Raw genomic sequence first — 130394 nt, 5'->3', positions numbered from 1 at the left:
TAGATTGATATGTTTACATATTTGTGTGACTGCGTGTGTGTGCAATAATATTACTCCTTAGAAAACTCACATGTCTTGTTTAAATTTTTCAGGAAGTAAGTTTCTCTTTAATTCGGTTAAGCTATGTTCCTTCGTCGCAGAGCTATAAAGAAAATTTTCCTAGACCAATAAATATTTTGCTATGTGTCTAGATGTATAAAAATCTATGTATATCTATTAGTTAGTGACTCCGCAGTTGTAAAATTTGTATATAATTAATCGTGTATTAACATAGACAATATATTTATGTGAGCTCATATTAAATGTGGTGTATTGTTAATTGGGCCCAAACTATGGAATGTTGTAGCTAATAAATTGGGCCGAGATTTAATAAAATCTTGAGATTTATTTCCTACAAACATGGGCTGAATGTTTAATATTATATTGAGATAATAAATTTTTTTGTGTTTCAGGCTTACTACGGGCCTCGGGGGCCTTAAGCTTACCTGGGCCCTAGTGCCGGTCCGGCCCATGGAATTGGGTCGTGACAAAGTTGGTATCAGAGCTTAGGTTAGGGTTTTGGGACACAACTGCGGAGTATAGGAAATTTCTTTATGTTGGGATCGGCCGTAACCAACATAAGGAAGGAAACTTTATGATTTCCCTCTCTAGGGATGGTGGACGCACTAGACCCTATGAGGTGGGAAAACCCACACCTATTGTGAAGATCCATAAACTATAGAAGAACTAATTGAGGATTAGAGTGCAAGTAATGGATAGTAGGATGAACCCATCACAATACCTGTAGGCGGGAGCGAAAGCAATTATCAACCCTTAAGCTAGGGAATAGAGTAATACCTGATGGTAGTGGATTGGCCTGATCACCCAGTACACTACTTTTCATGTGAACTCTATTCCTATCAGTGAACAGGATAGTGTAGAGAATAAGTAGGTTTTCTAATTGTATGGTGGATTGATGAATTTTGGGTGATTAGGAATCGGTATTTTAGTATTCAGTTCGGCTACTGAATTTCTTTAGAATTTCTTTTTATTGTTTTATTTACTTGATATTGATATTTAAATTTTAAACCCCATTTTTATTTTGAATTCAAATTGTGTTATGATAAATAAATTGAAAATTGATTATTATATAGAAAAAAAAAAAAAAAATTATTTTTGAAAAATTGTCTATTTATATCACAGGGCCGGTGGGATAAGATAAGGGGTGGTAAATAAGGGGTAAGAATAATAATGATATAGGTAAGTAGGTAGTTCGCAGTCAAGATAGAAACACGAATGTTGGAATGGTCAGGTAGGCAATTTTGGGTACAGAAGTTGAGTTGCTACTAAATAGGAGTATAGGATTGTTTAATGTGTAAGTAAGAAAGATAACAATAGAAATGAACTTGGATAGTTTAAGGGTAAGACATAATAGTTGACAAATTGTAATATATATATATTAGGAGTTAGTGGTAGATAAAAAAAAAAAAAAAAAAAAAAAAAAAAAAAAAAAAAAAAAACCTTACTCGACTTGAATAGGAGAATATTGATTGATTAAGGACAAATGAGATAGGTAAGTTAAATATACAGTTGACTCAAGTTAGTGATAGGTAGACGTATGGCTAATTAAGACATTAATTAAATGTTAAGACTGTAGATTAGAAAAATTCTAGTCCATGATATGGACAGAAAAGTGAAGTTATTAGTATATATGCATTCGACGATAAGAAATAATGAGATTGGTTTGGTGTGATATTTGGGTGTTAAGATGGCATTAGGTTAGGACTTACGAGATTTTCATAGAAGACATTAGTATTGATGTGTATTAGATGAAAGAGTAAGTAATAAGTCTTAGATTTGAAATGTTGGTGATTAGATAAATCACGATTAACGAGGATTAACAGACAGTTATTTCGAAGTGCCCTATGATATAATAGACAACGGAAGTCGTAGACGAATTTTTTTTCTTAAAGTTTTGAATTAAAGTAATAAGTTTTTGAATTTTTGATTAAAGAAAAGTTTGAATAATAATATATGTAAATTAAACGAGTTAAATCTTGATATTAGAAGTAAATTAAATTTCAGTCGTTTTGTGTTTGTAAACTATATGTTGGGTTTTCATGAAGGAATACTTAGTGAAAATTTAAATTTTCAAAAAAAATTATATAATTTTGAGAAATATATATGACATATATTATGCATCTTCTTGATAAATCCCGTTTTATTGTAAAAGTTTATTCAAAGAAAGATTTTCTAAAGAGATTTCAGTAGCTGTCTGAAGATAGTAATTGGAGAATTAGACAATAAGCTTAAGTTTCTCGTAAACTTCAGCCAAGTGGCACTAATAGGATTGTTGGCAATAGAAATTCGAGGTTATAGTAATAGACTTAAGTTTCCTGTGAGTTTTAATCAAGTGACAATAAATGTAATAGATGGTTGAACGAATACATTTTGAGTTATAATGAAACCTTTCATTCATTTATTCTTGGATGTCAATCAAATGATAATTTGTTTGTTAAATATCCTTACATGCTTTCTTTTCTAGTTTGCATTCCTATTTCTTGCTCATCTCTAAAATTTCGAGGACGAATTTTTATAAGGAGGGAAGATGAAACGACCCGAAAATTTAATTTCGTAGAATTTTCATTTAAAACTAAATTTTTTATTTTCACCAATGAGATTATACCGGCTAGTATTTTATTATTGCTAAACTGGACCCATTAACCAATTTGATTTTTCGAAAACCAAGCGAAAAACTCGAAACCAAGCAAATTGAGCCGAATCATTGAATTAGACCAAACCGGTTCGAATCGAACCGGAATGGTCTAGAAGCCCCAAGATTTTTTTTCTTTCTTTCTTTTCTTTTTTTTCTTTTTTTCTTCTTTTCTTTTTCCCTTCTTCTTCCTGGAGCCAGCGCCATGCGCGCGACACCACCTCCCCCTCCCTTTTTTTTTCCGACCACCCGAGACCATCGCCAACCTCGTTGTCGCCTCCTCACTGCAGCAGCCCTCGCCTCCCTTCCTCTCTCTCTCCTTTCGTTTCTGGCGTACACTCACAGCAGACTTGCGAGTTTGTGATCGGGAAATCGCGTCGCCTCTTTAGCTCAACTCTCCGGCGATCGATCGACTCCAGCTTCATCCCCGTCGACGGTGTAGCTCCGCTCTCCCCTTCTCCATCGTCGTTCATATACTGGTGCAGCAAATCGCAAGGAGTTGCGATATCGTTCTTCGGCAGGGACAGTGGCATTTCCTTTCTGTCTTGCACTTTTCCGACATTTTCGCAACTGGGTAAGCAATTTCCAACCTTTCTCTTAGTAAGGTAAGTTGATTAGTGAATTTGCCAGCCTGTGTGCTATGAGATTAAACTGGAATTTAGGAATTTTATTTTTAATTATTCCTTCAAATTATTGTTTGATAGTGTACATATGAGGTAGTAGGTCTAATATTTGCAACAGATTGGTTAGTTGGTGTGCAATTTAAGATTTTAGCGTAGAAAAACTACGAATCTGTGTAGTGGCAGCAAATATATTAAATTGTTGTAGAAGACAAATATGGATGAGGAAGTGTATTTTTTTTTATTTCCAGGTCGATAGATATTCATAAATGCTTATTCATATTCAATAGATGATGGTTCATGGATCATTAAATGGAATTTCGAGATCTTAATTAATAACAAGGAAATGGAAGAGTTTATAAATTATAATTGCATATAATTATTAAAGATATATATATATATATATAGTTACACTAGAAGGATATAAACGTTAAGCCAATATAAATTTGCAATTGTTTATCTACTTAGTTATTTGCTTAACCTTATAAAGTAAAGTTAAAATTTTGTATTGGTGATTAATTATTGATGTTGTTAGTTGGATGATACGAGATACTTAGAACATAATGTGTAAATTTGAATAGAGTAAAACTTCTTGTTCTAATAAGTGGTAACTGAGGTTAAGCTTGAAGTCTTACATGCCTAGGTACCAATGAAAAGATATGGAATAAGAATTAATCGTGAAAGTTAATTATGCACATATGCTTGTATATACATACATATGTATCCAATGACTGATAAATGATGTTATTTAGAATATGAATTAAGCTTGTGCAAGTTGTTATGGATGTTAAATGGCGATATTGTTATTTAAAGGAGGACGGGTATTCGATTGATTGATTGCCCGACGGATGGGCTGTGTGTATTAATATATATTATTGTGATATTTAAACAGGTAGATAGTCCTATTTTTAGGGGAGATGCTGCCGAAATTTCGATAGAACTTAGACTAGTTTTAAGTAATGACACAATTAATAAGTCTATTTAGATTAATTCTATAACTTAATAAATATTAAATAGAATGCTCTAACTATTTAATTATTTTCATTATTATTCATCGAATTATTCAATTATTTATTTATTTCCATTATATAATTTATTTAATTGTTTGTTTATTCTTAATATTATTTATTTATTTATTATCTTTATTATTCATTTAATATTTAAGTATTTAATTATTTTCATTGTTATTGTTTATTATTATCATTTATTTTATTGTTGTTATTTATTGTTAATGGTATTTATTTTATTATTTAATTGCATTTGAGAATGGATGTCTAATGTGCATTGCATTACGGTGTTCAACTGATCAATATGTCTGCATTTGATTGCAATGTTTGATTAATTGTGTTGTGAAAATGCTATGCTTTGTTTGTGTGGAATTGGGATGAAGTGGACCACCATGGGTTTGTGAGGACGGTCTGTGATATGGATCCGGTTATGATATGATACTTGACCGTCGGCCGGGAAAATGGGAGATCGGCGCCCCCTTGTGCACCTGATGATATAGATTATATGGGAATTCACAGGATGGCTTCTTGTTGTTGCGCACCTGATAATCTAGATTGATTGTAGCCCGCAGGGTGGCCTCCTGTTGTGAGCACTTGATGATCTAGATTGGATGGAGACCACCGGGTTGCCTCCTGTTGGTATGGAAAAGAAAAGAGAGAATGGAAAAACAATGAGAGGACTGGTAAGTGAGGATTAGACCAGTTGGCCGTATGGGGGATCGGCTCCCTGGTGCACATGTATGAGAGGGCGAGCCATGTGTGAGGACGGCTCGTTGGGGTTTCAGGTGGTGCCACTGACTAATTTCCACGTGATGTGATTATATGAAGATGTTTATGATTGTGAGTGCTAATGATATGTCATTTGTGTGACTGGCTGCGTGAGCATATAACTAGTCGGATGACTAGATTGATATGTTTACATATTTGTGTGACTGCGTGTGTTGTGCAATAATTATTACTCCTTAGAAACTCACATGTCTGTTTAAATTTTTCAGGAAGTAAGTTTCTCTTTAATTCGGTTAAGCTATGTTCCTTCGTCGCAGAGCTATAAAGAAAATTTTCCTAGACCAATAAATATTTTGCTATGTGTCTAGATGTATAAAAATCTATGTATATCTATTAGTTAGTGACTCCGCAGTTGTAAAATTTGTATATAATTAATCGTGTATTAACATAGACAATATATTTATGTGAGCTCATATTAAATGTGGTGTATTGTTAATTGGGCCCAAACTATGGAATGTTGTAGCTAATAAATTGGGCCGAGATTTAATAAAATCTTGAGATTTATTTCCTACAAACATGGGCTGAATGTTTAATATTATATTGAGATAATAAATTTTTTGGTGTTTCAGGCTTACTACGGGCCTCGGGGGCCTTAAGCTTACCTGGGCCCTAGTGCCGGTCCGGCCCATGGAATTGGGTCGTGACAAATTCAAATTAATTTAACTACTCCCAATGACTAAAATTAAACTAACTAAAATTACTACATTCAATTAACCACAATTCATTAAATTAAATTAATTAACTAAAATTATTAAATTGATTTATACCCCAAAATATAATTTTCTTGCAGGATTGGGATTTTACGCGTACCGGATTGAAACTACACGTGCTGGAAGCGATTGGACCACCTGAGATCAACGCAGGAGGGGCTGACTTGCAGTGGTGGCGCGACCTGGTGGCGGAGCAGCTGGCGGCGCAACTACAGGCGCGACAGATATGCTCCTGGTGGTCGGAGACTTGCTGGATCGACGCTCACCTGGACAGATCGGAGGAGCAACCTTCTGTCCCTGCTTGGCTTGAACGAAGAGAGGCGCCAGCGATGGCGAAGCTACTGCAGCGTGGAGCAGCGGCGAGGTGGCGCGACGTGGCTGAGCTCATGATGGTGGCTCGCATTTCTGCTGGAGCTGTTGGGGCGCGACGCAGATGCAGTCACAGAGAAGAAGAAAGGGAAAGAAAGAAAAGAAAAGAAAGAAAGAAAGAAGAAGAAGAAGAAGAAGAAGAAGAAGAAGAAGAGAGGAGGAGGAGACGGCGGTGGCAGTGTCGGTGGTGCTGTGTGGGTGGTCAGGAGGCGCAAGACTGACTTAGTGAGGGAGATTAGCGTTGAAGATAAAAGGGGAGGAGATGTTTCTAGATGGTTTGGGCTGGTTCGGTTCGATTCGGGTTCGAATCAGCCCAAATCTTCGATTTCCAACTGGTTTTCGGCTTTTTCAATTGGTTTTCGGTTCGATTCCTCACAGTATTCGCACTAAAATATTAATATAAATTTCCAGGCCGTCGATTTATTAAATTTAAATGAAAAAATCTTTGAAAATAAAAATTCGGGTTATTTCAATTATAATCAATTATAGTTTATAATTATAGAATGAAAAAAATATATATACTTAATTATACTTAACAAACTTGTGTGAGTGAGTAAATTTGGATTAAGTTAACTTAGAGTCAATAGTAGGTTTCATATTAATGTATGTTTTTTTTAATCTAAGTTTTAATTGCAATTTAGGATGTTATTGTAATAGAAGATCAAAGTTTAGGATGAAATTAACATATAGATCAAAATAGAGTGAAATTGCAACACAGTATAAATTTCAGGGTGAAACAATATATTAAACCGTTTTAAATTAAAATAAAATCCGTCAAATTTAAAAGATAAGTTATGGCTAAAGGTTTTTGATTTTAGACTGTAATTGAAATGCTGTAATTATAATTGATTTTTGGTTCCTCATTTTTAGAATTAAGACTGATGGCTTCAGTTTGAAATGAGCAATTCTAATTTAACATCATAAAAACAAATTTCAGAAATTAAAAACTATCAATGGAATCCCAATTTATTTTATACTTTGTTACAAATTTTTTTAAATAAATGTTGAGATTTTTATTAAATTCATTTAGTTTTTTCAATATTGTTATTATTATTATTATCACTCTAAATTTACTTTTTTAAAAAAATATATATATGATTTCATTTCAAACTGGAACTTGATTATACCGACGGTTTTAAAAATCATAATAAAAACCGCCTAAATATAATTAGATTCTGGTTCCATATTTTTAGAAATCAAAATCGGTAGTTTTAAAATCGAAACCTATAGTTTGAGAATCATAATTATATCTATGCCAGCTCATTAATCAAAAAATTAATTGCATTATTTGCATGGCTAACAAAAAAGAAAAAATTTTACAATCATAAACCATATTTATGGATTCCAACTTGAAGGATAATAATTTTCATAAGTAGAAATGAAATCATGTTGACTAAGTAAGTGGAGATACGCATGCTTTGTTTGGTCGTATTAAACCACAGCTCAACTTTTATATCTTCAAATGACTCCAAATCTATTAGTTCCACTAAAATTGACGAAAGAATAATAAACTCCATGTATAGAAATCCCAAAATTTAAAAAAAAAAAAAAAAAAAAAACTCCCTTTTATTCTTTTCTGCTCTTTTGCACCAAATAATTGAAATATGAAGGATAGAGTTGAGGGCCAAATGGCAGCTTTATAAAAAGGGTGTAAGAAAATAAACCAAAGAATATAAGAAGAGATTTGTGGGGTTAGATGGAGAGGAAAACTGGGGAAGATGATTGTGAGAGATGGGACATGACATGAATCATGGTTGGCAATGGAGTCTAAATCATCATCACCATCACATGCACTGATGCCATTATTCTTACCTAAATCCCAGTATTATTCTCACGTACTCTACCTGCCACCCTTTATTAATTTAATTTTTGTATTATTTTATTTACATTAAGGAATTTTCTCGGATTAACTCATGAGTATATGAGACAAATTTATTTTTTGAACAATTTTTACTCTTTTTATTTTTTTTTAAGTATTAGAGGGGAGTGATTCAAACTTGCATCAATTGTCAAGTCATACATGCAATTTTTACTTTTTCACGTCAATCTAATACACTTGAAATCATATTTATATAATTTCAGAATAGTCTTAAGTGAAATCGAATCTTGATTATAAGGAAAAATGACAACAGTTTTTATTAACTGGATTAACTCTCTATCGACAATTCAATGATCTTGAATTTGAGCTCCCATTCAAGTTAAATTAATAAAAAATTATAATTTAATAACAACCAAACAACTTTGACTGAATCCCACTTAAATTTTTTTATTCAATTATAAAATTAAATCTTAATTGTAGGTAAATTAATAAAAAATATTAAAAGAACCGATTAAGCTTAATTATTCTAAATGTGATGTCTTCATATTTTTTAAGGGTATAAGAAATGAAAATTAGGGTTTGAGATTCCATTTTCCATTATGCCTACCCAAACTTGTTTGAAGTTAATATCATAAAACATAAATAAATTATTTAATATGCAGTATGTAATAGACTTTCAGTAACATAAATAAAAAATCTCCTTTTCATAATTTAAGGCGGGTCTTGTGTTTTTGCGAGTGAATTGCATATGGCTCTCAATCATTTCCATTATAATAATTCAATCAAAAAATTTATAAAATCAAAGTTCAAACTGGCCATTTACTTGCTTAATATTCAGTCCGATCCAATTTTAATTTTAGGAAAACTTTCATCAATATTTTAACTTTACATAATGCCATTTAAGTCAAGACTTTGTTTGAATAATAAAAGTTAATTTTCTAATTTAAGATAATAAAAAAATTGTTTTGATTAATGCAGAAGGAAAAACTTATCTATATATGATATTTATATTTATCTATATCTATATATTATATATCCACCTATACATTTATATTTATATCTAAATATATAGATGTAAAATATAAAATATATATATATATATATATGGTTAAAAAAATATTTTTATGACAATAACGTTTGGAAGGATGGAGTGATTAAATTCTTCTCATTAACCAAAGGTCACTTTCAGATACCGGTAATTATAGACAAGAAAAAAATTATACAATAAATCCAAGTGTTAAATCCATAAATTTTTGTATTGTCCATTTATCTCTTCTAAAATTTGTCTTTAATAATTTGCCCTACAAACTCTATTTCATGCATGTAATCATGTAACCAAAATTAAATAAATATTAATTTTAAAACTAAATAAATATCTCAAAATAATGCATTAATTAAACTTTTAAATTATTAAAAATTAAAAAAATAATAATTTACAAGGAACTTTCAATAGTTAATAGTACATAATTATTAGAATTAGATATATAAAGTTATAATTATTATACATAAAAATTGCTTTTTAAATTTACAAAAACATTTTAAAGTCGAATTAAAATATAAAATACAAAAAAAATTCAAAATTTCCAAAAAAAAGAAAAATAATGCCAAAATTTTAATCTTCCATTTATATCAGCTTATATAATAATAATAATAATAAATAAATAAATAATGTATCTCACTAACACATCCGCCTCACATGAGCAGAAAGGATCTGAGGGTTGAGGTGGCAACAAAACATTGGACTGTGACATACACGGAATATAAGTTTCGTGAGATTGTTATCTATAAAGTTGTGTGGTGTTGATGATGAAAACCATGCACTCCAACGCCAATATCGCATTTCTGTAGTGAAAAGCAGAAACCAATTTAACTTTCTCGTCAATTTATAGTTCTCGCGAGATAATCACGAGCAACGAACAAGAAACAAGTAGGAACATGAATGTTAGCATAATAGCGTTAGCCACAGCAGGTGGATAGGCTAAAATTATATGTTTACCAAATCTATAGCTCTTTCCATTGTCAATGGAGGAATCCCAAGTTCTTATTTCTTACCCTAAATTGCTACATATCTTACCCTCAACTACTGCAAAGAATTTTAACTATGAGCCTATCATGCTTAAACCCAAAATATCCTATTTTAATCTTTTTTTTTTATTTTTTCTATCATTACACCAATTACTTAGGATCCAATGTAATTAAATTGAATATATAAATTCACCCTTTAATTTTATTACTTTAACCTTATAGCGCACTTAACTTTTACTTTGACCCATCAAACACTTCAACTTATAAAATTATACTTATTAAACACTTCAATTTTTAAATTTATTTTATTGAACACTTTAATTTGTAAAATTAGATCAATTAAATACTCATTAAAAATTAAAGTTTATGAAAATTATTATTTCAAAAGTCATGCTAACTATATATCAAGTTGATATTTTGTAGATAAAATTCAAAACCCTAAAATTATTGATATTAGTGTCTATGATATGTAAAAGTTAATTTTAATTTGATAATATTATAATTGTTTTTAACTCTTATAGAAGATTTTCTAAGTCAATTTTAGTATGAGTTTGTTGCAATTGTTTGATTGAATGAAGATTTTTTTCTTTAATCTTTATGTATAAGTAGACTCAAAATAAAATAGTTTAGTTTAAAATAATTTCCAATTAATTGAATAAAAAATCAGTCACAATCTATAGTTAAAAAAGCATAAATCGTGACAATAAAACATCATAAATTAATTTAAAAAATGGAGAAGAAATGAATAATTGATATACTATAATTCTTCCAAATAGAAAAAAGCATTGTTTCTAAACTAATAATTGAAAAATCGGCTTTAATACATGACTTTTCGAATGCTAAAATTTTAGTGGCGTCAAGGATACCAACTTTTTAAGTAGGGTCTATTAGAAAAAATTGGATATGGCTCTCTTTGAATTTCCCCAATTCAATGATCCCACCGCACAGAAAATGGCTCCCATCTGAGCCTCATGTGTAAGGTTAAATGTGATTTCTATTTTTTACCTTTCACATATGTAAGATGAGATTCTTTAAAAAAAAATATGTAAAGCATGAAATGCACAATATTAATTCATGCCAAAATTGTTTTTTTGATTTGAAATAAAATATATGAACACGATAAATTTCTTTGAGAATATAAAATCATGTATTTGAATGCAAAATACCAAGAAAGTGTATGCTTTTTTTTTTTTTTTTAGATAAAGGGAATTGAGGAGGATAGATTGAGATTGGATTCGATCACAAGTAGCTCAGCTCATGCAATTGCATGAAGACTTTCCCGTCAGGCTAAACCTGAATCCCCATGGGAGAATGTATTCTCGAAATTGTAGAAAACTGAAATTTAAATTTAATACATATATATTCTCACTACAAGAAACACGCCAAATAGTGACCACAATTACAGTTACTAAATAATTAAAATCGGTCGCTGTATAAAATAGAGACTGAAATATTGTGTTACTAATATGCTGGTCGCTAATTCATTTAGCAACTATTTTGTAATTCAGTCCCTAAAAATAGCAACTGATATTCGCTCACTAAAATATTTGCAGCAGTCAATAATTCAATTTTATTATCGCAGCTAAAATTGGTTCCTAAACGGTCACAAAATTATTGGTCACTAAATCGGTCTATAAATACTTGCTATATTTTTGGTGAATTAAATTAAATTCCATTTATCAGTCTCAATTCGGTCACTAATATTTTCAGATGAATTGTGATAAATTGAATATTTGGTCGCTAAAAGATCTGTGTATAGAAAAAAAAAAAATTGTTTTCAAATAATTCCAAAAAATTTACAACCAGCAAAAACATATCCCAAATATACACTAGTATTTCCAACCTTCCAAGATAAACAAAAACAAAATGGAAGGAAGCAAAACCCAAATATACACTAGTATTTTCAACCTTCCAAGATAAACAAAAACTGGAAGGAAGCAATATTTACATATTTGACTAGTCCTAGTATGTAATACTTATAAATTCTAAAAAAAGGAAGTTTATAAAAGATCTATTGTTCGAACATATCTAAGTCGCATCTGTTGCACCATCAGAGTGATCCGGTGAGTGGTCACAAAGTGGTGTAATGCTTGCGTTCTCTACAGAAGTAGTGCCTGTATGTGATGGACCACATCAATATTGTCTGGTACCTATCTGTTGCATCACCTGCTCTCGCCACTCTCTAAGCTCTCTCATTTCCTCTGCTTGTTTCTGCATCTGCTCTTGCATTAGTCAAACTTGCTCAGTCAAAGCTGGATCCTGTGTGGCTGAAGAAGTGGCACTTTAATAGAATATATATAACTCCACAGGCAAAGGTATACGCCGAAGTTCCTTAGCCTATTAAGCATTTTTTAATAGAATATATTTACATTAATTCAATAAAAAAAACCATTTACTTGTACGGAACAGAATTATAATTAATTAGTAAAACTAACCATTCGTCGTCCACTCTCTGAAGCGGATATGGATTCCCCAGTATGGCGGGATGGACCAGCACCCTCCCCTCCAGTCTCACTGCGCCTATTATTCGAGTAAATGGTGCATTTAGCTTGGTACCCTAGGTCACTCCATGCTTCTTGCCATTTTTGCCAGACTGAATCTCTAATGCACTTCTGTCTTTATCCTTTATTCCACATTTTACTGAGATAGTCCTTGTACTGCACTGCAGCCTTTTCCTCCCATAATTCATGTAGAACAACAAATAAAGATTGATCAAACTCAAAGAATTTCTGAACAAGTAGGTATTGCAAATTTAGTAAAAATGAGCACCAATAATGTTTAAATGAAATAAATAAATATAGATTGAACTAATAATATGCATTCAATCAAAAAAGATAATATAACTTCAAAATAATTTTTCCATGTAAATGTTCGTTGCTCAGTTATTTACCTGAAACTCATTCCAATAAAATTTCTTAATAGTCTCTTGAACATTCTTCTAAGTGTATCCCTCTTCATCATCCAATTTCTTGAAGATCTTCGCTATTTGTGATGAGCAATCTCTAGAGGGCTCCAACCTACGATAATCATATGTTAATTGTAAATAAACGAAATAAATATAATGCATACCTAATTCATAATTCACATAAGATATCAAAATTAGAAAAACATACTCTCCATTTTCTACCCAACATAGTCATCGTCCTGAGGGTCCTAATCTTGGGCCAATGGATGGAGCACTAGATGGTGTAGAAGCAGAAGTAAAGAGAGAAGGAAGAGGTGGAGGTGGAGGTGATGATGTGGCCATCCCCGAAGCAGGAGATAGTGTAGTAGTAGTACCCAATGGCTGGGTAGTAGCTGGTTGACAAGGAACCCAAAAGGAAATGAATTCCTAGAACCCCTAATCGAATGGATCGGATCAAAGATTAATATGAATCCCCCTCTATGGCACCCCACGTTTATACAGAAACGGAAACACCAATAATCGAGTAAAGAACAAGATAAACGCCACAATGAGTTGATAAGTTTATCTTAATTCTTGATGCAATTAGAGGATAGCAATTTCTCACAATCACTCTAATTAAGAAGAACATGCAAGAGCATGAACAATCTGCCTTAGATTCAAATTATGCCAAAAATCCCGTTTTACATCTTAAGGAGGCTATTTATATGCCTCAAACAAACCTAATACTAAAGAAGAGTATCTAACTAGGCTGCCCTAAGGCCAAAACATATGGGCCTAACTAGTACACACAAAATAGAATCATTTCTAACCCAAAATAGACAACTTAATATTGGGCAGATTGCATGCATCATAAAATCAGCCCAAAACAACTTAAATAAACACTATGAGCCCATATCCCTTACATATTAATTAGACCAAAACAAGCAACAAGGAATAAGAACACGTCCAAGCCCACATCCCTTACATATTAGCATGGCTAGGGTGTGCTACACCAATAGCACATGTCTCCAACATTGTAAGAAGCCTAAATGTGCCTTCAAGTTCCACACAACACTTGTTAAATGCCACATCATGAAGCTCTTGTGTAATTTGGTCAACATATAAGGATATGGTTGCCCCCATATCGCTTGGCATGGCTCCTTGTAATTGTCCCACTAGGAAGCACTAATGGATCCGTATCAGTGGTGGAGGCATATCCCCATGAATACTAGATTGGTGGACTCTGCGAATGTTGAGACTGCGACTGTGACCTGTGGATGGATTACCTCTACCTTGGTTTGGATCCATGGCTAAACTAATTTTGTTTATTAGTTAATTTCTAAGTACAACAAATCCATACTTTGCAAATTTAAATATAAATAATACCAAAGTAAATGTATATAATTCATAATTATCAATATAAATTCATGACAAGTACATATTATCTTAATACTAATGAAAATGTAATATAAATTGCATAATGAAGTGCTATTCGTTATCACTAGAGCCATTAGAGTATTGTTCGTCGTCTTCCTCATCAGAACTTATCATAACCACTAGATCTTCTTCCTCCTCATCATCTATTAGATCGATATCAATATATGTCATGGAACCATCATCCAATCTTGAAGGCCATTCTTCTTCTGCAATCTGAATCTCATGTGCTTCTATTTCATCCTCTTGATATGGATCTTCTTCTATACGTGTAGCAATTGCAGAAGTTTGTGGTAGTTCAATTATGGCTCTAAGTTTGATGTTGCATATTGATACCCAGTCTCCTCTATCTCGTCTTATTGTTGGATAAGAAACATAGTTAACCTGAGCAGCTTACATTGCTAGAACAAAAGGTTCATACTTGTTATATCTTCTCGGTTGATTTATATCAACTAATTTATATTTTGGGTGAACCTTCATACCAACATTTGGGGTTGGATCAAACCATTCACAGTGGAACAACACAGTTCGCTTGATTAGTAAGGTTGGATACTCCAATCCTAATCCTTCAAGCAACCTTCCACAGAAGTCACTTGCAATATCACTATAATTTGATCACTTTATATATATCCCACTATTCATGGTCTTTCTTGTTAACCCATACCCCTCTGTATGAAATTTACATCCATTCACGAAGTAACCAGAGTAAACATTCACAATCGACAATGGCCCCTCAGTATTACAAATGATCATTTACAATTTTAAAATTATACAAAGGATTGATTCCCATGTTATCCTAATGTATGCAATATAAACAAAGATCATCTAACCACCTTATTTCGTGTCATCAACATAATTTGGGTATGTACCTATCACATTCAAAAATGTCATCATCAGGATTCATGATGAGACATTGTCACTCTATATGTCTGGTGGAATTTCAGCAGCATTTCCCCATAGTTCTCCAAGTGCATGACTTGGATATTATCCAATATGCACCCAGAGAACAGAATCAGGAAATAGAATAGATATTCCATCAAATTTAGAAGACAAGTTCTATCCATCATGAACTTTCTAATGAATCACATTTCTAAACTGTCCTCTTTGGATAATTCAATGTAATACTTCTGCTGCAGAGTTCTAAAATTAAAATCTAAAGCCAACAACTTCATTTTAATAAAAGAGTAATTACAGGTAACTTAGGTTAGGTGGATTAAAAAATGTAGTATAAGCAAATAGATAGCATAAGAATGTAAACATTTGCACAATCAAACAAGAATTACAAAATTTTATAAAAAAAAAAATGAAAACACCAATGATACCAATAGTAAGCATTTTCACACTATTTACATATTTTGCAGGACTATAATTGCAAAATTAGGTGGGCGAAAAATCACCACCAAACCCTCACTAAGCATTTAAAAGCATAAAGCATATAACAGAGGAAGCATTCAAAAACTGCAAAATTTAAAACTAAGAACAAAATGAGAATTCTTACCTTTAGCAAATCACAGAGCCATCAAATGAAGCTCACACAATCTACACTTGTTTGTAAGCTATGGCTAGGGGAAAAGAAAAGCCATAATGAGATTAAGAAAAAAAACTTTAAAATGTTGATAAAAAGAAAAGCCGTAATAATTTTATCATGAAAAAAATCAATAAAAATACCTAATTGTTTGTTGTTAGAAGAAAATGGCACTACCGACGAGGCTGATGGGGGACGACCATGTTTCTAGTTTGATAAATTGACAATAGCAAAGCAGTGTTTAGGGGATAGAGAAAGAGAGAGTGAGAGAGAGAAAAAAAATAGAGAAGAAAGAAACGTGTTTGAGATCGAGAGCTGACCATAAACTAGACAAGAAAGCGTTTTACATATTTCCCTTAGCGACAGATTCTTCAGTCGCTATATTTTTTCAGTATTTTTTAATACAGTTTTTTTACAGTTCGGTCGCTAACCAGTCACAAAAATGGTTGCTAATTTCCGAGCCAACAACTCCTCGCGATTTTAGCAACCGATATGAAATCGGTCTCTATTCCAAAACTGTCACTATTTTAAATCTAAATGTTTGCAATCTCTATTAAATAATTACCTTATTTTTTATTTTATTTTTTTTCGGTTGCAGCCTATCTCTAAATGGTATCTATTTTAATAATTTTTATCAACTGAAGATATTCGGTCGCAATTCGGCGTCTTTCTTGTAGTGTTTGAAAAGTAAGTAGAAATATAAATTTATTTTTCTTTATTAATTTGTGGATGAAATATATATCCATAAAAATATTGTAAGGTTTATAAGCAAGGGTTAGTTTATTTATAATGGAAAAAATTGCAATCTTTTTTCCCTCTCAACAAGTTTGTTGTTTAGTTGCTTTCACGTACGTTAGCAGACAATAAATTGACTTGCTTTATATAATGAGGTGGAGCCAACGATTAGCTTTAATGACACTTTACCTCGTTAATCTTTTATTCAGCATGCATGACATATAGATGGACCTAACTAGCTTGAAATGTATATATACATGATTAAATTTTTAAACTTAAAAGATGGAGTAACAAATAAATCAAGTCACGGCAAATTACGAGTGGAGATACGATTTGACAATAGCTGCAACCATACAGATTTGAATCTCCTTTCTCAATACTCAAAAATATAGAAAAATTTTAGAGTTTTTTATGATATGTCAAAAAATATTTGTAGGATCATAAACTATCAAATTCGAATATAGATTTTCTAACTTATGAAACAAATATTCCGACCTTAACCTAATATATGACTACCAATGAAGTTCAAAAAGAATTAAATAAATTTATATCTTTAATTTAACCGGGATGAGAATGTTTCTCAAAATTCTCATATAAGAATTCAAAGTGTATGCTCTAACGGTTGAGATTTCAGACTTTCATTTTGAGGTTCTAGGTTTAAATTTTAGGTGCATGTGCATAAGTGAGATTAACCCTAATTGCGTCGCATATTTTTTGACCCCAACCTACTAAAATAATTTTTATTTGAAAAAATCATATCTACGTAAATACTTTGAAAACCCTATTCAAATACTCTTAAAATAATAAAATATTGGCCAATGTTATATTCAATTACGATTGCAAGTTGCAATATTATTTTTTAATGAATGGATAGAGAATTTTTAGTAACTTTGGCATGCTTATAATTAAAACAATTGGCAAGTCTAGCTATATACATGTCATGACACCATCAATATATCAATATGGCATCCAAAAAAAAAAAAAAAAAAAAGAAAAAAGCTAGTTTGCAAACCATATGATTATCATTACATGATTCATCAAGACAAAATTTAAAACTAGGATGCATTAATAAATTCCCACATTACACATTGATGCATTAATTGGTATGCTTCCCAATATATAAATTATTTTTTTGATTAATAATATAAGACACATATAGATAATATCCTTAATTAAATAGAAAAATACACATATATTGTAGCTAATCAAAAATAATAAATTCATAAAATATGCATATTTTATTTTAAAGTACATATTGAAAAGGATTGTATTATATAATTATATAAAGATATCAATTAAAAACTAGTTAGAAAATGATTAATATTATTATTTAATTTACTGTGATAAACTTCATTATCAAAATAAATTATTAAATTTTAATTTTAATTTAAAATAAGGATAGCCAAATACACTAGTTATTCCTCACTTTTTTTAAATACATTACATCCTTAAATTTGTCTCCATCCAACAATATCGTCCCTTCCTCCAATTATGATGAGTTTTACCATTAAGTTGCTAAAAATAACGAAAATGTCCTAAATTTATATGAATTATTAAATATGCCTATTTCAAGAAATTATTACTTAAAAAATTTTGTTAATAAAAATCTACACAAAAATTCAATCATAAAGTATAAAATTAATAATTAGATTTAGGCCAAAAAAAATTAAGTGTTTTTTATTAATTTTGTTTTTTATTTCAATATAATTTGTGATTATTATAGTTTATAAAAGTTAAAGTAAGCATGAGTGTTTTAGAATTTTCTTTTATAAAATTTTAATGTCTCCTTCAAAATTTTAAATTATCATCTATTCATTCAATATTTCCTTTATATTCCCATTTTTAGAGGACAATTAACGATATTTTTTTTATTTTTGATTTATATTTTTCTATTCTTTTTTGGTTTCTTTTGAGAATATGAAGATTAGGATGAATTTTGTTATTTACAAATTTTCTCTCACATCTAACCATCTTTTTTGGTTTTGACTCACAACTAAACAAATTTAAGAATGAACTCAAAGATTAAAAGTGTACGACGAAATGAAAAGATCAAAACTTAGAGGACGAAATGAAAAGATCAAAATTTAGAGATGTAAATATATATTTTGGAGAAAATAAGGACCGATTAGTGCATTTGACCATAATATAAGAACTAAATAACAATTATCCTTTAAAATGAATCATATCATAAAATAGAAGTAAGTTTTATCTCACTTTTATTAAATTTGTTACCACATACTCTCTCCATTCTCTTTATTTAGAGCAAAATTTCCTTTTTCAATGTATTTTTTATATAGAAAATTTTTTACTCTATATAGTAACTTTGGAATGCAAGCCAAATTAAAAAGACTAAAATGCCCTTTGAGTGTATGTGTTTACTTTAAGATTAAAGCTCAACAATCAAGAAAAGTGTCAAACACAAATATTCTCAGTATTTAATGTACGAGTATTTCAAGAGACAAATTATCAACTCACTTTTTCATCTCGTTTTATAGTAACAGTGGTCGTTTTTATAAATTTAGCCACAAAATTAAAATTCTGATATTAAAAGTCAAAATAATGGCTACATAAATACAAAGTTAGCCCTTATTTGTGTGTTTGATAAATATATGTCCACTTTTATCATTGTAAATTTGGCTACAATCGTTGACGTCAGGAATAAATATTTGTTATATTTAGTTAAGTTTTGTAAACGGACACGTTTTGTTTTTAAAAGTAGGGGTGTGTTTTGATTATTGAAAAAAGGGGGAAATTAGAGTTTGTTTTTAGTACTTGTGCATTTTTTTCAATGGTTTTTATTTTTTTGTGTTAGTTAACGGTCGTGAACTTCTATAAGTCACTTCCATTTTGTGGCCTTGCATTAGTAGTCATGCACTTTTCTAATTTTTGTTTCTATGTGTTAATTGACAGTTGTGAACTTCTGTAAGCTATTTTGTGGACTTTTTATTATTAGTCGTACGCTTCTATAAGTCATTTTGTGACTTTTTATTATTATTAATCATGTACTTTTCAAAATGCAGTAATTTTTTTTTCCCTAATCTTTGTTATGATAATACTCTTTTATAAGCTACTTTGTGGCCTTTTGTTAATACTTAATAGTAGTTGTGAACTATTGTAAGTCGTTTTATGGCATTGTTATTATTAGTTTTACACTTTTTCAGTAGTTGTTGTTTTCTGTGCTAGGTAACGGTTGTCAACTTCTGTAAGCCACTTTGTGGCCTTGTTATTATTAGTTGTGCACTTCTATAAGCCCTTTTGTAATATTATTATTATTAATTATGTACTTTTTCAAATTCTTATAATAGCTGTACTCTTTTGCAACCCACTTTGTGGCCTTATTATTATTAGTTGTGTACTTTTTAAAATGTGAAGCTGTTGCCACACATTTTGCTAGATTGTGTATTTTTTAAAAAAAATTGTGGCTTCAAACTCACACTAAAACTCGAATTTTAGTACTCACTTTCAAATTAAAACTTGTTAAGAGGCTAAATACAGTAATTGTTATTTTTAAGGAAGGCATAAGTATATGAATATAAATCAATAAGACAAGATAACAAGATTAAATATTGAGAAGATAATTAATCTCATTAATTTATATCAGATTAAGGAAACTTTGGCAAAAATTGAAAAAAAAAATCAAAAATGCATATTTAAAGAACTCTTAAAACTAAATATAGCTAACCATTTAAAGACATAAGTTCAGAGTATATCAATTTTTTTCATTTTTAGGCACATATTATGTAAAACGTCTCCATTCTACCAAAGCGTGATAGAGTTAATAAAGAAAATTTAAAATGATGCCCAAATAATGCAAATAGGCAATAAATGCACTTCTTGATACTATCTTTTATGTCAACTATTGTTCTTATAATTAACGAAAAATGAAGGACATTTTAAAGAGAAAATTTCATTTAACTAACTTTTTTTAATCTAAGAGCTTTTCTTGTTTTCTCTAAATAAATAGAATAAAGAGAAAAGAGAGAGTATTATTTATAGATAGATGTTTTCAAATTGAGATTGTATTCGATTAAAATCCTTCTAAAAATGACAACTTAGAGATTGTATTTAATTAAAATCTTTCTAAAAATGAAGACTTTAAATTAAAAAATCTTAAATCCTGATTTTATAAATAAAATACATTTAAAATATAGTTGACTTTCATAATACTTAATTAGACATTTTGAAAGATGCATATGTGCAAAAAAAAAGAAAAAAAAAAGGATTTACCTATACTTCATCGATATATGGCGAACCGAGTAATAAATTAATTAAAAATAATTTTTTACTAAATGAAGAAATATTCATTGAAAAATACAATAAAATAAAAATAATTATTTAAAGAATCATTCATTAATTCCACTCCGAAAAAAAAAAAATCCTTCATTAATCTGCCTATACCCTTGCCTTACAGAATCTTATAAGACAAATAAAAAAAAGCAGGTAGAAATATTACAAAGTCAAAGTGCATTTTTACCGTTGCCTTGGAAGATAGACAAAGCATCTAAGCGATAATATTATAAACACTCAAAATATCATGATATGAGATGATATGAAAAGGAAAGAACTATAAACTCCAAATCAGCAAAATGGTCCCCATGAAGCAAACCACGTGCACAGAATGCATCAAAGTTTGTAGAAACTGCACAAAACATAAAATAAATAAATAAAAGAAATAAAGGGAGATATTATACTCCTAAATTCTCTTCTACTCAAGGAGGGTTGGTTGTTAGTTAAATGTGTTGGAGGCTTTCAATGCTTCCTTGGCGAAGGATCCGATGCACTTGAGCTCCCTCATTTCTTTTTTCTCTTCCATTCTTTCTTTTCTTGCAAAATTCTCTACTGCAGAAATTAACCCATCTTCTTCTTGAAAACAATTCATGAGCTCATCATCAGATTTTGACAATTTCTTCTTCTCATCATTGCTAAGTATGTCAAATTCAGATCACATGCTTCTCGTCAAAGAAAATCAAGAAGAGATCGAATTCAACGTTCTGTTGCAGAAACCCAAATTTCAATTCCATGACGGCATTTCTTTTCAAGAAAATATTGGAAAATGCAAGCAAGTGCTTGGACGAGAACAAAAACAAGAACAAGAAGAAGAAGAATCCAAGAACACAAATTCTTGCACGCCTGAATTATTAGAAGAAGAATTAAAGGCTAGCAATAATGTTGATGACGACGATGACGAAGATGATAATGATGGATTCAAGACTCCAACTTCTTTGGATCACAAAATTCCTTTAACCAAACAATGCCCACCTGCACCAACAAAACCTTCAAAGTCTTCATTATCTTCTAAAAGAAAATCATCGAATGTTCGGGCAAGTCGACAGCTTGATCTGTCTCAAGAAGTGGAATGTCTATTTCCTAAGCCTATTCTCGACGATTTCCATCGGAAGATCAAGAAAGCCAGAAGAGATCATGATGACTGAATTAAAATTACGCGGAATTCATTTGGTAAGATTGATTACATATATGTATATGTAGAAATAATAATGCAATTTGGAATTAGTTAATTGTTAATTATATCCGTTTTTAGTTTTAGTTTTTTTTTCCCTTTATTTGGTTTAATTTCTTTCTTTCTTCTTCTTCTTCTCCTTCTTGTTATGTGAAATTGTTGGTTGAGTGGGGATTGGTCTAAGACCCTAATGATAGTTGTTGTTGTTGTAAAGTTAAAGTAGAAAAAGATTAAAGATTTAGAGGGAAAAAAAAAAGGATATGTGGAATTCTATCTTTGCTACTGCATCTAAGGTTCTTTTGTGCTCAAGGTGTTTTGCTGTTCAAAAGAAAAAAGAGAATTTATTCTCAAAGATTTGAACACAAAAGGATGCTTCTACAAAATACATATTCCAAATATTAATTATATATTAAAGTTTATATATATTCCAGCATATATTCATCCACATTTTTTTTTCTTTTCCAGATTTTTAGTTAGAGATCCCTTTGAATTATCCATCAACAAAAGTTTACGATGCAGTAAAAAAAAAAGGGGGAAAAGAAAAGAAAAAAAAAAAGCCAATTAGCATAGTATGGTGTTGATTATTATTGTGCAATTAGCTAGTATAAACAAGCTTGGGTAATTTTTATTAAAAAATGCATTTAAATTTCTTTTTGAGAAAAAGTGGGTTTGAATATAAAATGGGGTTTTCAAACTTGAAAAAAATAGGGTGAGCCTCAATCCCTAGCTTAGACTTCTATTTTTAGAATTTACATTATAATTTTATGATGAATAAAACTTAGGTTTCCAAGAAAGCAAACATACCCAATGAAGAGTGCTCTTATACATAGTAAAGGAATAGAAAATTGTAACTGAAAATTAATGGGAAAAGTTAGTTCCATATTAATTGTTTCCCATGTGAAAGGTCACAATTAATTCAGTTAGGCAATCCATGACAATTTTAATACTACATTCACTCTCTCTAAGAGTGTGTGTGTGTGTGATGAGAGAGAAAGACAATCATAAAGGATAAAAAAAGGTACTCCAATCTATAAAGATCATCTCTGGCATAATATCATATAACTAATCACTTTATGTATCAACTATGCTTATTAGGAAAAACTTGTTTAGATTAGATCTATGGCTCCGTTTATGGACCAAATTAATAAAATTTTTATTAAAATGAATGTATTTCTGATCACATAGTCGGAAAAAAAAAGGATAAAATCGAAATATTTTTTTAGAAAATCTTTTGTCTCATTTTTTTTGGTCCATGGATCTACTTATATATCAAACCAATAAAATTAGGAATTCTTATTAAAACAGAGATATTTCTCACTATGCACTTAAAAAAGGAAAAGATAAAGCAAGGCTATAGATTTTTTTTTTATTAGTTTGATCTATAAGTAGAATCGTAGACTCGATCTAGACAATTTTTTTTCTACTTGTGAGGGTAACTATTCGATGGATGTTGCAAGTTAGTTATAATTTTTTATTTTACTTAAAAATTAATAATCTTTTTCTTGCAATGAAACGGTTATTCTTATTTTGTAATTTGTATCATAAGATAAAAAATATTCTCTCCGTTCTATTACATTTAGCGGTATTTGACTTTTTGTCTCCATTTAGATAAAATTTTTGAAAAATCAAAATAGCATTATTATTTTATTTCAATTTTTATTCTTGTAAAAAGAAAAAAAAAATTGTCAAATTTAACGAAATAGAAGGAATAATAAAAAGCAAAAATAACCTATCTGGGTTTACATCTTGTGATATTGAAGAATTGAACTGATACTAGTTTTTTTTTCTACTAATTATTATTTCACAATTTTATGAAATGTAATTGAAAAATTATTTGCACTATAATCCTTCTAATTACAAAGCAAATAATTTGACTTTAATTTTTATCGGAGTCTCTCCTCTACTATTACTAACCATAAAATAGCAAGTACATTCAGCGTCAAAGATAAATTCTTTCTTTTTTTAATTGTCAAAAGGAAATAATACTCTTCAAAGATTTTTCTATTATCTCAATTTTTTACGATGAGCTTAGGGACTTCCTGTAAATTACTTGTAAATAATGTCACTGTTGCAGTTAATATAGGGCAGGCCCATAAGTTTAGAACACATATACGGGCCCGTTCCAGAGTCCTAAGTTCAACATTTTCTATCTTTCGGCTTTCCGGTGGTATTTGGCCCTTTTTTTTTATCAGCAATTCATATTTTATTTTATTAAATTATAAAATCAGAAAAAACTTATGAAACCCAACATATTAAACCCGAGTCAACAGACCTCTTCTATACACTCAAAAACTACAATTTAAATTTGATAAGTGAAAAAATATGGCTACTAAAAGCTTCATATAACGGTACTAAATAGACGTAGATATCTCCTCTTTAGATAAGAAAAGATAAGCTATAAATAAAACATGCAAATATCAAAACAATACAACTTTTACTTGTTATAGCCAGACCAAAAATGGTACCTCAGCCTCAACAACTTGTTTTTGCTATGCAATCTATAAAATGATTGTTATTTTTACTAACATACCTAAACTCAATATGACTCAACTGAAAGATGATCGAATCAAACTTATTAGAACTTTCCACCACTTCCATGGACGTTTCTGCTTTTGAAGAATCCAACACAATATTTCTTGAATCTGACTCAATCACCAAGCTTTTTAATTTTTAATCTGATTCCTACAAATTTGAATTGCATTGAGAGAAATTACTTATTTAGTCCCTGAGATTTGATGAAATTATTTAAGTAGTCCCTGCCTTGTTGTCGAATATCTAGAGCCTCCCTGACGTTTGCTTCTGTTTATATATATAAGTAGTCCCTCTATCCAATTTTGATGGTATTTTCCGTTAAATATTGAAAAAAGTCGGAGAGATGCGAAAGAAAATATAAATTGACAAAATTACTCATCTCTTCTTTTTTCCTCAAGTAGTCAACAGTATAGAAAATATCACCTTGATGAATCGGAAATCCTTCACGCATCCAACTTTGGAAAGCTGATCCAACCAAATCGGAGGTGCTTCAGTGCCAATTCATTCACCCACGCTTCTCCTCCTTCTCTGAAAGGTTGTGAATGCTGCCGAGGAAATTTAAAGAACTACGGAAGACAAACCGAGTTACTGGCAGCACAATGGATAGATGGTGATCAAAGGAACTAGTGGTGGTCGAAGGTTGCTTCTTCCAGGCGAGTGTGCAGGGGCTACCTTCCTAATTCCTAAATCGGTGCTAGCAATGAGCTATGGTTCCTGAGGAAACGAGAGAGAGTCAGAGGATCCCCGGTAACGACGTGTCTTTTTATGTTATCTATTTGGGCCTTTCTTTCCAAAAATGACGTCGCCAAATAATTTTTCTTCTCTTGTCTTGCAAACAACGTCGATTTACTAACTCGGAAAGGATCAGGTTTTAGTGTCGTCTATTATGTGACTATAAACGCTCATCGGGGACTCCATGATGATCTCAATGATGCCTCCTCTCTTTGCCGGTGGCTCAATACCATTCTTCCTGACGAGTGTATTATCTCGCTGCCCAATCGCATGTGATTGTTTCTTTCTAAATTCCTAATTATACTGTTAATGTTGTGGCTACTGGTGCTCTTCGACTCTTTGAAGCCGTCAAATCTCATACCACTACCACTTATTCGTTCTTCTTCTTTATTTTCTACCCCCTCACGTTCCACTAGTTTTTTTTTCTAATTTTTATTGAATTTTCTAATTTTCTAGGGTTATGATTGTGCAACCAAGAGAACAGATAAAAAAAAACTTTTAGAGCTTTTTTATCTGGGCAATACTGGGTCTATGGCTTTCATATTATTAGGGGTATTTTTGTCCTTCCCTTATGACTTAACGGAAAATATCCTCAAAATTAGACGGAGTGACTACTTATATAGACGGAAGCAAACGTTAGAGAAGCTTTAAATATTCGACTACAAAACATGGACTACTTAAATAAGTTTGTTAAACCTTAGGGACTAAATAATTAATTTTCCTTGCATTAAAATGGCTAACAATTCGACTTTATTAGAATTTAAAATGCGAACAGACTTAAAAAAGATGCAAAGTATCATTCCTTGAGAGTTTCCCAACACACCCCCTACACCAGCTGGCTTGGTTACCTCTTGCTGCACCATTTGTATTGAATTTGACTGTATGTTAGTTGTGATTGTAGAACTTGTGCAGATATACATCTTCTTTTTAATTGGGATGGAATACAATAAAGGCTAGTCCTCAATTTCCACTCTGACTTTTTCAAATAAATTTAATTTTACTCTAAAATGATGTTTGTCCCTAATGCATTTCTCATTGCACCTTTTGTTTTAATTATATCCTAATTTTAAAAATGGACTTAATTTAAAAAAAAAAAAAAAAGAAGAATACGAAACTATATGTTAACTTAACCTAGCATTGTTTAAAATAGCAAAACTAGCTACTTCTCTCTCTCTCATCTCTCTGTTCTTCCACCTCTCTTTTTAATTGATGGAACCCCAAAATTACTATTCTCTCTATCTCAAAATATAAGTTGTTTAAGATTTTTGCACGATGATTGAGAAAGCAATTAATTCTCTTAAATTGCAATTAAACTAAGGGTAATATAACCAAATTATCCTGTTAGAGTCCCAAATGTGGATCTAGTTATGGGTCTTTGAATTAGGGTATAAAATTTGGGATGGGTGTCTTAAAAGGAGTTTTCTTCCCTCTACCAACGGTGACAGACTTAGAGAGAATCTGCAACCTCTTAGGGCTCATTAAGAGAGAACTCTACAATCTCTGAGTTTTAGGAACTCAAAACCTTTTCATAAAAGTCTGCTTACATTTTCCTGATATCACAGTGTTTTAAACAACTAAATGCAAAGCTAGAACTACCCACTACCATTACAATAAATAACCTGCTTAACCACCCCCCACTAATACCCACTACCAATAAATATATTATATATTTTTCTAAATTAAAATTTCAATTATTTACCATTCCATATTTAATTATGTAAATTCTATTTGAAAATTTACTTTTTAAAAAATACATCCAATCAAATATGACAAACATAAAGAACAAAATATACTTTTTTTCTTTCTTTTTTATCTCTCTTTTAAATAAAATATTATATTATATATATATTCTATTTAAAAATTTATTTTTTAAAAATATATCCAATCATATCATACAAATATAAAGAAAAAAGAATATTAATAAAAAAAGTATATTTTCTTTTTTTTATCTATATCTTCAAAGAATTAAATATTTAATAAATGAAATATAAAAAATTTGCAAATATCTCATTATCATATATATTCATTAAAAATAAATATAATAAATATAAAAATTAAAATTTTGAAATACTTAATTATATCTATGTATTTATTAAAAAAATCATTTTTTTGATTTATTAGGAGGCCTGATGGCTGAAATAATAATGTGGGTTACACAATAATCAAATTGGTAATTCGCCTAACTAAAAAAAAACAAAACATTTCAGTGTATATAAATATATAAATATATTAATAAAATATTATTTTTTTAAAATTAAAATTTGCAATTGTTTACCATCCAAGTTTAACTATGTAAATTCTATTTGAAAATTTTTACTTTTTAAAAAATTTACCCAATCAAACCTTATAAACATAAAAAAATAAAAACATTAATAAAAATAATATACTTTTTAATTTTTTTTACTCTCTCCTAAATAAAATATTACATATATTTTATTTGAAAATTTATTTTTTAAAAAAAATATTCAATCATATCATACAAACATAAAGAAAAAAAATATTTTCTTTCTTTTTTTATATATATTTTCCAAAAAAATTAAAAATTTAATAAATAAAATATAAAAAATTTTCAAATATCTCATTATCATATATATTCATTAAAAATAAATTTAATAAAAATAAAATTCAAAATTTTGAAATGCTTAATTATTTATATATATTTATTTAAAAAATAAATTTTTTTTATTCATTAGGAGGCCTGATTAGGCGAAATAACACTGTGGGCTACATAATAATCAAATTGGCGAAAAATTTTGTGGTCAAGAGTATTCGAACTCGAGACCTCTCACTTCTCACATAAGCGAGAAGATAATCGGACCATACATGATTGGCTAAAAAAATAATTTTATAAATTATATCAAATCAACTAATAAACTGCAATTTTTTAATTGACCGTCGTTAAGGGTACTTTAGAACATTGTAAATTTCATTAAGGATAATGTAAAAAATCTCATTATTCCCCCCCTATTCCAACTTTTATATATGGTACTAGTTTTTTTTATGACGCGCTTTGCACATTGACTGTGATCGTTATATATTTGTACTCTTTTAATCTTTTTATCTATATAATATTAAAGCATAAGTTTTTGTTTAGATTAAAATAAATCAATTGCTTAATTTGTATTGGACTTTATCGCAATGCTACTTCTTATATATTTAATTCTATTTTATTTATAATATAGTGATCTCAAATAAAATTAGACTCAATCCCTGTGCTTAGTCCTTCAGTCTCTAATTTATAATGTAGATTATTAAAACCTTAATAAGTTCCCAAAAAAGAAAATCAAGTCATCATCAATCTCCAACCTACTACCCTCAACCACAAATTAATATCTATGTACAACTATAATGAAAATAATAATAAATTATTTTTTACTTTGATAAAGAAAAGAAATTAACAGATAATATAAATTCACAATGATAATTATTTTGGCTATTATGAAGTATTACTTACCCAGTGCATTAGAGAAAGAAATATATGCATATTGTCACGACCCATTTCCATGGACCGGACCGGCACTAGGACCTAGGTGGGCTTAAGGCCCCCGAAGCCCGTAGTAAGCCTAACTTATTTAAATCTCACTTTCTATTCATAATTATGGATTCAGGCCCATTAACATTTTATACATATGCATCCAAAATGCAGTTCATATATTTAATATGGACTTTTACTATTTGTTTACAACCCAACTGGAATACAATTGCGGAACTCTACCTTTACATTCACATCGTTATTTCTATCATTAACAATCTTCTACAATAAGTGTCTCAACTCCATAGGGCTTTCCTTTCTTTCTATTACCTGAAAAAAAATAGTAGGCAGGGATGAGCGCCAAACTCAATGAGTAGGGTTAGATAACCCTCTCACCCCACACAATCACACAGATGCTAAAATATTTTTATCCGGTTACCGTTTAATTATATGATCATGCACTTTGTCACACAAATGGCAATACAACAGCAATCACAAGTATTATCACCTTCATATAATCACATCACGTGGAAATTAGTCAATGGCACCACCTGAATCCCCAGCGAGCCGTCCTCACACATGGCTCGCCCTCTCATACATGTGCACCAGGGAGCCGATCCCCCATACGGCCAACTGGTCTAATCCTCACTGACCAGTCCTCTCATTGTTTTTCCATTCTCTCTTTTCTTTTCCATACCAACAGGAGGCAACCCGGTGGTCTCCATCCAATCTAGATCATCAAGTGCTCACAACAGGAGGCCACCCTGCGGGCTACAATCAAATCTAGATTATCAGGTGCGCAACAACAAGAAGCCATCCTGTGGTTTTCCATATAATCCATATCATCAGGTGCACACGGGGGCGCCGATCTCCCATTTTCCCGGCCGACGGTCAAATTCCATATCATATCATATTCAGGATCCATATCACAGACCGTCCTCACAAACCCATGGTGGTCCACGTCATCCCAATTCCACACAAACAAGGCACAGTATATTCATAGCACAAGTAATCAAACAATTTTTAATATCAACGAATAGTGCATCATAATATGGCAATTCAACAAAATAATGCATGATAACATTTAGCCGTGAATGCATGAATGCAGGCGGATGACGCTAGTTATCTAACACTACTCACAGTTCTTTATTGTCCTTTAAAAGGACTGCCTTTTTAGCCACATGCTTCCAGCTTTTGTCCTCGCATTTTGTATTTTATAAGCCTTTAAAATAAACAAGAAAATTCTAAATAAGAATTTTAATTCAAAAACTTATATTTCACATTCGTTTATTTACTTTGGCTACCGGTCATTTAATTCACTTGTTATATATGCATATATATATCTAGGTTCTCTCATTTATATAAATAACTATTCTAATTTATAACCTTCAGATAAAATCTCTAATTATTCGGTGAGAAATATTATATAATGATAATTCTAATATTGTATAATATTTCTTAATACCTCAAATTTTCGTCGTCACTACTTCTTAAGAATAACTAATTTAATTCTTCATTAAGTGTTTTATTAAAAATTCGACAGCATTTCCTCTATAAACTGGACTATCCAAATTTTTTTCAAATTTTCACAAATCCACACACACAGCCCATCCATCGGGCAAATTCATATCCACTAATCCCGTCCGCCATATCCATCATTTATTCGGTCACTTAATTCACATAATCCATTATAATTAATTGTTCTATAACTATTTATTTGTTAATAAAATTCCTAAAATTTATTATTAGCTAGGAATATATTTTTTTTTTTGTACCAACCTTATAGTTATAATTAATATTCATAAAATCTATTTAATAATATTTAATTTAATTTACTTAAATACTTAATTAAGTTCATTAATTAATTAATTCAGAATTTATTCAAAAATTGCGGATTAAGCTTTAGAGTGTACCGATTTAAAATCAAATTTCATTTCCGTGTTCCGCACGAAGAGGAGAGCATTCTGTCCCTTGAAGTCTCGCCGGAGTCTCGCCGGCCGGTCGCCGGACCGCCGCCGCCGCCACCGTGCACGGTGGCCGGAAAATTTAACCTTCACCAAAATTGACAAACAATACATCATTTTATTCGTTTCGATGAGAGGATCACTAATATGTGTTCAAATCAAGGTGGGTGTGAACCAGTTGGCCGGAAATTGGGCGGAAAGGTTCGGTGATACCCATTTTGGGTTTTCCGATTCCGGCTATTACAGTCGACGAGGAGGCCATCAAATGAAAGAGGAAGAAGAGAGGAGTCATTTGGTACTCACCTTGTGTCCAAGGCTTGCCTGAAACGGCGTGAATCGTCGGAAAAAGGTGTCCAAAACTTCAAGCTCTTCCCCTTCAAAATAGACACAATTTCAGTTCAAATCTAAGCTATAATCTTCTTCCTCACGTTGAGTAGATATTTTTAGAGTATTCATTTGCTGAATTTGGTGGCCGGAGGAAGGAGATCGAAGGAGAGGAAGGAGGAGGAGGAGGAGGAGGCCACGCTACTGGAGAAGGAGAAGGAAGAAAAGAAAAGAAAAGAAAAAGAAAGAAAAAGAAAAGAAAAGAAAAGTGGGCCGATCCGGTTCGATTCGAACCGGTTCGGTCTGATTCAGTGATTTGGTCTCATTTCGTTTGGTTTTTCGAGTTTTCCGATCGATTTTCGGATCCTTCGTGTGGTTCTCGACAAATTAAATTGATTTTTAGGTCCGGTTTAATTTATTTTGATTATTTTAGTTAGGTTCTATAACATTCCTTCAATTTACTTAATGTTAATATTAATAATCATATATATATATATATATATATATATATATATATATTTTTGATAAATTTCGATAATGTGTTTTGGGCTTGAGCCCAACTTCGTAAACTTGGGCTTGAATTGAGGCTATTTTATACTTGCAGTCCACATGATTAAAATTTCTGATTTTTGATTTAATAAAAATTCAAAAGTTTCGAAAATAAGAATTCGGGGTATTACAATCTCCCCCCCTTAAGACAATTCGTCCTCGAATTGAATCTAGTGGGAAAGAATAAGAATGGATGCATGGGGAATTTTAAAGTCACAAGAAATTGCTTCCACTACCAAGGAGACAGCTCAAAAGCGAAAATACAGATCGAGGAAAGGCAGTGAGTGGGGTATTCGGGTTGTACTTCTACAGCCAATTATCATATTTAGAATAAAATTTCGTTCAAGCTACATAGTACCACCTAGCTGAAGCTTATAAGGAGTTTTATTACATTAATCTTCAATACTATCATCGTTCGGCTATTGGAATCTTTAGAAAATCGTTCTTTAAATAAAAATCTTATAATTAATCGAGTTTTTCAATAAAATGCTTAATATATATATCTATGTTCCCCAAGATTATTTAATTTCATTTGAAAATTAAATTTTATTACGCATTCCTTTATGAAATCCAAATATATAATGTAAAATAAATTTGAAATTTAATTTATTTATTATAAAACTTGATTTATTTAATCTACATATGTTATGACTAAATATTTGCTTAATCAAAGTTGAAAAACTATTACTATAATCCAAAATTTTAAGAATTTTTTTTTTTTTTTTTTTTTTTTTGTAATTCCCATTGTTTATAATATCGCAGGGTGATTCCAGCTCACTCTATCAGTTCTTTTTTTTTTTTTTTTTTTTTTTTTTTTTTTTTTTTTTTCACGACTTATCCGATTACTATTGTTTCAATCTAATCTTTATTATTTTCTTAAGTCCCGATCTAACGCTTTCTTACAATTTCGACATCACACCAATTAAGAAAACATCAATAACTCAATTTCTTTCACCCAACTCTGCGTCAACTAAATAATTTATTCATTTCCATATGAAAGTTCAATTTATGCCTTAATTATGAAATGATAGCAAGGCCCTAATTAGCCCTTATAATACTTAAGCTAATCGTTAAATTTCTCCATCCAAGTTTTAAAATATAGTATCAATTTATTTATCTCATCCTTACTTATTTATGTCTAGCAAGGTATTTATGATTTCCTTAAATTTATCCATGTAACCTTATCATTTCTAGTTTCTCAGGTTAGCACACTGCCACCTGGTATTATTATCTAGACCTCGACTGAGTTCTGGTCCTTCCTCCTTTCGCTGACATGTCAAAATTTTTATCCATTACCTTACGATTCACTTCACTAGCTTCTTTTATTCTCTTTTCTGTAAGGATTTAAATTTATTAATTGTTATACTTATTGAAAAGCCTGAAGAAATTAATTGCCACATATTTCCATTGAACTCCAAAATATCCTCTAGAGTTAAATACTTTTCTTATGATCTCATAAATTACCAGAAAATTTAAATTTTCACATCAAATCTCTTTAGTTCTGATTTGTCACAATTTACTACAGTTAAAAAGGTATAGTACTAAAACTTTCAATTCTAAATGTATCTATTTCTAAGTTTTCTTGATTTGTATTTCTTATTCTTGAGAAAATTTCCATTTTAATGAGTTCATTTATAATAATAGTCTACAACACTAATTATCTCATATCAGGCATTTCATCAAATGTGTCTACTAAAGATTTTTGAGTAACTTAAGAGTCCTCATTTATTCATATTTCCACTATACATTGTTTCACCGTTATAAATTATTAGATTAATTGTTTATTCAAAATTCGACTAATGAGTTGACAACTACAGCCTAGGTTGACCATCCTATGGGTAACTGACTATTTAGAAACTTTCAAAATAATTTTCCTTTCCAACTTTTAAAAACATCGGCATGTCACTCACACAAAACCTTGAAATTCTTTTAATAGAAATTTGCATTTACTTTTATTTTAAACCAATCTCAATCGTGGTATAAAAAATATTTTTATAAAGTTTGAAAATCAACACTCATTGTATTTTCTAAAACCTTTTGGTATTTAACAAAAATGAATTATCTATCTCCACGAGGACAATCCTTAAATCATCTAGTTCCAGTCTACTGTTACATATTTCATCCCTAAATGATCCTCTTAAACCAAGAATATTCTAATCTCCATCATTACTATTCCTTTCGCTATTACTAGTCTCTCAAGTAGATTGGTCCACACCTTAAATTTTCCCAAAAGTTATTTTCAGTAGTGATTTATATTTATATTTATATTTATATTTATATTTATATTATTATTTTATCTTTATTTATTTCGTTACTTATTTTATCATCATTTTTTTTTTATATATATATGTATATTTCTTACATCTGAATTTTACTTCTTTCCCAATTTGTTTCTAATTATTTATTCTAGTATTTCACAGTAGATAAATTAATTGATCATCATTGGCTTTTCTATTATTTAACATCCCCCTAGTTCTATCCAAGTTCTTTAGCTGTTTGATTCATTTTAATCTTTCTTTTATCATTCATGTCTCCTTAGTGTACCCAACCTCATTTAAGTCCTATCCCTGAAAGAGTTTAATGCTGGGTACATGAATCTATGGCGTGAAACCGTTATTCTACACAAAATTTAATTCCGTCGTAAGGTCATTATTTCTTGAATTTCTTATTCTAATTTTTTTTTTTTTTTTATCTCTACTTCATCATTATGAGTTATCTTTGACCTTTATTCTCTTCCAAATTTATTAACTTTTATTTTATTTTATTTTATTTTAGCACCTCGATCTAAATTTGTACTTAATTCTTTAAAGCAGGTTTTATACACGTTTCTTATCATTACCTTAGATTAATAAATGGTATTAGTCCTTTCTACATAACTCTCTACCTAGATACATCCAATTTCCTTAATTTATTAAGCTTCCTACAGCATCCACGTTCCTTTCCCCATTCATTCCCCATTATTCATCATCTTCTACATTCATTTTATTATAATAGATTTATGAACTTAGTCTAGCCCTTTAAGCATCCTACATGTGCTAGGATCTTAATTATATAATATCTAATACACTTACTACACTTTCACCTTATAAAATTTTAGATTATACCAACTATCCCTTAGTTACACATTAGTTCCATAAGTCTATTATCGATTCAATCTAATTGCTCATTTTATTATAAAAGATTCATAATTATTTCATGGCTTGTAATTACTTCTATTAACTATTAGTCAATCTTTTCCATATTAATCAAATTTTCGATTCAAACTTTTGCCCAATTATTTACCAACCAATTTTACTTTTAATTCTATATTAAAACACCCAAAATCTTACCCTTCATATTAGTTGTGCAAAGGAAGTTTTACCCATTTCCTTATTATATTCTGCCTCACCTCAATATGACCTATCCAGTTAAAAATTATTTTCTTCATATTTAATCACATAATTAGTTTACCTTTGTCTTTTATTTTAATTTCATTGCTCTATTTAAATTCTATATGTCGAGATTCACCTCAATCAATACTTTTTAAGACACAAATTATTGTTTCCACGTCTAACTCTATTTAATTTTTCCAATAAGTCTCTATCCTCCTTAATGTTATGCTTAAGTAAGTTACAAATTTTCTCTTTACATCCTTAAGTTTCGCTTGGTTAATTGAGGATTTCTTGTCTAGTATGACTATTTGTCCTAAATCCTTCTTTTGCTAACCCTTAATTTAATGTACATTACAATTTTCACTTTTTATTCCCTAACAGTAACATTTCTAGAATTTAATCTATATCTTAATTGAAATTTTAATTCAAATTCATATTCTATACCATTTATTATTAATTTATCAATATTAATTTCTATAGGCCTAATTTAGTCCTCGGGATAGACAATATGATAAAATAAATCAAACATGCAATCATTGTAAATAATTTAAATTCTAAAATCAGATAAATTTTTTTTGACATGCCGACAAAACAATAAAACCAAGCAATTAATTGCAACTTCAAAACAATTTCCAATAAGCAAATAATAAAACATGTTTCTCAAATCATAGTTCAAATAAATTTACTTTCTTATTGTCTTTAAAACTCCGAATTCTTTTCTAAATAATTTCAATTTTTTTTTTTTTTTTTTTTTTTTTGAAGCAGTGTCTCTTGTCGAATCATGGTGTACTGGGTGATCAGGCCATTACACCAATTTCTAACTGATCTTCTGCTTCAAAATAGATGGAGGGGATTTAGCAAAACTCGAAATGTTTATTTTATAAACGTCAGTTACCCGGACCTTTTTATGATTTACTATTACTTATATACATTTAATTCTCATCCTAAGTTTCATATAGATTTCCTTCCATCCTCGTGCACGATGCGTCCACCGGCACTAAAATGGAATTCAATCCAGACTACACCTCCTTTGTTGGTTACGGCCGATCCCAACATAGGAGCTCTCTATTTAATTTCCTATGTTCCGCAATTGATTCCTAAGGCCCGACTTATGCTCTGATACCAACTTTGTCACGACCCATTTCCATGGACCGGACCGGCACTAGGACCTAGGTGGGCTTAAGGCCCCCGAAGCCCGTAGTAAGCCTAACTTATTTAAATCTCACTTTCTATTCATAATTATGGATTCAGGCCCATTAACATTTTATACATATGCATCCAAAATGCAGTTCATATATTTAATATGGACTTTTACTATTTGTTTACAACCCAACTGGAATACAATTGCGGAACTCTACCTTTACATTCACATCGTTATTTCTATCATTAACAATCTTCTACAATAAGTGTCTCAACTCCATAGGGCTTTCCTTTCTTTCTATTACCTGAAAAAAAATAGTAGGCAGGGATGAGCGCCAAACTCAATGAGTAGGGTTAGATAACCCTCTCACCCCACACAATCACACAGATGCTAAAATATTTTTATCCGGTTACCGTTTAATTATATGATCATGCACTTTGTCACACAAATGGCAATACAACAGCAATCACAAGTATTATCACCTTCATATAATCACATCACGTGGAAATTAGTCAATGGCACCACCTGAATCCCCAGCGAGCCGTCCTCACACATGGCTCGCCCTCTCATACATGTGCACCAGGGAGCCGATCCCCCATACGGCCAACTGGTCTAATCCTCACTGACCAGTCCTCTCATTGTTTTTCCATTCTCTCTTTTCTTTTCCATACCAACAGGAGGCAACCCGGTGGTCTCCATCCAATCTAGATCATCAAGTGCTCACAACAGGAGGCCACCCTGCGGGCTACAATCAAATCTAGATTATCAGGTGCGCAACAACAAGAAGCCATCCTGTGGTTTTCCATATAATCCATATCATCAGGTGCACACGGGGGCGCCGATCTCCCATTTTCCCGGCCGACGGTCAAATTCCATATCATATCATATTCAGGATCCATATCACAGACCGTCCTCACAAACCCATGGTGGTCCACGTCATCCCAATTCCACACAAACAAGGCACAGTATATTCATAGCACAAGTAATCAAACAATTTTTAATATCAACGAATAGTGCATCATAATATGGCAATTCAACAAAATAATGCATGATAACATTTAGCCGTGAATGCATGAATGCAGGCGGATGACGCTAGTTATCTAACACTACTCACAGTTCTTTATTGTCCTTTAAAAGGACTGCCTTTTTAGCCACATGCTTCCAGCTTTTGTCCTCGCATTTTGTATTTTATAAGCCTTTAAAATAAACAAGAAAATTCTAAATAAGAATTTTAATTCAAAAACTTATATTTCACATTCGTTTATTTACTTTGGCTACCGGTCATTTAATTCACTTGTTATATATGCATATATATATCTAGGTTCTCTCATTTATATAAATAACTATTCTAATTTATAACCTTCAGATAAAATCTCTAATTATTCGGTGAGAAATATTATATAATGATAATTCTAATATTGTATAATATTTCTTAATACCTCAAATTTTCGTCGTCACTACTTCTTAAGAATAACTAATTTAATTCTTCATTAAGTGTTTTATTAAAAATTCGACAGCATTTCCTCTATAAACTGGACTATCCAAATTTTTTTCAAATTTTCACAAATCCACACACACAGCCCATCCATCGGGCAAATTCATATCCACTAATCCCGTCCGCCATATCCATCATTTATTCGGTCACTTAATTCACATAATCCATTATAATTAATTGTTCTATAACTATTTATTTGTTAATAAAATTCCTAAAATTTATTATTAGCTAGGAATATATTTTTTTTTTTGTACCAACCTTATAGTTATAATTAATATTCATAAAATCTATTTAATAATATTTAATTTAATTTACTTAAATACTTAATTAAGTTCATTAATTAATTAATTCAGAATTTATTCAAAAATTGCGGATTAAGCTTTAGAGTGTACCGATTTAAAATCAAATTTCATTTCCGTGTTCCGCACGAAGAGGAGAGCATTCTGTCCCTTGAAGTCTCGCCGGAGTCTCGCCGGCCGGTCGCCGGACCGCCGCCGCCGCCACCGTGCACGGTGGCCGGAAAATTTAACCTTCACCAAAATTGACAAACAATACATCATTTTATTCGTTTCGATGAGAGGATCACTAATATGTGTTCAAATCAAGGTGGGTGTGAACCAGTTGGCCGGAAATTGGGCGGAAAGGTTCGGTGATACCCATTTTGGGTTTTCCGATTCCGGCTATTACAGTCGACGAGGAGGCCATCAAATGAAAGAGGAAGAAGAGAGGAGTCATTTGGTACTCACCTTGTGTCCAAGGCTTGCCTGAAACGGCGTGAATCGTCGGAAAAAGGTGTCCAAAACTTCAAGCTCTTCCCCTTCAAAATAGACACAATTTCAGTTCAAATCTAAGCTATAATCTTCTTCCTCACGTTGAGTAGATATTTTTAGAGTATTCATTTGCTGAATTTGGTGGCCGGAGGAAGGAGATCGAAGGAGAGGAAGGAGGAGGAGGAGGAGGAGGCCACGCTACTGGAGAAGGAGAAGGAAGAAAAGAAAAGAAAAGAAAAAGAAAGAAAAAGAAAAGAAAAGAAAAGTGGGCCGATCCGGTTCGATTCGAACCGGTTCGGTCTGATTCAGTGATTTGGTCTCATTTCGTTTGGTTTTTCGAGTTTTCCGATCGATTTTCGGATCCTTCGTGTGGTTCTCGACAAATTAAATTGATTTTTAGGTCCGGTTTAATTTATTTTGATTATTTTAGTTAGGTTCTATAACATTCCTTCAATTTACTTAATGTTAATATTAATAATCATATATATATATATATATATATATATATATATTTTTGATAAATTTCGATAATGTGTTTTGGGCTTGAGCCCAACTTCGTAAACTTGGGCTTGAATTGAGGCTATTTTATACTTGCAGTCCACATGATTAAAATTTCTGATTTTTGATTTAATAAAAATTCAAAAGTTTCGAAAATAAGAATTCGGGGTATTACACATATACACGTAAATTCTTGAAATTTTAAAAGTGACCCAAAACAGAAATATTATACCTATACTAAAATGAAACCCAAAAACATTGTTCATAGAACAATGTTATTCCTATAAAATCATGAACTTTTTCATGCTTTTGCCATTTTGCCATTTTTTCCTATACTAAAAGTTATTATTCATCTACCAAGTAACAGATGGAATGCCACATTATAGAACAACAACATATGAACTATGTTTTAGCTTCCATTTTTACTATTTTGCCCCTACTCATGTTTAACATTTTATCATCACAATTTTATTTGAATGTCATTCTAACATCAATGGCCACGTAGTTGCTTTTTCGATATTTAGCGTTATAAGTTTAAAATTTGTGATAATTAGAAATATTTTTTTTATATATTAAACTGACTTGATATAAGTTTAAGTCTAAAATATCACTACACTTACTTTAAAGATATATAATTAAAAATTTGTAGCATTTTATTTTAAAAACTATCAAATTCACCAAATAATTGATTTAGCATTTTGTATTTCTTCGCAACTATAATATTAAGCAAATTAAAATACTTACTTAGCACTAACTTTTTTGGATTTCTATATATTATATGTATTTGTTCAATGATAAAAGTAAAATACATGGGAAAATTATGATAAGTAATCTTAATTTTTTTTTTTTTTATTTCTTGATAGTTAAAATACCAACAGTTTTTTCTTTGAAAAGAAAAACTCCAAAAATCTAAAAGAATAAAAATGAATCTTTTGTATAAAATTTAATAATTTTTATAATAAAAAATGTTAAAACAAAAATGAATATACTTTTGCCATGAAAAAATATATAAAAATTTGAGTACAAAATAAATAACAATCGTATCAATAAAATTAATAATTATATAAATAAAATTAACTTTAAAATGAAAAAATATTGAAGACAAGGCCCGCAATAAAGTGCAGGTAGTTTCATTAGCTTGTATAGTTCTAATTGCTTTCCAGTTTTATAAACACTATATTTTTTCAAGTTAAACAGATTTAGAATATAATAGAAAAAATATTAAGAAAACTAAAAATATTTAATCATCAAGAGGTCATCTATTTATTATAAGAGAGATATAAATCCCTTACTAAATTAAAGTGATTGTAGTTACAAATTAATTCAGTAATAAAGAAGAAAATAAAAATTAAAAAAAATTGTTATTAAGAATATAACCTTTTTCGAAATTCAATATATAACAAGAAACAAATTATATTAAAAAAATTATCAATTTCAATTTTAAAAATCAAGTTGAAATTTAATGTTGATACACAAAAAAAAAAAAAAATTATAGCCAAGCCAATAAATGAAAATTAAAAAGCAAGTAATGCTAGCATCTAATTTTGTTACTCTATTTTTCTAAATTGCAAATTTAAAATAAATAAATAAGTTAATTGATCAATAAAAAAAATTACATTGAACAAATGTTCTATTCTCGCCGAATAAACCCTCAATTTTCCCTACAACCATACAGAAAAAGAAGAGTATATATTTTTTTTATCTATATGTATTTATTTAAAAAATAATTTTTAAAAATTATACCCAATCAAATAATAAAATGTAATTTTTTTTCGTCTTAACCACAATATCTCAAGCCTACTGGGCTAGAACTAAATTCTACTCACATCGGGTAGGCCTAAAAAGGGGTAAAGTGCTCACAGCTAATATTTACTCAATTCACGAGGATCTAACTCTCGACCTTATTTAAGGGAGAAGAGTATCGAACAACCCATCCAAACACTCATAGTATTTACTCCATCCATGAGGATCGAATCCTCGACCTCATTTAAGAAAAAGAGTGCTGAACCACTCATTCAAACACTCATTGATATAAAATGTAATTTTTGAATTAGCTACGATTAAGACTGTTTCAATATATTTAAAATTTCATTAAGGGTGATATTGAAAATTACATTATTCCTCCCATATTCTCACGTTATAGATATAGATAGATGGATATGTAAAAATTTATCTTAAAGCCAGATAAGTTGAGACTTCGTTTCATCGCAAAATGAGATAATAAAAGCAAATAGAATATGTATTTTCGATAGAATTAATTAACTATTTGTTGCCTTTTATTAAAATTTTGATTCATCAATCTGAAAAATATTTATTACATATAAAAAGTTATTATATATTTAAAATTTTAAATAAAACTTAAGATTATATAAATTTATTATTATATGGAAGAATTATAATCATTTAAATTTTTTAAATTATTATACTATAAATTTACAAAAATTCATATCTTATTTTATTATTTATTTAAATATTATTTATTTATAGTATTTAAAATTTTATTGTCTAAATATTAAGCCTTAATAATAGCAAAATAGTTAATAATTAATAAAAAATAGATAAGTTAATTTAAAATTTAAGTTGAAAATTATGTATATTTAGATAATAAAATATCTAATTTAAATTTAAATTTATAGTTGCGTTTATTTAGATAATAAATTTCTTTCATGTAAGGAAATGCATATTCGTGCGTGCAAATAATTGGTTAGAGACGTGAAGACATGTAATGACCCCTTTGACCATTTCTTATCCTTTCTTTTAATTTAAACTCTTCAATTAACACAAACCCATAACGGCTGCGACGTATCCTCTCTTCCGTTCCATTCCAAAATCATAATCACTACCGAAGCCAAAACCTACACTTTCTCTCTTTCCTTTTCTTCCTTATTGTTCTGTTCTGTTCTGTTCTGTTCTGCACTACGCATCTCATGCGCCAAAATGGAGCGAAAGAAAACCTTTACAATGAACTGGGACGCCCTCGGCGACCACGACGATGACGATGACCATTTTTTTGAAACATGTGATCGCCTCTCCAACGCCGTTCCTGTCGACCTCGGCTCCTCCGGTTCCGACGACGAAGATGAATTCGAAGACCCTCGCGCATCATTTTCCTGCGCTTCCACCACTGAATACAGGAACTATGCAGCCTCCTCTATTTCATGCGCTTCCACCACTGAATACCGGAACTACGCAGCCTCCTCTATTTCCTGCGCTTCCACAACTGAATACCGGAACTACGCAGCCGAAGCCGCAGCCGCAATGTCGCCGGAATATAACATCTGGATGGCCGCCCCTGGATCGATTAAGGAACGCCGGAAACGTCTTCTTGCCGGAATGGGCTTATCGAACGAGAAAGAGCTGGCTAGGGTCGCCAGTAAAGAGGTGACTCGCGCTATTTCCATCAAAGTTGAAAAAGGACAGGCCTCGTCTCCTGAAGTTAGTAGCGGTCCAGGCGTAGAAGTGAAACCGCCGGAGGTTTCAACAGCGCCAGTACCGGGTGTGCTGGTCCGTTGTAAGTCTGCTAGTAATATAAAGGCATTTTCGAGCGATAAAAAAAGAAAAGAAGAATTTTTAGGAAATATGGCCAAACAAAGCCTTAAAAGATCATCATCAATGGTAGTTGTGTCAAATACAAAAACTTGTCCATATAAAGATTCTGTTACAGCTTCGGCGCAGAACGGAGGAAGCGTACGTTCGCTTGGCCCGAACGGTGGCTTAACGCCGATGTTATCAGATAACAGGTTTGGTGCTTTCTTCTTGATTAAGAATTTGGATACAGGAAAAGAATTTATTATTAATGAGTATGAACAAGATGGAACGTGGAATAGAGTAAGTGATCTTCAAACAGGAAAGCAATTGACAATAGAAGAATTCGAAACATGCGTTGGACATTCAAGAGTTGTTAAAGAATTAATGAAGAGAGACACGGTTGGTGATGATGATAGAAAAATTAGCGCTAATTCATATTTGTCCAAAAGTTTAAGACTTAGCAAAAGAAGAGGTGCAGCTATCTTGAAGAATATAAAAGGTGTTGCTCATTCTATGTCCATAACTGGATTAAGAAATGCTGATAAAGAGCATAACTCGCCTACGGCTGAATCAAAACCTGGAGGAGCAGGAGCAGGATCAGTAGGCAAGAATAATTCTTCTTCTGCATCTTCATCAGGATGGATGAAGGTTAGGCAGGTGGCGAAATCACATAAGGAGTTAAGTGCTATGCATTTGTGTCAAGAGATTCAGGCTCATCAAGGTTCAATATGGACTATGAAGTTTAGTCCTGACACAAAATTTCTCGCTAGTGGTGGTGAAGATAGGACTATTCATATATGGGAAGTTCAGGAATGTGAAATTATGTCCTTGAATGAAGGGAATTTGACTCCGTTTCATCCATTCTCATCTACTCCGGCACTAGGAGATGTCACACCAACCCCTTCTGAAAAGAAAAAGAAGAAGAAGGGTTCCGCTAGTAGAAAAATCAATCCTATTCCAGAATATGTTCATGTGCCAGAATCTGTGTTTTCCTTATCGGAGAAACCGATATGCTCTTTCAACGGTCATCTTGATGATGTCCTTGACCTGTCCTGGTCCAGATCTCAGGTTACAATCTCAGCATTCTTGATGTTATTGGACCATTAATTTCGAAATTGCTCTTCAGAACTGCCTTTTTCTTAGCCTCTTCCATATTCATAGATATTTTATTATGGATTTGCAGCTACTTCTTTCGTCTTCAATGGACAAAACTGTTCGTTTATGGGACATGGAGACGAAGAGCTGTCTAAAGTTGTTTGCTCACAATGATTATGGTAAAGATATGCCAATACCTCTCATATATACCAGCGTCTATAGACATATTACATTTTCCACTAATCTCCTTTGCTTGCAGTAACCTGCATACAATTCAACCCCATGGATGACAACTTCTTCATAAGTGGTTCGCTCGATAACAAGGTTCGAATTTGGAACATACCTGACAGGCAACTTGTGGATTGGACTGATCTTCATGAAATGGTCACTGCTGTTTGCTACACGCCGGATGGGCAGGTTTACAAATATTCATTTTTCTGTTAGACATTTCATCAAACACTTTATTTGTTGCTAGAAATTTGGTTCTGCTATAAGTTGCTTTAATGTTTATTAATTTTTATGTTGTGATAATTGAAGGGAGCACTTATTGGTTCGCATAAAGGGAATTGCCGTATGTACAGCGTTGAGGGTATGAGTTAGCCTGCTAAATTTTGTTTTTTCTCTCGACCTGATTTTATGCACAAAGATTTTCATGTTTTTAGTTTCATGATTCAGATTGCAAACTGAGTCAAGTTGAGCAGATAGATTTACAAAACAAGAAGCGACCAAAAAAGATAACTGGTTTTCAGGTAATATTTCACAGTCCTTTATCATGTTTTGATTAATATTATTCTGTGGTCAGATCAAATGACTAAGTTTATATCTATAATAGTTTTCCCCAGGCAATCCATCTGAATTTATTGTTTCTTCTGCTGATTCTCGAATTCGGATCTTGGAAGGTTCAGAAATCATCCATAAATTCAGAGGTATGCATATAAATTGGGAGTTTCTCTTACAATTCCATTTTAATATTATGGATTTGATAAGTTCTGGGAAAGACGAGCATTGGGTCATTAAGTTATTATCCTAATGGAATGGAAAAATACAGGTTTCAGAAATCTTAATAGCCAAATTGCAGCTTCATTCAGTAAAGATGGAAAATATGTAATATGTGCAAGTGAAGATTCTAATGTTTTTGTGTGGAAGAGAGACGAGCGAGCAGGAAGTGGAAAAGGGAAGAGTATGATAAATTCTCGATCTCACGAAAGCTTTCAATGCAGAGAAGTATCAATAGCAATCCCATGGCCAGGTACTGTAAAAGGTGATCCTCCACCTGCACAAGTCCATTCGAAAAGAAACTCAAAACGTTCTTCTACGTCACAAACACCTTCCTCTTGCTCTTCGCCAACCAAAGAAGACGGATCTGTTAGTGGCAGAAGAAATTCTGGAACTGATTCACCTCCTAAAGAAGAAGCTTGTCCTTGTCCTTCTCCTTCTCCTTCTCCAGCAACAAACAATAAAAAACAATTGCCACCGCTTCCGAAGAAAAACGGCAGCAGCAGCAGCGGCAACGGCAGCGGCGGCAACAACAACAACAATAACAATGTAGAGAGCACTCCGTCGCCGGAAGATGATCCATCCATGATTTCCCGGTCAGAGTCTAATATAGGTGACTCATTCAGTTCTGCTGTATCTTCTTCAGCGAGGCATGGCGATTCATCTGCTATTTCTGCTACTCCAAGTCCATCTTCTTCTTGGCCTTCCACTTGGTCATGGTTTGATAGTAGCCATGGAAATAATTCTATCCAAGCAAATGCTTGGGGTATGGTGATTGTTACAGCAACTTTGGGGGGTGAAATTCGAGCCTACCAAAATTTTGGGTTGCCACGTAGGATTGGCCGCCAAACCAACCTGTTTTAAGACATTTCGCAAACGTTTTTGTTTTGGGTTTTTGTTTGTATTAGTGAAAATAGAAGCATAATTAACATGGTTTTATTTCCCCTTTTCCTGCGTCAAAATCAAACAACATGAGCAATTCTGTGTATTGTATATGCCAAAGAAGTTTGTGGAAAGTTTGTAAATTAAATACTTTGCTTTTTTTCTAATTTGTACACTCCGAAATTTTGTAATCCCAGCAATATTTCTTATTTTCATCATATTAGGAATGCATTTGATTATATTACATTACAGTTATTTTATTTGTCTCCTTTATTTAATATATTTCCAAAACAAATGAAGAATTAATATATAACAGTTTTGATAATATTAGACATTTCTCTTCAAATAAAAAAAAAAAAATGGAAATGGATCGTGGATGATCCATCATGATGTAAATTTACTTTTGGCTTCCATCAATGCTTCTGGCAATTCTCTACAAGCGCCAGGTAATATTATACATATACATTATGTTATAATTTTATTAGATATCAAAAGAAAAATAATTTATTTATTTGTTTAATTTGGGTTTGTCCATGCAAAATTTAGGGCAATATTTTTCTCACTTACAACTCCAGTAGGAATTGCAATCGAGATTGATGTATCGAATTCTAAGGCTATGGTGAGAATGGCCCCAAAGCTATAATTGTTGAAGGGTTTTTAATGCAGACTCAGCTGAAATGTTGATATACGGCATTGGTTAATCTTCTTTGGTGCTGATTTTACGAACCCATAAAATACAAGCCAATAGAAAACTTAAACTTGAGTTAATGTTTTTCTCTTCTTGGTGGTGCTCGTTTACAATTCTTAATATATAATTTTCTGACCATGAAAATTTCCAATAGATTTTTTTTACAGTCTTTTGCTTTCTTCTGCTGCTACTCTCTTCAGTTGCCTTTGCACAATATGTCCGAGGAAGAAATTAAAGACAAATCTTTTGCTCTAAAATATAAAATCACAGCCACTGTCATTTGGAATAATGCAGCTAAAGAATAAAATAAAACAAGATTTGTCATTATTTTCTTCTTCAAGTCCAAAGGCAAGTGAAATGAGTAGTAGAAGAAAGCAAAAGATTGTAAAATAAAATCTAATTAATGAAATTTTGTGGTTGAAAAATTATATTAAGAAAAAACCAACCAAAAAGAAAAAGAAAAAGATTAACTCGAAGTTGAATATTCCCATTAGCTTGTTTTGACTTCATAAAATCAGTCGCATGAAGATCAACCGATGCCATATGTATAAAATTTCAGCTGAGGCTGAATTAAAACTGTTCAACAATTACGCTGTTTGGCTATTCTCCTCATAACCATTAGAATGGGATATACCAAGTTCAATTGTGATTCCAATTGGAGTTGTAGGTGATAAAAATATTGCCTGACAAATCCCAAATTGAAAAAATAAATAACTTAATTTTCTTTTGATATCTAATAAAATAAGAACATAAAAATTAATGTGGCAGAACCTGTAAAAAGAAAAAATACAACAAAATAACATAGGTTAAATAATAAAATTCAAAAAAATACAATAAAAGAATTACCGGTGAAAAAACTCTGCAGCGAAGAAATCCAAAGCCACCAAAATCCTCAACTAAACCAAACAGAGAAGATTCAGAAAACATTGAAAAGAAGATTCAAATAAAAAACAGTGAAGCTAGCTAGCGAGCTAAATGTTATTGTTGGAGATTGGGAGGAGATAAAACAAAGAAAGGTGAAAAGGTATGGTGTTTGTGAATGGGAAAAAGGTAGGCAATGAGCTTTGTTTTAAAGGAAGAAAGAGCTAGAAATGCTATGCTCATGTTTTTTGAATGAAATTGAAAAGTTGATAGTAATTAGTTAGGGCATAAGCTTTGCCAATGTCTTTAGTTGTTAGGAGTTTGTTGAGTCATGTTTGAAGTCACTAGAAGATTAGAGAATTTGGAGATCATTTATCAATTTCATATCTTGAAGAAAATTCCAAAAAAGAAAAAGGAATGTTAGCAATTAGTTATTAGGTAAATAATAATACATATTAGTGGCGGAGCCATAAAAAAAATTTTAGAAATTTAGAGGGTCAAATAAAAAAAATAACTTTTTTCAAGGAAATAAAAAAGATTTACTTCAGTTTTATCTAGTTTGGCCTTTGTCTTAAACAATGAAGAACGACCTTATTTCAAGCTTGTACTGTGTAAGCGATGACAATGATGTACGAATATAGCTATGTTGTACAATAGCATCTGGACCAATGTTTAGTATTTTGATTGAGTTAAAATACTGTTTTAATTAATTATTGTGTTCGGTAATATTACATTTATCCTAATGTTTAGAATTTGAAATAGTATTTCATAAATAATATCATTGTTAATGTTTAGAGTTTTATAAATTTTTTATGATATCTATGTTCATTACTTATTTTTACCTTGTTCTTGATGATTTTGCCATTTTTTTTTTCGGTAAACACTTATTTTTACCGAACACTTTTATTTTAAACTCCTATATAAACAACTATTTACTATCAGCTAATATCTAACCGTCTAAACATTTAAAATAAAGTAAAGTCTACCACCTAACCAGTTTGATTTAAAACGAGAGCTTCCGGCATTGGGATGGTCGTTTGAAAATAGAATTTGCATGAGAAGTAACCATGCTTTTTGGTTCCCTATTCAAGAGGGTAGGTGTCACCATTTTATATTAATTGAAAATATAACTAATCCATTTCTTTATTAAGAAATGAATTTTGCTTCCATAAAATCATTTAATTCTTCCGTTTTAATTTAGCTTTTTTTTTTTTTTGGCCGTTTATGGAAAAGACCTAAATAACCTTATAGTTAAAAGGACAAACGGAAGAAAAAAAATGCATCCCAGGAACTCTTTTGTGTCGTCGAGCCAGTGGATTCGCGCCACGTACAAAACAAGAAGCTAGCAAATCAAGATGACAGTACTAGCAGAAACCCACGTATAAGAAAAAGCTCCATTAATACTTGAAGGCCACATAGACTTGGATACTTCAATCTAAGAGCAGTTGCTATGAGGTTCATATTACATGGTAGAAACAATAACTACTCGCCAACAGAGAAATTGAAGCAAAGACTAGCGGCCGATTGAGTTCATCACAGACCCAGAAGCAAAGCTCTCTATTTCTGGTTTTTTTGGATGTTAAGGGTACTTTTTCCTTTATTTTCTATTCACTTTCTTTTGACCGATTTTTTCTTATTGAATAAACCGGTAAAAATGGCTAAATTAGGATGGAAGGGTCAGATGATTTAATGAAAAGAAAAATCAAGAACTACAAAATCATTTCTTGAAACAGAGAAATGGACTAATTTGTATTTTCAATTATATAAAGATGAAATAGTAATTTTTCTTTTAAAATTGGTAGACAATTTTGATTTTGACGCATGAGATCACGCACATGAGATGATACAAAATTCTCGTGAACAGAGTCAGGCCGACTAGCGAGTTCAACCGGTAAACGTCGGGGTTGCTGTCACACTGATCAGGATGAGCAGATTTTGATTCTAACCAAATGAAACTGATACAATTTGATTCAATTTGATTTAGTTGAATTACCAATAAAATTGATTGGTGAAGAAAGCCAAATTAAAAACTAGCTAAATTTATTCCTCTAGAAATGTAAAAATTTTGATTTTAATATATTCAATTTAACTATTCATGCTTCTTCATTTGGGTTTGATTGTATTTTTAAATTTTGATCTCTTGTTTAAGTTAGTGACGATTCAATTTCATTGAACTAAATGCTCACCCAGACTAAATTCTCTCTATTCATGCTTCTTTACCTTAATTCTCTCTTATTTTTTGTAATGCCACAAGCAAAAGCTATTTGCACATTCCCAAAATCATTAATTTTTTTTTAGATTAAATACATAAATTGACTCTTATACTTTTTACAAAAAATTTTGTAACACCTTTAATGTTTATTTTCATCGATTGGACACTTTAATAGGATCTGTTAAATATTTTATTTTATTCATTAAACACATCAATTTGTAAAACTAGATCAATTAAATTTTTTATTGGTTAAAAGTTGAATTAACAATTGTTCTGAAAATCAAATTGGATCGACCGGTTTAACCATGAACCAGATTATAGTCCTTTTCAATTTGGAAAATAAAAATAGAGACTTCAAAATCGATAAAAACCGGATGACAAACCAGTTAAATATCAGTAAACCAGATTGATAATTAATATAATTTGATTCAAAATATTGTCTCTTAAAAAATCTGGGCACACTGATTTTTTTAACTTTTAGTAACAGCTAAGATTTTGGCTCAATTTATCTGTTTAAAACGATTTAAAATATTAGATTCTAACATTTTAGGTTAATTTAGCTGCTGATTTTTCATTGTATCTATATACATTTAAGATTACTGGTCTTTTGTTCAACGTTGCCTTGCATGTGTTTGTACTAGTTATTTTTACTCATAAATTATTCTTTACTCTTTTATATTATATAATATTATTATTTTTAAAATATAATTTTAATTGTCACAATTTATTATTACTTTTCTTAATTTTTTATAGTAAATTCATTTGATTTAATAATTAGATTGTCTTGATAATTTTTGCATTTGTACATACATGTTTTTCGTTATATTTTACTCGTTATTCTTATTTGTATTTTAATTTTTGTATATCTATGAATCTTTTGTTAATTCAACATTTTTCTCAATTAATTTTGAATTTTACAGAATTGTTTGAACTAAGTTATAGCTAGGAGCTACCGTTTAAAGTTGATTTTGGTCATATAGTTAATCAAATATGAAATTAACAACTAAATTCATAGTTCTTATAATATTTTCCTCAATTTAGTACTGTTTATGTTCCATAATATTTGTCACATTTAGAATTTCACGCTCCTTAAGAAAACCATTAAATTTGTTTAAGTTACAATAAATTATTTAGGAAATTGATTATATTACCCTTAATTTAATACTAATTATCTAAAAAAATCATTAAATTGAAGTAATAATTATTGGTCATGTATAAAGGATAAATATGAAAAATAAATATTTATTACTCCTTCAACCCACAAATGTGACAAGTATTTTAGAACAAACTATTTTCTCAAATGCGACAAATATTATGGAACGGAGATAGTATATAATTTATAAGATTTGGTGTTATTCGTGTTGTAATTATTTTGTTTTATTTTATTTATTAGTTAGAATAGAATTTAATTTACATAGAAAACTAATACAATCGATTAAATTAAATTTACTTTATTTTTTCAACAAATGAAATTAAAAGCTTTAGAGATATTTTTTTTACAATAAATTTTTTTTTTTTAGTCACAGATTGGATAGTTATAGAGTTGAAAATAAATAATTAAACCAAATAGTTATAGAGTTGAAAATAAATAATCAAACCGTTGGTTTAAGTATCTCGATTGAAATCTACATAAGTAAAAATAATAAATGTAAAATATTGTAATTTTTGGATAATTAAAATAAAGATGAATCCTATAAAAAATAACAAATAACATAGCGATGTTTCCATTAATACGTTCCATTAAGTTGTCAAATAACATAGCGATGTTTCCATTAATACGTTCCATTAAGTTGTCTTGTACTCTTTTTTGAAAAGGCTTAGTGTAGACTTTTTTTGTTGTTGTTTTTTATTTTTATTTTTAGTTTTTTTAGTGTACCTTTTAATAATATGTTAATTATAATCAGTATAAACAAAATGATATCAATGCATTTCACCATGTAATAGAAAGAGTCCATTCATGTTAATAGATGATTTGCAATATATACATTATTCCAAATCATATTTTTTGGCACTAAATTATAAAATAATATATGAACTTACACATAAATATATCATTGTGCATCTAGAGATATATGTATGCACTTTTTTAAAACAAAATTAATTTGTCTAGAAAAAATATCTAACAAATAATAGTAAATGTGTTTTATATATCAAAATAAATACATACATAAATTTTTGATATTCAAATTGAAAAGATTTTGTGATAATATACCAAAATAAAAAAGTTATAAATATTATGAATGTTTTAAGATAATAGATATCAACTAAAAAGACATTGACTACCAACATATATATATATATATATATATATATATATATATATATATATATATATATATATATATATATATATTGTTTTATGTTTATCAGTAATCTTTGATTATAAAATTTATTATTGTTAATTTAATAATTTCAATTGTAAATAGCAATGAATTTGTTTTTGGCTCTTTTATTATATCTAATAAATCAAATGAAATTTTGCCTAGATATTGTATGTAATTAACTACCCCTCATATGGTATTCATAATATAATTTTTTCAAATAGATTTTAAATATATTTTCAAATTTTCGTAACTATAAATATAACTATATAGTTTAACGAAATAAATATTATATAATAAAAAATTTCAAATACTTTAATATATAAATAAATATATTAAAATGTACTATTTAATTACATACAATACGTTTAATATTTAAAATTAAATTAAGTTTTTTAATATAATTTAGATTAAAATAAAAAGTAACTTAATCAATCAAAATTAAAATATCTTTATTTCTCAAAGAATAAAATCAAAGTATAATATTTAATTTATCAATTATTAAAAATTTAAATTATTTAATAAACTCAAATTATTATCAATTATCCAAAAAAATATTTTAAAATTTTTAAAATTTTAATGAGGTTATTATAGGTAATCTCATTATTCTCCATCATTCTCACTTTTATATATAGTATAAATAGAAGTATAAAAGTATAGATAGTTAGGATTGGACCGTATAATTTATTTAAAAAATTAATTAGATATGAAATAAAGGCGAGTAGAGTTTGAAGTAGTATTTTGATTGGGTCAAAACACTATTTTAATTAATTATAGTATTTGCTAATACAATATCTATCTTATTATCTAGAGTTTGAGATAATGTTCCATGAAACGTTATTTTCATTAACTTGTAGCATTTTATAATTTTTTTTATGGTAGCTATACTCATCACTTATCTTTACCTTATTCTCCACTTTCGTAACTTATTTTGTTGTTTTATATTAAATAACTAATCAAACAATTACTTGTATCGCATATTTTTATTATAAACCATTATATAAACGGCTAACCATTAACAATTAATATCTAACAACTAACCACCAGTAAACCATCTGTCACCTATTGAAATAGCTAAAACTACTAAAACAACTATAATTATCGAATAGAGCTAAAGAAAAAAGTATATTATATTATCTTTTATGATGATTTTGAATTTATAAATATATATTAATTTGAACATTTTCAAATGAATGAAATCTATGTATTTTTCACGTTGAACATATTAAAATTATACTACATATTTTGTAAATTTACTATATTACAAAAATGACAATTTTATGAATTTAAACTTTAATTTAAAAGTGTTGGAAAAGTTTGATGCGATGTTTTCAGTATACACTACTCGCGGAGAAAAGTCAATCTTATTAAATTGAATCAATTTATTAATTTGTAAAAATTTTAAAATAAGTTTAGAGATTAGATTGGTCTAGGGACCAAATTAACCTTTATTCCAACATTGAGAAGTACCATTTTAATCTATTTTTTGAAAGGAAACACAGATAGGGATCGAAACATTTTGGAGGAATTGGCAAATTCTTCCAGGTACTGTTAATGTCTCTATAAGGTTTTTATTTTTTATTATGAAGCTTTTATTCACTTGGTTTGAAGGTTTTTCAGGAGATTCTGAAATCTTCTTGTAATATGTTTTTCTGTAAATGTGTTCTTTTGATTGCTCAGAAATGTAATAAGATGATACTATAATTTGAAATGTTTGATTGCTCTTCAATTATTTTGAAACCAAGCTTTGAGTTTGGAATTGTCTGCGATTTGTGAAATTGGGGGAAGTATTATACCTATTTTAATCTGAGAGCCAATTTGAATTTTCTGATCTTTTTTTTTTTTCTTTTTTTTTTCAGATAAAAGGAACAGTAGGTTCATCTGCTGAACTTTTTAAGTTTGATAATGTTCATTAAAAAAGCATTTATTCATGTTTATATCTATTGATCGACTGATTTGGTGCAACAGTTTATTTGCAACTTTGGCAGTTATAAATCATGCATTCAACAGAAGAGGCCAGTTTTATCCAGCTATGGTTTATTTATCAACCACTAAGGTCAACTTGGCGCTTCTTCTTCTTAACACGAGTCTAGTAATAATAATTAGAATAATAACTATTTTTCAATATAAAAACGACGTAGTTTTTGATGTAGTAGGTTTAGTTGAATCCACAAACTTACGTCGTTTTATGAAAACAAAGCAGAAGTCCTTCCAACTCAACATATTCTCCCTGCCGCCGCTCGTTCTCTCCTTCTTTGGTTCTACCCATTCACAGTCTTATTGCTTTTTCTACCCCTTCCTGTCGCTTCCTTGCGTGGCCGTCGCCTCCGCAGCAGTACTGCTCTTCAACCGTAGTACCAGTGCGAGGTTCCTCCATTTCCATTTTTGGTTTTTTAATTTCGTTCTCCATTTATTGTTTTTCGTTATCCATTTATTTTTTTTGTTCTCCTTCGTCCCTTTTCCTTTTCCTTTTTCTTTTTATATAAATACATATAAACAGACAAAGAGGAGGGATTGTTGAATTAATTTGTGGGTTCAGCGGAGAGATATATGTTTATTGTTTTATTTTTTTCAATTGTGTGTTTTGTGCTTGTTTCATTTGTTATTCTCCTTCTAAAATGGTTTAGTTTTTAGATGAAATTATTTTATTTATATCCTAGATGAAAGAGGAGCTCTATTTGTTGAATTTATCTTGGAATGTGATTAGGCATTTTCAGGTTCAAACCTTTTGTTAAGTAGGATGAAGCTAATTAATTTCTTGAAAAATGTATATATTTAGATGAAGCTAATTTTTTGAAAATGTATATATTGGAAGGCAAAAGGATGGTGAATATAAGCCAATTCATGGCTATATGATTGAAATCTAACATGTTAAGATTTGGTTTGTTAATAATGATCAATTTTTTGTAGAGATGCTGAGATGGTCAAAGAGACCATCTAGTTCTTGCTTTTAAGTTTTGACTTGTTTATTCTCAGTATTAACTACACTTTTAGTCTTGATGATTGCTTTTTTTCTTTGTTATTGTTTCTGAACTCGGCTGTAGCTAGTTTAATTTGCTCGTGTAAACTGTTTCTTTTTATTTTTTATTTGTTATTTTTTTAAATTAGGAAAAAAATGTGCAGTAGCTAGTTATAAATTTCTCTTTATTCTTTTATTAAATTTTCTCTGTAGCTAGTTGTATGTATATTTATTTATGTTGAATTTTAATTCTTTTGTTCTATTTTAACATTACTGGTACCATTGTTCTAGAATATTACAGATTGAATTGTTTTATTATTCAGGTTGAATTTTAATGCATTTTTTATATATTTTGTTGCATTTTCGGGTTCCAAGTGGGTTCGGGTTTTATGGATTGAATGAATTTGTGATTAAACGGGTTGGGGTAGTATGCGGGTAATTCTAAATGGATTTGGGAACAGATTTGGGTGTTGTTGGTTATTTCTTAACGAATTCGGGTACTTAAATTGATATTAGGGTTCGGGTAGTTGATTTCTAGCAGGTACCTGCTGCCATCCCTACGTATCCTTAATAGCCCTTCCTTCACCCCATCCAAACAAAGCCTGAACTTCCTCTGCTTTTCTTCTCCAACTTGCAATCACGAAACCCTAGTAACTAGCTTCCTTTCCCTCTCTTCTCTTATCTGTTTCTGCAGGCTAGCTTTGTACTACAACAGTTGAATAACATGGAAGGCGATACAGAAGAGAGACAGGTTCAAGCACGATTCGTTACAAAACTGAAGGCCCCATACAAAGCCCCAGCCACTGCAATTACTATCCCAGCAAATCTCACTCGTCTTGGTCTCTCCACCATTGTCAATAGCCTCCTCAAAGCTGGTATTCTCTTTTGCATAAATGAATTGCATAAATCAATTCATTTGGGCTTTAGCTTTTTTTTTTTTTTTTTGGGCAGGAAATCCTGAATGGGAGAATCAGCCATTCGATTTTCTTATTGATGGAGAGCTTGTTCGCATGTCACTTGAGCAGTTTCTTCTCGCTAAGGGAATTTCGGCGGTAATTACTATTTTTTCCCCTGTTTTGGTTGACCCTGGAAGTGTATAGTAGAAAGTATATGTAATCTTGAAAGAAAGGAGACATAAAGAGCTGAAATAGGATACTAATTATCCATAAGTTATATTTTGACATTTGCAAGTTGATAATGGTACCGTGCTTTATCAAATTTCAATAGCTTTGGACGCTTTGTAGGCAACGTGCCAAGGTTGATTGAAATTTTCTAATGCTAGGCGATAGTCGGTGGATTTTTTTTTTTTCTTTTTCCCATCTGATGCATTATTAGAAATTATGACTCTATTACAGGAGAAGACACTGGAAATTGAATACATAAAATCAGTGGCTCCTCGGAAACAGGAGGAGCCTTCTTTACATAATGATTGGGTTAGTGCAGTTGATGGATCTTGTCCTCGGTAAGCATAGTTTATTCACTTCTTAATGGTATTTATTTACTCAGAAGAATCCCTTGAATATAAGGATTCAGTTTCCATTTTGCGACTCTTAATTTCTGAGGCAACAGTTTATAAGTGCACAGTTGTTCTATTTCTGTAATATTAGATAAAGACATGTTTCTGTAGTATTGGATAAGGACATTAAAACTGAAACTATCCAAAAATAGACTTAAGGTATTTCGTGTGGCTCAAATTTAAGGATTTTTTTTTTTTTAAGACTTTCTTTCCTAATACTTCTTTATTCCTTGTGTCTGAATGTTTTACTGAGTTATTTATTGCATAAATTTGCTTATTTATATTGAGAAGTAAGGTTTTGACCATGGGAAGAAATATGATGATTATATTACGAAATTTTATTATGGTTAGGCAACTTACTCGGCACTTATGAATGAGAGCATTTATGTTGAAGATTATTTATAATTTGAAGATAAAATATCTGTAACAATTTAAGATGGCAACCTTAGTAGAAAACAGAGTTTTGAGTAGCTCTCATGTATATAAGATTGGATATTGGATGTTCTTCGATAATTTATGGCATGCTTTACTAGGTTATTGTCCATTATGAATATAATGCATTGTAATCTTAGCGTAAAATATGAAGGCATACATAATGGATACATACTGTTAAAGTTTCATTTATTTTTAAAAAGTGCTCTAAGTTCTGGTTTTTGGCAGGTTCATTTTGACCGGGTGCTATGATGGATTTGGAAGGTAAAAATATAAATAGAAGTTTTGTATATCCTTTCTATACATTAAAACCTCATTATTTTCTTGTTCATCTTTATGAGGAATCCAACTTATGTGAAGTTTTGTTTCCATAATCTTCAGGGTATGGAGAGGTGCTGGACAGTGCACGCATATGCTAGAGGGACACAGTGATGCAATTACTTCTGTTGGTATCATAAATCATGGAGGTATAAACAAGGAGCAAAAGATGCTCTTGCACTTTGTGGTTTAGATGTTTGGACAACTAATCTCCTCCTTACATTTTTCTTCTTCCTTAGTTATTATAAATAAAATTTCCTTCCACATTATGGATGCTTTCTAGGCTTCCTTTAATCTGCTTTTTGGTTGTCTAAAGGTATGTTTTATAATGAAAGAAAAACTGCATTTTGTTGCATTTTTAAATTGGTAATGTTTAAATGTTTTGCTGGTATTCTGATTAATCTGCCATGATTATCTGCATATCTTTTTACTTCTTAGTTAGGATATTATCATGTGCATTTGTCTTCATGTGGTTTTTTAATTGATTTTCCTTTACTTGATGTTTTATCGATGATTTGAAAGCTGTTATCTTTTTTTGCTTCATGTTGTAGTAGCTAACTCTTTATCCTTCCATTCATAGAGCCGTGTCTCAATGTGCAGGTACAGATAGTGTTACAGTGGCCACTGCCTCAAAAGATCAAACTCTCAGGCTGTGGAAGGTAATTAGACCAAAATTGCTGTTTTATAAAACTGATATTTTCCCATGACTTATTGCGATCCGCTTCTCCTGAAAGTTTGACACAGAAGAGCATAAAAATCATCCTACAACGATTAGAGCCTTCAAAATTTTGCGTGGACATAATGCATCTGTACAGAGTGTTGCAGCAGAGACTTCTGGAAGCATGGTTTTTTTCTATCACTTTTAATTCTTCTTGATAGTATTGTCTATGTGGTCAAAATTGAAACTTAAGCTCATTTCTCATTTGCAATTATTTATAACTTAGATTTGCTCGGGTTCTTGGGATTGTACAATCAATTTGTGGCGGACAAATGAGTCTGATACAGAAGGCAATTTGGTGTCAATTAAAAAGAGAAAAGTGAAAAATGAAGCCGAGGAATCTCAGTTAGAGGTATTGCATGATGCTTATGCTCTACGCTTCATTTTACTTGTGTATACTTGTTGATCTCACATTTTTGTTCCAAAAGGCTTTGAGAAAAACAGAATTTCAGAGTTTAACTACTAAACTCAAGCAGTTGAAGTCTGAAATTAGATGGTATTTAAGAATCAAAGTGTATTACTCATAGAAATCTTGATACTTAGTAGTTGTTCACATCTCAAATACTTAATAATTTTGTATATGTTATAAAATATTTCTTATCTTCTGAAAAAAGAAATAGCATGGTTTGAAATAATTCATGGTTTCATTTTGGGTTAGATGATCAAGTTGTTCATTGGGAAAGTTAAGAAAGAAGGCCTTTCCTATTGAAAAGCAATTAAAAGATTATTGCATGTTATGGGTGGTGGGCATGTTGCGGATTGCTTTTATTCTTTCTTGCAATGTGACCTTGAAACATGACTTAGGAATTTAATTTTGTCTATTGATTTTTGTTATTGTTCATGACATCTCTTGCATTCAGGGGGAGTCTTTCTCTACACTTGTGGGCCACACACAATGTGTATCTGCTGTTATTTGGCCAGAACGTGAAACAATCTATTCTGCATCGTGGGATCATTCTATTAGACGTTGGGATGTGGAGACAGGCAAAGATTTATCGAAGATAGTGAGGATAATCTTACATTGCTTCCCCCCACCACACACCCGTGCACGCTCATGGACACATGGAGATTTGCATGTATATACATGTGTTTCAAGAAGCATGTGAGATTTGAATACATAATTTTATCCTACTTATGCAGTTCTGTGGAAAAGCCCTCAACTGTGTACACATTGGAGGAGAAGGTTCAGCTCTCATTGCTGCCGGAGGCTCTGATGCTATCCTTAGGATATGGGATCCACGAAAACCAGGTCTGTTAGATCATATAGTAATATCTCTCCTCTCTGCCTCTTTCTCTCACTTACATTAAAATTTCATTATTCTTGTAGGATCTTCTGCTCCTATTTATCAGTTCTCTTCTCACACTTCTTGGATTTCGGCCTGCAAGTGGCATGATAAATCTTGGTTTCATTTACTTACCTCATCCTATGATGGGAAAGTTATGTTGTGGGATCTAAGAACTGCGGTACTGTATTTTTGTCTTTGTTTGATCTTTTAGCTTTCACTTTGCTTTTGTCTAGTCCAATTAAATAAATTAATAAATAAATGTGATTTGGGTGAACTTACCTGCATTACATCATAAAAATATTCTAAAGACCGTAGACCTAGCCAAAAAAAAAAAAAAAAAAAAAAGAAAGAAAGAGCAATTTGGGTTCTGAATAGTTGATTTCTGTTGCAGTGGCCTCTAGCTGTTATTGAATCACATGAAGACAAGGTATAATGCCATCTATTGCATCTATTTATGTCTGTCTTATAAGTAGTTTTTTATTTATGCAAGGGCTGTTCTGTAATGCAGGTGCTATGTGCTGACTGGTGGAAAAGTGATAGTCTAATCAGTGGTGGGGTTGACTGTAAGCTTTGCATTTCTTCTGACATTTCTATCCTGTAAGGTGAGAATCAATACATTTAATTGGCTGTATTTATATTATACACTCAGTTTAAAAAATGACTCTTTGATTTTCTTTTATTTGATGATATGCTAGTTTTAAGGTACAGTCACTATAGATGCATAGCATCGGTGCACATGCTTAAGATCCAACATGATCAAATTTAGATGTTCAGTCTTTGATGGATGGAGTTTTATATTATAATATATGGCTTTAACTTACTAACAATTAGCTATGGAATCCATTGGTTGCATCCTGGGAATGCTTATCTTGCGACTTTGCTTCATATGTTTGGGGGAATGATTAGTGCTTTAATCCATTAAATGGCTACTTTTGTCTAAAGGGAAGAATTATGAAGGTGTAAAGTAATATCTGGAGAACGTGAGATGAAGTTGCAAGGACCATTTTTTGCCATCCCCCTTGTTTTCTTTATGAATGAGGAAATCTAATTCTTTATCAAGGAACCGAAGGTTTAATCTCTATCGGGCACGTGGATGGTGGCAACTCTGATTTGGTACAAGTTGTATTTTGTTGTGGTAACTGCAGAGCAGCTCAAGGTCAAGAGGATAAATTTTTTATACAAGTGCGTATATTGAGAGATTTTGATAATATCAAGTTTTAGTTTTAACTTAGTTGAACTAATTTGGGCATCATCTTTTATGAAAAATCATTCCCCAAGACTTTTCATAAATGGAAAATGAGACGCTACAATTTGTTTGCTCGAGTTTTTTTTTATTTGTTGTTGAAGATGGATTTTTGTTGTTCCATTATATTCAAATATCTTTGTCCATATACCCTCTGTTTGGATTCGAATGGATCGGATATCAAAGCGGATCGAATCAGATATTATTCGTTTTTTATTATGTTGAAAGGAAAAATAAAAACAGAACAATAATTGTTTAAAAATTCATATTATTTTTCTTGCTTGAAAACACAAATTCTTCACAATAATTGGAAATATTGTATACTATGACAACTAGAAGAGAGTTTAACATTTGTTAAGCGCAAAAGAAATCAAGCTAGTGATCATAATGTTTAACTCATTCTTTTGTTTGAAGTAAAGATTAAAAAAAAAAAAAAAATGAAAAATGAAAAAATGGTGAGAGTTAGAGATAATGATTTAAAATATAAATGGAAAAGGAGAGAAAGAGAAGAATAAAGGCTGCACATCTAAAATTTCACATGTAGAATTACAAATCAACAATTTAAAAAAATGTAAAAAAAAAAAAAATTTTACGGATCAGTTTTGGATCGTATTATGCTATATCTGTATTTGATGTGGATTTTATTTTAAAAATTTATATCCAATTAACCATTAAATAGATTAGATTTTATACACTCCATGCGAATTGGATCCCGATATCCAACAAATCAAGTCATTTAATCATCCTTATCCATGATATGGTGTTGATATAAAACTGTTGGATAATAAAATGCAAATGTTCACTAAAAAATAAATACTTTGCTAAGTGTTTATTGTGCACTTAAACTTGTAAATTGGTAAAAATAACTGTGGTTGAAAGGACTCAAACTTAAGATCTCACACTCCTAACATAAAATGAGAAAGTCAACTAAATCACTACCTAATTAGCTCTTATATTGTATTTTTTTTTAAACATTATTTCAAATTATTTATGTATACCTTAACAATTATTATCTTCTAAAAATATTTGACCAATCAAATTAAATATTGCTATAAAAATAATGGTTTCTTAATTTATTTTTTAGCTAATTAAATATTATTTTTTAGCTAATTTATTTTTTTTCACCATCCTAATATTCTCTACTCTCAAGAAAAGACCAAATTATAAAAAATATATAAATTATAAATCACAAATAAAAAAGTAAATAATGACCAATAAAACAAGAAGTAAACATATAAATAGAAAAAATATTCTGTTATGACTGATACTTACATTTAATTAAGAATTATATTGGTAAGAAATTAGTGAAAATTATATAAAAAATTAGTGACTTTCTCTATATAAATAGAATCGGACGGAGAATTAATCAATACTCAATAAAAAAAATTTTCCCTTTGTTGGATAATTTAATAATAGCAAGAAGTTAAAAATAAAATTTATTTTTTTATAAATTAAAATTGAATAAAATTTTATTTGATAATATTAACTGTTTCAGTAACTAAATATTAAGAGATATCCCACCCATGAATATAAATAACAGAAGTACATTCATTTTAGATAAGTGGAGTATTTTATTCGATAGAATAAATTCAATAAACCAAATGCACAAAAGAGGGAGTCATGATGGTGTTGACTAAAAATTGGAAACTTTCATATTAATACATAAATTTATTAATTAAAGCAACACAGTACACATAAAACAACTTTAAAGAAGATGAAGTAATGTAATATATAACATCAATTAATGATTTTGGCCGAGTGTTATTTCCAAATCATTTATAAATTAGGAGAATTCGATCTCAACATACCATTTGGTGTGATCCTGAGTTCCCCTTAAAAGCCAATATTTGACGATTCATCTTTAGCAGCTTCCACCACGGTAGAGCCTGTCGCATCCTTTACGATTGTTATTTTCAGGAGGAAGGCAGTAGCCTTTCCCCTGACCGCAACCAAAAACAGCACGGTTACGATTTAACGCTGTGCCAGTTCCGCGTTGGGGAATACCTGCAAGCATTCTGTTAGTCTCGGAGTCCATCATCAACTCTAATTCCATGTTGGTGTCTGCTATGGAAAAGGAAAAGGAGTTGCTGCTAATCATTTCCTGCGGATTACTAACAGCTCCCAGACAACTGCTTCTGCTCATCAGAATCAAAATCACCACCACCGCTAGAGAAAGACTCCTCATTCTGCCTTTTTTTAGTACTATTTTCTAGTGTCGGTGTTTATTTCATATGCAAATACAACTGGGGAGAGAGCTGTGAATAGCAAGTGGTGGTTTTTTGACATTGACTTGTTGGCTGCTTTTAAAAAATTGATTTGGACAAATAGACGAAATTGAGATCTGGATTTATTGACAAGGAGAACATACAATTACTAATAATTTGAACATTTTGATTGATTTATTGGACATGATGAGGGGCTAATCTCCTTCAAAATGACATTTTTCTTAATCTTTTGCTAAGATGTTTCTGCTGCCTCCTTACCTAAAGATAATATTAATAATATATATTTTTTTTGTTCGAAATTGCCATTTACATTATATTTGACGAATTTAATTAAAATCCAAAATATATTTTCATTAATCGGGTTTGTTTTTGTAATTGATTGGTGAATAGAGCGAGGGACTGATCCCTTCATGACTCTATTTCACCCATTTTCATAGCTTAGCATTAATAATTATTTGTAAAGTGGTTGCCTACATCACAACAATCATAGAGGTAAAATATCAACATTTCCTAAACATTATGCAACTAGTTATATAATGAATAAATAAATTCCAAATTTTAAAATTTCAAATAAATTCTAAAAATTGTATGAAATTCATCTGTTCAAGATAATGAATAAATAATAAAATTAAAAAATTAAATACATTTTACCTATAATTTTTGTTTATATATTAGAGAAATAAAAACTACAAATGCCAACCATCCCAAATGGGTTACTTTGTATATGGACCTCTAAAAATCGAAAGGTCTATATACATTGTATATTTTTTTGTCGAAAAATTTTGTGGCAGTGCAAATTATATATGGAGGGCTTATTGTACAACTAAAGTTACTATTTTTTGTGGTTTTGGTAATATCACACGTTCTTTCATTGAAAATATCAATTTGACGTGTGATCGATATAACTTTTTAATCGATTTAAATTTATAAATTTGAGTATTCAATTAAATGATTTTATAAATTAAAGTATTAAACAAATTTAATTTTATAAGTTTAAATATTTAATGGATTAAATTACAAATTGAGAATGTTTTATAATTTTTTGTAAACAAATTACAGAGTGAATTTAACATTTGGCGAACATCTTAATATTGAGTGTATTTGCCAATAAGTTAATGTTTTAGCAAGTCATAAACTTTAGACTCGGTTAGTTTGGATAAATCGGCAGCCTTTAGTCAAGCTTTCACATATCGTCTCAGTAGTTCAACCTTCAACTTATAAACATGTAGATAGACATGTTGCCTAGCGTCCAAGTGTTTGGATAATATATATATATATATATATATATAGCCAAAAGAGAATGAGATAAGAGAGTTTGGAAAAATTGTAAACTAGCATTACAACGTTTGGACTTACAAAAACAGTTGCTCGAGCAACGCATTGATTCTTGGACTTACAAACAAAATCTACTTTGCTAATAGGGATAATATCCTAAAGGGATTTACAATCATCAATTAAGGATCCTAAATAAGATAATATCCTACAGCTGTGGTTCTAAGTTATAGGTTAGGAAGGATACAGAATAACTACAGACCTCCTGCCTACTACAATTTTGAGGAACTCTTTTTTTGCAATTGTATTTTAAATTGAAAAGAAAACTCAATTTCTCTCCTAGTTAGTGGATAAATTGAACAATTTTATTTTTTTAAAATATGCAACATAATGTAAAATTTGAGATAAATAGCCTCGTTACATAGTTTTGATTTCGTTCTGTCAATTTGTGATTTTCGAAAGAATTATTTTCTTTTTGGATGGTATCCAAAATTTAATTGGTTCTATCACAAGTCTTTATCTAAGAAAAAAGAAAATTCCAAACAACAATTGTTTAATCAACTTTTCTTTTCCTTCGGTCCAGCCTAGATGTTATGAAATTATGCAGATATTGACAATGAAATAGAAGACTTTTAGTCCACAAATATGGCAGAAGTATTTTTCAATCGTACAAGGTGATAGAATGTTTATCAAGAAAAATAAGTAACTAAAATAGCAAAATAAGATTCGACACACATAGATGTCTGGTGAGAATTTGACAGAATAACAATACTATGGTAATTAGTTGCTTAACCCTTTTTTTTTTTATTTAAGGAAAAATATCAACTGAAAGAATTTTCCTTTAATTTTTTAAAAGGTTCAGAAAAATATCTAAGGAAGGAAAACATGCATTATTTTCTTCGAATGAATTGAAAAAATTGCGAAGAATTTGGAAAATAGTGTGAAAAGATCTAAATGGTGTGGTCTTGAAAATATTTACAAAGATAGTCTGATTTTGACTTTTTAAGAGCAAATTGTACACTATAAATGTAACAGATGTAATATTATATTATATCTGTGAAAAAAACAATTAATTGATTTAAATCTTTTTTAACCGACGATAACTTTTTTAGTTGCGTCCGAAATTTCAATCTCCTTCATGAAATGTGATATTTAAAATATAACAATAACAATGTAAAAATACAATGTATATAGACCATTTTGTAACGATTATATTTTTTTTGACACTATTTTTGTAAATTGCCGCAAAATGCTTTTCAATAAATCTTCCTCAATTATTTTTTTCCTCCAATCTTTTCTTTTCTCTTCTTTTCTTTCCAAACAAAATCTACGAAGATAAATATAATTAAGTAATAATACAAATTAAACAGCATGTAACCATAGATAAATATATATATTGGAATAGTTAGAAAAATTAAAAATAAGAAAACAAGACATCTCAAGCCCATTTGGCTGAGAAGACACGCAACCAGCTCCAATAATTAACTCCAACTGAAGTTTTCCATTAGCTTATTGCGCCAAAAAGTTCATTACAAAGAAAGGAGTTCAAAAATTGAAATTAAAAACGAAAAAAAAAAAAAAATCAGATAATAAGAGTGTAATTATCCATTAAAAAAAATTATGAGACAAAATTAAATAAATTTTTATACTTCCTTTATTTGGACAACTATTTCTTTGTTTAAAATACTAAATAACAAATTTAAATATATTTTGTCCTACAATTATTTTTTTAATATATTTGATAAATAAAAACTAGTAGAAACACCGATCATCCTAAAGTCGTGTTTGACAACAACATTTTAGGTAGCTTTTAGCTTTTTCACTAGTCCAAACACTAAACGCTATTTTTTATAGTGCTTATTAATATAACATTTGAATTAGCTTTTAGAAGTTAAGGTATTGTTTTATAAAAAGTTATCCATGTAACATTTAGCTTTTAGTATTTCATGAAAAACTATTCAAACAGCTAATAGCTAAACGCCACTAAAACAGCCACCTGTTGAATAATTGATTCAAAAATATCTAGCGCTGGAAACTAGTTCTTTTACTTTAGTGGCTTAGTCTTTAGCACTTGTTTATTGTTTCCTTTATTTTCTGAATTAGTTGAGGCATGATTGAGACAGTGTCAAATATTTCGGTTTTTAAGATTTGTTTGTCGCTTTGTTAAGCCTATATAAAGGCTAATTTGAGTTTAATAAAATTATCTAATATTTCCAGCAGTTACGATGTTCTTTTATGCCTATCAGCTATTTGATAAAATTCCTCTAAAACTTATTTGTTCACTTCCTTTAATATCTTTCTTTAATTGCAGCAATAAATCACTTCTAAATGATTTGAAGTTCTCTTCTCTAACACTAATAGCCATAGAACAGTTAATTTTGCCGAACATATCTTAAATGAGCTACTATGCATAATGACTTTTAAAGTCTAAATATTGAGTTTAGAATTTTTTTTCTGCTCCATTAAATACTATGTACAAAAAGATATTACAATCTGTATTAAAACAGTACTAGAATTAAAGCCGACTTACAAAATTACAATTTCAGACAAAAATTAAATTAAAATCCATGAAGAGCAGCTCAACCCATAAGGGACAAATATTACAAATTACAAATTAGAATATCGGGGAGGGGTAGAACCTATGACTCTTCTGGTCATGGATATCTCACCTTAGTTATCTAGGCTAAGGGTAATTGCCTTAGGGTTTAGACTTGACTCGGCCAGTCTATTCCTCTTTAAAGAATAACTGGGAGGCTTCAGTTAAGCTTTCGCATCTTATCACAGTGGTCATGTTCTCTAGCGTGCAAGTGGAACAATTATAAAAGCATTATTGTTATGTTTGGATAGTAACAAGCTTATGAATAGAAAAACTGCAAAGTCGTTGTTCCATTGTCATATCTATATATATATATAATGGAGTTTGGAAACATTGCAAGTCTAGCATTATAACGTGTGGACCTATTTATAAGTCTTTTAATAAGGACAAGGCATGGTTCGTGTGGTGGCAATGGATGCTGGAGACCTTTGCATTTTTTCATGGGAAAGGGTACTATATGTACTTATTTTCTCAATATAAATAAGCTTATGATTGGGTTAGTGCAGTTGATGGATCTTGTCCTCGGTAAGCACAGTTTATTCAGTTCTTAATGGTATTTATTTACTCAGAAGAATCCCTTGAATATAAGGATTCAGTTTCCATTTTGCGACTCTTAATTTCTGAGGCAACAGTTTATAAGTGCACAGTTGTTCTATTTCTGTAGTATTAGATAAGGAAATGTTTCTGTAGTATTGGATAAGGACATTAAAACTGAAACTAATCCAAAAATAGACATATGGTATTTCGTGTGGCTCAAATTTACGGACTTTTTTTTTTTTTAAGACTTTCTTTCCTAATACTTCTCTATTCCTTTTGTCTGAATGTTTTACTGAGTTATTTATTGCATAAATTTCCTTATTTATATTGAGAAGTAAGGTTTTGACCATGGGAAGAAATATGATGATTATATTACGAAATTTTATTATGGTTAGGCAACTTACTCGGCATTTATGAATGAGAGCATTTATGTTGAAGATTATTTATAATTTGAAGATAAAATATCTGTAACAATTTAAGATGGCAACTTTAGTAGAAAACAGAGTTTTGAGTAGCTCTCATGTATATAAGATTGGATATTGGATGTTCTTCGATAATTTATGGCATGCTTTACTAGGTTATTGTCCATCATGAAGATAATGCATTGTAATCTTAGCGTAAAATATGAAGGCATACATAATGGATACATACTGTTAAAGTTTCATTTATTTTTAAAAAGTGCTCTAAGTTCTGGTTTTTGGCAGGTTCATTTTGACTGGGTGCTATGATGGATTTGGAAGGTAAAAATATAAATAGAAGTTTTGTATATCCTTTCTATACATTAAAACCTCATTATTTTCTTGTTCATCTTTATGAGGAATCCAACTTAAGTGAAGTTTTGTTTCCATAATCTTCAGGGTATGGAGAGGTGCTGGACAGTGCACGCATATGCTAGAGGGACACAGTGATGCAATTACTTCGGTTGGTATCATAAATCATGGAGGTATAAACAAGGAGCAAAAGATGCTCTTGCACTTTGTGGTTTAGATGTTTGGACAACTAATCTCCTCCTTACATTGTTTTCCTTAGTTATTATAAATAAAATTTCCTTCCACATTATGGATGCTTTCTAGACTTCCTTTAATCTTCTTTTTGGTCCTTCCACATTATGGATGCTTTCTAGACTTCCTTTAATCTTCTTTTTGGTTGTCTAAAGGTATGTTTTATAATGAAAGAAAAACTGCATTTTGTAGCATTTTTAAATTGGTAATGTTTAAGTGTTTTGATGGTATTCTGATTAATCTGCCTTGATCATCTGCATATCTTTTTACTTCTTAGTTAGGATATTATCATGTGCATTTGTCTTCATGTGGTTTTTTAATTGATTTTCCTTTACTTGATGTTTTATCGATGATTTGAAAGCTGTTATCTTTTTTTGCTTCATGTTGTAGTAGCTAACTCTTTATCCTTCCATTCATAGAGCCATGTCTCAATGTGCAGATACAGATACTGTTACAGTGGCCACTGCCTCAAAAGATCAAACTCTCAGGCTGTGGAAGGTAATTAGACCAAAATTGCTGTTTTATAAAACTGATATTTTCCCATGACTTATTGCGTTCCACTTCTCCAGAAAGTTTGACACAGAAGAGCATAAAAATCATCCTACAACGATTAGAGCCTTCAAAATTTTGCGTGGACATAATGCATCTGTACAGAGTGTTGCAGCAGAGACTTCTGGAAGCATGGTTTTTTTCTATCACTTTTAATTCTTCTTGATAGTATTGTCTATGTGGTCAAAATTGAAACTTAAGCTCATTTCTCATTTGCAATTATTTATAACTTAGATTTGCTCGGGTTCTTGGGATTGTACAATCAATTTGTGGCGGACAAATGAGTCTGATACAGAAGGCAATTTGGTGTCAATTGAAAAGAGAAAAGTGAAAAACGAAGCCGAGGAATCTCAGTTAGAGGTATTGCATGATGTTATGCTCTACGCTTCATTTTACTTGTGTATACTTGTTGATTTCACATTGTTGTTCCAAAAGGCTTTGAGAAAAACAGAATTTCAGAGTTTAACTACTAAACTCAAGCAGTTGAAGTCTGAAATTAGATGGTATTTAAGAATCAAAGTGTATTACTCATAGAAATCTTGATACTTAGTTGTTCACATCCCAAATACGTAATAATTTTGTATAAGTTATAAAATATTTCTTATCTTCTGAAAAAAGAAATAGGGTGGTTTGAAATATTTCATGGTTTCATTTTGGGTTAGATGATCAAGTTGTTCATTGGGAAAGTTAAGAAAGAAGGCCTTTCCTATTGAAAAGCAATTGAAAGATTATTGCATGTTATGGGTGGTGGGAATGTTGCGGATTGCTTTTATTCTTTCTTGCAATGTGACCTTGAAACATGACTTAGGAATTTAATTTTGTCTATTGATTTTTGTTATTGTTCACGACATCTCTTGCATTCAGAGGGAGTCTTTTTCTACACTTGTGGGCCATACACAATGTGTATCTGCTGTTGTTTGGCCAGAACGTGAAACAATCTATTCTGCATCCTGGGATCATTCTATTAGACGTTGGGATGTGGAGACAGGCAAAGATTCATCAAAGATAGTGAGGATAATCTTACATTGCTTCCCCCCACCACACACTCGTGCACGCACATGGACACATGGAGATTTGAATACATAATTTTATCCTACTTATGCAGTTCTGTGGAAAAGCCCTCAACTGTGTACACATTGGAGGAGAAGGTTCAGCTCTGATTGCTGCCGGAGGCTCTGATGCTATCCTTAGGATATGGGATCCACGAAAACCAGGTCTGTTAGATCATAAAGTAATATTTCTCCTCTCTTCCTCTTTCTCTCACTTACATTAAAATTTCATTATTCTTGTAGGATCTTCTGCTCCTATTTATCAGTTCTCTTCTCACACTTCTTGGATTTCGGCCTGCAAGTGGCATGATAAATCTTGGTTTCATTTACTTACCTCATCCTATGATGGGAAAGCTATGTTGTGGGATCTAAGAACTGCGGTACTGTATTTTTGTCTTTGTTTGATCTTTTAGCTTTCACTTTGCTTTTGCCTAGTCCAATTAAATAAATTAATAAATAAATGTGATTTGGGTGAACTTACCTAAATTACATAATAAAAATATTCTAAAGACTGTAGACCTAGCAAAAAAAAAAAAAAAAAAGAAAGAGCAATTTGGATTCTGAATAGTTGATTTCTGTTGCAGTGGCCTCTAGCTGTTATTGAATCACATGAAGACAAGGTATAATGCCATCTATTGCATCTATTTATGTCGGTCTTTTATAAGTAGTTTTTTATTTATGCAAGGGCTGTTCCTGTAATGCAGGTGCTATGTGCTGACTGGTGGAAAAGTGATAGTGTAATCAGTGGTCGGGTTGACTGTAAGCTTTGCATTTCTTCTGACATTTCTATCCTGTAAGGTAAGAATCAGTACATTTAATTGGCTGTATTTATATTATACACTCAGTTTAAAAATGATTCTTTGATTTTCTTTTATTTGATGATATGCTAGTTTTAAGATACAGTCACTATAGATGCATAGCATCGGTGCATATGCTTAAGATCCAACATGATCAAATTTAGGTGTTCAGTCTTTGATGGATGGAGTTTTATATTATAATATATGGCTTTCACTTATTAACAATTAGCTATTGAATCCATTGGTTGCATCCTGGGAATGCTTATCTTGCGACTTCGAAACTTAAACATTGCATGACTAAGAAGTGCTTCATATGTTTGGGGGAATGATTAGTGCTTTAATCCATTAAATGGCTACTTTTGTCTAAAGGGAAGAATTATGAAGGTGTAAAGTAATATCTGGAGAACGTGAGATGAAGTTGCAAGGACCATTTTCGCCATCCCCCTTGTTTTCTTTATGAATGAGGAAATCTAATTCTTTATCAAGGAACCGAAGGTTTAGTCTCTATCGGGCACGTGGATGGTGGCAACTCCGATTTGGTACAAGTTGTATTTTGTTGTGGAAACTGCAGAGCAGAGGTCAAGCTGAGGATAAATTTTTTATACAAGTGCGTATATTGAGAGATTTTGATAATATCAAGTTTTATTTTTAACTTAGTTGAACTAATTTGGGCATCATCTTTTATGAAAAATCATTCCCCAAGACTTTGCATAAATGGAAAATGAGACGCTGCAATTTTGTTTGCTCAGTTTTTTTTTGTTGTTTAAGATGGATTTTTGTTGTTCGATCTGCCAATATATTCATATATCTATGTTCATATCCGCTCTATTTGGATTCGAATGGATCGGATATTGGAGCGAACCGGATCAAATATTATCCTTTTTTTATTATGTTGAAAAGAAAAATAAAAACAGAACAATAATTTTATAAAAATTCATATTGTTTTTCTTGCTTGAAAACACAAAAATTCTTCACAATAATTGGAAATATTGTATACTATGACGACTAGAAGAGAGTTTAAAATTTGTTAAGCGCAAAAGAAATCAAGCCAGTGATCATAATGTTTAACTCATTCTTTTGTTTGAAGTAAAGATAAAAAAAAAAGAAAAAAATGGTGAGAGTTAGAGATAATGATTTAAAATATAAATGGAAAAGGAGAGAGAGAAGGTAGCTGCACATCTAAAATTTCACATGTAGAATTACAAATCAACAATTAAAAAAAATGTAAAAAAAAAAAAAAATTTTACGGATCAGTTTTGGATCGTATTATGCTATATCTGTATTTTATCTTATATTCATGTGGATTTTATTTTAAAAATTCATATTCAATTAACTATTAAATGGATCGGATTTTATACACTCCATGCGAATTGGATCCCGATATCCAACAAATCAAGTCATTTAATCATCCTTATCCATGATACGGTGTTGATATAAAACTGTTGGATAATAAAATGCAAATGTTCACTAAAAAAATACAAACTTTGCTAAGTGTCTATTGTGCACTTAAACTTGTAAATTGGTAAAAATAACTGTGATTAAAAGAACTCAAACTTAAGATCTCCCACTCCTAACATAAAATGAGAAAGTCAACTAAACCACTATCTAATTAGCTCTTATATTGTATTTTTTTTGTTAAACATTATTTCAAATTATTTATCTATACCTTAACAATTATTATCTTCTAAAAATATTTGACCAATCAAATTAAATATTGCTATAAAAATAATAGTTTCTTAATTTATTTTTTAGCTAATTAAAATAGGGCAATTTATCATTATTAATTACCATATTTTTTTTCACCATCCTAATATTCTCTACTCTCAACAAAATACCAAATTATAAAAAACATATAAATTATAAATTATAAATAAAAAAGTAAATAATGACCAATAAAACAAGAAGTAAACATATATATAGAGATAAAATATTCTATTATGACTGATACTTACATTTAATTAAGAATTATATTAGTAAAAAATTAGTGAAAATTATATAAAAAATTAGTGGCTTTCTTTATATAAATAGAACGGAGGGAGGATTAATCAATAGTAAAATTTTCCCTTTGTTGGATAATTTAATAATAGCAAGAAGTTAAAAATAAAATTTATTTTTTTATAAATTAAAATTGAATAAAGTTTTATTTGATAATATTAACTGTTTCAGTAACTTTTAGCTAAATATTAAAATATATCCCACCCATGAATATAAATAACAGAAGTACATTCATTTTAGATAAGTGGAGTATTTTATTCGATAGAATAAATTCAATAAACCAAATGCACAAAAGAGGGAGTCATGATTTATTGACTAAAAATTGGAAACTTTCATATTAATACATAAATTTATTAATTAAAGCAACACATTACACATAAAACAACTTTAACGAAGATGAAGTAATGTAATATATAACATCAATTAATGATTTTGGCCGAGTGTTATTTCCAAATCATTTATAAATTATGAGAATTCGATCTCAACATACCATTTGGTGTGATCCTGAGTTCCCCTTAAAAGCCAATATTTGACGATTCATCTTTAGCAGCTTCGTGCACGGTCGTACAGGCCACATCTTTGAGGATTGGTATTTTTAGAAGGAAGGCAGTAGCGTTTCCCCCGACCGCAACCAAGAGCAGGACGGTTACGACTTCCCACATTGTCAGTTCCGCGTGGGGAACTACCTTCAAGCATTCTGTTAGTCTCGGAGTCCATCATCAACTCTAATTCCATGTTGGTGTCTGCTATGGAAAAGGAAAAGGAGTAGCTGCTAATCATTTCTTGCGGATTACTAACAGTTCCCGGACAACTGCTTCTGCTCATCAGAATCAAAATCACCACCACCGCTAGAGAAAGGCTTCTCATTCTGCCTTTTTTTAGTACTATTTTCTAGGGTCGGTGTTTATTTCATATGCAAATACAACTGGGGAGAGAGCTGTGAATAGCAAGTGGTGGTTTTTTGACATTGACTTGTTGGCTGCATTCGAAATTGCTCCTTTTAAAAAATTGATTTGGACAAATAGACGAAATTGAAATCTGGATTTATTGACAAGGAGTATATACAATTACTAATAATTTGAACATTTTGATTGATTTATTGGACATGATGAGGGGCTAATCTCCTTCAAAATGACATTTTTCTTAATCTTTTGCTAAGATGTTTCTGCTGCCTCCTTACCTAAAGATAATATTAATAATATATATTTTTTTTGTTCGAAATTGCCATTTACATTATTTTTGACGAATTTAATTAAAATCCAAAATATATTTTCATTAATCGGGTTTGTTTTTGTAATTGATTGGTGAATAGAGCGAGTGGCTGATCCCTTCATGACTCTATTTCACCCATTTTCATAGCTTAGCAATAATAATTATTTGTAAAGTGGTTGCCTATATCACAACAATCATAGAGGTAAAATATCAACATTTCCTAAACATTATACAACTAGTTATATAATGAATAAATAAATTCCAAATTTTAAAATCAAATAAATTCTAAAAATTGTATGAAATTCATCTGTTCAAGATAATGAATAAATAATAAAATTAAAAAATTAAATACATTTTACCTATAATTTTTGTTTATATATTAGAGAAATAAAAACTACAAAGGCCACCCATCCCAAATGGGCTACTTTGTATATGGACCTCTAAAAATCGAAAGGTCTATATACATTGTATATTTTTTTGTCGAAAAATTTTGTGGCAGTGCAAATTATATGGAGGGCTTATTGTACGACTAAAGTTACTGAGTTTTGGTGGTTTTGGTAACATCACACGTTCTTTCATTAAAAATATCAATTTGACGTGTGATCGATATAACTTTTTAATTGATCTAAATTTATAAATTTGAGTGTTTAATAAAATGATTTTATAAATTAAAATATTAAATAAATTTTATTTCAGAAGTTTATATATTCAATGGATTAAATTACAAATTGAGAATGTTTTATAATTTTTTGTGAACAAATTACAGAGTGAATTTAACCTTTGGCGAACATCTTAATATTGAGTGTATTTGCCAATAAGTTAATGTTTTAGCAAGTCATAAACTTTAGACTCGGTTAGTTTGGATAAATCCGCAGCCTTTAGTCAAGCTTTCAAATGTCGTCTCAGTAGTTCAACCTTCAACTTATAAACCTGTAGATAGACATGTTGCCTAGCGTCCAAGTGTTTGGATAATATATATATATATATATATATATATAGCCAAAAGAGAATGAGATAAGAGAGTTTGGAAAAATTGTAAACTAGCATTACAACTTGTGGACTTACAAAAACAGTTGCTGGAGCAATGCATTGATTCTTGGACTTACAAACAAAATCAACTTTGCTAATATGGATACTATCTAAAGGGATTTACAATCATCAATTAAGGATCCTAAATAAGATAATATCCTACAGCTGTGGTTCTAACTTATAGGTTAGGAAGGATACAGAATAACTACAGACCTCATGCCTACTACAATTTTGAAGAACTCTTTTTTTGCAATTGTATTTTAAATTGAAAAGAAAACTCAATTTCACTCCTAGTTGGTAGATAAATTGAACAATTTTATTTTTTTAAAATATGCAACATAATGTAAAATTTGAGATAAATAGCCTCGTTACATAATTTTGATTTCGTTCATATCATAAAGAATACGTGTTTTGTAGGACTACACAAGTTGAATATAAGATATTTTTGTATAAAGAATAAATTCTGTCAATTTGTGATTTTCGAAAGAATTATTTCCTTTTTGGATGGTAACCAAAATTTAATTGGTTCTATCACAAGTCTTTATCTAAGAAAAAAGAAAATTCCAAACAACAATTGTTTAATCAACTTTTCTTTTCCTTCGGTCCAGCCTAGATGTTATGAAATTATGCAGATACTGACAATGAAATAGAAGACTTTTAGTCCACAAATATGCCAGAAGTACTTCTCAATCGTACAAGTTGATAGAAGGGGAGGGTCCTAACAGTATATTCTTCTGGATTCGAACAATGTTTATCAAGAAAAATAAGTAACTAAAATGGCAAAATAAGATTCACACTGATAGATGTCTGGTGAGAATTTGACAGAATAACAATACTATGGTAATTAGTTGCTTAACCCTTTTTTTTTTTATTTAAGGAAAAATATCAACTGAAAAAATTTTCCTTTAATTTTTTAAAAGGTTGAGAAAAATATCTAAGGAAGGAAAACATGCATTATTTTCTTCGAATGAATTGAAAAAATTGCGAAGAATTTAGAAAATAGTGTGAAAATATCTAAATGCTGTAGTCTTGAAAATATTTACAAAGATAGTCTGATTTTTATTTTTTAAGAACAAATTGTACACTATAAATGTAACAAATGTACTATTATATTATATCTGTGAAAAAAACAATTAATCGATTTAAAAATATTTTTTAACCAACGATAAAAAAGTTCATTGGTGTGGTCTTGAACAATTATATATATATTTTTTTGACACTATTTTTGTAAATAGCCGCAAAACTACATTGTTGAAAAGTAAATAGATCTTCCTCAATTATTTTTTTTCCTCCAATCTTTTCTTTTCTCGTCTTTTCTTCCCAAACAAAATCTAAGAAGATAAATATAATTAAGTAATAATACAAATTAAAAAGAAGAAAACAAGACATCTTAAGCCCATTTGGCTGAGGAGACGCGCAACCAGCTCCAATAATTAACTCCAACTGAAGTTTTCCATTAGCTTATTGCGCCAAAAAGTTCATTACAAAGAAAGGAGTTCAAAAATTGAAATTAAAAACGAAAAAAAAAAAATCAGATAATAAGAGTGTAATTATCCATTAAAAAGAATTATGAGACAAAATTAAATAAATTTTTATACTTCCTTTATTTGGACAACTATTTCTTTGTTTAAAATACTAAATAACAAATTTAAATATATTTTGTCCTCAAATTATTTTTTTAATATATTTGATAAATGAAAACCAGTAGAAACACCGGTCATCCTAAGGTCGTGTTTGACAACAATATTTTAGGTAGCTTTTAGCTTTTTCATTGGTCCAAACTCTAAATGCTATTTTTTATAGTGCTTGTTAACATAACATTTGAATTAACTTTTAGAGGTTAAGGTATTGTCTTAGAAAAAGTTACCCATGTAACATTTAACTTTTAGTATTTCATGAAAAACTACTTAAACAGCTAATAGCTTTTAGTATTTTATGAAAAACTACTCGAACAACTAATAATTAAATGCTACTAAAACAACCACCCGGTGAATAATTGATTCAAAAATATCTACTGCCGAAAACTAGTTCTTTTACTTTAGTGACTTAGCCTTTAGCAATTGTTTATTGTTTATTTTCTGAATTAGTTGAGGCATGATTGAGAGAGTGTCAGATATTTCGGTTTTTAAGATTTGTTTGTCGCTTTGTTAACCCTATATAAAGGCTAATTTGAGTTTAATAAAATTATCTAATATTTCCGGCAATTACGATGTTCTTTTATGCCTATCAGCTATTTGATAAAATTCCTCTAAAACTTATTTGTTCACTTCCTCTGATTTTTTCTTTAATTGCAGCAATAAATCACTTCTAAATGATTTGAAGTTCTCTTCTCCAACACTAACAGCCATCGAACAGTTAATTTTGCCGAACATACCCTAAATTCTCTACTATACATACTGACTTCTAAAGTCTAAATATTGAGTTTAGAATTTTTTTTTCCGCGCCATTAAATACTATGTACAAAAAATATTACAATCTGTATTAAAACAGTGCTAGAATTAAGACTTACAAAATTGCAATTTCAAACGAAAAATAAATTAAAACCCATGAAGAGCAGCTCAACCCAGAAGGGACAAATATTACAAATTACAAATTAGAATATCGGGGAGGGGTAGAACCTATGACTCTTCTGGTCATGGCTATCTCACCTTAGTTATCTAGGCTAAGGGTAATTGCCTTAGGGTTTAGACTTGACTCGGCCAGTCTATTCCTCTTTAATGAATCATTGGGAGGCTTCAGTTAAAGCTTTCGCATCTTATCACAGTTGTCATGTTCTCTAGCGTGCAAGTGGAACAATTATAAAAGCATTATTGTTATGTTTGGATAGAAACAAGCTTATGAATAGAAAAACTGCAACTCTTAATAAAAGTCGTTTTTCCATTGGCATGTATATAATGGAGTTTGAAAACAGTATAAGTCTAGCATTATAACCTGTGGACCTATTTATAATTCTAATAAGGACAAGGCATGGTTCGTGTCGTGGCAATGGTTCGTGTGGTGGCAATGGATGCTGGAGACCTTTGCATTTTTTCATGGGAAAGGGTACTATATGTACTTATTTTCTCAATATAAATAAGCTTATGATTGGGTTAGTGCAGTTGATGGATCTTGTCCTCGGTAAGCACAGTTTATTCAGTTCTTAATGGTATTTATTTACTCAGAAGAATCCCTTGAATATAAGGATTCAGTTTCCATTTTGCGACTCTTAATTTCTGAGGCAACAGTTTATAAGTGCACAGTTGTTCTATTTCTGTAGTATTAGATAAGGAAATGTTTCTGTAGTATTGGATAAGGACATTAAAACTGAAACTAATCCAAAAATAGACATATGGTATTTCGTGTGGCTCAAATTTACGGACTTTTTTTTTTTTTAAGACTTTCTTTCCTAATACTTCTCTATTCCTTTTGTCTGAATGTTTTACTGAGTTATTTATTGCATAAATTTCCTTATTTATATTGAGAAGTAAGGTTTTGACCATGGGAAGAAATATGATGATTATATTACGAAATTTTATTATGGTTAGGCAACTTACTCGGCATTTATGAATGAGAGCATTTATGTTGAAGATTATTTATAATTTGAAGATAAAATATCTGTAACAATTTAAGATGGCAACTTTAGTAGAAAACAGAGTTTTGAGTAGCTCTCATGTATATAAGATTGGATATTGGATGTTCTTCGATAATTTATGGCATGCTTTACTAGGTTATTGTCCATCATGAAGATAATGCATTGTAATCTTAGCGTAAAATATGAAGGCATACATAATGGATACATACTGTTAAAGTTTCATTTATTTTTAAAAAGTGCTCTAAGTTCTGGTTTTTGGCAGGTTCATTTTGACTGGGTGCTATGATGGATTTGGAAGGTAAAAATATAAATAGAAGTTTTGTATATCCTTTCTATACATTAAAACCTCATTATTTTCTTGTTCATCTTTATGAGGAATCCAACTTAAGTGAAGTTTTGTTTCCATAATCTTCAGGGTATGGAGAGGTGCTGGACAGTGCACGCATATGCTAGAGGGACACAGTGATGCAATTACTTCGGTTGGTATCATAAATCATGGAGGTATAAACAAGGAGCAAAAGATGCTCTTGCACTTTGTGGTTTAGATGTTTGGACAACTAATCTCCTCCTTACATTGTTTTCCTTAGTTATTATAAATAAAATTTCCTTCCACATTATGGATGCTTTCTAGACTTCCTTTAATCTTCTTTTTGGTCCTTCCACATTATGGATGCTTTCTAGACTTCCTTTAATCTTCTTTTTGGTTGTCTAAAGGTATGTTTTATAATGAAAGAAAAACTGCATTTTGTAGCATTTTTAAATTGGTAATGTTTAAGTGTTTTGATGGTATTCTGATTAATCTGCCTTGATCATCTGCATATCTTTTTACTTCTTAGTTAGGATATTATCATGTGCATTTGTCTTCATGTGGTTTTTTAATTGATTTTCCTTTACTTGATGTTTTATCGATGATTTGAAAGCTGTTATCTTTTTTTGCTTCATGTTGTAGTAGCTAACTCTTTATCCTTCCATTCATAGAGCCATGTCTCAATGTGCAGATACAGATACTGTTACAGTGGCCACTGCCTCAAAAGATCAAACTCTCAGGCTGTGGAAGGTAATTAGACCAAAATTGCTGTTTTATAAAACTGATATTTTCCCATGACTTATTGCGTTCCACTTCTCCAGAAAGTTTGACACAGAAGAGCATAAAAATCATCCTACAACGATTAGAGCCTTCAAAATTTTGCGTGGACATAATGCATCTGTACAGAGTGTTGCAGCAGAGACTTCTGGAAGCATGGTTTTTTTCTATCACTTTTAATTCTTCTTGATAGTATTGTCTATGTGGTCAAAATTGAAACTTAAGCTCATTTCTCATTTGCAATTATTTATAACTTAGATTTGCTCGGGTTCTTGGGATTGTACAATCAATTTGTGGCGGACAAATGAGTCTGATACAGAAGGCAATTTGGTGTCAATTGAAAAGAGAAAAGTGAAAAACGAAGCCGAGGAATCTCAGTTAGAGGTATTGCATGATGTTATGCTCTACGCTTCATTTTACTTGTGTATACTTGTTGATTTCACATTGTTGTTCCAAAAGGCTTTGAGAAAAACAGAATTTCAGAGTTTAACTACTAAACTCAAGCAGTTGAAGTCTGAAATTAGATGGTATTTAAGAATCAAAGTGTATTACTCATAGAAATCTTGATACTTAGTTGTTCACATCCCAAATACGTAATAATTTTGTATAAGTTATAAAATATTTCTTATCTTCTGAAAAAAGAAATAGGGTGGTTTGAAATAATTCATGGTTTCATTTTGGGTTAGATGATCAAGTTGTTCATTGGTAAAGTTAAGAAAGAAGGCCTTTCCTATTGAAAGCAATTGAAAGATTATTGCATGTTATGGGTGGTGGGCATGTTGCGGATTGCTTCTATTCTTTCTTGCAATGTGACCTTGAAACATGACTTAGGAATTTAATTTTGTCTATTGATTTTTGTTATTGTTCATGACATCTCTTGCATTCAGGGGGAGTCTTTTTCTACACTTGTTGGCCATACACAATGTGTATCTGCTGTTGTTTGGCCAGAACGTGAAACAATCTATTCTGCATCCTGGGATCATTCTATTAGACGTTGGGATGTGGAGACAGGCAAAGATTCATCAAAGATAGTGAGGATAATCTTACATTGCTTCCCCCCACCACACACTCGTGCACGCACATGGACACATGGAGATTTGAATACATAATTTTATCCTACTTATGGAGTTCTGTGGAAAAGCCCTCAACTGTGTACACATTGGAGGAGAAGGTTCAGCTCTCATTGCTGCCGGAGGCTCTGATGCTATCCTTAGGATATGGGATCCACGAAAACCAGGTCTGTTAGATCATATAGTAATATTTCTCCTCTTTTCCTCTTTCTCTCACTTACATTAAAATTTCATTATTCTTGTAGGATCTTCTGCTCCTATTTATCAGTTCTCTTCTCACACTTCTTGGATTTCGGCCTGCAAGTGGCATGATAAATCTTGGTTTCATTTACTTACCTCATCCTATGATGGGAAAGTTATGTTGTGGGATCTAAGAACTGCGGTACTGTATTTTTGTCTTTGTTCGATCTTTTAGCTTTCACTTTGCTTTTGTCTAGTCCAATTAAATAAATTAATAAATAAATGTGATTTGGGTGAACTTACCTGCATTACATCATAAAAATATTCTAAAGACCGTAGACCTAGCAAAAAAAAAAAAAAAAAAAAAAAAAAAAAAAAAAAAAAAAAGAGCAATTTGGATTCTGAATAGTTGATTTCTGTTGCAGTGGCCTCTAGCTGTTATTGAATCACATGAAGACAAGGTATAATGCCATCTATTGCATCTATTTATGTCTGTCTTTTATAAGTAGTTTTTTATTTATCCAAGGGCTGTTCCTGTAATGCAGGTGCTATGTGCTGACTGGTGGAAAAGTGATAGTGTAATCAGTGGTGGGGTTGACTGTAAGCTTTGCATTTCTTCTGACATTTCTATCCTGTAAGGTAAGAATCAGTACATTTAATTGGCTGTATTTATATTATACACTCAGTTTAAAAATGATTCTTTGATTTTCTTTTATTTGATGATATGCTAGTTTTAAGATACAGTCACTATAGATGCATAGCATCGGTGCATATGCTTAAGATCCAACATGATCAAATTTAGGTGTTCAGTCTTTGATGGATGGAGTTTTATATTATAATATATGGCTTTCACTTATTAACAATTAGCTATTGAATCCATTGGTTGCATCCTGGGAATGCTTATCTTGCGACTTCGAAACTTAAACATTGCATGACTAAGAAGTGCTTCATATGTTTGGGGGAATGATTAGTGCTTTAATCCATTAAATGGCTACTTTTGTCTAAAGGGAAGAATTATGAAGGTGTAAAGTAATATCTGGAGAACGTGAGATGAAGTTGCAAGGACCATTTTCGCCATCCCCCTTGTTTTCTTTATGAATGAGGAAATCTAATTCTTTATCAAGGAACCGAAGTTTTAGTCTCTATCGGGCACGTGGATGGTGGCAACTCTGATTTGGTACAAGTTGTATTTTGTTGTGGAAACTGCAGAGCAGAGGTCAAGCTGAGGATAAATTTTTTATACAAGTGCGTATATTGAGAGATTTTGATAATATCAAGTTTTAGTTTTAACTTTGTTGAACTAATATGGGCATCATCTTTTATGAAAAATCATTCCCCAAGACTTTGCATTAATGGAAAATGAGATGCTGCAATTTTGTTTGCTCAAGTTTTTTTTTTTTTTTTTTTTTTTTTTTTTTTTTTTTTTTTTTTTTTTTTTTTTTTTTTGTTGTTGAAGATGGATTTTTGTTGTTGGATTATATTCATATATCTATGTCGACTGCTTGGATTCGAATGGATCAGATATCAGAGCGGATCGGATCAGATATTATCCGTTTTTTATTATGTTGAAAAGAAAAATAAAAATAGAACAATAATTATATAAAAATTCATATTACTTATATATGGTGCTTGAAAACACAAAAATTCCTTACAATAATTGGAATTATTGTATACTATGACAACTAGAAGAGATTTTAACATATGCTTAGCGCAAACATGCCAGTCATTATAGTGTTTAACTCATTCTTTTGTTTGAAGTAAAGATTGAAAAAAAAAAAAAAATGGTGAGAGTTGGAGAAAATGATTTAAAATATAAATGGAAAAGGAGAGGAAGAGAAGAATAAAGGCAGTAGCATGTCTAAAATTACTCATGTTGAATTACAAATCAATAATTTAAAAAATGTAAAAAAAAAAAAAAAACTTTCACGGATCGGATTATACCATATTCTAATCCGATTTTATATTTGCATGGATTTTATTTTAAAAATCTATATCCGATCGACCATTAAATGGATCGGATTTTATACACTCCGTTCGAATTGGATCCCGATATCCAACAAATCAAGTCATTTAATCATTCCCATCTATGATATGGTGTTGATATAAAACTATTAGAGGAATAAAATGCAAATCCAAAAATTTATCTTTGTAATTGACCAAAACATGTAAACTTTGCTAAGTATTTATTGTACGCTTGAACTTGTAAATTGATAAAAATAACTGCAGTTGAAAAGATTCAAATTCAAAATCTATCACCTCTCATATAAAATGAAAAAAACCAATTAAATCACTACCTGATTAACTCTTATCTAGTATTTTTTTTTTTTTTTTTGTTAAACATTACTTCAAATTATTTATCTGTACCTTAACAATTATTATCTTCTAAAAATATTTGACCAATCAAATTAAATATAAAAATAATAGTTTCTTAATTTATTTTTTAGCTAATTAAAATAGGGCTATCATTATTAATTACCTATTTTTTTTCACCATCCTAATATTCTCTGCTCTCAAGAAAAGAACAAATTATAAAAAATATGTAAATTATAAATTATAAATTATAAATTATAAATAAAAAAGTAAATAATGACCAATAAAACAAGAAGTAAACATATAAATAGAAAAAAATATTCTGTTATGACTGATACTTACATTTAATTAAGAATTATATTGGTAAAAAATCAGTGAAAATTATATATAAAATGCAGATACGAGAATATATAGAGAGTATAAATAATGTACAAAGCAAGTTGTAACAAAAATTAAAGAGTAGACCAATATTATTTGTTTTTTAATTAAAGAAAACATTGGTTCTTCACAGAGTTCAATTCAATAATGCAATTTAACTTAACCATTATAACGAAAGCTAAAAATTATATTAAAATAATTAACTGAAAGTTGATCCATTTCTGTACACCAAACATGCACCAAAGTCCAAATCACTAACTACATATTTTATTTCAATTTCAATTTCAATTTTAGAAACATAAATCAAACAACGAAGGTCAAATTTCAAGTTTAAAGTTCATCAAGCATTCTAAGTTCAGAATTTGATATATTATGAACATTTCAAAGCTGCTAGAATAATCATTATAAACCATTCATATTTTTTAAAAAATCAATCTTTTTCTAGTGCCAATTGAATTTAATAACTAAAGATAATGTAATGAAAAAAAAATGGTAAATGGATTTTGTTACACTCACAAACAAAAATTTAGATTGTTTAAATTTATGGAACATATTTAGAGATTCTACTTATTTAGGTATAATTTGGTTTAATTATAATGTTCAATTCCATATATAGAATTGAAATTATGGTATTAAAATCATTATATTTTTTTATTCTAAATTCCAAATTTCAAATTTCAAATAAATTCTAAAAATTGTATGAACTGTTCAAGATAATGAATAATAACAAAATTAAAATATTAAATATATTTTACCTATAATTTTTGTTTATATATTAAAGAAATAAAAACTAAAATTGGCACCCATCCCAAATGGGCTACTTTGTATATGGACCTCTAAAAATCAAAAGGTCTATATAAATTGTATATTTTTTTTCTCGAAAAATTTTGTGGGTACAAATTATATGGAGGATTTATTGTACAGCTAAATTACGCGTTTTGATAATATCACATGTTCCTTCATACAAAATATCAATTTGACATATGATCAATATAACTTTTTATTCGATCCAAATTTATAAATTGGAGTGTTCAATAAAATGACTTTATAAATTAAAGTGTTAAACAAGCTTAAGTTTGTAAGTTAAATATTTAATGGATTAAAATAAAAATTGAGAATATTTTATAATTTTTCGTAACAAAGTTAAGGAGTGAATTTATACATTTGGCCAATATCTTAATATTGATTGTATTTGCCAATAAATTAATGTTTTACAAGTCATAAACTTTAGACTCGGCTGGTTTGGATAAATCGGCAGCCTTTAGTCAAGCTTTCACATGTCGTCTTAGTAGTTCAACCTTCAACGTATAAACCTGTGGATAGACATGTTGCCTAGCGTCCAAGTGTTTGGATAATAACAAGCATGTGAATAGGAAACTTCCAAGTCTTTATATATACATATAGCCAAAAGAGAATGAGGTAAGAGAGTTTGGAAAAATTGTAAACTAGCATTACAACGTGTGGACCTATGTATAAGTTGCTACTGAGGACAATACATTGGAAATGGAGCCCTTTGTATTTATTGATAGGAAAGGGTACTTTAGACATTTAATTGATACTCCGTTAATTAACTGTTATCACTGAAGAGATTTCATGACTCAACAATGCACATTTGAATTTAATGAATACCCTCTGCAAGATCAGGATTTGATCATAGGAATAATACTCATAAGAAGGAACATCCACGAACCTGAGATGAGAATGATTTTATATCCAAAGACAATAGAGATATTCATTGTAATCCAGAAAATATAAAGAAATTATATCATAGTTTCTTCCTTTCCTACTCGCTAGGCACAGAAACAGTTGCTCGAGCAACGCATTGATTCTTGGACTTGCAAACAAAATCTACTTTGCTAATAGGGATAATATCTAAAGGGATTTACAATCATCAATTCAGGATCCTAAATAAGATAATATCCTACAGCTGTGGTTCTAAGTTATAGGTTAGAAAGGATACAGAATAACTACAGATCTCATGCCTACTACAATTCTGAGGAAATCTTTTTTGCAATTGTATTTTAAATTGAAAAGAGAACTCAATTTCTCTCCTAGTTGGTGGATAAATTGAAGAATTTTATTTTTTAAGAATATGCACATAATGTAAAATTTGAGATAAATAGCATCGTTACACAGTTTTGATTTCGTTCATGTTATAAAGAATACGCGTTTTTGTAAGACTACACAAGTTGAATATATGATATTTTCATTATTAATATTCGTCTTTTTGGATACGCGTTTTTCTTTTTGGATGGTAACCAAAATTTAATTGGTTCTATCACAAGTCTTTATCTAAGAAAAAGAAACTTCCAAACAACATATTGTTTAATTAACTTTTCTTTTCCTTTGGTCCAGCCAAGGTTTTATGAAATTATGCAGATATTGACAATGAAACAGAAGAGTTTTAGTCCACAAAAATGCCAGAACTACTTCTCAATCGTACAAGGTGATAGAAGGGGAGGGTCCTAACAGTATATTCTTCTGGATTCGAACAATGTTTAACAAGAAAAATAAGTAACTAAAATAGCAAAATAAGATCCGACACAGATAGATGTCTGTTGAGAATTTGACAGAATAACAATACTATGGTAATTAGTTGCTTAACCCTTTTTTTTTATTTAAGGAAAAATATTAACTGAAAGAATTTTCCTTTAATTTTTTAAAAGGTTGAGAAAAATATCTAAGGAAGGAAAACATGCATTATTTTCTTCGAATGAATTGAAAAAATTGCGAAGAATTTAGAAAATAGTGTGAAAATATCTAAATGGTGTAGTGTTGAAAATATTTACAAAGATAGTCTAATTTTGATTTTTTAAGAACAAATTGTACACTATAAATGTAACAAATGTACTATTATATTATATCTGTGAAAAAAACAATTAATTGATTTAAAAATATTTTTTAACCAACGATAAAAAAAGTTCATTGGTGTGGTCTTGAACAATTATATTTTTTTTTGACACTATTTTTGTAAATTGCCGCAAAATGCTTTTCAATAAATCTTCCTCAATTATTTTTTTTCCTCCAATCTTTTCTTTTCTCTTCTTTTCTTTCCAAACAAAATCTAAGAAGATAAATATAATTAAGTAATAATACAAATTAAAAAGAAGAAAACAAGACATCTTAAGCCCATTTGGCTGAGGAGACGCGCAACCAGCTCCAATAATTAACTCCAACTGAAGTTTTCCATTAGCTTATTGCACCAAAAAGTTCATTACAAAGAAAGGAGTCCAAAAATTGAAATTAAAAACGACAAAAAAAATCAGATAATAAGAGTGTAATTATCCATTAAAAAAAATTATGAGACAAAATTAAATAAATTTTAATACTTCCTTTATTTTGACAATTATTTCTTTGTTTAAAATACTAAATAACAAATTTAAATATATTTTGTCCTACAATTATTTTGTTAATATATTTGATAAATGAAAACTAGTAGAAACACCGATCATCCTAAGGTCATGTTTGAATACTAACATTTTAGGTAGCTTTTAGCTTTTTCACTGGTCCAAATGCTAAACGCTATTTTTTATAGTGCTTGGTAACATAACATTTGAATTAGCTTTTAGAGGTTAAGGTAGTGTCTTATAAAAAATTAACTCATGTAACATTTAGCTTTTAGTATTTTATGAAAAACTACTCGAACAGCTAATAGTTAAACGCTACTAAAGCAGCTACCTGTTGAATAATTGATTCAAAATATCTACTACTGGAAACTAGTTCTTTTACTTTAGTGACGTAGTCTTTAGCACTTGTTTATTGTCTCCTTATATAGCTACCTTTTATAAAAAGTTAACCCATGTAATATTTAGTTTTTAATATTTCATAAAAAACTATTCAAACAGTCAATAGTTAAACGCTACTAAAGCAGCTACCTGTTAGAATAATTGATTCAAAATATCTACTGCTGGAAACTAGTTCTTTTACTTTAGTGACATAGTCTTTAGCACTTATTTATTGTCTCCTTTATTTTTGAGGCATGATTGAAAGAGTGTCAGATATTTCTGTTTTTAAGATTTGTCTGTTGCTTTGTTAAGCCTGTATAAAGGCTAATTTGAGTTTAATAAAATTATCTAATATTTCCAGTAATTACGATATTCTTTTATGCCTATCAGCTATTTGATAAAATTCCTCTAAAACTTATTTGTTCACTTTCTCTGATTTCTTTCTTTAATTGCAGCAATAAATCACTTCTAAATGATTTGAAGTTCTCTTCTCCAACACTAACAGCCATCGAACAGTTAATTTTGCCGAACATACCCTAAATTGGCTACTATGCATACTGACATCTAAAGTCTCAATATTGAGTTTAGAATTTTTTTTTTCCGCGCCATTAAATACTATGTTCAAAAAGATATTACAATCTGTATTAAAACAGTGCTAGAATTAAAGCCGACTTACAAAATTACAATTTCAAACAAAAATTAAATTAAAATCCATCAGGAGCAGCTCAACCCATAAGGGACAAATATTACAAATTACAAATTAGAATATCGGGGAGGGGTAGAACCTATGACTCTTCTGGTCATGGCTATCTCACCTTAGTTATCTAGGCTAAGGGTAATTGGCTTAGGGCTTAGGGTTTAGACTTGACTCGGCCAGTCTATTCCTCTTTAATGAATAATTGGGAGGCTTCAGTTAAAGCTTTCGCATCTTATCACAGTGGTCATGTTCTCTAGCGTGCAAGTGGAACAATTATAAAAGCATTATTGTTATGTTTGGATAGAAACAAGCTTATGAATAGAAAAACTGCAACTCTTAATAAAAGTCGTTTTTCCATTGGCATATATATAATGGAGTTTGAAAACATTATAAGTATAGCATTATAACGTGTGGACCTATTTATAAGTCTTCTAATAAGGACAAGGCATGGTTCGTGTCGTGGCAATGGATGCTGGAGACCTTTGCATTTTTCCATAGGAAAGGGTACTATATGTAGACTGCTGATAATTAATTGTTTGACTAAAGAGATTCATGACCCATAAGTCGTCAATGCACTAACTCTTAAACGAGAATGATTTTTTACCTAAAGAGAGCAGTGATATTTGTGGTCGTATAAAAAACATACTCGTGCCACATTTTGCCAACCTTTAGATTTTAACCTTCGCATGATAATTAGATAATGCTTTCGAAATAATCATGTCATATTATAAACTTTGTATTTTACGAAAATTAAACTATTTTTATCCTAATTTGAAGTTTTTGTTGCAATTATACCTCAGATTAAAAGGTCAAAAATTCAATTAAATAATAATCAAATTAATAAAAATGAAGTTTCTAACTGTGGAGAGATAGAGGCTGCAAAGTCAGAAAGAGAGGCTACATGCATCATGGTTGTCTAATTTCACGAATTTCGATAAATAAATAAATGACCTGAAATGAAATATCTAATTTAAAGACTAAGAAGGGTACGTTACAATGCGAGAAATTTTTTTTTTTATTTAATCATTCGGTATCTGAAGTCCACTGACTCGATTAATTCGGATTCGTGCTAGGTAGACCTACAAAAGGATGTCAAACGCTCCCTCCTGAATGTTTAAAAGAACTTCATACCTAAGTGTTTAGAAACCTTTTGTTGTAATTATATTTTAAATTGAAAAGAAAATGCACTCTCTCTCCTATAGTTGACAGATAAATTAAACAGTTTATTTTTGAAACATAGGATATAATTACTGCAAAATATAAAATTTGAGATAGATGGCCTTATTACGGGAGTTTTAATTTTATTGGTATCATAAGGAAGGAATAGATTATAGATTGAATCTATGATACTTTACATTAAGAACAAAGTCAGTCAATTTTTTATTTTCATATCAAATGACACTCTTGCGATATTATATCTATGATGTTTTTACACTTAATTGTTTCTATCACAAGTCTTTAATTTAAAAAATAAAAAAAGAAAAAAATATATATATACCAAACAAGAACTATTCAATCAACTTTTCTTTTCCTCTGGTCCAGATTTTATACAATTATGCAGATATTGACAATGAAATGCATGACTTTTTGTGGCAAAAAAAAAATAGCAGCGAATCCAAGAATAGGACTTAGAGAAAGCAAAAAGAAAATTTCATAAATTGAAGAGGGCCAAATAAATAAATAAATAAATAAATTTCTTTAAGGCAAAAGTTAAAAATGTTTTGAAGCTAGAGGGGGCGGTGGCCACCCTTTTCCCTCCGCCATTGGCCAAAAAGATCCAGACATGTTCACTCTCATGGAAAATATGTTGATCTCTGCTAAGAAATATTATACAATATGATAATTAGTTGCTTAAGTCTTTCTTTGCAAAGGAAGAATTTTTATTTATTTTTAAGTAAATATCAAGGCAAATGAGATTCTATTTTTTAAAAAGATTGAGGAAAATATCTAGCGAAAATATACAGTATTTCCTTCAGGGACCAAGCTAGAATTTATAAAGGAAATGATAAATTAGTATAAGAATATATTAAGAGAATATTACGTAAAAATGAAGAAGGCAAAATGGTTAAAATGTCTTAAAAATTACCTTAGTATTGTTAAAAGAAAACTTTTGTTTTTTTCAAAATAGAAGTGGGTAATTGCCGCTCTCCTCTAAAGGATAGCTTCGTCTCTGATTTCTTTTTTGGGAGCACAAAATTAGAATCTCTCCAAATTGAATAAAAGAAATTAATTAATTTTTTAATATGAAATTGAGTTCATTATTTGCTCTCCTCCAATATTTTATTTCCTCTTTTTACCAAACTAAATCTAAGAAGAGAAATATAATTAAGCAATATTACAAATTAAAAAGAATAAAACAAGTGAGTTTAAGCCCATTTGGCCAGGAAAGACATACAACCAGCTCCAAAAAGAAGAAAAAAATTAACTCCAAGTTGAAGTTTTCCATTAGCTTGCACTCTTGGATTCATAAAATCAGCAGCAAGGAGATCGACCAAAGACATATATATCAAAATTCCAGATGAGGCTGCGTTAAATACTCCTTGAACAATTAAAGCTTTGGGGCTATTCTCATCATACCCATTTGATATAGCAATTCCAATTGCTATCCCAACTGGGGTTGTTAGTGAGAAAAATGTTGACATGATTGCTACAGTCTTTGCCTTAAATTTTGCCTGCCAAAATCCGAATAATTATTTTTCTTTTTATATCTTATAAAATAATTAATAGCGTAAAATTAAGATATGTAACAAAATTTAATGAATTCAAGAAAATTTTCTTCCACTTTTTTTCCATCAAATAGAGAAGGAAATTTAAAAAAAAAAAAAAAAAAAATATTACCTGAGAAATACATCCACCAAGGCCCATGCCTTCAAAGAATTGATGAAATGTTAGGGCAGCAATCAGAGGTCTTATTGTCTTTGGATTTTCAGAAGCACCTAAAGAAATTCCTATTATTACAGAGTGGACCACAATTCCCAACTCCAGAACCTACATCAAGGAAGGAACGGTCAAAGTGCTTTTATTTTATTAGAATAATATATTGCTCAAAACCAAAGACATATAATATTATTTGACTTGTGATAATTCTGATAGATTAGAATACTAATAAATACACATTATAAAAATAACAAAATCACAAAAACATAATGAGTTTTCGTTTCAAAACATAATTAGTAAAATTAAAAATTATTACTAGAAAAAGACTAAATATTCTCAAAAAAGAAATTAATAAAAGTGTTAAGAATTTTTAATTTATTTTCAAATAGAGCCTAATTAAATTTAAATAAAAAAAGAAAGAGAGAAAACTGAAAATAAATGAAAAAATTACCTGCGAAATTACTCGATGTCGAAGGAGTTCTGATGTAACAGAATTCTCAGCCAAAACCATGCCATGTGAATGGCCATGACTTGCATGAGTATGAACATGTACCTCACCATCCCCAACCTTTTCCTCATCTGCACTTACGGATTGTTGATTTTTCAGATGAGACTTACTATAATAAGAGGTAGCAAAAGCATCCACCATCAAAGTGCCAATTGCAGAAACCATAGCAACAAAACCAGTAAACGGAAATTTTCCCCATGGATTTTTATCCAGACATGGCGATGTCAAGTTTTCAAAGGCATCAGGAAGCACATGAATAAACCCAGTTGACAAAATTACTCCTGCTGCGAAGGCTTTTATTATGAAGAATATGTCCTTTTCGGGACGCAAAGCTGGAATAAATTTTCCGGCAATAGGAAGACAAACTCCGATTGCGCCCGCCACAAGTATAGCTGCTATGGCTGCAACTTTGTATTTTCGAGCCAAAGATCTGTCGATCACTTCATCCTCGGGTTCACATGTACATTCTCCATGGGCAAGCGAAGGGAGCAGCAGAAGGAAGCAAAAGATTGTGAAATAAAGAATGCTGAGTTTGATCATGTTGAGTAATAGATCAAAGAACAGAAAATTTGATAGACCAAAAATAAGGAAAAGGCCTCTCTTATATGTAGATGTAGTGTGGGAATAATACAATAAATAATTAATTTACTACAATAGCAAGCTTTATGCGGCTTGAGCGTAGGTTGACCTGTAGATGTGAACTTACTGAAAAAGGATATTTAAATGGAAAAATTACTATTTTATCCTGATATTTTGTCAAACTATATAAATTTGGCCTTGTATTTTTAAAAATACATAATTTGGTCCCTGTTTTTCACTTTCATTAGACTGTTATATCATTTTATTAATTTTTTATACTTTTCCGTTAAAAGATTAGTTAATTTCGACCAAATACAGAGATAAAATAATTAATAGATTCAACGATAGGGTAATTAATTTTTACAAAATATAGAGACAAAATAATAATATAATAACAAAAAGTACAAAAATAATTGATAGAATAATATAACAATGTAATAGAAACAAAAAAATAGAGATAAAATTATGAATAATTGATAGAATAATATAACAACGTAATAGAAACAAAAAATAGAGATAAAATTATGTATCTCTAAAAATGCAGGCACAATATTTGATATTATTGTAAAATACAGAATAAAATCATAATTTTCTATATTTAAATTGTTGGGTTTAAGATAGAGATAAAGGGTCTGTTTGACATTGAAATTAGAGTTTGAAGAATAGCAATAACATAATTCAAAAACAAATTAATAATTAACTCCATCGACAATAAGGAAACGATGAGGCAATCCCATCTGAAGATCCAGGTTGGACCAGCACAACTCACCATGACTTGCGTGGAATATGAACATGTACCTCACCATCTCCAACCCATGGTTTTGAGTGATTTTCAATTGGTTTATGGGTTTAATTTAATTTTTAAGGTTTGATTTAGCAATAATGGATGTATTTTTTTTTTAAATTTTATTTAATAATTTCACAAAGTATTAATTTAATTATTTTTAAATATAATAATATCCTATAATATCATTGGCTATAATTAATTTAACTTTTTAAGTGAAATTTTTTTGTTAATCACTTTCACTGTAATATATTATAGTAAATAAATATACTTTATAATAGAATAAGAAACCGATCTAATAAATCAATTTAAATATTTATAAATAATAATTTATTTTTATTTTTATTTTTTGTCAATTAAAATCATGAAAGCATTTAAAAAGTATTAATAAAATTATATTCTTTAATAGAAATAATTCGAATTATATAAAATATCATTAGGGTGCAAATTATATACAATAATTCGAGATGTTTAAAAATAATTTATCTTATTTTTTTAGCCAATCAAATTAGGGTGCAATTTGTAATTAAAGAAATTTAATTATATCTTTTTTAAATCAAAATTTGAATCATCTAGATATATTTATTTAAAATAAATTCAAAAAATATACAAATTTTCAAATGCCTCATTTACATATGTTATTTAAAATAATAATCTTGAAGCTAAATTATAAATTATATAATAAAATAAAATATAATTATACATAATAAGATAAGATAATAATAGGAAAATTTTAACATTTTGAAATTCTTAATTATCTATTGAAACAACCCGGAATTTTATTTTCAAAAATTTTTCATTTAAAATTTTAATTAGTAATTCTAAACCAATGACATTGTAGGATACTATATTATTTAAAATTAAATAAATTTAATATCCTATGAATTTATTTAGCAAAATTAAATGCAAATATATTTTTATAGTTAGCCAAACCTGCAACTAAATGAAAACTAGTAGAGAACCAAATGAAAAATCTAACAAACCATGTAAAACCCATGAAAGAAATGAAAATCACACAAAAACCATGATTTGGACTGAACCCAACCCGAATCAAACCAAACCAAAAAAAAAAAAAAAAAAAAAAAAAAAAAAACCTAAACAATTCTAGAAACCTCCCCCTATCCCATTTTGATCGGTACTATCGCGTTACCGCTTTCTTTTATTTTTCCGGCGAGATCAAACGCAAGCCGATGAGACTGAACCTTCTCTCATTGCCAGCAGCCTTTGATACTCCATTGTTGTCTCCTCCAGTCAAGCTATCGCCGGCTGCAGTGGGTTTTGGCTTTGAAGTTCACTTCCGGTCACTTTAATCGAAAAATCTCAGTCTTTCGGTGCGTTTTTCAGCTGGGTAAGTCGGATTTCAACCTTCTTTGATACATTTAGTGAATTCTTTGAACAAGAGTATAGAATTTGATGCATGAATCAAGTTGGGTAGAGTTTAAATTCCTAAATTTGCTACTGTTTAAGTGTAAATAACTAGAAGCTTTGATTTTACTCTTTAAATTGATTTATAAACTGAAATTCCTTATACAAGTGAATAAATTATTTAGTTTAATGCAGATTTTGGTGAAAGAATTGATAAACCTGAAATGGCAGCTTGCCATTTTAACTATTTAGTTGAATAATTGTTGTGGTATAATGCAAACGAAGTTATAAATTAAGTTGTTGAGGGGAAATGGGTTAAGTAGCATATAATGTATAAATTTAATCAATAACTTAAGATTTTTTTGATATAATGGCAACTTCTAGTTAGGGGAAATCATGGATTTTTGCTTGAACCAAGTTTATATTGTTAGAATAAATGCGCTCTTCGTAACTTGTTGTGGATGTAGAGGTTCGAATGACTATGTTTGATAAGAATTGAGAAACTTTGGGCAGTGGCAGCAGTTATTTTCAATCATTTATATAGATTATTGCTTGATATGGAATATTTATTGTAGTAGATTTAATTCTTACTAGGAATTAGTTAGTTGGTATATCTTAAGTTGTAAATTGGATTTCTTAGTAGATGTATTCATTAAATTTTAGTTTAATTGAAGCATTTGTTCTTATTGGCTAATTTAAAATTTAATAAAGGTATAAATATGTGGTTGTTATCTTTAAGCAAGGATGAAGAAATGAAAGCTTGATAAAGAGTACTATATAGTTAGACACTACGAAACGATCAAATGAAAGTAATTGAAATTAACTTAATGATATAGGTTTTATTCGATTATATATGTATTAAAGCTTTCATTTGTTTGGTAACTAGCTATAGAAGCTAATTATAATTATATGAAGTAAAGAATGATTGCTATTATCATTGGAACATGATTAGAGGTTATTGTAAGTTGTAAATTAATGGTTGAGTGTTGACATTGTTGTTTTGGAAGGAGGATGGGATTTTAACTTGATTGATCGCCCGGTAGATGGGTTGTGTGTGTGTGTAATGGTTGATAAATATTTAATACTTTTGTTATTCTAGTAGGTGGATAGTCTTATTTTAGGGCAAGTGCTGGCGAAATTTCGATAGAATCTAGGCTACCTATATTTAATGATTAAGTTAATAGGTTTATTTAGATTAATTCCTTAACTTAATACATAATAAATAAAATTTTCTAATTATTTTATTATTATTATTTATTTATTTATTTAATTAATTATTTATTTATTTTTAGCGGATCAATTATTATAATAATATGTTGTTGATTATTATTTCTCTATTTAATTATAATTAACTATGAATGTCTACTTGTGTATTTGCATCATGTTAATTAATTTTTTGCTATGCTTGCATTTAATTGCAATGCTTGATTATTTGTGTTGTGATAATGTTATGCTTTGTTTATGTGGAGTTGGGATGAAGTGGATCACCATGGGTTTGTGAGGGCGGTCTACGAGACCGTTGGCCGTAGAGATCGGCACCCCGTGTGCCCCTAATGATATGATCTGGATGATATGGAAACCAGAGGGTGGTCTCTTATTGGGCGCACCTGATAATCTGGATTTGATGGTAGCCCGCAGGGTGGCCTCCTGTTGTGTGCGCCTGATGATCTAGATTTGACGGAGACGACCGGCTTGCCTCCTGTTGTATGGAAAAGAAAAGAGAGAATGGAAAAATAATGAGAAGGCTGGTCAAGTGAGGATTAAACTGGTCGGCCAGATATAGGGGATCGGCTCCCTAGTGCACACGTATGAGAGGACGAGCCATGTGTGAGGACGGCTCGTTGGGGTTTTAGGTGACGCCACTGACTAATTTCCACTTGCTTGATTATTTGAAGGTGACATCACTTGTGGGTGCTGTTATTGTGCCATTTGTGTGACTGCCTGTAAGATCATATAACTACTCGGATGATTAGATTGATATATTTACACATTCGTGTGAATGCATATATTGTGCGATAATTATTATTCATTTTAAACTCACATCTATTTGTTTAACCTTTCCAGGAAATAGATTTCTCTTGCCCCGATAAAGCTCTGTTCCCTTCACTATAAAGCTAGAAAAGAATCTTCTAATTTTAGTAATCAATTTATTTACTAACTATTTGTACGAAAACTTATTTGTATTTATCTGCTATAGAACTCCGCAGTTGTAGGATTTGTATACCTTTAGTCGTGTATTATTATAGATGAAATAATTCTGTGAGCCCATATTATAAATATGGTGTATTGTAAGCTAGGGTAATTTGTAAATGTTTAAGATGTTATAATTTGGGGCTGAATTATAATATGAATATGAGGTTTATTTTCGCATGGCAATATAGGCTTAATTCTTAGAATTTACATTGATATAATTGAACTTGTTTTTTTGTTAGGCTTACTATAGGCCTCGGGGACCTTAAGTTTACCTGGGCTCTAGTGCCGGTCCGGCCCATGGAAACGGGTCGTGACATCTATATAGATATTTATCTATTAAAAAAATCAAAAAAAAAAAATATCCAATCAAATTATAGAAATATTACGTATATTTTTTGGTTAAAATTTTTTTAATATGCTAAGATTAATATTATTTTAGGACATCCTAAATTTAACAAGGATAATATTAGCAAATCCCATTATTTCTCCCTATTTCCACTTTTATATATAGTATGAATTAACATAAGCAAGAACAGGTGATTATACAAATACTATTTGCAATTTGCATTGATCATAGTATTATTTGATTACTACAGTTTCTTATCAAGTTTGATTAGTCTAAATAAATGATTAATATTTATTTCCAATAAATATATAGAAGGATGAGTGGATATACATTTATTTGCAATAAATTCTAGTAAGTTGATAACTATAACTTATATTATTTTTTATATTATAAATATATTAAATATATTATATATTAGTATTACCAATAGAGAAGTTTTTTTTTTTTTTTTTTTTTTCCATTCGAATTAGGAAATAGAATTCTATTATAGAAAAGTCTTGTCCTATCATATTAAGATTTTTTTTTTTTAATTTTGCTATCAAGAATATGTTCTTATTGGCTTAATAATTATTCTATGTATAATTGTATATGCTACTTAATTTTTTTTTTTTTAATAATTTTGTAGGAGATAACATTAATGATATGGAAGACCAAACTAATATTCAACATAATGACACTCGCAAAAAGAATGAAGTATTAGAGTGTTAATGCAATGATACTCGCAAAAATAATTGTTAACCCAAGGTTTTTACTCCTTACGCTCGATGATGAAAATCCTTTGATTCAGTAATTAATTTTATATTAGGTAATTGTCCATATTCGTCGGCTTATAATTTTCCTACATATTGAGCTATATTTTAGAATTGAATTTTGGAGTGGGCTAAGAATTTCTTTAAAGCTTAAAAATAATTAACAAAATCCTAAAAATTACTAGTGATTGCCCAAAGAGATAAAATCCAAAAATAATTAGTAATTACCCTAAAATAATTAGTAATCGTGGAGGATAAATAAAAGGGGACTATAGAGAAAAAAAAAGTTTACGTGGGGAAAAAAAGAGACAAGGATTAAAGAGAGAAGAGGAGCCCTGAAGAGTGAAAAGAGGAGCAAGTCTTGTCATTTAGGGGCTAAAACCTATAAGAAAAAGAGAGATATAAGGAGTTAAAGTTAAAAGAAAGAGGACAACAAAATATAAGGGGAGCACATTAGAGAAAAAGGGGAAAAGAAAAAAACAATAAAAGAAGGTACCATAAAAAAAATCACATCAGTAAAGAAAAGAGAAAAGAGGTGAAGACAATAGCTAAAGAAGGATGTTTGGGGGATGAAACTGAAAATTCCTTGATATGAAAAAGAGGACCAACAATCAATCTCGAGAACAAATTCGAGAATCGTAAAAAGGTGGAGAAAAACTTATTAAATTGAGAGTATCAATGCATCTAAAATCTGTTTTACTGTTTCTTCGTTCTTATCTATGATTTATGAGAGTTCTATTATTTTAATCAAACACAGTTCTCATTTATGATTTATACCTGGTAAATGTTTAGATTCAGAGTTCTCAAACTCAAAAATCTAATCTAAATCAAAAGTATTTTTTATTTTAATAGTTTTGATAGATCTAATTGATATTATTCTATTTCTTTGTTTAATCTGATTCTTTTATGGAGATAATTGTTTAAATATAATTTTTCTTGATTTAAAAGTGAATATGAGATGTTTCTAATCAATTTTAATATTAGTATGAATGAAAAATCTACGTATTTGTGGCTTATTTGAGTGATTTTTATCCACAAAAGCGTTGAAAACTTGTTCTGTTCGTATCAGATATGGACTGTTACATAAAATTCTTACACACATGTTGTTAAGCTTTTACGTACCAATTACAAGACCTTATGTACCGGTTGATTAGAGCAAATATATCAATTAATGGTTCCGATTTTGCTCATGGTTTAATTTTGTTTTATTTATTTTGTTATTTTACATTTTATTTTTTCATTTTAACTTTGATCTTCCAAAATTTTTTTTATTTTAATAATTTATGTAATTTTTATTTGATTTTAAATGGTTTTTTTTTTGTTGATTTATGACGAGTTTAAAATCAATTTGTACTAATTATTTACTTCCATCATAATTTAGAATTTTTATTGCTTTTGTCTTATTTTTATAATTATATTTAATTGTTTAGCCCCTTTATTAGTTATTTGATTATTGTATATATTTATTAGATGAATGGTTAAAATTTTTTGATTAAATTATTACCTATTTAATTATTATTTGTTGAAATATAATTAATTAGTTGCTGGTTATTTTCAAAAGGATTTGTTAGTAATTAGTTGTAGGTTATTTATTTAATTCTTGAAAGGAAATGTAATTAATTAGTTATACAATTATTTTTTTTATATTTTTTTAGGATGTAATTCTTTTCTCCTTCCTCTTTTCTTTGTATGTTTAATTATTTATTGTGGATGTTTAATTTATTTTTATGTTTGTGATTATGTCACATCAATGTGAAAAGAAATAACATTTTTGTTTTCAAAATTAAAATATTTTCAAAAGGATTTTTTATATTCTAATCCAGCTTAAAAATTGAAATCAACCTTTAATTAGGTAACTAACAAAGTGGAGGTCGCGCCATAACCAAGTAGGCTTGGGTGACTAACACCTTCCCAAGGCGACATCTAACTTTCTTATCCCTTAAATAGTTGGGCTCTTTGCGAGGAATGCAATCACCGCATTACAATTGTCTTATATTTTAACCAGGTGGCGACTCTTATTCTCCAGGTAGCTCTTGACCCATCACGTCTTCCCTTCCACAGCCTTAACACAGTGCGCGCGCAACTATTTTCTTAGGTAAGAACCAACAGTAATATTAGCTAATTTTAAAATAAATATTATATTTGTCATCTATTCATTTTTATATTTTCTTTTAGAAAATAATTATTACCTACTCTGACGTTCAAATTTTGAATTCAAGAAAATAAATAGTTGAACATACCAAGTTAGCTAATAGATTTAATTATTTGTGATATTAAATTTCAAAATATTAATAAAATGAAATTTGGATAAGAATATGGTAAAGTATTCATAATATCAATTGATGATTTCATTATAATATATCAGTCTAGAATCACTTTAGCTTCACACCAACGCACACTGGCTGCTGCTAGTAATGGTTTCAGCCCGAATTTCACCAAATCTTGTAAATTATATAGTAAATTAAGGAAAATATTGTAAAAACTATGAATTTGGTTGTTAATTTCACATTTGATTAACTATTTGGCTAGATCCAACCTTAAATACGAACACTAGGAACCCTAGCTATGGCTTAGCTTAAACCATTCCATAAAACTCAAAACTAATTGAGGAAAATGGTACATTAACAACAATTTTATATATATGCAAAATTAAAATACAAGTAAGAACAAAGAATACATATAACAAAAAACATGCAAGTGTAAACGTAAAAATTGTTAAGACAATCAAGTATTAAATGAATTTACTATGAAAAATTAGGAAAAGTAATAATAAATCATGATTAATTGAAATTAGAAAATAATAATATTATATAATACAAAAGAGTTAAAAAATAATTTTTGAGTAAAAATAATGAATATAAACACATGCAATGTACATTGAAAAATGCGAGGGGGAACATTGCGATTGCCAAAAATGCCTCTACTAAATTTATGTTAAGATTTTTATTCTTATTAGTTAAAAAATAATGGTAATTTAACTTTGATTGGTTACATTAATGTAACACCTACCGGCTAATCCCGGAGAACCAGACAGCGGATGCCATAATCGGTACTGGAGCACCTTCTTATGTCACTTATGAAAGTTAGATCACAAATTAGAAGTGGTTAGATTTTCATAAGGAGGCAAGTAATTAACATTTTTTTTAAAAAAAAAACAACAATAAATACAATAATATTTAATGAAATTCCTACGACAATTTCGTAAGAATATAAATAATATGCATAGCAACTTTTCCGTACTAAAATAATACCAAGTTCCGGACCGATATTACTATTTACAGACCGGTAAATTACTATTACCGACACTAAAAGAAAATCAGACTGTTACAATTAATTTCTTATTTAAGTCTAAATTCAACTGGATAAATTAAGGATATACTATGTAAGGTATATACTATTTAAGTCTAAATTCAATTGGTTATATTATATACTATGTAATGTATATATTAAATATGATAAGAATATAATATCATTAAGGATTTTAATTTTATTGGTTGAACATAAAAAGGTAATTTAAATTTGAATGGTCATACTAATTTTCTATCTAAATCTAAATTCTATTGGATAAAATAATAACTTATATTATATACCAAATAAAGTATATATTAAATATGGTGAGAATATAATATCTTTAAGGATTTTAATTTTATTGGTCGAAAAAATAAAAGTAATTTAATTTACTAATTTGATCAGTTATATTAATTTTTTATTTAAATCTAAATTCTATTAGATATATTAAGACATTATTATATACTAAATAAGGTATATGTTAAATATGATAAGAATATTTATATTTTTAATAATTTTAATTTTATTGGTTGAAAGAATAAAAGTAATTTGATTTTGATTGGTTATATTATATTACATAAGGTATATATTAAATATAGTAAGAATATAATATATTTTGTTATTAATTTAATTAAAATTTTAATTTGATTGGTTATGATTTTTTTACAAAGAATTAATGCAATTTACTATATATATATTAAGGAATATAATATATGATTTATTGTTTGATATAAAAGAGAAAATAAAATTGACTATAAATAAATAAATAAAAATATATATATATATATATATATATATATATATAATTATGATATAACACGTTATATTAGCAAATTGTAAGACATGTTGAAAGAGTTTTTTTCTCAACCATAGAATTAATTATTATGCTCACAGGTGAAACATCCTGTAATTTTATTTTCGAAACTTTTGAATTTTTGTTAAATCAAAATCTAAATTTTCGACTGTTTGGGCTACAAATACCGTTTAATTCTGATCCGAGCCTAAGTTTATAGAGTTGGGCTCAAGCCCAAAACACATTATCGCAATTGCCGAGTTGAGAACCTTTAGAAAAAAAAAATTTTCTCTAACTATATATATATATATATGTGTGTGTGTGAGACTACTATATAAATTAATTATTCTAAAATCAAATATTAATAATAATAATAATATTATTATTGAGTAAATTGAGGAAATGTTCTAGAATCTTACAAAAATAATTAAAATGAATCAAATCGGATCCTGAAACCAGTTAAAATCTTTGAAAATCGAGTCAAATTATTAAATCAGATCGAACCGGCTTGAATCGAACCGGAATGATCTAAAACCGACCTGCTTTCTTTCTTCTTCCTCTCTTCTTCTTCTCTTCTTGGGGAGCGCCGATAGCAACGTTTCCTCCTCCCTCCACGTTTTCGGACCACTGCACGACAAGGGTGATTGGCGATCGGTTCCCAAAGCCTCACCCACCATTTTTTCGGCCTCCTTTCACGCGAAAGGAGTCCCCAACGGTGCGAAACGGGGCTGTCACCTCCAACAGCTCCCCACGTTTGATTTTTCGATGTTTAGTTCAATTCAAGCAGCGAATGGTTTCAAGGTGAGCTTCGATCAATTCCTCCCTCTTGTGTGAACAATTTCCATCCAAGAAACAACGGTTTTGGTGGAAGGAACTGAAACCACCATGGATGGCCACGTATAGAGGACTGTGGCGGTCAATCCGGCCAAACAAGCCATTATCTCCTCAAAACGACACCTAATTCAGCTTCTATGAGTGATGTCGAGCATTTTGGTATTAGTAATGCAAAAATTCTGGACTGCTTGGGATTTTCTGGCCACCGTGCACGGCAGCGGCGGCGGCCGTCCGGCGAGCCTAATGCGAGGCCCCTAGAGATAGAATCTCCTTCTCCTCACATGGATTATGGAATTGTCATCCGAATTTCAATTGGTAAGTTCTATGATCCAGTTCCTCATTTTGGTATAAAATTTCTAATTTAAATCTATAAGTTGATTTTCAATTGAATAGTTAATTGAATATGAACCTCGATAGATAAGTGTGGGTCCCGAATAAGTATGGCACAACCCAAGAGGGGGGGTGAATTGGGTTTTCTAAAAACTGAAATAAATTTTAGAAATTCTAAACATGAATTAGAATTCTAAGTGCAGCAGAAAATACACAGAACTTTGTGAGATTAGAATATAGATTAGAATCTCCTCACAATGTTCTAATTTCAGATATAGAAAGCCTGTGCAAAGTGCAGCTATTGATTAGAACAGCTTCACACTGACTTGTACAATATCAGAGCTTCTTTATGAAGGAAAGTTATCGAACTCAGAACTTCCTCATAAAGTTTGCAGAATCATATAAAGCTATGTGAAAGATAGTTATTAAAATTCAGAACTTCTTCACAGAGCCTTAAGCAAATATAAGAGTAACTTTATGATAGAAAGTTATCAGGATTAGAACATCCTCATAAAGTTTTAATCATTAAATAAAAACCCAAACAGTGAATTATACTGGAAATAGAACAACAGTTAGAACATTGTATATTCACTATATTAGAATACCAGAGTTCTAATGTTCAGGATAGATGAAACTTATTGCCGTTTTAGAACATCTGAATTATTAACAATTTCAGCGTTTCTAAGAAATTAAACAAGAGTGTGAAAGAGACAGTATCAACCAAACTACAGAAATAAAGAGATCAACACCGAGAGTTATAGTGGTTCGTCACTAACTCGCCTACATCCACTCCCCAAGACGCATCTTGAGATCCTCCACTAAGTTATCTCTTTTAAAGGGTAAGAGACAAACCAACAGTACAAGACAATAGATCAAAAACCTAGATCTACCCTTTTGTCCCATTAGATTTATCAAAGGTTCTAGTTAACCTCAACCCTTTCTGTTTTTGGTAGAGTACAGAAAACTCGATTCAAGACATTACTATCCCACACATGGAGAAGGTCGCTTGATAACCTCTATCTCAATAGCTTCTAACCTAAGCTATTACACACAAAAGTTTAATCAAATGAAGAGCCTGTCTACTATAGATTAAACAATCTAAATAGACAGAAAGAAACGCCTATATAAGCACAGGAAAAACAGTTTTATCAAATTAGAAGATCGATTAGAACACAGAACTGTTTTTCAAAAGCAATTGTAAAAATTCTTTTCACTTTAAATATAGAAAACGTTAAGAGTAGAGATGAAAAGAAAATGGGGGTAGAGAGTAAGTTTTGAGAGATAAGGATTCGTTCAATGAGAGAGAGTGCTCTTAAAACAAATACTTTTACTTCACCAAATGTTTAAGGCATGAACGTTCCTTTATATATGAAACAAAGGAGCTGACGCTTTTTGGAAAGAGATCAGAATATCTTCTTTCCTTGTTTAGAAGATCTGAAAATTTTTGTTACCAAAAATTATTTTATCCTTATTGGTAAGAGAATAAAATACGATTTTCACTATCCTTTAGGTACAAAATTTTTGACAGCATTTATTTCTGGAGAAAAAATTATTTGCGGAAAGATGCACTTACCAAAACCGAAAGAGATTTTCCTTCATTTTTAAGGTAAGAGAATAACTTTAAAACGCTTTAGATTTTTCAAAATATATTTCCGAAAAGGTGAATGATTTTATTACAAAAAACATTAGAGAAGAAATCTCTTTAGTTTTAGGAAAATAAATCTTTTCAATTTGAAGGAATATTTTCGAAAATAGATTATTTTGAAGAAAACTAATTTTCCGAAAAATATTTTTGAGAGACAAAAGGATTTTTGTGCTCATATATGGAATTTCTCTCTTATCCTACAAAGTATTCCTAAATACCTAGCTACTAGGTCTTCGAACTCTTCATACTCAAAGTAGGATTTGCCTTGTATGATTTTCTTTCCAATAAAATTCTGCATAAAAATAAAATTAGCACAAATAACATAATTTTAAATTTATTCGTTTTGTATTAATCATCAAAATCCGAGATTAAAAATTGACCCTTGAGCCAACAATAAGCACACTAAATTTTGAAAATATAGAATACAAGTCATTTAGGATAATTGTTAATCGAAACGAGAAAGATAAATTGGAGTTAGTTAATTAATTAATTAGATAGTCATTAGCCTAAAACTAGTAAGTTTTGTACAAATAAAGTAAGATGAATTTTAGTAGGATAACGGAGGTTAGATGTGATAAAGTAAAGTTTGGAAGGCCTAACCACTCCCGATACTAATATAAGAATCTAATCTAAATAAATAGTAGTTATAATAGGTTATTGATAAAAAAAAAAAGTGTTTTTAGAAACTTAACAATTTAAATACCATAAAGCTAATAATTGGGTTAGCTTATGCTTTAGCAAATAATCTTATATGAATATTTAATGTGGATTATTTGTTAGTAGAATTCAAGCTATGTAGTGCTGGCTTAAGGGTCAAATCTCGGATTTTGATGATTAATACAAAACAAATAAATTTAAATTATGTTATTTGTGCTAATTTTATTTTATGCAAAATTTCTTTGGAAAGAAATCATACAAGGCAAGTCATACATTGAGTGTGAAGATTTCGAAGATCCTAGTAGCTAGGTATTTAGGATATTTTGTAGGATAGAGAGAAAATCCATATATGAGCACAAAAATCTATTTTTTTCTCTCAAAAATATTTTTCGAAAAATTAGTTTTCTTTAAAATAATTTATTTTCGAAAATATTCCTTTAAATCGAAAAGATTTATTTTCCTAAAAATAAAGAGATTTCTTCTCTAAATGTTTTTGGTAACACAATTATACATTTTTCGGAAATATATTTTGAAAGATCTAAAGTACTTAAAATTATTTTCTTACCTTAAAAACGAAAGAGAATCTCTTTCGGTTTTAGTAAGAGTATCCTTCCGCAAAAACATTTTCCAAATAAATTTTTGGTAACAAAGATTTTCATATCTTCTAAATAAGGAAAGAAGATATTCTGATTTCAAAATAAAGTAAAACTCTTTTCAAAGGCGACAGCTTCTTAGTATCCTATATAAAGGAGCTTTCACGTCTTGAACATTGGTGAAGTAAGAGTTTTCGTTTTAAGAGCATTCTCTCATTGAACAAATCTTTATCTTTCAAAACTTACTCTCTACCCCCATTTTCTTTTCATCTCTATACTTAACGTTTTCAATATTTAAAGTGAAAAGAATTTTTACAATTACTTTTGATAAACAGTTCTGTGTTCTAATCGATCTTCTAATCTGATAAAACTGTTTTTCCTGTGCTTATATGGGCATTTCTTTTTGTCTATTTAGATTTTGTAATCTATAGTAGACAGGCTCTTTATTTGTTAAACTTTTGTGTGTAATAGCTTAGGTTAGAAGCTATTGTGTTAGAGGTTATCAAGCGACCTTCTCCATGTGTGGGATATTAATGTCTTGAATCGAGTTTTCTGTACTCTGCTAAAAACAGAAAGGGTTGAGGTTAACTAGAACCTTTGGAAAATCTAGTGAGACAAAAGGGTATATTTAGGTGTTGATCTATTGCCTTGTACTGTTGGTTTGTCTCTTACCCTTTAAAAGAGATAACTTAGTTGAGGATCTCAAGATGCGTCTTGGGGAGTGGATGTAGGCGAGTTAGTGCCGAACCACTATAATTCTCGGTGTTGATCTCTTTATTTCTGAAGTTTGCTTAATACTGTCTCTATAACACTTTTGTTTAATTTTTAGAAACGCTAAAATTGTTACTGATTCAGATGTTCTAAAACGGTTATAAGTCTTATCTATTCTGAACATTAGAACTCTGGTATTCTAATAAAGTGAATATACCATGTTCTAACTGTTGTTTTATTCACAGTATATTTCACTGATTGGGTTTCTATTTAATGTTCTAAACTTTATGAGGATGTTCTAATCCTGATAGCTTTCCATCATAAAGTCTTTCTAATATTTGATTAAGGCTCTGTGAAGAAGTTCTGAATTTAATAACTGTCTTTCACATAGCTTTATATGATTTCTCAAACTTTATGAGGAAGTTCCAATTTCAATGGCTTTCCTTCATAAAGAAGCTCTGATAGTGTATAAGTCAGTGAGAAGCTGTTCTAATCAATAGCTGCACTTCGCACAAACTTTCTATCTTTTATAATTAGAACATTGTGAGGAGATTCTAATCCATATTCTATTCTCACAAAGTTCTGTGTGTTTTCCGCTGCACTTAGAATTCTAATTTTTATTTAAAATTTCTAAAATTTATTTCAGTTTTTAGAAAACCCAATTCACCCCCCCTCTTGGGTTGTGCCATATATATTCGGGACCCACATGTAGAATATATCTAGATAATTATATAAATATCGATGAATTGAGGTCAAAGGTAGTTGTGAAAATATCAAGCCAGGAATAGCGAGTATTTATGATGTAAATTGTAGATTTAAAATGAAGTGTTATAGAAATAGTATGACTGATATTATCATTGGAACATGATTGAAGGAAGATGGGATTTAGAACCGATTGATTGCCCGACGGATAGGCCATGTGATTTGAGTAAATGGTTAGATGAATGAATATGGTTATGACGAACGGGTCAGTTGTTGTGAATTGCTCGATAGATGGGCTTTGAGAATTGGTTATTGAATTGTGGTTTAATTCAATTTTTAGGGGAGGTTCCGCCGAAATTTCGTTAGAATTTAGGGTAGTCATAATTAATAATTAAGTTAATGGGTTTATTTAGATTAATTCTTTAACTTGATATATTTAAAATAAAGTTCCTTATTTAAATTATTATTTATTTATTTATTTGTTTGTTTGTTTGTTTTACAAGGGTCAATTATTATAACATATTGTTAATTGTTACTCCTTTGTTTAATTGGAATTGAATAGGAATGTCTAATTGTGCACTTGCATCATGATATTTAATTATTTGTTATGTTTGCATTAAATTGCAATGCTTGATTATTTGTGTTATGATATGTTATGCTTTGTTTGTGTGGAGTTGGGATGAAGTGGGTCACCATTGGTTTTTGAGGACGGTCCAGGAACTGATGAAATTACGAGATTTGAAATTATGAAAATATGAGATTTGACCGTCAGCCAGGTATGGGGAGATCAGTGCCCCCGTGTGCACCTAATGATATGATATGGATGATATGGAAACCATAGGGTGGCCTCCTGTTGGTATGGAAAAGAAAAGAGAGAATGGAAAAACAAGGAGAGGGCTGGTTAAGTGAGGATTAGACCGGTTGACCATGTATGGGGGATCAGCTCCCTGATGCACACGTCATGAGAGGATGGGCCATGTGGGAGGATGGTTCATTGAGGGTTTCGGTGATGCCACAGACCAATTTTCACATGATGTGATTATGTGAAGATGATAATATTTGTAATTTCTGTTGATATGCCATTTGCGTGATCATTTGTGTGATCATATGAGTTATTCAACTTTTCAGGTAGTAGGTTCCTCTTCCTTTTGGTCTAAGCTCTGTTCCTTTTTATCACTGAGCTAGAAAGAAATTTCCTAGTTTCAGTCATTAAATTGCTATATAACTATATGTATAAGAATATAATTGCATTTATCTATTAGTGAACTCCACAGTTGTACGATCTATATACCTTTAGTCGTGTACTAATATAGATGAAATAATTTTGTAAGCCCATAATATAAATGTGTGTATTGTAAACTGGGCCTCGATTGTAAATGTTTAAGATGTTATAGTTTGGGGCCAAATTATAATATAAATATGAGGTTTATATTCGCATATATGGGCTTAATGTTTGGAAATCACGTTTTTATAGTTGAATTTGTAGCTAGGCTTACTACGGGCCTCGGAGGCGTTAAGCTTACCTGGGCCCTAGTGCCGGTCCGACCAATGGAATCGTGTGGTGACAACAGGCTTTAGCAAAAAAAAAAAAAAAAAAATCAAAATTATAAACGTTGATCTAAACAATAATTAATATATTAATTATTATAATAGTTATCTATCTATAATATATAATATCTATATTTCAAATTCAAAATATAATAAGTTAAGTCAAGCTAATTTCTCACTTTGAAAAAATTTTCGATTTGTTATTTTATTATTTCATAATTTTTTTTCTACTTTGTTAATGCTCTTAGATTTTTAGTAATATAAATTGTTCATGATATTACTCTATATGTCTCAAAATATAAGTCGTTTAAGATTTTTGCACAAAGATTAAGGAAACAATTGATTCTCCTAGATTATAACAAACTCAAGAGTAATTTGACTAATTTCCTTTATCTTAAGACCAATAGTTATTTTTAAAGTATTTACTGTATTTAGTGTAAACAATGGCAACATTGAAAAAACATAATTTATTACTTTTTGAAATACACTAAATCACTTATATTTTTGGGATAAAATAACAAATCAAAAAAGACTTACGAAATAAATATAAAGAATTACAAAGAGAATAACTAGGGAATAATTTTATACACAAAGAGAATAGAGATACTCATGGTAATATAAAAAGATCCTCTAGAATTAGGGAATATCATTACTCCATTCACATTCATTAGTCACAGAAACAGTTAGCTCTAGCAACAGATCGGTTTTGTTGACTTAGAAACAAAATTTACTGTGCTAGTAAAATAAATATGATATTGTTTTATATAAAACATTAAAATCTAACTTGAAGTATACATTTTGCAAACCTTTAGATTTAATCCTTTGCATAATAGTTAGATTTAATCATATTTTATCCTAAACTTTGTATTTTGGTGCAATAATACACTGTTTACGAAAATTAATTATTTTATCCTAATTTGAAGTTTTTATTGCAATTATACCTCAGATTAAAAAGGGAATTAGTTGTTAAGAGCAAAAGTTCAAAACTTCAATTAAACAATACTCAAATTAGTGAGTGAAGCTTCTAACGGTGGAGAGATAGAGGCTGCAAAGTCAGAAAGGGATACTTCATGCATCATCCATGTATAATTTCGTTAAATACATGAACTGAAATGAAATATCTAAGTTACAGGTTGGGAAGGGTATGTCACGATGTGAGCATTTTCACTACAATACAGAACAACTGATGTCTGCTTTACAACTACAATTTTTAGAAACTCTTTGTTGGAATTGTAATTTATTAAATTGAAAGGAAAATGCACATTCTCTCCTACTTGACAGATAAATTAAACAGTTTATTTTTAAAAAAAATATTACAATTACGTGAAAATATAAAGTTCGAGACAAATGGCCTCGAAGTAGAAATAGGTGAAATGAATAGTTAGAAAATTTGTATCCAAGGATTTCCTTAATTGAGGGAATATCTTGCCATGAAGCCAAAATGTTATCCATAAATTTTATCCCATTTTTTTTGAATTTTTTATATTTTAACACTTTTTAGATCCTTTACACTGTATTTACGAAAAAAAAATGGCGACGAATAATTTTTTATACTTTTTGTTTTAATAATAATTTTTTAAATTAGAAAAGGTAATATAATCAGTTTAATATTAAAAAAAATCATTGCTATGGTATTAACAAAATGCGATCTGAAAATAATTCTACCTTTATATAAAATTAAAAATTAATACTTTCTATTCTAAAATTACTTAATTTATTAAATACTATACTAGTACAATTGGATTAAATATAATCTGCAATTAAGTTGAACATTGTAATCCAAATTTAATTTATTAAACTTCCAAAAAATTGTAATAAATTAGGAGAAATCAATGATTATTAAACCAAAAATTAATAGACTATGAAAGTCAATAATTAAAAATTAACAAAATAAAAAAAATAATTAAGTTTGAACTTTTTTTTTGGACAAAAAAATTATTTAAAAAAAAAATTCAGGGGGGCCGTACATGGGTCCGTCCATGACCATAGAACCGGTCTAATTGGTTCTAATCCATCATCTACTATACGTTTTTGCTATTTAATTTTTTTACAGGAGAAACAGGTTGCGAGCTGATGATTCATGCATTCTGCAGACCATAAGGTTAATTGGGCACGTAAATTTTGTGAGTTCGTGGGTGAATCACACATTTTTTACTGGAGAATATTCAAAGGATGTGAGACGATGGTCCGCGCATTCAAGTTTAAAAGAATTTGTCATCTTCTTGGTGTCTTTCTTTCAAAAAAAAAAAAATCTTCTTGGTTTTGCCGAGAGCTGCCTGAGTAATTTTAATCCAAAGAGATGAATAATGCCTATGAAGATACAAGTAACTACAATTGCGCCAAAAAGTAGTGACGGATCCAAAAATCAGGCTAAGGGAAAGCCAAGAATAAAATAAGGAAAATATTTTCCGTACAATTTATGTCTAACATAAACGAAAAGACTATAATGTTTTTAAAAAATTTTTAACAATTTAAATATGTCACACTAAGGATATGATTACAAATACGTATAGATTATACGAAACAAAACTTGTTTTAGATATATCACACTAAAACTGTGATTACAAATGTGCATAAATTGCACCAAATGCAACTTGTAGTGTTTAGTAGAGCTCAAAAAAAATTTCATAAATTGAAGAGGGGCCAAATAAAAAAAATAAATTTCTTCTAAGTAAAAGTCTAAAAATAAATTTTCGAGGGTAAAAATGAAAAAAAAAAATTGATGCTAGAGGGGGCGTTGGCCCCTCTCCCTCCACCATTGGCCAAAAGGATTTTGACCTGTTGACTCTCATGTAAAGTTTGTTGATCTCGGTTAAGAATTTGATAGAATGGCGATTCTATGATAATTAGTTGTTTAACCTTTTCTTTTGGAAAAGAAGATTTTTTTTTAAGGAAATATCAAGAGAAAATATTTAGTTGTTTGAAAAGAATCGAGGAAAATATATGAAGAAGGAAAATATGCATTATTTTCCTTTAGGGATGACAAAATTAGAATCTTTCCAAATTGGAAAAAAAAAATGAATGAATTGAGAAAATTACATTTTTTAATATGGATTGTGACTCAGTTGACAATATAAGCTAGACATGTAAGAAGAGCTCTCGGAGTCGATTAGGCGGATTAGGCGGTCACTAGTAATAGGATGTAGATACCGATAGTTTCAAAAAAAAACAATTAAGCCCATTTGGCCAGGAGAGACATACAACCAGCTCCAAAAAGAAGAAAAAAATTAACTCCAAGTTGAAGTTTTCCATTAGCTTGCACTCTTGGATTCATAAAATCAGCAGCAAGGAGATCGACCAAAGACATATATATCAAAATTCCAGATGAGGCTGCGTTAAATACTCCTTGAACAATTAAAGCTTTGGGGCTATTCTCATCATACCCATTTGATATAGCAATTCCAATTGCTATCCCAACTGGGGTTGTTAGTGAGAAAAATGTTGACATGATTGCTACAGTCTTTGCCTTAAATTTTGCCTGCCAAAATCCGAATAATTATTTTTCTTTTTATATCTTATAAAATAATTAATAGCGTAAAATTAAAATATGTAACAAAATTTAATGAATTGAAGAAAATTTTCTTCCACTTTTTTCCATCAAATATAGAAGGAAATTAAAAATATATATATATATTACCTGAGAAATACATCCACCAAGGCCCATGCCTTCAAAGAATTGATGAAATGTTAGGGCAGCAATTAGAGGTCTTATTGTCTTTGGATTTTCAGAAGCACCTAAAGAAATTCCTATTATTACAGAGTGGACCACAATTCCCAACTCCAAAACCTACATCAAGGAAGGAACTGTCAAAGTGCTTTTATTTTATTAGAATAATATATTGCTCAAAACCAAAGACATATAATATTATTTGACTTGTGATAATTCTGATAGATTAGGATACTAATAAATACACATTATAAAAATAACAAAATCACAAAAACATAATGAGTTTTCGTTTCAAAACATAATTAGTAAAATTAAAAATTATTACTAGAAAAAGACTAAATATTCTCAAAAAAGAAATTAATAAAAGTGTTAAGAATTTTTAATTTATTTTCAAATAGAGCCTAATTAAATTTAAAAAAAAAAAAAGAAAGAGAGAAAACTGAAAATAAATGAAAAAATTACCTGCGAAATTACTCGATGTCGAAGGAGTTCTGATGTAACAGAATTCTCAGCCAAAACCATGCCATGTGAATGGCCATGACTTGCATGAGTATGAACATGTACCTCACCATCCCCAACCTTTTCCTCATCTGCACTTATGGATTGTTGATTTTTCAGATGAGACTTACTATAATAAGAGGTAGCAAAAGCATCCACCATCAAAGTGCCAATTGCAGAAACCATGGCAATAAAACCAGTAAACGGAAATTTTCCCCATGGATTTTCATCCAGACATGGCGATGTCAAGTTTTCAAAGGCATCAGGAAGCACATGAATAAACCCAGTTGACAAAATTACTCCTGCTGCGAAGGCTTTTATTATGAAGAATATGTCCTTTTCGGGACGCAAAGCTGGAATAAATTTTCCGGCAATAGGAAGACAAACTCCGATTGCGCCAGCCACAAGTATAGCTGCTATGGCTGCAACTTTGTATTTTCGAGCCAAAGATTTGTCGATCACTTCATCCTCGGCTTCACATGTACATTCTCCATGGGCAAGCGAAGGGAGCAGCAGAAGAAAGCAAAAGATTGTGAAATAAAGAATGCTGAGTTTGATCATGTTGAGTAATAGATCAAAGAACAGAAATTTTGATAGACCAAAAATAAGGAAAAGGCCTCTCTTATATATATCTATATATATGTGTGTGTGTGTGAGTGTGAGTGTTTGTGTGTGAGTGTGTGTGGCCGGGGGGTGGTGGGTGGGGGGCAAGCTCTATGCCGCTTGAGGGTAGGTATAGAGATAAAGGGTCTGTTTGACATTGGAATCAGAGTTTGAAGAATAGCAATAACATAATTCAAAAACAAATTAATAATTAAATCAACAATGAGGAAACGATGAGGTAATTCCATCTGAAGATCCAGGTTGGACCAGCACAACTCATTTTATTATAAATAAAAAGATAGGAAATGACGATTAATTATCTCTAATAGGAGAAAGAAAAGGAGAAAACAAGGAAGTCAATAATATTACTTATATAGAAATGTGTAAAGAATGTCGACATTAGCAAATATATGGAAAGCAATTTCAAGGCTTTCATATTATAGAAGCAGAAATTAAGGGGCAAAGTCAAGTATAAAATGTTGATATTATGTGTATTTGTGAGTTAAGCCGTCTCATTCAATCTGCTTATATAGACTTTCCGCCTATCCTTTTCATGTTTTTCTTTTTATTACTTTTATTATTGTCTTTGTCATTTTTATTTTTCTCAATTCTCAATATTGCCCACTCATCAATTTATTAAAAATAATTTGGGTTATATTCTATAACATGTATTTTGTTTTGAAGCTTTTTGTTGGATAATATGTAGGTAATCTTTTAGAGAAAATAAAGTTTTTTTTTTATTTTTTGCGTTTTGCTTGTTATTTGAGTTGGTTTGTAATTTTTTGTTGTTCGGTTTGTTGTATGAGTTATGTTTAGTTTACATGTTAGTATTGTGTTGGTTAACTTAATTTATAGTTGATTAGTTTGTAATTACTTAGTTTGAGTTTGTTAAGCAGTAGGTTAATTTGTTGAATAGGAAGGTTTGTTAATTATGTTACTTTGATAATTGGTTTGTAAATTTTGTTCATTAATATTTTCATTTGCTAAAAATATTCATTTCAAATTTGCAGATTGCAATACCTCAGGAAATTTCTGCAACAGTCTCAAATCCAGTTAATTAATTCTTTCCCTTTCCCTTTATGTAGTAGGTTAAGTTTACAGTGACTGTTTTAATTATGAAAGTTATAATTATGATCGATATTTAATATTAAAAAATTGAATAAGCACGGATAAAATCAACTAGCAACGCGCCTCACAAAAAAATCAGTATATATAAAAGTACAAATGGGAGGGGAAATATTTGGATCATCAAAAATACTCCAATTAAGTTTGTGATATTGTTAAAAATTTTAATTTTATTGGTTCAAAAATAATGGTAATTTAATTTGATTGGTTATACTAATTTCCTATTTAAATCTAAATTCTATTGGAAAATGAGGAAATTATATTATATACTATGTAAAGTATATATTAAATATGATAAAAATAAAATATTTTTAAGAATTTTATTGGTTGAACAAATAAAGGTAATTTAATTTTGATTGGTTATATTAATTTTCTATTTAAATCTAAAATTTATTGGATAAATTAAGAACTTATATTATATACTATAAGATATATATTAAATATGGTAAGAATATAATATCTATAAAGATTTTAATTTTATTGATTCAACAAATAAAATTATTTAATTTTGATTAATTAATTTTCTATTTAAATCTAAATTATATTGAATAAAATAATAAATTATATTATATACTAAATAATGTATATATTAAATATAGGTGAATATAATATCTTTAAGGATTTTAATTTATTATTGAAAAATAAAGAAATTTAATTTAGATTAATTATATTAATTTCTTATTTAATTCTAAATAATAGTGAATAAAATAAGAAATTATATTATATATTAAATAAGGTATATATTAAATATGACAATATAAGTATTGAATTTGATAAAATAAAAAAATAATATTATATGTTAAATATGCATATTTAAATATTTTAAACGATATAAAAATTTAATTTGATTTGTTGGCATTATTTAATTCAAATAAGTAAATAAATAATGAATGCTTGGTATGGTAAACAATAAATGTTTATCCTAACCTTATTATGTTCTTGAATTTTTTTCGTTATTTTTTAATTTACCATAGCAGAATAAAAGTAATTATTTTTAATAATTTTTATAATATAATTTTTAAATTTATTTGTTATAAATCAAACTAAAAATATATATTAATAAAAGTTATTCACAAGAAATTAATTATCTTTATTATGATAAATACATTTTATAATTAAAAACATTAAAAAAAATCCTATCATAAGGAATATTAATTAAATTATAAAAGTTAATTTATTGCATAACGGCGTTAAGTCGATAACTATCTTATTGCACTAGAAATTTTTAAACATTCTTCCCTAAATACTTGCACGATGTAACATGTCACTTTATGTGTTATTTTTATGTTTTTATATTTTTTTTCTTTTTTATTTTATTTTACAAGTCTTTTCATTTCTATCTTTATTATAGGTGATTTATGTAATTTCATTTTATTTTTTTTAATTCTTGCAAATGTCCTGGTTTGCTTGTTGACATATTAATTAAAAGTTTCCAATGAACTTAGCTTGTTCAATAAACTACAGTGTCTTGTATATTTATATAACTAGATTTATTTCATTTCATTTATAATTTCATTTCATTTATAATGTATTTCTAATTATAATTATTAAATCTCGAGTATATATATATATATATATATATACTCTTATAAACACACTTTCATTAATCTACTAGCGGCAGCTACCACCTACACTTAGGTATGGCTACTGGTTCGGTTTTAATTGGAACCGAACCGTACTATAGATAAATTGAAATCGGACTAGAACCGGCAGTTCATAATTTTGAACCGGAACCGGCGGTTCAAGGGTCGGTTAAGGTTCATGTACATGTTAAAATATGAACCGGAACTGGCCTGGTCCGCCAGTTCCAGTCCAGTTCGAACCGGATGCGCAAAAAAATTGTAGCTTAAAATTTTTATAAAAAAATTTATATCACTTCATTTGATTATAGTTGATTTGATTTATGGTGAAGAGAAGTAGAATCGTACATAAGTTATAAAAAATGGTGAAAAAAATACACATGATATGACTTAATTTGTACAAAGAATGGTACATGAATAGTTGATTTATATATAAAAAAAAAACTTTCAAGTGTACAAGAAAAGAGTGTAATGGATAGGTTTTGATATGATAGGTGTTTTTATTTATTTTTTGGTAAATAAATTTTATTAATTTTTTTATCATTTATTTATTTATTTACTGTAATTTACTAAATTATCCAAAAATATAGCTGTCATTTTTCTATTATAAGGGACAATTTGGGAAACTAATAAATGAAAAACATGTATAAATATGATGAGTTGATGATTTTTTATTTCACAACTAATTATATCATAACTCTTCTCTTATTCTCAATCAAAATTCTCTCAAATTTCTATAGTTCATAATTTTTTCTATTGCTTTATTTTCCTTAATATTGGAATTATCTATTGTTTATTTTTTATTTTCTTACATCCAATTCCAAATTCTTTCTCTAATCTCAATTTTTTCATTCATAAATTTACTTCATTTGATTTTTTTTAATAATTTTCTTAGTATTTGAAAATAATAATTTCCAACTCATTCCATTAATTTTATATTCCATTTATAGTTTTCTATATTAGTGAATTAGCAAAATTTGTAAATTTAATGTAATAATAGTTCTAAGTTAGTTAATAGAAGTTTTTCTTCTAAAATTTTATAATCATTTATTTAGTTAAAAAAATTTAAACATTTTAAAATTATTATTTATTTATCAATTCGGAATCAAAATTTTATTATTTTTTTTAAAATTTACGTAATACCGGAACGGAATCGGAACCGTAATTCCAACCGTCGATTCACCGAAACCGTGCTAAATCGTGCCGAACCGTGCCGGAACCAAAATCAGACTGGAACCGGAGGTTCAAGGGTTAATTCTGGTTCAAAATTTTAAACATCTTGAACCGGCGGTTCAGTGAACCAGAACCGGCGGTTCATTGAACCGACCATGCCTACCTGCACTTACTAATGATCACCATTGACTATCATCACTAGTCACTAACAACTGCTAAAATTTATCAGTTTTAATGCATTTATTCTCAAATTTAACAATAAATTTTAAAATATGAAATTTTTATAATAATAAATATTTTATAATTTTATAAAATAAATTTTTTATATATTTTTTTACCAATTTTCAATATTACAAATCAAATAATAGAAAATGAATTGTTTAAAAAAATTTCAAACAATTTTTTTTTATTTTCAGGGACAAGACGGCCCTAAGCATTATGATATTCAATTAGAGGTTTAAATTTAATTAAATATTTAAATTTTATGTAGTTTTATATATATATATATATGTTTTTTTTTAAATAAGTTTTTTCGTATTATTTTATTTTTTTTAAATATATGTTTATATGTTATATGTCAATATATACATCTGATAGAATCTTAAATAGAATTAATATATATATGATAGTGCAATAATTTATTAATTTTACACTTATCACATTTAGTATTTTTAGTCTATTTTTATTCTTAATTCAGTTGATTAGGCATATTTATCAATTAGGCATATTAAATTTAGAAATTTTCAGCATCTTTATTAAATAGACCTTTGTTGGATTTTTCAGGTGCATCTGAAATTGTATGTCTCCAAATTTAGTGTCGTTTGATTCATTGGAAAGTTAGGTCAGAGCACTGCAATGGCCAAAGGAAACAAAGCTCAGATCAGTCTTTAAAGCGATCAAATCTAGAACAGAAATTCAGCTTGGGTCTGTCACATCCATTTTTAGTGTTCAGCTGATATCTAAAATTCTAAATGTCCTAATGAAGCAAACCCAGGCCCAATTGACTATCAATAGCCACTTCTACAATTGTTATGAAGGGCTGAAGGTGAGATTTTGCTGTTTTGGAGGGGTTAAAAATGGCAGCAAAAATTGAATCATGTGGGCTGAATCGCCTCACAAACCAATTCTGGTTCAATTTGAAAGGATTTAAAATTCGTATGTTTGATTTACGAAACCAGATTCTTAATTTAAATTATTTCTCAATTGAATATTTATTGTTTCTTGCGTTCATTGTAATTAATCCATTGAATGATATACTAATATATTAATTAATTAAATACAAATATATTTAACTCCTTCCCTTGTAAAAAAAGGGATCTCGAATTTGTTGGATGAATTATTAAGTCAATTCTAATTAAAAAAAAATAAAATCAAGCTCAAAAATGAATAACATTGCACTTTTCCTATGCCATTTTCAACATAAAGAAATATGAAGAATGTTTAACAACAAGTCGTCATTCAATGAGTTCTCCACACTCCACACAAACATGACAACAATAATGAAGCTCCATAACCATTCCCATTGCCATGTTCTAATAATTCTGTGTTGGGTCTTCTCCTCGCAGCTATCTCCCTTGAAGCATTCGATTGTGCAGGAGCAATCTGATCACCGACAAACAGGGAATTATGATCTGAATTAAGCAGAACTGGAGAGAAATCATCAGGTCCACATAATATTGAGCTATTTCTTCTGTGAATGTCATCTGTTTTTCTCTCTACTTCAAGAAAGTGACCAAGTGAAGAAACATTGTCAGTTTTAACAGCATCAGTGCTTAGCTTCGAGCATAGTGAGAGCAACCATGTTTTTGGCTTGCAATTATTCTTTTGATCTCTTGAGGGTTCTGCTGTTCTTCTCCTGGTTGATCTTCGCGAGAGCTCTAAAATGCTAGAAACTCCAATCAGGCTCCCAAGTGTTATGCTCTTGTCATGGAAGAAAGATCCAGTGGACTGCATTTTGTAATAGATTATAATTGACCCTTCAAAAAATTTCGAACAGAGCATAAAAATTATCCCACAATTTACCAATTAATTAGACTAAACTTTATTAATCTTTTCATTTTGATTTTACCCTGATTGGTTAAGACGAAAATGCCAAAAAGAGAAAGGGAAGTAATACCTATATCACCAAGGATTAATCAGATAAAATTCATAGTGCACTGATCTGTCCTCAAGAATAATAGTACAAGGAATCTGAGCCCCTTCCAGTCATGGTAACTAAAATACTCACTAATTTCATAAAAGAGAAGGACTATTTTTTTTTTTTTTCTTTTTGAGAAAGACTACACTGTTTTTATTCATGGTCCAAATTGTAAAAGGGGATGAATTATAGTCCTTACAATTTAATAAAATTTGTAAGTAAGATTTATGTTTTCAGAAATTAATTTTAATTGTCATTCAACCAAAATAATCCATCTACTAATTTATTTTTATACATTCGAATTTTCTTTTGTATATCACAGTCAAAACAAACACTGAGGTTTTCTTTTAACCTAAAGATCACTTATCTAAATTAATAAATGGAAACTAATTTTTTTCACATGAATAAATAATAGAAACTAATAAAAAATAATAACACATTTCACATGACTAGATTAAATTATTACATAAAACTTGATTTCTTTGTCAATAGTAAAATCAAAACAAAAGCTCTTTTATCATCAAAAAAAAAAAAAAAAAAAATCACTCTTTAGTAGACTAACAAAAAATCAGCAAAATCTATAGAAAAAGATTTTTTAGTTAGACGATAACAAAATAAAGAGGCTATTTAATTAATTTTTGAAAACAGAAATTCTAAGGATTAAACAGTAATTTACAATTAACTTTAAACCTGCAAGGATTATTGCCAATTGCACTCATGCAGCGTCAAATGCTTGCAGTTGCATGTAAACTCTTAATTAAAAATCCTGGCTTGCCCCCATTTCATGTAAACTCCTAATGTTGTCACTTTAATTGTGTCTAAAAAGCACCAAATGCCTATATTCTAATAAACAGTTATACTGTAAGAGAAGCACAGTTCAGAGAATCAATGAAAATAAAATGCAGAGTCACATTGGACCATGTGACAATGGCAAACTGATTTAAACTTAGCTTTTAGTAGCACATACCAAGAAAATATGAACACATATAAATGCAGCCAGTAAACGTAACATCTGTGAAGATTTATTACTCTTTCCAATCAAAGGAAAGAGAAAAGAAGGATAAAAAATAACCTCCGTATCAAGATCTGAGGTAGAATCAGTGAAGGAGCTAGGAGAGCCAGTAAGCAGAGTACTAAAAGAAATTGATCCATTAAAATCTCGATTTCTGACAAATCCAACTCTTGCATTCACTGGCCTTAGACCAAGAGGCCACCCTTCTTCCTGCAAATTCAAAGTCAAAAAAGCAAAAATGAGAACAGGTTTGATAAAATGTCTCACATTATACAACAACTGAACAGAGTCCTTTAGACAAACACCTTACCTGCAAAGCCATGAGTCTGTCTGTGTACTAGTTTTGCGTGGGTTTGATGATTGATATGCTAATGGAAGTGAGGGATCTAGATAAGATTTGGATTAAACAAAAAGAATCAATAAAAAAAAAAAAAATCGAAGTAGGAAAATGTGGAAAACAAAAATGTGATTCTCTCTCACATGCTGCTGCCAAGCAGCTTTGCATCTTTATTAAGTAGAGAGGACAAAGTAAGCGTGAGACAGAGAAGTGAAAGCTAAGTGTTACCAATTCGGTAGGTGCATATATGGTAGTGTAGACTGTGGATAGAATAGACAGCGGAAGGAGAAGAAGAAACAGAATAATTTTCCAACTAAGGGAGACAATGTTTACAGATTGCAGAGTGAGTCACGGCACCACTTTATTACGTGACCAAAATGTCCCTCGTCTTTGCCTACACAACACTACAGATAGCTTATTCCGTTGACTAAATTGGTAAAAAGACCCCGCTCCTTATAAAAATAAAAAGACCAATCAGATCAGATAAACTGATTGGAAATCTCTCTAAGATTTTGCTTAACTTTCACTGCATATATATATATATATATTGTCATTTATATTTATTAGATATCGGATGAGCCCAAATATGGTATCATTGATTATGCTATTTTTTGAACGAGTCTTTTATGGATAAAACTATGCAGACTAAAATTTTAGAACCGTTCTTTTTTAGAATCATTCTTTTCACCGTTGGATTTAAAATATTGAAAATTGAGCCATTAAATTTAAAATTTACTAAACAACTTGTGATCTAATTTTCTTATTATTAATAAGTAATTATATTTTCCAATACAACAATAAAAACAAAATTTCAAAAATAAATACATAATTAATTAATATCAAATTCAATTACTCAAAATACATTTATTTTTTTTCTTATGTTATCACTCTAATATTATTAACATTGAAATTTATTTTAATAGTAATATTTATTTTGAATTACTTATTAAAACTGTTATTTATTTTAATAAATTTTACTAATTTCAACTCATTTACATTATTTTTTAATAAATTTTACTAATGCTCAATTATTTTATAAATATTTAATATATATTTTATTAATTACGATTAAAGCCCTGTCCAACTCCAATTGACTTTTAAACCTTGATCCTCAGTCTTCACCAAGTAAATGACCGGGTCTGAAAATCTAGCTATTAAGCCTTTTACAAAAATACAAATCTTTTTATTTGGAATAACAAAAATCAAAAGCAAAAAGCAGAAATTAGTACCAAACAACCTATTGAATTGGACAAGAAAACCATTTCTGAAAAAGGTACCGACTCCTCTGTCGTCACACACAACTTTAGCAGGAACACTTTGAAAAAAAAGAAAAAGAATAAAACTGAAAATATTCAGCTTTGGTGAATATCAAAGTTTCGGCGTGTTTCAAGGAGCAACTTTTCATTTTCTGGTCCACAAACTCTGATAAGGGTATTACAGCTTAGTCCATGCTCCACCAGCATCCAGACAGACATGTATAATTTCTCTATCTAGTTATAAATAAATAAATAAACAACAAAAGCATCTATAACCAACAACAGTATTACCCCCTCGTTTTCATTGAACTAGGACCTGTTGCAGCTTATTTGCCCATGGCCATTAGTCAACATAAATACAGAATCATGAAGAAGGCTTAAGTAAGGAGAGAAAAGGAAGAGAGGAAGAGTTAATACAGTGCACATTTCGGGCCCAGTGGTGAACAAATTATGTAATTTAAATTCACAATTATTTCAATGATACTAGGCCAGTTTGGAATTGAGGTTAAAATTACTTTCCTGAGAAAATTATAATTTTAGATTGTGTTGGAAAAATAGTTATGGAGGCTGCTTTTGAAGCTTTTACTAATAGAACAAAGCAATGTGAAACACAAACTAAGTCTTGCAAGGAGCATTAGCAACTTATACTTTACCATAAGATTTTCTTCTTTTTTCTTTTTGCATTTACCCCTTACCTTTATGTTATCAAAAATGTAACAGAGCTTACAATCCTCAACAAATTTCACAATGTGGTATTTGCCCAGTTGTACAATGTGTGACTATCTATTGATGAAATTGGTTCACACCAGGTCGATATTCTCCAATTCCAAGTAGGTCCTGCGAATGTGTAAAAGCAAATTTCCAGTTTCAGGCAGACCAAATGGGCATTATATTCAATAATGTTTTAATTTACAAGTGCTTGTCCAGCATAGAGCATGCAATTGTTCAGGAAGGAACCAATTTGTATAAATTGCTTTAAAAGATATCTATCTTCTAGGGATCAATATTAACAAGAATAGGAATTGGAAATATTAAACATGTGAGGATCATGGATCAAACATAATGCTTCTGCTCCTTAATTAATGCACTGGGTGGAACAGCATAGCAATTAAGACAACAAAGAGCCAAAGCTATAATAGATAGTTCAATGATTGGACAACTTTTTCCATTCAGTTCATTCTTAAAAACAAAGAGCAGATAGCCAGATATAAAGCTATAAATCACACAGCTCACAGCACATGGTTATTACCACCCTTAACTAAACTATGTCAACCCAAACAAAATACTAACTAGGTAGAAGAGCATATGGAACCAAAATGCATTAAAAATGGACAGCATTTACTTCCTATCACTTCTAAATATAGTTCAATTATGCTACTTTTCTTGAGTGTTCTACTGCTCAGTTATGGTAGCTGGTTACTAACTTTGAGGCCATAACATACACAAAATTTTTTATTAAGTTGATTCAATAGTAAGAATTGGAGTGAATGAGGTCACCTGGTATATTGTTGCATATTTGTGTGTAAGAATTAGGTAGAAAGCAGCAGTATGAACTCAATAAATACCAAAACAAAATTTTATGAAAAAAGAGCAATAAGAGAGAGCAATACCTGGCAAGCTTTATTTTTTGCTCTTGTTTCAGCTGTACTAGGGACATCATGATTTGGTTTTATGAATCTCTTCTCACGTCGCTCACATGAGCCCCATCCATCTGAGAACCTACCCCCCCTAATGACATGAAATAGCAAGGCAAAGTAAAATTCACAAAATTGAGGTAAACTATATATATATATATATATATATATATATATATATATATGTTTAACCAATTTCTTATACTATTACATGCTTTGTTCTGGAAAACAATAACATACTGCATGTATGCCCGAACAATGAATTCAGCACGCTGGACATTTCGATTCTCATCAAATTCAATGGTCTTATCTTTGATTTCATATGAGAGATTGAAGTAACATGATATCTTCCTCCAACCTACATATATTATGAAGACCAATCAAACATTCTGTGAAAGCACAAAAAAGTAGAGGAAACATCATAGTCCATTACCTGATTTTTTAATGAAGGGGTTCCCAGAAATCATGGTGTAGTCAGATTTCTCCAGAATCTGTTCATCAGAAAAAATTATCAAAGCGTGTTATAAATCAAAACCATGATATAAAGAAGAAAAATATGGTGAGATGAAAATCCAAGTGCCTCCACGTACATGTAAAAGAATATGTTAACATCAGGAGATGCTACAAGCCTACTGTACATTACATTTGATATCTTGTACAACCTTAATAGCCATCAAAATGCATGTACATTATTGCATTTGCAGGAAAGAATATCAGCAATTCAGCGTTTTAAAATTACCATAATAATGCTGAACGACCAAAAGAAAAATTCAGAAGAAAGTATTCAAAACACGCAATAGTTTGTTTGGGGCCATTAGATAAACACATTGTTTGGAGCAAAATCTGAAGATCCAGCAGTTAGCAGTGTAAAGTTACACACAAACAACAAGGTTGGGAATTTGTAATATGTTAGAACCTCCAATTACTAGCCACCAACTACCAAAAGCTAAACAGAATCATTAAACCAAGCAGGCACGTAGCACTCTGCCCTTTGCTATAATGCTTGTGTGTGGAGAATAAAGTAAGTTGAAACTTCCAACTCCATAGCAATTGCATTTGTTACTAATTTCCAACACCAATGCTACTGTAGAGTTCAGCTCACTTTTGTATTTCATGAATTCTGCTACTTCATCCATATCTCTGTTTAGATTTGGATCATTCAGAAAAGCAAAAATAGGGAATAAAATATTTTCCATCAATTAAATTGTTAAGCAAAGAATTTCCTCACAAATAACCTTATGAAGCTTCTGTAATCAAATTGATAATTAATTATGGGTGCAAAGCAATTTATTCGCGTTATTCATGCTCACTTTACTAATAGCTATGCCACAATTCTTAATTTCTATGTATTTTCCAAGACAATGTAAATTGGAAAAGAGCCTAAAAACTCAAATCTTATAAGCTCTGAATTTCAACAGGTAGGACCGAGTAGTTTGAGACTAAGACACCGTTTCCTGCATTTCCAGTTATATATCTCCTTCTATTCAGTTTTGGCAAATTTGTTACTGCTAATCTTTTCTTCTATCCTACCACTTAGCAAGCACAACAACTTAAGCAATTACCGCCATAGCTGCGTTCTGATAGTCCTTAAAAAGCGAAACCGATGGAAACTTCCCATTCAAGCAATGTATCATAACATCCTTCTCTTCATTACGAACATAACTTCCTGGAGAAACTATCGATCCTCCATCACTGAACTCATTCGGACTAAACCTCCGAATCTGCGGCGACAAGTAAGCTTCAGGAGACGAATACGCTGCCGTATTAGTAATAGGAGTCCTTACCATAGCCAGTGGGCTAGTGACATCGCTAACCTCAGAACCGCAAGTTCTCGCAATCTTATAAGGCCTGCAATAAGGATCAGAATTGGGCGATTTGTTTTTAAATTGAGATCTAGGGTTTGGAGGGAGTTTTGAAGGAGGAGAAAAATTAGAGATTGGCGTAGGTGGAGAATGGAAATTAGGGTATTTAAGAGCGAGAGGCTTACGGGACTTGGAGGAAGAGTGACAAGCCTCCGCGGAGTCGATTACGGCCCACAAAGCGGCGTCGTCGAGGTCTTTGTCTTCGATTTGGTGAGAGATAGATGAAGTCATCTGGATAGAGCTCGTGTTTTGGGATTTTGACGGTCGAGCTTTAATGGAGAGAGCTACATGAAGGATTTTGGGTGCTATAGCGGGGAAAGAGGTGGATCTGTGGCCATTTTTAGGGATTATGGGAGGAGCTGGAGGAGAAGGATGAAGGCGGCAAGCTACAAGAACAACTTGAATTCAAATTTTCAAAATGGATGCGCAGTTTAACGGTGACGTAACATTGTCTAAACGGGGCCGTTACTGTATTTGTTGATTTGGGTTTGCTCGTTTAGACAGACCGAGCATCGGCACTAAAGATCACAATGCCAATAGAGCCCTCGTAATTAGGCATGGCCGGTTCAATGAACCGCCGGTTTCGGTTCATTGAACCGCCGGTTCGAAATGTTTAAAATTTTAAACCAGAACCGGTCCTTGAACCTCCGGTTCCGGTTCTGGCACGGTTCAGCACGGTTCCGGCGAACCGACGGTTCAAATTACGGTTCCGATTCGGTTTCGACATTACGCAAATTTTTAAAAAAATAATAAGATTTTGATTAAAGCATTTTTTATTGGACGTAAAAATACATTTAATGTTGTTAATGCATCTTGAACACATAAATTTAAAATATGACATGCACATCTAGTGTGAAAAAACTGTCCACCAAATTTAGGTTGACAAAGAGTTTTTAATTCATTTATTGATGCGGTATTTGCACTGGCATTATCAAAACCAATTGTAAAAATTTTTTTAGTCAAACCATATTCTTCTAAAATAATATTTAACATGGTAAAAATATTATGCGCGGTGTGAGAGTCATCAAAAACTCTAAATGCAATAATTCTTTTTTCAAGTTTCCATTCATTATCATTCCAATGGGATGTAACACCCATATAAGAATGAGTTTGCCAAGCATCACACCAAATATCACACCAAATATCACAACAAATAGCAATTTTACCATTAAAATTTACAAATAAATTTTTTAAAATTTCTTTTTCTTTTAAATAAATAGATGAAATAGTCCTTTTAAGTGTATTCCTAGGTATCTTTTTTGCTAAAGGATTTAATGCTTTTTTACAGTAGTTATTAAATCCAATTTTTTCACCAAATGAAAAAGATAATCGTTCCATACAAACCATTTTAGCCATTTCAATTTTATTAGTTTCATCACTATATTTAAATAGAGGAGTGTTAGGATCACCATACCTTGATGACGATAATTGAGTTTGAGTTACATCCATTCCTACCTCACTTGGATGATGTGATTTTAAATGCCTATTGAGAGTGCCATATTGTCACGACCCGTTTCCGTGGGCCGGACCGGCACTAGGGCCTAGGTAAACTTAAGGCCCCCGAGGCCCGTAGTAAGCCTAAATTATTCAATCTGTCTACATGATTCTCCTAATTTCAACAAAACAGTAAGCCCATATGACTTAAGATATAAGTTTTATAAAATTTTCAAACATCTGGCCCAATATCAAATAATACATAAAATTTAACCAGGGCCTATTCACAATAACTCATAATCACAATAAGGGCTTACTAGTTTACCTCCAGTTAATTACACAATAATTAATTTATAGCGTAGTGCTAACAATAAGGTCCAATTTAAATACACAACCCTATAACTGCGGAGTCCAAAAAAATCTGATAACAGAATAATTTATACATTCAAAATTAAATATCAAGAATATAAAGTTTACATTTGTAACTCTGCGGAGAAGATTTGCAGAGCTTCAGTTGAATCAGCTGCTTCCTAGTACCTGGGAGGTTTGTTGGGGGGGTGAGTTTTGCAACTCAGTGAATAATAATAAATAATACACATCACAAACAGTCACACAAATGCACCCTAGAATACTGAATGTACACACAACAGTCAATCATATGGCATCATATCAGCACCCACAAACAATATCACCTTCAAATAATCACATCACGTGGAAATTAGTCAGTGGAGTCACCGAACCCCCGACGAGCCGTCCTCCCACATGGCTCATCCTCTCACGTGTGCACCAGGGAGCCGATCCTTCATACTGGCCGACCGGTCTAATTCTTACTTGACCAGCCCTCTCATTGTTTTTCCATTCTCTCTTTTCTTTTCCATACCAACAGGAGGTAACCCGGTCGTCTCCATCAAATCTAGATCATCAGGCGCTCACAACAGGATGCCACCCTGCGGGCTGCGATCAAATCTAGATTATCAGGTGCGCCCAATAAAGAAACCAACCTGTGGTTTTCCATATCACACAGATCATAGCAGTAGGTGCACACGGGGGCGCTGATCTCCCATTTACCCGGCCAAATTTCATATCATATTCAGGATCCATATCACATATACCATTCTCACAAACCCATGGTGACCCACTTCATCCCAATTCCACACAAACAAATCACAGCATAGCCACAGCACAAATAATCAGACAATTCATTCATCATAATACATCAATTTCATCCAAATGCACAATTATATATAAGTATAATTATAGTGATCGTAACATAATATATATGATAAAATACTTATAATATATTGTAAATATATAAATAAAAATATAAGGTTTATAAATAAATGTTATGCAAATGCAGTATTGATATGCATTATTTATTATTACTCACTATGATGGAGAGCGAAATTCTAGCTTTGATGTTGTCCTGGAGGAGCACTAGATGGACCCGGGCGATCTAAGCAAAGTAAGAATGATAGAAAAAGAAATAACTCTTTCAGACAAAATATTCCTTTACCATTCTAATATTTTTATTTTATATTATAAATTTTTCTACGTAATTTAATCTCGATATTTAATTTCTTTTCTGTAATAAATTTTTATTTCTCTATCTAACTTTATTTCATTTATTTTCTTCTGAAATCTATTTTATTTCCTACCGAAATCTATTTTGTTTTCTACCGAAATTTATTTTATTTTCTACCGAAATTTTGGCAGCATCTCCCCTAAAAATTGGACTATCTACCTGTTAAAATATCAACAATATATCAATAATTCCAAACCACACAGCCCATCCATCGGGCAATCAATCAATTCAATTTTTCCCATCCTCCATCCGAATAACAATATCAACATTACATTCAACCTTAACATCACCCTACATCCATAATTTATAAATTAAAATTACATAAAATATAATCTACCTTCAATCTACACTTAAATTCCATAAATTTTATTATTACCAAAATTTCCTAATAAATCATTTAATACTGAATTTAATTTTAACTAACTATTATTTTTATTAATCAATAATTACTTCATATTAATTAATCAATAACTATTTTGAATTCATTTTAAACTAACTAAATAACTAAAATTACTAACTAAATATTTTATTTATCAATAAATTAATACTATTTAAATTAATTTAATTACTCAAGTAATTAAACTAATCAGTAGATCTAGCCAAATTAAATTAATTTAACTAATCAAAATTGCTAAATTAAATTAATTACTCAAGATTACTAAAATCAATTACTAAAATCAAATTAATCAACTAAAATTATTAGAATTAAACTAACTAAAATCATTAATGAAATTAAATTAATTAACGAAAATGTAGTTAAATTAATTTATACCCCAAATATATTTTTTATCAAATTTTTGCTAGATCGAAAATTTGCTCGTGTCGGATCGGAGAGCAGTGGCTGTTGGTGGTCGGAGGCGTGCTGGAGCGGCGGCTAGGCGGTGGCGATGGCGCGACGAGCTGCGTGCGGTGGCTCTCGGTGGTCGATCGCCTCTGCTGGAGCGGCTGGAATTCCTGGGCAGTGATGCAAACGCAGGTGCAGGAAAGAAAGAAAGAAAAAGAAAGAAAAGAAAAGAAAAGAAAAGAAAAGAAAGAAAGAAAGAAGAAGAAGAAGAAGAAGAAGAGAGGAGGCGCTGCTTTGATGGTGAGGAGTAGAGGTGCAGCGCTGGAGATAAAAAAAAGGAAAGGGAAATTTCTAGATGGTTTGGGTCGAACCGATTCGATTCGGTTCGATTCGACCCAATTCTTTGATTTTCGATTGGTTTTCGGCTTTTTCAATCGGTTTTCGGTTCGATTTCTCACAGTGTTTGCATTAAAATATTGAAATAAATTTCCAGGCTGTCGGTTTATTAAATTTAATTGGAAAATCTTTGAAAATAAAAATTCGGGTTGTTTCACATATCCTCCTCCAAGCTTGAATGCATATTCTTTTTTGCAATAATTACATCGAACCACATTGATTTCCCCATTATCTCGAACAATTTTTGCAAAGTGCTTCTTGAAAATATCTGATTTTGGTGGTTTACCTATTGAAATGTTAGGAGATATTGCTTCTTGTGGTGAAAAATCAATCAATTGATCATTTGAATCAATTTCTTCCACGCTTTGAGCAACTCGCTTTCCCTTGGAGCTTTGTGAATTGTGTGCCATAATTTTAAATGGAATTATGGAAAAAAAAAATGAATAAATGGAATATGAAATTAATGGAATTTAGAATTGGATGTATGAAAATAAAGCAATATTAAGAAGAGAAGAGGAGAGATAGAAAATAATTGGTTGTAAAAAAAAAATTAATCAACTCATCATATTTATACATATTTTTCATTTATGTAGTTTCCCAAATTGTCCTTTATAACAGAAAAAAAACAATTATATTTTTGGATAATTTAGTAAATTATAATAAATAAATAAATAATCAATTAATTAAATTATAATAAACAATTATATCCGTTTGAAGTTTTAACATTGTGTAAATTGTTAACTGTATAGTTAAAAAAAATATATGTTTGTAAACAAAGTTCAACTGCTAAGTGAAAATGAAATGATGAGCTTTAAAAAAAAAAAAAGTGAAATGATGATACTTCCTTTTTTTTAAACCAAAATGATGATATTTTTTTTTCACTATTTTTGATTATTGCAATAAATAATTTTGTTTGTGAATCCGGTTTGAATCGGACCGAAACCGCCGGTTCCGGACTGGTTCAGGTTCATTTTTTAACATTCACATGAACCTTAACCAGCCCTTGAACCGCCGGTTTCGGTCCGGTTTTGGTTCATCTATAGTACGGTTTGATTCCGATTCGGTTTCGGTTAGAACCGAACCGGTGGCCATGCCTACTCGTAATCGGGGCAACCTATATATAACCAACTATTCATCTTTTAAAATCCTAAACAATTACTGGGCTTTCAAACTCTCTCTCTCTCCCTTGCAAAAAATCACCATACAAAAAGGTCAACAGATCCTAAGGCAGATCTTGAAGCACTGACTGATTTCTTCCATTGCTATGCAGTGATACAAGTAACCAAGACTAAGTCCTCCATATTCCTCTACAAAATAACTAAAAACTTCAACAAATTGACTCATGCTATTTAAGAGGTTCATCTAAAAAATTCCTATGCTTCCAAACAAACAAAACTAATAAATGCATAATATTCTATTAACTAGATTTTTAATTTGTCATTTCTCATATAATAAAAACAAAGAGGAAGATCACAAAATTAAAAATAAAATAAAATAAATAAATCTAGTGAAGTAATTCCATGGAGATTATAAAATCTCCTATAAACTTCCACAGATTAACTTCCTAT

At 30.2% G+C, this 130394-nt stretch overlaps 9 protein-coding genes and 3 long non-coding RNA genes across 30 annotated transcripts; 5 read left to right on the top strand and 7 right to left on the bottom strand.

The window, feature by feature from the left end:
• Positions 1-11808: 11808 nt before the first annotated feature.
• LOC149498458 (uncharacterized) lies at positions 11809-16293 on the bottom strand. Its single transcript, XR_016319470.1, has 4 exons — positions 16015-16293; positions 15845-15908; positions 12464-13045; positions 11809-12365 (listed from the first exon to the last, which is right to left on the bottom strand). It is a non-coding gene; the product is annotated as an uncharacterized LOC149498458 (long non-coding RNA).
• Positions 16294-21264: 4971 nt separating this feature from the next.
• On the top strand, positions 21265-22150 carry LOC149498457 (uncharacterized). Its single transcript, XM_089717577.1, has one exon. The coding sequence runs from the start codon at positions 21484-21486 to the stop codon at positions 22036-22038; it is 555 nt and encodes a 184-aa protein (XP_089573703.1). The 5' UTR covers positions 21265-21483; the 3' UTR covers positions 22039-22150.
• Positions 22151-28896: 6746 nt separating this feature from the next.
• LOC149498456 (uncharacterized) lies at positions 28897-38888 on the bottom strand. Its single transcript, XR_016319805.1, has 7 exons — positions 38391-38888; positions 38037-38174; positions 37264-37345; positions 31068-36453; positions 30714-30851; positions 29941-30022; positions 28897-29130 (listed from the first exon to the last, which is right to left on the bottom strand). It is a non-coding gene; the product is annotated as an uncharacterized LOC149498456 (long non-coding RNA).
• Positions 38889-41719: 2831 nt separating this feature from the next.
• On the top strand, positions 41720-45580 carry LOC105636289 (uncharacterized). The gene is made up of 7 exons (XM_020680144.2): positions 41720-43508; positions 43624-43714; positions 43795-43952; positions 44073-44124; positions 44211-44284; positions 44368-44461; positions 44584-45580. The coding sequence occupies exons 1-7, from the start codon at positions 41850-41852 to the stop codon at positions 45393-45395; spliced, it is 2940 nt and encodes a 979-aa protein (XP_020535803.1). The 5' UTR covers positions 41720-41849; the 3' UTR covers positions 45396-45580.
• LOC110009722 (uncharacterized) lies at positions 44523-47251 on the bottom strand. 2 transcript variants are annotated; one of them, XR_016319806.1, is made up of 2 exons: positions 46948-47251; positions 44523-46872 (listed from the first exon to the last, which is right to left on the bottom strand). It is a non-coding gene; the product is annotated as an uncharacterized LOC110009722 (long non-coding RNA). The 2 variants fall into 2 exon arrangements; XR_002284603.3 differs by having other exon boundaries at positions 44523-46784.
• A 6438-nt stretch (positions 47252-53689) lies between these two features.
• LOC105636288 (ribosome biogenesis protein WDR12 homolog) lies at positions 53690-60047 on the top strand. Of its 2 annotated transcripts, none has more exons than XM_089718241.1 (15): positions 53690-53862; positions 55149-55329; positions 55406-55506; positions 55810-55916; positions 56631-56666; positions 56784-56869; positions 57321-57379; positions 57455-57565; positions 57665-57790; positions 58299-58442; positions 58579-58687; positions 58766-58902; positions 59116-59151; positions 59233-59326; positions 59672-60047. In XM_089718241.1, exons 2-14 carry the CDS (start codon positions 55179-55181, stop codon positions 59323-59325), a joined length of 1296 nt encoding a protein of 431 aa, XP_089574367.1. In that variant the 5' UTR covers positions 53690-53862; positions 55149-55178; the 3' UTR covers position 59326; positions 59672-60047. The 2 variants fall into 2 exon arrangements, with proteins under 2 accessions (XP_089574367.1, XP_089574366.1); XM_089718240.1 differs by having other exon boundaries at positions 53691-53862; positions 59667-60047.
• Positions 60048-66442: 6395 nt separating this feature from the next.
• On the top strand, positions 66443-70741 carry LOC110009731 (ribosome biogenesis protein WDR12 homolog). 12 transcript variants are annotated; one of them, XM_089718285.1, is made up of 12 exons: positions 66443-66585; positions 67302-67337; positions 67455-67540; positions 68018-68096; positions 68168-68282; positions 68382-68507; positions 69012-69155; positions 69253-69361; positions 69440-69576; positions 69781-69816; positions 69901-69994; positions 70363-70741. In XM_089718285.1, the coding sequence occupies exons 3-11, from the start codon at positions 67486-67488 to the stop codon at positions 69991-69993; spliced, it is 894 nt and encodes a 297-aa protein (XP_089574411.1). In that variant the 5' UTR covers positions 66443-66585; positions 67302-67337; positions 67455-67485; the 3' UTR covers position 69994; positions 70363-70741. The 12 variants fall into 12 exon arrangements, with proteins under 12 accessions (XP_089574411.1, XP_089574414.1, XP_089574419.1 ...); XM_089718288.1 differs by having other exon boundaries at positions 66445-66585; positions 68038-68096; positions 68172-68282; XM_089718293.1 differs by having other exon boundaries at positions 66449-66585; positions 68038-68096.
• Positions 70742-77203: 6462 nt separating this feature from the next.
• Positions 77204-81521, top strand: LOC119369998 (ribosome biogenesis protein WDR12 homolog). Of its 4 annotated transcripts, none has more exons than XM_089717222.1 (12): positions 77204-77346; positions 78063-78098; positions 78216-78301; positions 78799-78857; positions 78933-79043; positions 79143-79268; positions 79772-79915; positions 80013-80121; positions 80200-80336; positions 80560-80595; positions 80680-80773; positions 81142-81521. In XM_089717222.1, exons 3-11 carry the CDS (start codon positions 78247-78249, stop codon positions 80770-80772), a joined length of 870 nt encoding a protein of 289 aa, XP_089573348.1. In that variant the 5' UTR covers positions 77204-77346; positions 78063-78098; positions 78216-78246; the 3' UTR covers position 80773; positions 81142-81521. The 4 variants fall into 4 exon arrangements, with proteins under 4 accessions (XP_089573348.1, XP_089573347.1, XP_089573346.1 ...); XM_089717221.1 differs by lacking the exon at positions 77204-77346 and adding an exon at positions 77648-77748; XM_089717220.1 differs by lacking the exon at positions 77204-77346 and adding an exon at positions 77700-77935.
• Positions 81522-89456: 7935 nt separating this feature from the next.
• LOC105636287 (zinc transporter 5) lies at positions 89457-91259 on the bottom strand. The gene is made up of 3 exons (XM_089718529.1): positions 90573-91259; positions 90083-90232; positions 89457-89916 (listed from the first exon to the last, which is right to left on the bottom strand). The coding sequence occupies exons 1-3, from the start codon at positions 91167-91169 to the stop codon at positions 89611-89613; spliced, it is 1053 nt and encodes a 350-aa protein (XP_089574655.1). The 5' UTR covers positions 91170-91259; the 3' UTR covers positions 89457-89610.
• Positions 91260-110750: 19491 nt separating this feature from the next.
• Positions 110751-112779, bottom strand: LOC105636286 (zinc transporter 5). Its single transcript, XM_089718546.1, has 3 exons — positions 111876-112779; positions 111384-111533; positions 110751-111224 (listed from the first exon to the last, which is right to left on the bottom strand). Exons 1-3 carry the CDS (start codon positions 112470-112472, stop codon positions 110919-110921), a joined length of 1053 nt encoding a protein of 350 aa, XP_089574672.1. The 5' UTR covers positions 112473-112779; the 3' UTR covers positions 110751-110918.
• A 4996-nt stretch (positions 112780-117775) lies between these two features.
• Positions 117776-120256, bottom strand: LOC105636285 (uncharacterized). 2 transcript variants are annotated; one of them, XM_020680133.3, is made up of 4 exons: positions 120107-120256; positions 119852-119927; positions 119602-119751; positions 117776-118339 (listed from the first exon to the last, which is right to left on the bottom strand). In XM_020680133.3, the coding sequence occupies exons 2-4, from the start codon at positions 119861-119863 to the stop codon at positions 117851-117853; spliced, it is 651 nt and encodes a 216-aa protein (XP_020535792.1). In that variant the 5' UTR covers positions 119864-119927; positions 120107-120256; the 3' UTR covers positions 117776-117850. The 2 variants fall into 2 exon arrangements, with proteins under 2 accessions (XP_020535792.1, XP_020535791.1); XM_020680132.3 differs by lacking the exon at positions 120107-120256 and adding an exon at positions 120022-120082.
• Positions 120257-120906: 650 nt separating this feature from the next.
• On the bottom strand, positions 120907-125063 carry LOC105636284 (peptide transporter family protein). Of its 2 annotated transcripts, none has more exons than XR_016319674.1 (5): positions 124331-125063; positions 123202-123259; positions 122980-123126; positions 122745-122862; positions 120907-121971 (listed from the first exon to the last, which is right to left on the bottom strand). XR_016319674.1 is itself a non-coding variant. In XM_012219529.4 (5 exons), the coding sequence occupies exons 1-5, from the start codon at positions 124859-124861 to the stop codon at positions 121918-121920; spliced, it is 879 nt and encodes a 292-aa protein (XP_012074919.1). In that variant the 5' UTR covers positions 124862-125058; the 3' UTR covers positions 120907-121917. The 2 variants fall into 2 exon arrangements, 1 of the variants encoding a protein (XP_012074919.1); XM_012219529.4 differs by having other exon boundaries at positions 123009-123126; positions 124331-125058.
• Positions 125064-130394: the final 5331 nt, after the last annotated feature.

The sequence above is a fragment of the Jatropha curcas genome, chromosome 2, assembly GCF_041381405.1.
Source record: "Jatropha curcas cultivar XTBG-Jc1 chromosome 2, XTBG_Jcur_1.0, whole genome shotgun sequence".
In the NCBI taxonomy this organism is placed as follows: Eukaryota; Viridiplantae; Streptophyta; class Magnoliopsida; order Malpighiales; family Euphorbiaceae; genus Jatropha; species Jatropha curcas.
The sequence above is the reverse complement of the archived record's forward strand: the minus strand, read 5'-3'. Positions and strand labels throughout refer to the sequence as shown.

What these genes read in the sequence shown, in the direction of transcription:
- LOC105636287 (XM_089718529.1), bottom strand. Translation starts at nt 91,169, where the DNA reads ATGATCAAACTCAGCATTCTTTATTTCACAATCTTTTGCTTCCTTCTG. An exon ending in GACATCGAGTAATTTCGCAG is followed by an intron (nt 90,233 to 90,572) that starts GTAATTTTTTCA and finishes TCCTTGATGTAG; the next exon opens with GTTCTGGAGTTGGGAATTGT. An exon ending in TTGGTGGATGTATTTCTCAG is followed by an intron (nt 89,917 to 90,082) that starts GTAATATTTTTT and finishes GGATTTTGGCAG; the next exon opens with GCAAAATTTAAGGCAAAGAC.
- LOC149498457 (XM_089717577.1), top strand. Translation starts at nt 21,484, where the DNA reads ATGAGCTCATCATCAGATTTTGACAATTTCTTCTTCTCATCATTGCTA.
- LOC105636284 (XM_012219529.4), bottom strand. Translation starts at nt 124,861, where the DNA reads ATGACTTCATCTATCTCTCACCAAATCGAAGACAAAGACCTCGACGAC. An exon ending in ATTGTTCGGGCATACATGCA is followed by an intron (nt 122,863 to 123,008) that starts GTATGTTATTGT and finishes TCATGTCATTAG; the next exon opens with GGGGGGTAGGTTCTCAGATG. An exon ending in CAAAAAATAAAGCTTGCCAG is followed by an intron (nt 121,972 to 122,744) that starts GTATTGCTCTCT and finishes ACACATTCGCAG; the next exon opens with GACCTACTTGGAATTGGAGA.
- LOC105636285 (XM_020680133.3), bottom strand. An exon ending in CCTCAGATCTTGATACGGAG is followed by an intron (nt 118,340 to 119,601) that starts GTTATTTTTTAT and finishes TACAAAATGCAG; the next exon opens with TCCACTGGATCTTTCTTCCA.
- LOC105636286 (XM_089718546.1), bottom strand. Translation starts at nt 112,472, where the DNA reads ATGATCAAACTCAGCATTCTTTATTTCACAATCTTTTGCTTTCTTCTG. An exon ending in GACATCGAGTAATTTCGCAG is followed by an intron (nt 111,534 to 111,875) that starts GTAATTTTTTCA and finishes TCCTTGATGTAG; the next exon opens with GTTTTGGAGTTGGGAATTGT. An exon ending in TTGGTGGATGTATTTCTCAG is followed by an intron (nt 111,225 to 111,383) that starts GTAATATATATA and finishes GGATTTTGGCAG; the next exon opens with GCAAAATTTAAGGCAAAGAC.
- LOC105636289 (XM_020680144.2), top strand. Translation starts at nt 41,850, where the DNA reads ATGGAGCGAAAGAAAACCTTTACAATGAACTGGGACGCCCTCGGCGAC. An exon ending in AAAAGATAACTGGTTTTCAG is followed by an intron (nt 44,285 to 44,367) that starts GTAATATTTCAC and finishes TATCTATAATAG; the next exon opens with TTTTCCCCAGGCAATCCATC. An exon ending in AATCATCCATAAATTCAGAG is followed by an intron (nt 44,462 to 44,583) that starts GTATGCATATAA and finishes GGAAAAATACAG; the next exon opens with GTTTCAGAAATCTTAATAGC.
- LOC119369998 (XM_089717220.1), top strand. An exon ending in TGGTATCATAAATCATGGAG is followed by an intron (nt 78,302 to 78,798) that starts GTATAAACAAGG and finishes CTCAATGTGCAG; the next exon opens with ATACAGATACTGTTACAGTG. An exon ending in TGTGGGATCTAAGAACTGCG is followed by an intron (nt 80,337 to 80,559) that starts GTACTGTATTTT and finishes TTTCTGTTGCAG; the next exon opens with TGGCCTCTAGCTGTTATTGA.
- LOC110009731 (XM_089718283.1), top strand. An exon ending in CCGAGGAATCTCAGTTAGAG is followed by an intron (nt 68,508 to 69,011) that starts GTATTGCATGAT and finishes TCTTGCATTCAG; the next exon opens with AGGGAGTCTTTTTCTACACT. An exon ending in TGTGGGATCTAAGAACTGCG is followed by an intron (nt 69,577 to 69,780) that starts GTACTGTATTTT and finishes TTTCTGTTGCAG; the next exon opens with TGGCCTCTAGCTGTTATTGA.
- LOC105636288 (XM_089718241.1), top strand. Translation starts at nt 55,179, where the DNA reads ATGGAAGGCGATACAGAAGAGAGACAGGTTCAAGCACGATTCGTTACA. An exon ending in TCGCTAAGGGAATTTCGGCG is followed by an intron (nt 55,507 to 55,809) that starts GTAATTACTATT and finishes ACTCTATTACAG; the next exon opens with GAGAAGACACTGGAAATTGA. An exon ending in TGCTATGATGGATTTGGAAG is followed by an intron (nt 56,667 to 56,783) that starts GTAAAAATATAA and finishes CATAATCTTCAG; the next exon opens with GGTATGGAGAGGTGCTGGAC.